This window comes from Alexandromys fortis, unplaced genomic scaffold, assembly GCF_014885135.2.
Source record: "Alexandromys fortis isolate MF-2015 unplaced genomic scaffold, M_Fortis_MF-2015_v1.1 scaffold_46, whole genome shotgun sequence".
Classification (NCBI taxonomy): domain Eukaryota; kingdom Metazoa; phylum Chordata; class Mammalia; order Rodentia; family Cricetidae; genus Alexandromys; species Alexandromys fortis.
This window is the reverse complement of record NW_026067919.1, coordinates 7,302,321-7,446,499: the sequence shown is the minus strand read 5'-3', so window position 1 is coordinate 7,446,499 and position 144,179 is coordinate 7,302,321. Positions and strand designations below refer to the sequence as shown.

The window sequence follows — 144,179 nt, the reverse complement described above, 5'->3', positions numbered from 1 at the left end:
TATTCCAGGGTCACTGAGGGGCGCTACCTGGAAGGGAATGAGCTAGGACAGAAGAAGGAGGCCAAGCAGATTTGTCAAAGCTTCCGTTTATTAGGATCATGGTTGCTGCTTATATAGCCCCTGAAGGGTAGGGAAACTGGATTCTGCGTGTTCCATGTCACATAGGCCAGGTTACGTTTGGACAGGTAGGCCAAGAAGTCACAAGTTGCCACACCTAGTTCCCTGGATAGCTGGAGTGTGAGGCGTGTTCTGCTAACAGATAAGTTAATTGGGTGTGGGGCAGGTTCTCTCAATAGAACATAATTATGGGTGTGGGGTTCCCTGCAGACTCCCCAGGGTGATGGTTCCTGTAATGATTTTTAGGGGGGAAATGGCTCATGACATATTCCCCCTCTCTTATATAAAGGCAAGCAGTTATTAAGTGGAGGGCACCAAGTCAGAGTCAACCCTGGTGTCAGATCTAAAAGAGAAGGGACTGGAACAAGTAGAGACCCTCCTTTCGAATGGTGAAGCAATTTACCTCTCCTGGGAACAGAGGAGTGCCTTATGATTCTTAGGTCGAGTGGGGACCAGGTCTTTTTTTTTTTCTTTCTTTCCCCCTTACCCGTCATGGGGTTCCCAGGACCCTGTCTTAGGTTGGGGGATATCCTGCCATAAGTCGCCTGTCCTTGGAGCTCCTCAAATAAAAGGTATCTAGCAAGAGTTAAAGTAAGCAGATCTCAGGGCATCCTGTCTTAGGCCATGTGGAGAGCGTTCCTCGTACCTGGCACCATGCCATGTTGAGCCGGCCTTTACAGCCTCTGTATGGTGTGCTATTCAGGTGAGGATCCACACTAACTCCCGTCATTGGGACCCTGAGTCTATCATTAATGAAAAGACTATGAGGAGCTCCTCAAACAAAAGATATAATGATATAATTTTGGGCACCAATAACTCCATCTTCCAGACAAGAAGGAAGGGCACCTTCCAAACCCAATATTCACCTTTTAGTCTGGCCTAAGGTATCCTCCTTCCTAAATGCCTACTCCACATTAAAATTATGAGTGCTGTCTGCCAAAAGTTAGTGCAGTGTAAAAGGATCTAAATATAAATTTTTTAACATATGCATTAAACCCAAACACTTTACAGCATGTGTCAAACCTTTCCCAACATCTATAAGCAGTTACAAATATCATTAGATCAATATCAGTAAGAGTACAATGACATACATTGTTGTCATCAAACACCACCAGTTCCAGTCTCTGAGCAACAGTGACAGGAACCCCAATCTTCCCCCTTAAGTGAAGAGGCGTTAATATTTTAATTAAAATGAGTTTTGTGTCCCAAGGATTAAAACAGTCTGATGTTTAGTCTGCATCTTAGCTCCAAAGCAAACCAGAGTTCAAACTGTAGAGGCAGTTCAGCATTTGTGCTTCAGGGCAGGTGGGATTCCTGGGTGAGGTGAGCTGGATTCAGCTATCTGAAGCACATCCTGGCACTTATCTCAGCCGGGCCTCCCTGGACTCTGGAGGCAGGATGAGACCCTGCAGAGTGGCGTAGCAGGTTCTGTTATCAGGCATGCCTCTCCTTGGGGGCAGGGAAGGCCGGAACAAGGACCTCTCCGCAATCATCTCTGGAACTCCTTAGTGGGATGTCCGCAGCCTCGAAGTCAGGTCCAGCTTTTATTTTCTTTCTGTGAAAAAAGCATAAACACATCCTTGACCCCAAATATATATACGTCGGGTTTTTTCATAATGCATTGCAAGAGCTTTTTTACCTTGCCTTAGCAAAGGTCTGCTTGGTGTTATCACGCCAGATCCGTTTGCATCTGGATCTGCTTGCAACTTTTATAAGTTGCTTTGAAGGAGCCTTGTAATGCTCCATAATTTTTTTATTAGCCATATATACAGTTCTTCCATTGGAAGAGCCATTTGTAAAATTTTAGCATAAAATCCTTTAAGGGATTTTTTGCTATAACATTACCAAAATACAGTTGTGTGAACTCTTTTGAGTTCTGTGAAAAGTTTTGCTATAATTTTAATGAACATTTACATAAAATCTGTATGTGAGTTCTGTGAGAGATGTTGCTATAATTTTTAATGGACATTTACACTAAATCTGTAAACTGGTTTCAGTGAAATTGTCATTTTTGCTATGTTTCTTCTGTTTTCCCAAGAAAGTAGGGGATCTTTCAAGATTTAAAATTCTTATCCAACAAGTTTTTTTTTTGTTTGTACGGCCCGCTCTTGGGTGGGAGCTGTAATGTTTCAGCTTGAGGTTCTTTCCTGCTACCAGGTGTTGCTTCAGGCTAGATTGCTGAGACTCAGGCCTCTCACTAAATTTATCAAGGGCCAGAGTTATACTTTAAACAAGTGATAATGGTTAAAAATAAAAAAACATTTCCGCCTTCACAGGCAGAGATGACGGGACCAAAAACTTCTGTCCTGCTTCCTTAAAGTTACTCCAAGATATTTTGTGGTATTCATGGATATTTTAAAAGGATAATGTCTCATTTATCCTAGATGTAAAAGAGGTACATTTGGGTTTTCAGATTCTGGCTATGATAAAGTAGTTCTGCTGTGGGCATGGCAGAGCACGTGTCCTTATGGTATGGTTAAACAACTTTGTATTTAGGCCCAAAAGGGGTACTGCTAAGTTTTGAGGTAGATATTTGCCTAATTTTACATAATGGAGGTCCCTCACTGCTAGGGAGACTCTTACTCGGGTCTTAGGAGGGCGCGGCCCCCTCATGGCTCGCCAAAGACTGTTCATGCTGAGGTCTCACGTGGCCTTGGTTGGTGGGGGAGGAGTTCGACCCCGAGTGACCAGAAAAAGAATTTTTGAGAAGAGACCACAGCCCAGAGGTCCAGGAGGGTCATAAAAATTTCAAAAACCCAGTGATGATTGCAGGGGCGCGGCTCCCTGCCTCTCGGGACCACTCCCAGGGTCATAATCAGCTAGTTCCTAAAATAGTACTGCGATAATTGCAGCTGGAAAACTAGTTTTTCAAGATTGCAGTCTGGCTTTGTCTTCAGTTCCTGGTGCAGGGTCGCTGAACAGGCTAGCCCTGGATTTTTGATTCTCCTCTTCCTGCTGGGGAGCTGGAGAGATGGCTCAGTGGTTAAGAGCATTGCCTGCTCTTCCAAAGGTCCTGAGTTCAATTCCCGGCAACCACATGGTGGCTCNCGATTGCAGTTTCTCGGGGATTGCTATCAGGATTGCAGTCTGGTTTTGTATTGAGTTAGTTCCTGGTGCAGGGTTGCTAAACAGGCTAACCCTAGATTTTTAATTCTCCTCTTCCTGCTGAGAGGGCTGGAGAGATGGCTCAGTGGTTAAGAGCATTGCCTGCTCTTCCAAAGGTCCTGAGTTCAATTCCCGGCAACCACATGGTGGCTCACAACCATCTGGAATGAGGTCTGGTGCCCTCACAGGCTAATTCTGGATTTTTGATTTTTCTCTTCCTGCTGGGAGAGTCTGGATTTGTTCAGGTCTTTCAATGCTGTGCCAGGGGTGGCTGTGCCAGTATGCACTTCCAACACCGGTCACCGCTCCCAGCACCGCAGCTGCCGCCACAGGCTGCAGCTCACTTCCAGCGAGTTTTTTCCCTACCCACGTTTTCTTAAGCATAGGTTGTTAACAATAATTTTTACTCTTGGTCATTTTTACAAGGATAAGGCAAAATCTCAGAGACAGCCTCTGCCCCCACAAGGTGCTGGGATTCAAGGCATATGCCACCATAAAACTCCTTATTTTCTTACACTGTTTTACCTCTTTCTTCTCATCACTAGACATCATGAGTAATAATCACACTCTAGTCCTACCTTCCTCCTCCTACCCACATTCTTCTTTTTTCTTGACATAGGTTATGGAGTGTAGTCCAGACTGGGTTCTCCATCCTTCTGTCTTAACCTCCTGAGTTCTGAGATTATAGGTGTTTGCCATTGTATCTGATTTACAATCAAACCTTGAAATACCAATCATTGTTGGGGTGAAAATTATAAAATTTCATCAGTTCATCAAATATCTTTGACAGGAATCTGTTGCTTCAGGTTCAACATGAAGATCAGAAAATCAAAACAGCCAACCACTGACTCTTACCTCTACCTCTATCCTACTTCCAAAAATCCTCAGAATGAGACTGAGTGTGAGACCTGTCTCCTCCCATTATATATTCCTCTGTAGTGCTGGGATTAAAGGTGTGCACCACCACTGCCAAGCCTTTATGGCAAACTAGTGTGGCTGCTTGGATTAAAGGTGTGTGCCACCACTGCCTGGCCTGCATGGCTGACTAGTGTGACTGCTTTGCATTGACCTCGGCTAGCTTTATTTATTAAAGCACAAATAATATACCACTTTATCTCCCCTTTTTGTCTAAAATAAAAGAAAGGCTACAACTAATATGAGAAAACTATAAACAATAAGTACAATGACTATATACAATATATACAGACAATAAATACATCAACAGTGTCTAGATCATTTGCATTTGACAAATTCAGAGAAAATACTTTATATCTATCCTATTTTGTTGAGTTCAAAGTCTTGTACCTAATTTACTTTCTATTATAACTTGATTTCTGTGTCTGGTAAACAAGGAAAACTATATCTAGTCTTCAACTCCCTCAGAAACCCAAGAGGAAATAATATTACCTGAGTAAGCAGGAAGTGTAAGCAAGTGAATTCCAAAAATTGTGAAAAATGGCAGAAACAGCTTGCTACCTGGACAGTCACCCAAAGTTCCTCTGTAACATTGGGGCCTCAATATTTGGCCTACAGGCCTAGAGTATCTGATAGACTTCTCTATGGAGCAGGGTCTTTGAAGGACTGTCCCACCTTGTTTGGCAAGGTTTGGCAGTCACTCTTTTGTGTCCTGCTTGTTCCATTAGGACTGCATACTGTCAGCAGTTGTGGCAAGGGCACTTTCTTGCCTAGTGACTTACTTTTGCCACAAAAAACCCAAACTCCATGTGGAGTTTCTTTGATGCTCATCATCTTTTCTGAAGTAGATTGGTACTGCCAAGAGCAGACATGTTTCATTGTCAAAAAAAAAAGGGAAGAAAAAGAACCAATGTTATTAAAGTATCGTAAATGCCATATTCTGATCTCTGAATATTCAATCTCTGAGATGTTTGAAGATTACCTGTTTATTTAAACTATATCTCTGTTTGACCTTGAAAACAAACCTAATGTGACTACAAGTTATATTGTAATAGGTAGCTAATTACTAACCTCCCTTTTTTCTTTTCGGAGTAGATTCAATAATCTACCCTTTTATCCTATCACATTTATATTCCTCTTTTCACTTTTCAAAACAAGAACCTTGAATCTAATTTCCTTTATTTATCTTTTCTTCCTGAGCATTACCAATAACATGGAGGATAATGATATGATAAGATTAAAAGGTAGATTATTGAATCTACTTTTAAAAAGCAACTACTAGTTTTAAATGTTTTACATCTAATTGGACTATTGTATATTGTATACAAATTTTGTATATTGAGACAAATTTGAGATTCATTTCATTAAAACATATGTTTCTAATTTTGTTCAAGGTGTTGTACCTATACAGCTCATTTAACAATGCAATGCAAAATACTAGTCCTTAAAAGTTATTATTACCAACTATTTAGGATAATAAGAAAATGCAGGTTAGTTCAATTTAGCTGAAAGTTCCCAGGAAAGTCAGTAGGTAGCAGAGGGGAGAGAAGGATTTGGTTCCTGTGTTTCTACAGTATCATTTTTATTGCACTAAATGCAATGATGTGCTTTGATTTTCCTAAGCTGTTTACATGTTGTAATGGCCTTAATTATTCTCGCCCCTTTATCTGTTTGGATAGCACGGAAGCTGCAAATCTAATTCTGTACAGGTTCACATCACTTGGAAGGTTGCTGCTCCAGAGGGAAATGGGAGGCACTAGCAGCTTCCTTTTATGTTCTTGATATTTCCAAATGTCTCCAGTGGTGCATATTTGTTTGAAGGAGGAGGTTTAAAACAGAGCAGAGTATCTTCGGCAGCAGGAGTGTATGTCAGCTCTCAGAATCCATCTTAGGCTCTTGGCATTTCCTGGAGAGTTCTGCAAATCATTCACAGTGACTAGACATGAAAGGGCCTTCCACACTCGGTGTGCTTCTGTTTCCCCAAGTGTGTTGCACAGAGCAGTGGCATGGGAGATGATTGTAAACAGATCAAGATTGAATCCTTTGTTTTTATTATAGGAGATGGATATGATGGTGAATGTCTGAAATTCTGGCACTTGAGAGATAGAGGCAGGAGGATCAGGAGTTCAAGGCAAGTTTACCTACATGAGACCATGTCTCCATAAGTAAAGAACAAACCTGTTCCTTAACACCTTAAAAAAAAAAAAACGGGCAGAAGAGATGGCTCAGTGATTAAGAGGACTTGGTTTTTCAAGACAAAGTTTCTCTGTGTAGCCCTGGTTGTTTTGGAACTCACTCTGTAGACCAGGCTGGCCTCAAACTCTGCCTCCTTCTGCCTTCCAAGAGCTGGGATTAAAGACCTGCATTATGGCCACTGCAAGAGCATTTACTATAATAGAAGACCTCTTAGTTGGTTAAGTGCTGAAAAGTTAGTTAACACCCACCATTAACTCCAGTTCCTAGAATCTAATGCCATCATCTGGCCTTTGAGGCATACATGTGGTCCACAGACATACATGCAGACAAAACACCTATATTGATAAAAATAAATCTTTAAAAACTATTAAAATTATTTATCCCATGTGCTTTATGCTGTGGGATAATGCACTTGTACTCCGTAAAAATTTGTCACTTATATTGGTTTAATAAAATGCTGATTGGCCAGTAGCCAGGCAAAAAGTATAGGCTGAGTGACCAGACCAGGAGAATTCTGGGAAGCGGAAAGGCTCAGTCTCGACTCACCAGCCAGATGCAGAGGAAGCAAGATGAGAATGCCTTACTGATAAAAGGTGCTAAGCCACATGGATAAATATGGACAAGAATTCTGGGTGAATGTAAGTTGTAAGAGTTAGTTAGATAATAAGCCTGAGCTAATAGGCTAAGCAGTTTATAATTAATATAATCTTCTGTGTGTTTCTTTGGGCTATGGGACTGTGTGGGACAGAAACTTTCCTCTACAGTTTTATGTATTTATTGATGTATGTATTTATTTTTTGTGTGCATGTGTGCAGTCCACTACATGCATGTGGAGGTCAGAGAACAACTAACAGCAGTGAGTTCTCTTCCTTTCATCCTGTGGGTCCTGAAGGTTGAACTCAGGTCATTTATCTTGGTGACAGTCCTATTTATACACTGTGCTATCTCACCTGCCCTGCAAAACATTTTATGTAGTATGTACAAATGGGTATTTATTTTAATGTAAATAGTAAGTTACATGATAAAATATGATTGGCACAACAAATATGTCATTGGTTAGAATGGAGCTAAGAGAAAATACAAGTTGTTGTAAAGTCTTAAACAAGCAACAGTGCAAGTGGTACCAGAAGTTGACAACATCTGTAACAGTGATGTACAGCATTGTACACCTGTAACTGTGGTATGAGCAGTTCTAGCGTCCACAACCTGAGATCACCACAAGGAGCCTGTGGGCGGTTTATAATCTAAGTGAGTTTGTCATGCCCAACTCTCCCACCTGTCGATGCCGAGACTTTGATCCTGGCCCTCCAGAGATAGGAAGCACACCCAGTAGTTTTCTCAGGAGGCTTCAAAACTCCCCTCCCAGTCTTGTGTGGCATCAGTGTGACTGTTACCTTGCTGACCCCCTCATGAAAAGTCTCTTTCATGCAGGTTCTCAGGTCAGCAGATAGGAGCAGGGGTTTTCTCCTGGTCTCCCAGGAGATCCAGGGAGATCATCTGAGTAGGCAATATGGTTGCCCCTCTGTTCAGCCTTGTCTGATGTAGCTGATAGCACTTGATCCAGCCTGAGTTGTGGTTCAGAGGGACTGAGCTGTCCAGCTGCACCTCCTAGTGGGGTGATTCCTAAAATAGGTAAAACTGCTCCTCTCTCACTCTGGTAGATGATTAGACCTACAATCGTACCTCTGAGCACACACACACACACACACACACACACACACACACACACACACACATCTTCAATCCAGGCCATTTTCTAAGCTAATTTACTCCCCCAGGTGCTGGGAGAGATGCTGGGTGTCTTTGTCCTGCCCAGCTACACTTTTCTGCTTCTTTCTTCTCTCCTCATCCTTTGGGTACCAGATTCACCTGTAGGTCTGTGGCTCAGAGAAACACCTCGTTGTGCTCAGTTCTTTGTAGATAATGATCAAAATACCCAAGAGAACAACTTAGGGAGAAGGAATCATTTGGCTGATGTCACCAGAGGTTCTATCCATAGTAATTCGGTGCTGTTGATTCTAGGCACTTTGTGAAGTAGAACATAATGATGGACAGGGCATGAAGGATACAAGGCAATTTTTTCCCTCTAAATATTTTGGATGTATTGTTGGTTTAATCCATGGGTGCAGCAGAACTGAATACCAAATGTACACGAACACCAGTTTTTTTTTTTTTTTTTTTTTTTTTTTTTTTTTTTTTTTTTTTTTTTTTTGCTGAAGGTCACTTTTGATCCTGTTTTGCAGAGGTGAGATATATCTTATTGGCTAAGGAAGCCCTTCATTCACTGGTCTGTGAGCAAAAGCCTTTTGCTCATATTGTATGGTAAGTGCCCTAGGGACATGACTGCCATGACATTTATATCAGGTGCTTATTATTACTTCTGTCTGTATCCCTCACACTAGAGTGCAGGCTTTCTGAAGGCAATGCTTTTGCCTGGCTTACAAGCTAAAGCCAGGACAGGGCCTTAATCATTATGCCGATATTCTTACTCTCTGGAAAGATGATGAATGGAGGGACCTCATGCACAGAGTGATCCTCAGAAGCTTTGGGGAGGCTGGGCTATGGGAATCATGTTCCTCACCCTAGGCTTGTAAATATAGATATTTAGAGCAGCCCACACATTCTCTTCTAAAAATGCCTCTTGCACAGCTTGCCAGCTTTGGAACTGCGGCACAGAGTGGGTTTTCATACAGCTGGACAGCAACACAAGGCTCACAATTGCTCATTTTTCAAGGGCAATTGCAAAGCCCAGCCACTGCACTGGCTGAAATTCCCTTTTATTGCAAGGGAAGATGCCTGTGACCACTGCTGATGAGATATAGCAATCTACACTTCCTAGGGAGTGTAGCTTCCTAGGAAGTTCAGCTTACTCATTCCCACCACAGTGTTCTAACTACTTGGTCAGAGTCGTCAAGAGCCTTCACTCATTGGCTGCTTCAGGAACCATCACATACACAGTCTGTGCTGTGAGTTCAGTGCAAGAGGAATGTGATCACTTGGATGTTTCATTTATCTGTACTGTTTTTTGAGGGTCTATATTTGGGGATAATTTACTTTATTCTGGGATGAGAATCTATGCAGCTATCAATGTTATCTACCACCAAATCATCTTGAATAAATCCTTTATCTGGCATTTTTATGTATTTAGAATTTTAAAAAATTAGATCCAAGGAACCTTGAGTTAGAAATTGGACTTTGGCATCTCACCAAGGGTCCAAGAAACTCAAATGGAGACAAGTATAAACTCCAAATTAAATAGGTGATAAATTCATGGGCTTCATCCCTGAGCCCGCAATCAGGTCTTTAAACAAGATAGAGGACCTAAATACATGAATCCAACTCATCTCAGGAATCAGCACCATGTTCAGAAGCTGGAAGGATCAATGCTGTTTGAAATGAGATGCCATAAATCAAGTGTGATCCAATATTAATGCAATCTTGGCTTGGGCTAGAGAGGTCATTTGTGAGCAATGACAGCAAGAAGCCACCAGCAAAACACCTTCCTTTGAGGGCAAAGCAGCTTGTGTTCAGACTTGGGACCTGGCACTCAGAAAGCAATTCTGTAAGTGACCATGCCCCTGTTTACACTGCGGGACCAGGGGGAGGCTTCCAAGCAGGTTGGGCAACAGCAGCGTGGCGCTGTCAGAATTTGACTGAACAGTTCAGTCGATCAGTGCTGTGTCTTGAAAGGATCTAGCAGGGTGTCTAAGAGCCTTGGTTTTCTTATTCAAAGCTTAGAAAGGCTGAGAGTAGTAAATCATAAATTTGTTGAAAAGATCACATGCCATACTCCTGTCCAACGTCTACAGCCCCAAACATGCAGCAAATTTTGGAACAGATTGGACATTCTTTCTTATTTGTGAATGAACAAATATTGTCTGATCTGGCCAGTTGCTTAAAGTTCTATCTCTCCCTTTCCATTTAGCTTTTCAATCCAAAGGCCACTGTGATTCTTGGCATGTTCCATGAGCAGCGAGACCCACTGGCTCTAGCAAAGCACAAATTAGAAATAAATAATCTTGACAAACACATTATAGAACATATATTGAGAGCTAACCACAAGGCATATTAATAAAGTACCAATAAAGATTAAATTCAGCCACAGATAACAGAAAAGCTTCATTTAACTGTGGTTAAAAAGTATTAAGTTTGTGTATCTCATACGAGAGGAAGCTTGGCATGCAAACAGCTTGGTGATTGTCAGCCACTTAAGCTGCTTCTACTGTGTGGCTCTGCTGCCCCCTGGTTTGAGGTGGCTTTTTACGCTCCAGCCTTTTATGTTCACATCCCATCAAGCAGAAATGAGGAAAAGGCAGAAAGGCAGGCATCTTCCCAGAGGTTTTCTTTATTTTTTATTTTTATTTTATTTATTTATTTATTTATTTATTTATTTTTTATTGCTTTATAAATAATACCATTCAAAATTTCCACTTCCTCCCCCTCCTCCCATTTCCCTCCCGCTACCCCTTCCCCCCTCCCCCTCCAGTCTTAAGAGAGGGCAGGGTACCCTGCCCTGTTCCCCAGAGGTTTTGCATCATACTTGGTTTCATACACATTTCTTTGAACTTTGTCATGTGACTGTCCTTTGTGAGTAGTTAGGTGTGGCTGGAAGATATAGTGTTTTGGATGGCTCAGTTAAAAATGGGGGAATAAACCTAACAACAACGGCAAACATCCCTCCTCGGTTTGGAATCGTGACTTTAGATACGTGAGGTGAGTTCTCACTGTGTTACATGCCTTGCCCTAGAGCAGGGGAATCTTTGACTAAGGAGAAGAGGAAGGAGATGTTAGTCTGTCACTGGGCTCTTCTGTTGTTCTGTAGCAGGTACAGTCAGCTCCGTGACCACACATCTGAGGAGTGTTGACAGCAGCGACAAAGGATGACTGCCTCTGTTTCACAATAGTCGGAGTGTGCTACTACGTTTCTTTTACAGATTAGAAACTTGAAGTTTGGAGACATGAAACACCTGCTCTGAGATCACACAGTGTTAGAGAGAGGACCAGGAGGCAGCTCAGACCTACTTACAGCAAAGCCCATTCTCCCCCACCTCCTCCACCTGCCTTCCACTCCTCCTTCAGCAGGCTGCTGATGTGGGCAGATGGGAAGAGTTGGCAGGGAGGTCCCTTACTGGCCAGACAGCTGTGAGGCCATCCAGTGACTACACGTGTGTGCCGGTGGATGGCTTTCACATAAAGAGTGATGCTGATTGTCTGTGCAGTGGTGTGATCTGACTCCTGGCAAGCCAGGCTTGATCCAGTTCATGGGCCGGGATCAGGAGTTAGACTCTCGCCAGGAGAAGCTTCCGGAGGATGCTGAGGAGGACCAAAACAACAAGGGAATTTCCAAATGTTATGATAAAGCATTTTGGTTTTGTCCTGATAAAAATGGATTCTTCTCCCAGTCCCTGGCTTTGGTACCCACTGTAACTCTGCTCCCCACTCCAGTATATTTTTGTGAGAGTTATCCTTTTTACTGTTTCCATAGACAAGTGATGGAGGAAAAACCTCAATTTTGGTGATTTTTTTGGCTGAAATCCAGGATTGAGTTATCAACAAAGAGATCAGAAAAATCCAAAATACATTCCCATTTCATAGCTGGCAAAGCAGAATTATAGACAGAAGTGCAAGCTTCTGGATGGTTCTCAATCAAAGCAGTACCTGGACTCTGTAGAAAAGCATTAGGAAGACCCTGGCTTCTGAGGATGGGGAAGTGTGGCTGCTTGTTTGTCCAGAATGCTCAATTAATCTATGTGTTGGAAATACATAAAATCACAAGGCTGCAGAGTGCCAAAGAATAGTGTCACAGATAAGGGCAAAGTACATTTGAAGGAACACGTCCTTTGGGTTATAGACTTGGGTTATTCAGTAGCTAAGAATAAGGGCACTTAGTCATGTTCTGTAGAGGAGATTTCAGAGGGGATTTCATAGGTACATGAGTAAACTTCTAAAATGTGTACCCTATTTATAAGGTGCTTAAGATACCAAGTACCACAGTAGTATGTGCCATAGAACAGAGGACAATGATTCAGTTAAAGACACTCATTGGTTTTGTTAGGCATTTTGTATCAGCTGTCAATTGCCATGTAACAAATCGCCCTTAATACCAGGATTGTGCAATCTGGGCAGGGCAAAGAAAGGATGTTTCCATCTGCTCCAGGTTATGAGAACCTGGCTCACTTGTGTGCTTGTGTGTGCCAGGAGCTGGGTTGACTCAGGCACTAAAAGGTATAAATCACACAGCAGTACTTCTTTTGTGGTGACAGCAACCCTAAATGCTGGCCAAGTGTGTTTTCCTGTGGACATGGTCTCTCCCACGGAATGGGTCACCTTATGCAGAAAGAGCCCACAAAGAGTAAAATAAGATCCTGTCAAGTTCTTGAGTGTCTAGACCTGGTATCATGTCTGCTGCCCTCTGCTGGCCAGAGAAAATTGCATCTGTTTTAGGTTCAGGAAGGGACAAGGCCTGATGCCAGACGAGTTTGTGACAACCCTGATTTGAAGTTAACTACCTCTCCGAGGTGTGTCATGAGCACCACGAGTGAATGTAGGGGATCTTAGGAAGATGTGGAACTAAAGCAGGGTCACTGACAGTCTGGAAGCAGGTCTGGGGCGCGGGGATGATGTGGAACACCCCTGAGCACTTTTGTGAAGCACTTTAAGGCACAATGATAGCATGATGATTGTTGAGGCTGTTGTGATGGACAGAGATCCTGGGAAGCAGCTTAAAAGCAGCAGCTTGAGACACACGGATAATATACTCCAACAGAGGACCTTTCCTCTACTTTCATACTTACGCACAGCAATGCACATCCCCCTCTCCATCTCTAGATGAGACTGGAGTCCTCTTTAGTATTAGTACTCATTCTCCCAGAGTGCTAAGAATGCATGCAATCTTCCTTAATGCCTCCTATGGCCATGGCTGTTAGGCACCCATGAGATGCTAAGTGTGGAGAATGAACGTATAGATTTGTACAAGCAAGATTGTGCAGAAGTGTATAGCAGAGGAGTTTGTGAGCTCTTGTGACTGCTCAGCTGTGTGCTGTGAGCATGGGAATGAAGGCCAGTATGTGAGGACAGGCATATAAAGCATATTGGGCGAAGAGAAAATGGCAATGGCCTCCTAATCAGAGTGATGTGGTGAAGATCCACTATCACCTGGAGATCTCCTCACTCCAAAGCATTAGTTCCTTCTACTGCTGTGGCTGATGGCACACCATGCTCCTTTTGAGAGACTGCAATAAAGGACAGAATCTGGTCAAGTCAGGGCTGACCAAACATGAAGAACAAGGGGCCATGTTGACATTTCAGTTTTCCTTTATAAGAGTTACCATGGTTATGGCGTCTCTTCACTGCAGTAGGAATCCTAATTATGATAGAAGTTGGTACCAGAGACCGGGGTATTGCTGTGGTAGACCTGATCATGATTTTGTTTGAAGGAATATGGACCTTGGGACTATGGATCAGAAAAACAGTTGAATGTTTTTTTTTTTTTTTTTTTTTTTTTGGCGCGGGGGGGGGGTTCCTTAAGACTTTTTAAAAAACTCTTATTCTTTTTTATTTTTTTAAAAAGCTATATTTTCTTATTTTACATGCCAAATTCATTTCCCACTCCCTCACCTCCTCCCATCCCCTCCATTTCCCCCCATCCCATGCCCTATCCACTCCTCAGAGAGGTAAGGCTTCCCATGGGGAGTCAACAAAGTCTAGCACATTGCTTTGAGGCAGGACCAAGGCCATCCCATGATATCCAGGCTAAGCAAGGTATTTCTCCAGACAAAATGGGTTCCAAAAAGTCAGAACAAGCTGTAGGGATAAATCCTGGTTTCACTGCCAGTGGCCCCACAGTCTTCCCCAGACATACAATTGTCATCCACATTCAGAGGATCTAGTTTGGTCCTATGCAGATTCCCTTTCTGTCAGGCTCGAGTTGGAAGGCTTCCATTAGCTCAAAAGGAGCAGATGTGTCTCATTGTCATGAAAATTCCTAAATTTTTGAATAATTTAAGTGCCATATTCTGTTAGTCTTTGAAAGGTTTGAAGAATAAGTACCCATATGAAATATATCTCTATATATCTAAAAACCTGTGACCCATTTGAAGGCCTTTTCTATCTGAAATTGTCTTTATTGTATGTGTATCTGTAATTATTTTCTGACCAGGATTACTTTTTTTAAAAATGCTAAACGGGCATGTCTAAGACCAACTCCACGGGCTTTCCTGTTGATTCTGCCCAGTCCAACATGGTGGAGGCATGTTCGCTGCCTTGGAGAGCCATGTACAATGCCTGAGCACCATGGTTACAGTGGGTCTATGTCTCCATTAAGCAATTTGTAATATGCTTATCATAGACCCCATTTAAGTGCTTGGCCTCCTGAAAGTGCCAGAGCTGTTTGTACAACTAGCACAAACCAGGAAGCCCTTCCCTAAAGAAACTGCATAGCCTTCACTGCCAATGCTGAGTCAGGATGACCTCTATTAAAGGAGGTATGGCATCCCTGCTTGCCGCCAGTAAACAGAGTCCATCTGAAAAAAAAATGCAGCTTCCAAGAAGCCGTGCTAAACTCTGTTCTTTTGTATCTAGGATTCCTTTTCATGCTTTCTCAGGTTTTATGTTGGCATGTCAATTTTGTAGGCAGAGGCTGCTTGTTTATTTCCTGGCTGCCCAGACCCAACATAATCACACAGAAACTATATTAATTACAATACTGTTTGGCCAATAGCTTAAGCATATTTCTTGCTAGCTCTTACATCTTAAATTAATCCATTTCTATTATTCTGTGTATTATTTTGAGGTTGTGGCCAACAGGCCCTGGTGGGCTTCTTTCTCCTTTGTTGTCTACATGGTTTCTCCACGACTCTGTTTTCTTTCTCTCTGCATTCAGTTTAGGTTTCCAGCCTAGCTCTATTCTGCCCTGCCACAGATCAAAGCAGCTTCTTTATTAACCAGTGGAAATAAAAAATATTCACAGAAAAAAAAGGGCAATCCTACATCATCCATCAGTTCTTGAGGTGTTCAGTAACAACAATTCTATCTTCCATCCTCCTGGATGCTGTATGCCTGGCAATGCTGCTGGTATAGTGGGAATGAAAGCTGCCCACTTTTTAGTGCACATCTTGATTGACTAATTTGCTCCAGAAAAATTTACATGGCAGAGTAAAGCCAAAGTACTACTGTCAAAGTGTAGATGGTCTCCTTTCTTCTTTATAGTCCCATGATCACTTGGTGTGGTTGTAATACAGTCATTACTATCAGTAACCCGACTCTCAGAGCTAAAATCCAGAAAATCCAGAACTTCGGTAGTGATGATTTGGCATGGAAACCACAACTGTGAGAAAGAAGAAAGTGCAGTTGAATTTAGCAGAGTTGCAAGCACAGAAGGGAACATACACTTTTGCTCTCATCCTTGACAGCTCCCTTACACTTGATGCCATATGTGGTCGTGATACTTTGTGCTGTAACAAATAAAGCTTGCCTGAAGATCAGAGTGCAGAGCTATCCATACTACTTAGCCACAGATGCCAGGCAGCAGTGGCACACACTTTTAATCCCAGCACTTAGGAGACAGAGGGATGGATCACTGTGAGTTCAAGGCCACCCTGGGCTACGTGAGACTGAATCAGTCTAAAAGAGAAACAGAGCTCACACCTTTGATCCCTGCACTTGGGATTACAAGCCTTTAATCCCAGCACTAGGGAGGTGGAGACAGAAGTGAAATGGCTGAGTGGAAAGAGGGATATAAGGCAGAAGGAGACAGGAGCTTGAAGCATTTGGTCTGAATATTTCTAGAGAGAAAAATCACCTTTTGGGTCTGAGGATTCAGTAGAGGTAAGAACTAGTGGCTGACATCTCTGCATCTCTGATCTTTTGACATTTACCTTTATATCTTACTTGGGTTTTTATTGATAAGACCAATTAGAATTTGAGATACAACTGTAGGTGTCCATAACCTTAGTATTTATTTTTTTTGCCATCAAAATCACCACTACTATTCATGTGATTGTCAGGTAAGAAGAATCCATGATTTTCTAAATAATCTTTTATTCAAGAAGAAAAGCTTTAGACAATATTTACAAATTGACATAGAAAGGACAAGCAAGAATATGTTGACTCAGCCAAATATTTGCCAAGAGGAAGATATGTTGCTTTCAGATGATTTATAAACTAAAAATTGACTAGAAATGGCTAAGTTTCAATGCTGGGACAAGATACAAACACTAAGATAACCTCAAGGAAAGTAAGAGGGGCCTAAAGTTTATATAATAGAAAAAATATATAAGGGTTCAATCAAGTTAAAAACTAACTCTTTTTTTTTTTTTTTGGTTTTTCGAGACAGGGTTTCTAAAGACTAAATAGAAAATATTCCCCTTCTGTCTCTTTCTGTATGTGTGTTAGAAAGGAGCTACAATTAAAGTCTAAAAACCAATTACAAACACAAAGGAATACATTATACCACTACTGCTCTTGGAGTGCAGGTTCACCTTATGAAGATGCATGATGAGACTTGATTCCCCTGTGCTGAGGTAGGAAGTTCTTTAAGAGAAGTGACTAACTCCTTAGGAGGGGTTAATTTAGTTCTAACTCACTGATTGCTGGTTTGAATTGACAGTTTAACACAATCTAGAATCATCCAAGAAAAGAGTGTCAATGAAGAATGGTCTAGAGCCGGGCGGTGGTGGCGCACGCCTTTAATCCCAGCACTCGGGAGGCAGAGGCAGGCGGATCTCTGTGAGTTCGAGACCAGCCTGGTCTACAAGAGCTAGTTCCAGGACAGGCTCCAAAAAAACACAGAGAAACCCTGTCTCGAAAAACCAAAAAAAAAAAAAAAAAGAATTGTCTAGATTGGTATGGCTTGTGGGCATGCTCATAATAGATTTCAGCTGGGTCAATTAGGGTGGGATGAGCCACTCTGAATATGAGCAACATCATTTATTGGGCTGGGCCTTGGACTGTGTGAGTGGAGAAAGTCTGTTCTTATGTGTGTGTTCTTTCTCTTTCTGTGGACCCCTACCTTTTAATTTAATGTCTTTGTGAGTCCTTTCTAATTTTAGAGTTTATCATAAATATATCTCCACTGGATATTAGAAAATGGGACTATTATTGTTTCTCCCACTAAAGGTCAGGTTCTGAAGGTGAAGGTCCAAACAACAGTGCTGAGTGTTAAGTGATTGGATGATGAAGACTTTTTTCATAAATGGATTCATACATTTACAGACTTTCATACTGGATTTTGGAGGAGAGTCTTTGGCACAAAAGCCAACTCTCTTGTTTTCTGGTGCTGGGATCTGGGCAGTTTTCCTAACTTTGTGCTTCTGCCATGTGACTGTTTTTCCTCCGCAATCCCAGAAACCTGGCCAAGCTTCTGCAAGTGTGAGGCACATAAATCTTTGCTCCTTCAAGTTGATTCTTTCAGGTATTTTGTCATAGTGACAGGACGCTGAGTAACACAGGAGGACCTCATGATCACTAAAGATAATGCTTAATGGAATGCCGCATCCAGAATAATGCAATCTCAAAAGACCCAGTCCCCAAAGTCTACAATGCATAAAGATGAAAACTTTAACGATGATGTCTTAAAAATTTAAAATGTTGAAAGTTACAATTCAATTTTAAATAAATATAACAAAAGAATATCTAAAAATGACACATGGCATGTAGAAAACTAGATTTTAGGGAAGAGATCAGTTATTCTTTATGACAACAGGAGGTTGATGATGAGATCTGGGATGATGTGGGATTCCCCTCTGCATGCTGGAATGTGTTCTGTTAATGAATAAAGCGACTTTGGTCCTATAGCAGGGCAGAAAAGAATAGGGTGGGAATTCCAAGCAGATAGAAGAGGTGGAGTCTGAGAGATGCTGTGCAGCCACCAGAGAAGAAAGTTATGAACCACCAGCAGGAACCTTACCAATAGACCACGACCTTGTGGTGATACACAAATGAATAGGAATGGGTTAATTTAAGATATAAGAGATAACTAGCAATATGCTTAAGGATTGGCCAAGCAGTGTTTTAATTAATACAGCTTCTGTGAGATTATTTCTGGTCTGTGCGGCTGGGAACAAATGAGCAGTCTCTGCCAACATTGGGAGGGAAGATGGAAGGGTAGCATGGCTGGAAATCAGGTCAAAGAAACATCACATAGGTGGAATGAAGTAGGAACTGGAATGGGTATGTAAAATGAGAAAAGATTGTTTTAAAAATAAATTTAATTAAAAAAAAGACCACAGCCATTGTCCCATTGTGAGTGGGTACCATGGTCCAAGTATGAGTGTGATAAAGCTGCTTGACTCCATCTTAAGATCATGAACTATTTTGTTACAAGGTCAAAATAAGTTTGTTTCTTTTTTCTATAAAACTTAAGTTTCTGTATCTTAAAATTTGGTCTGATCATAATTTGCACCTTCCCGAAATTTGATTTGTTCTGTGCCTGGCTGAATCTTGACTTACACTCATCCTCATAAGATAAGGTGTATGGCTAAAGAATTTTGAGATGTTCAGTCAAGTTCCTGCATAACCGAAATTCCTCTGGAAATTCCTCAGCCCTTGGAAATCACTACTTTTGCATTTTTTTGAGCAATATAAGCCTGATTTTCTCCTGTGTTCAATAATGCCCTCTCAAATCCCTTATTTAGGGAGAGGCAGTTGCCCAGTTGACTACATTATAAACATATAATAAAGATTGCTATAAATTTGGCTGATGACTTTTATGCTCATTTGGTGGGATTAACTTTTGGAGGCCTCTGAGATATTACGACCACTGTCCCAAATTCTGAAGCTGAACCTTTACTCCAGAAATGCACAGTGTGCTCAGAAGGTGCACACCTTGAAGAGATTCCAAAAGCTCTGGGGCATGCTTTCAGTCTGGCAGAATTTTGGAGTGAACAGCTATACTAAAAAGAAATGAGCCAGTACCTGTCTAAGGAGCCTTTCGTCATTAAGTCATAGGTGTCTTCTATTACATCTGGTACTTGTTCTGGGGGGGAACCCATTTGGGGACAGCAAGGTACCTGACAAGGTATATGAACTCCTGTCCGGGCACCAATGAAACACTGCATTGCGCACCTTATTTTTTGGTGCCTGGTTCTTGGCCCCACATCTTTTATTTTTTCCTTGCCCAGGGCACTGGTGAGAAACTTCACTGCCCACCTGCTCGTGGAGACTGAGGACAGAGACAGAAATCAGAAATCAGTCAGGCCCAATTAAATGTATGAATGAAGGTGACCCCACCATTTTTTCCTTTTGACTGATCTCTTGACTGTGTGAATATTCTGTGTCCTATGTTTATTGTTTTTATTTTTGCTGTCTCTATATCTTTAAATCCTTAGCTTGCAGTCCCCACCAACATCTTGGTCTGTGTCAAGGTCAGGTGCTACACAGTAGCTAAAATGAAGCATAGGCAGTAGCCAGACTACAAGTGAGTACTCAAAGGTGTGTGGGAATACATTGGGTGGAAGATCAACCAATGAGGTAGCCATTTTGACCACTTGCCATGACTACTTTAATAATCAGGGTTTGGAATTTCTATCTCTGAGTCTTCTCTATTCTCAGGTTGCTCCAGGCCCTCCTGTTGATCACTGGGTTGACTTTTTAGGTATGAATATTAATGAAATATTACTTTATGCTGTTCTACTTGATTGAAAAACTGGCTCTGGAGTTGGACATGTCTTCTGCCACTGCTAAACTCAAGGCTGTTTGTTTCAAAACCTCTGTTCTATGTTAGGTGAATCACCTAATTTTGTTACCCTCTGTCAGAAGAATATTTCCTAACTTAATGTCCCATCACCAGTCAAAAAATATGGTTGAATTATACAGCAAAGATTTTCAGGGGTATGGGCAGAAATCCCCAACGAGTGGCTCAACACCAAGTTCCTATAATTGTTCAACCAATCAGTTTAGTTATCTCTGTCCATATGCAACAATATTATAATAAAATTATAATTATTAATAAAATATTAAGCCTGCACCTCCATGTGTTTATATACAAGAATGTACCTCATGTTGGTAGCTGAATTTTGTAATATAAGACTCAGCCATGTGACACTGGTTTTAAAGGCATGAAGGGAACATGGGGAACAGCTGAAACTTGCCGTGGTGTGGCAAGACTGGAGTTCCTGAAGGGAGCCCAGGAGAGGTTGTTGATGAAAATGCCAACCCATTGCAATAAGGGGTCCCAACAATTTTGGAGATGCCAGTACCATATGGTGGCTACCACCAGCACTAGCAATGAGGTGGAGCCAATTTGAGGTTAGGGGATTACTGTGGGGCATTCACTAGAGAAAACTGCTGGGGCCTGGGTTTAAGCCAATAGAAAGTCTTTATTACCTGGTTGGCAACTACACTGGGTATTCAGGATTCTAGTATATGTAACACTGAGCCCTTGTCAGGGTGAGCTTTCAATCACAAAAGCCATATCCTGGGTTGACATCCTTCAGATAACAAGAACAGTTATCCAGAGTCAGAACTACAGAAGCCAAAATGCAAGGGTATTACATTTAGAGACTTTCCCATAACTACAAGCTTTGATGGACTAGGCCTTTGTTTTAGTTTTGGCAGGAGGTCCTGTCTGTGTGTTGAGTTTTATATGACACTTCCATCATGGATTCAGTTGTGCTAAGGTCCCAGAACCTTCTAAGGTTTGGGGGTCCTGTGACAGAGACAGGCTATGTATGTTACAGAGGATAGAGCCAGAAAGGTGGCCCAGGCCCCTTAGAGGAACTGTAAGGATCCTTAATTAATTTCAGATATTAAAAATTGAATCATTTACACTGTTGGAATTTTTTCTGACCTTGACCAGATTATGATTGTGTCCACCCCCCCCCAAAAGATATTATAGGGGCCCTAGACCTTAGCAGGCTTCCAAACCTTAAGACAACTGATTGCACGATGAAAGTACCATTTAGGCTATAAAGCTCAGCACGTAAGCAACCAAAATGAAGACAAAAAGCTAATCAATTAGGCCCATAGGTGATGGAGGAAGGTCACTGAGCAATAAAGAAACTGCTTGGCTGGCCCTGATAGGTTAAAGCATAGGTGGGAGGAGTAAACAGAATAGGATGCTGGGCGGAAGAGGAAGTGAGGTCAGACTCTGCTCTGCTCCCGGAGAGACTCGACAGCTCTGCTCTCTGGAGCAGAGACGCCATGCTCCACTCTCCCGATAGCTCTGCTCTCTGAGGCACACGCGGTGAAGCTCCGACCCAAGATGGACATAGGTTAGAATCTTCCCAGTAAGCGCACCTTGGGGTGCTTACACACATTATTAGAAAAGGGTTAGAACAATATGTAAGAGCTAGCCAATAAGAAGCAGGAACTCGCCGGGCCAAGCAGTGTTTAAATGAATACAGTTTGTGTCTTGTTATTTCGGGCATGAGCTACCAAGCGGCCAGGGTGCTGGGGACGCAGCCCCGCCGCTCCTATTTCAACACATAGGTATAATCTCTAAACACTTAACACCAGAAGCTGAGAATTATCAAGTGGGAACCATGGTCCCAGTATGAGGAGCTGCTTACCACCCAGGGTCAAACCTCTGGCAGTGTGCAATCTTTTCGTCAAGCAGAACTTGAACTTAGAACTTTAAGTCACCATTTGCCTTTTGATTCACTCAGAATATCCAAAAAAGAAAGCATATTTAACAAGTGGTGCTGGCATAACTGGATATCAACATGTAGAAGAATGAAAATAGACCTATATCTATCATCATGCACAAAACTCAAGTCCAAATGGATCAAAAACCTCAACATAAAGCCAGCCACACTGAACCTTATAGAAGTGTATAGTGGGAAGTACACTTGAACACATTGGCACAGGAGACCACTTCCTAAATATAACCCCAATACCACAGACACTGAGAGAACAATTTATAAATGGGACCTCCTGAAACTAAAAAGCTTCTGTAAGGCAAAGGACACGGTCAACAAGACAAAACGACAGCCTACAGAATGGGAAAAGATCTTCACTAACCCCACATCAGACAGAGGTCTTATCTCCAAAATATACAAAGAACTCAAGAAATTGGTCATCAAAAGAACACATAATCCAATAAAAAAAATGGAGTACAGACCTAAACAGAGAACTCTCAACAGAGGAGTCTAAAATGGCTAACAGACACTTAAGGAAATGTTCAACATCCTTAGTCATCAGAGAAATGCAAATCAAAACAATTCGGAGATTCCATCTTACACCAGTAAGAATGGCCAAGATCAAAAACACTGATGACAACTTATGCTGGAGAGGTTGTGGGGAAAAGGGAACACTCCTGCATTGTTAGTGGGAATGCAAGCTGGTATAGCCCCTTTGGATGTCAGTGTGGCAACTTCTCAGAAAATTAGGAAACAACCTTCCTTAAGACCCAGTAATACCACTTTTGGGTATATATCCAAAGGGTGCTCAATCGTGACATGTCCTTGAGTTATCTATGGATCAAATAAAACTATATATAAAGAGCTTAACATCAAATGCCAGTCATGGGATAAGCTCTCAACAAATGCAAAGATTTTAGTCAGAATCAACAAAGCTTTTCTTTCTTTGTGTGGTTTACAAATGAGGAGTCTCTTGTCTCAGCATTTTCCATGGTTATGAGGCAACAAAGCAGGTGTTAAGAGAATACACATTTCCAAGCTCCACCCTAAAGGGATTCACAAGCAGTTTATGCAACTCAATCCAGTCAAGTCAGTTCAATTCACTGTGAAATCTTTTTATGGTATAACATGTCACAAAGTGGTACAATTTGATTTGGTTGTTATTATCACACAAACAGTTGGGCTGCTGAGACCCTATCTTATGGAACGGTAGGTCGAGACTGAGAAAAGTTCAGTTATTTGCCTGTGATTTCCAAGCTTGCGTGTGAGTCACAACTCCACCTTACTGATTCTTCAGTGTGTTGCACTGATAAGTTATTGTGGCATCTGGCTTCAGTTCTCAAGCTTGTAATATTGTGTGACTTCTTTCCAAAAGACTAGGGAAAGGGCGAACTTAAACTGCTGACAGCTGGCATTGTCTCCTTCATTCTCTGTGTCTGGATTAGTGTTAGAGTAGCTGAGGAGTGTTGATTGCCTATTTGCCAAAGGAATATGCAAATGTGTTATAAAGCGTAATACCCCTGGGGTGTTCGGGGCATAATTTCATTTAATATGGGGATTATAATTTCTCATGTTAGTTTGCAGTTGTGGTTAATTTGTGGGTTGATTTTTGTTGTTTCTAGTAGGAATTTTTATTTTATTATGAAGCCTTTTCCATTGGCGAACTTGACTTCAGAATGAGAAAGCAATTATATTCATGAAGACAGTGCTTGTTAAAGTGTCTGTTTATCTATAGATAAATACGAGGTGATATTTAATCATTACTGCTGGTGAAGGCGATCAGAATGTGCCAGCCTAAACCTTGCCACTTTGGGATGCAAGCAGTTTTGAACTAAAAGCTGATGAGATCAATAGAGGCAGAAGGATGAATTTGAGCATCCCTTTGTCTTCTGAAAGCAAAATCTTGTGAGAGATAAATATTGCCATAAATCCCCTCTCTAGGGGAAGTTTTATGGTTGTGAAGGCTATTCTCGGTTGCCAGCTTGACTACATCTGAAATGAACTAAAAACCCAAGCGGCTAAGTACACTTGTGAGGAATTTTTGTTAATTAAATCATTTGAAGTTTGACAACCCACCTTTCGTCTGGGCCACAGCTTCAGGTGGCAGCTGATATAAGAAACATGGAAGAAGAAAGATTTATGTCTTTGTCTGCCTGCCCTCACTCTCACTAACAAGTCCATTACCTCACTGGCATTAGAATGTACTTCTATGGGATTCCAGAGTATATTGAAGACCAGCTGAGATATTCGACCTCATGGATTGAACAACTATTGGACCTTCTGTTGGTAGACAGCCACTGGTGGTCTAGCTGGACCACAGCTTGTAAGCCATTCTGATAAATCCCATATACATGACATATATATTATAATATAATACATAATATACATTATATGTTAGATATGAGATTTATTAAAATATACAATATAGAGAATATTCATATATGCCATATGTTATATAATGTATCATATATTATGAACATACATACATATATTCATTCTGTAAGTTCTCTTCTTTAGAGAACCCTGACTGATACAATGGCCTTGCAGAAGATGTAGTATAAATTGTCCAGTTGCCACAGCTAGCATGATGATATACTCCAGGATCTGATTGGGGAAGAAGGTGTCAGAAGCATTCACTGTGATGCTTGAACCCCATTTCGCCATTATCATTTGGATCTCCCTCCTCTGTTATAGACAAGTCACCATTTTGCTACAGAGCGCTTATAGCAGAGTATGTGAAAATATGGATGGACCACTGTGATGGGAATAGCGCTGTTCACGCTGGGCATGTAGCAGGAAGGTGCCTCTTTTTTGCCAGAGATCACATGGGGCCATTTGACTTGGACCAGTGAGAAGCCAGTAGGAAGTGATGTACCACACCTCTTTCAAGAGCTTGGGCGGTTGTGCATGACCTTCCATGTTTGATTTTCCATGGTTGAAAGCATGTATGGAGAGGGACTCTTTTTCAGCCTGCACCCTGGAGAAACTTCATCTCTCTATACCATTCCTCCCACCCCTCCATTAGACAAGCAGAGTGAGTGAGAAATACATGCTTGACTCGGTGCTGAGCCAGGGAAACAGCCCTCTTGTTATTCTGACTGATATGGTCACTAAAATTTTCTTTGCGAGGGTGAATACCTTTCAACTCATGTGCTAAGTAATTTGATAGAATCACATTTTCACATTTTCAGAGGCATATACAAATATGTTGCCGAGAGTACTTTGCAACACATTCCTGGATGACCTGAAAGCTTTTGTTGACAAAGAATAAGTTTGCTTTTGCTTTTTTTGTTATTTCTTTCTCATTTGGTCTTCTCTCAGGAAGCAGTGACTCTGGAAGTCTAGAGGGTGTGGTCTCTGGATGAGATTTGGAGGAAGAGCGCAGGAAAGACTCAGTACTATTCTCTCCTTCACACAGACGTGATTTCTGTTTCTGTTTGTTCAACATCCCTTCAGATGAAAAGTTTCATCTCTCCTCTATATACTCACCCAGTCTTCTCTGCAAGCGTGCGTGGAGGGTCTGCACTTGACCACGAAATGATAATGTCTTCCTTGTGAAGAACGCCCTTCACCCTTGTTTGGGGTGCTTGCTTGTATTGAGTTATGTGGCCAAAGACTTACCATCCATTGTGCCCATCTGTGACTTTCATGTGGGGAGCAGCAGACCCCAAGCTGAAGTTGATAGAACTGATGAGAAGATAAACTCTGAAACCCGGTGCACTGCCCCCTTTGTCATCCCAGAGTCTAGAGGAGGAATAGTAGTTAATCTACCTGGTAATCTGGTTGTCTGTTTTTAAAATAAGACTGGGTGGAAGTCACAAATAACACCTCCCCCCCCCGCTGCCCAGCTATAAGTAGACAACCCCTGCTGTTTGAGATATAGCTATATCTGTATATCTATCTATCCATCTATCCATCTATCTCTCTGTCTATCTCTCTATCTATCTATCTATCTATCTATCTATCTATCTATCTATCTATCTATCTATCTATCTATCTATCTGATACAGGTTAAACCTTAGAGATGTTTGTCATGGAGAGGGGAAACTATAAGCTATAAACATACTTGCAGACATTAGCAAGCAACTGTATCATTTATTTCTTTAAAAATATCCTGAAGAGATTAAGCTTACTGAAATAGAATTGCCATATTGAAAAGTTTAAAAACATCTTTACATCTTTATTATTATTGTCACTATTAGTTTGAGACCGGATCTTGCTGTGTAGTCCAGGCTGTTTCTCAACTGCGACCCTTCTGCCTCATCCTCCTCAGTGTCGGGATTACAGATGTGTGCAACACAGCTGGCTTGAGTCTTCTTAAATATTTTGTAAACACCATTCATTTATGTAAACGAGTATGTTAAACACTTGTTATGCAGTGAGTACTTTGAAAGAACTTGGAAAACAATGAGCAAATGAGTTGATTTAGCATCATTAAGGTATTTACTTCATCTGGGGGCCCACAGACAAGTAAATCAGATGCTGTGACTGTGAGTTTGATCAGAATGTTTGCACAACATTCTGCTAGAAAGAAATGCAAGCACTTAACCCAGACTGAAGCTTCAGAGGTGGTGGTTCCTCACCTGAATCTTAAACAGAGCAATTAGGACTTATGTAAACAGGAAGGAGGGGGTGTGGAAAGGTCTTCAAGTGACAATGTGGCAGATTTTAAAACTATCAGGGCAGAGTGAACATTTGAGATATAGCATTATGGGAAGCCTGCTAGGAAGGGGCAATGATGGGTTTGAGGATTTTGTTGGACACTCAAATAAAAACAGGAGGGGGAGGCATAAACTTATGCATATATATTTAGATACACATATAATATATATGCAAACACATATTCTGAGTTCCAAGGAGATTTTTCTTATGTATATATGTGTATATATATGTATATACATATATATGCATTTACACAGTCATATAGAACATTTAAATAATGTAGATCATTTAAATATAGATCATTTAAATAATGAGTACAGAAATAAAAAACAAATAAAAGGAGAGGTTGAACCTGGAGAGCTGAGCTTTTAAAGAGCGAGGAAGTGATCCTCTTTTTTTTATTAAAGTCAAGTTTTTAAATTCAGACAAACCTTTTGTTTCTATATATTTGTAAATCACACACACACGCATACACATGCACGCACACACATGCAACACACATACACGCACATATACATGAGCTTCTATATAGTTAGAATAGGCACTTGTGACAGAAGCAGTGGAGGTTCACATTGAATTTTCTGTTTTCAGTGTCAAATATATTTTATGCACTCATCCACCACCCAAATGAAAAAGTTCATGCTAGAATTAGAACTAGAAAAAACAATTAGCTTTTTATTATCTTTTATAACTCATGTATATTGATGATAATTATGAATAGGATGGGGAAAATTAGCAAATCAGGATACAGAAGGCTGTCCTTGAGTTAGCAAGAGGGTGAAAGATTAAGTAGAAACAAGAGCTTGAGAGGTAGGTGAGGACAGTGTAGCCATAGTAACGGGTGGGGTAGATTGGTAAACACAGTGGTAGAATACTATGGGAACGTTATTGTTTTTATTTTTTTAATGTTTTTTCAGAGAATAAAAACAAGTTGATAGGAGATGGAAATTCGAAGTTTTGCGAAGGTAAGAGAAGGTATAAAATGACCTAGTGGAATAGTGGGGTAGAGAAATGTGGTAGGTTCACTTTAGCTAAGGTTGTGTGTTTGTCTCCAGTGCTGGTTAGCTCTCTGGGTGCAAGTACAGAGAATACACAGAACCAGACTTAATTTAGGATTGTTTTTGCCAGGTGCATAGTAGAATGAGAGATGCAAGGATGGGCTGTGTACAGGGGAAATAAATGAAGGAATATAAATTTAAGTTGAGTAAGTAAGGGAAGTCATACGGGGGTTAGTCGTGGTGACCATTGGATGGGTCAGTGGACTGAAATTCTTAGCAGGATGAGGGATTCTGGACTTGAGGAACTGTGGTTTACCTGTTAGATAACACCCCAGCATTGTTTCAGCATCCCCAGTGCTGATGCATCTGATAACGGGCCGCACTTGCCATGGCCTGCTCGAGTTCCCTACAAGATCTGCTTCTCCATCTCTGCCCCAAATCTCCAGCTCTCTTTTCCAGGGCTCACCCATCAATCCTTGCTGTCCTGCTAGTTCACCTGCTTCCCTTGAACATCCCAGACAGGTTGAGCCTTTGCATTTGACACTTGCTCTTTCGGGAACAGCCTCTTTCCACATATCAGCCTGACTCAGTCTTGTGCTCCAAAAGTGTTTGCTCAGGTACCTTCTGTGCCAGGCCGTCATTATTAATAGAAGATGACTGTCCCAGTGCTTTCTAGGCCCCTTCCTGACTTTATTTTTCCATAAAGCACGTATCATACATTAATTACATGAAGTATAAGAAGCCTATATGTTCTAATTTATAGACTAGGACTATAAAAATAAAAAAAACCTTTTATACCTGCTTAGAAGAAATAGATCTCAGATTCCCAAGACATTAAAAAAAAGGATATCAAAATAACTATATGACATTAACTGTAAGTGATATACAAACGAATGTTATTTCTAAGACCTACTTGTTAACACTGACCTTGGTTCAATAGGTATATGAATAATATTAATATGTTATCAAACTTCAGCACCTTGAAAATCATTTTAAGAACTCTTATATGATGAGCAATGTCTGGCATGTAATGATCTATCTAGAGTGTCAAGATGTAGACCATCTGAACCTTTAAAGGTTACACTGGGTCCCTGGAAAGATTCCTTCCTTCCTCTGTGCTTTTCATCTGATATGAGGCAAGCCACCTTGCTCTGTCACATGCTCCCTGCCATGGGACTCCACCTCATCCCACTCAAGTCCAGAAACAGCAGAGTCAACTGGGAGCCTTCTTTTATAAATTGTCTCAGGTAATTTGTTATGGCTGCAGCAATTCTGCAAGTGAAAGTAGGGGTAGAGAGAGTGGCAGGCAAGAGTGGCAAGTGGGTGTTATAGGAGACACAGGTGAGCTCCCTGGGGTGATGGTGGGTTGTCCAGTGCTATGGGTCTTCTGGCTGCGGTGCTCAGGGAAGACAACAAGGAGGCTATTTACCCCATTGCCAGGCCCAGTGAGAAGCATGACTGTGACAATCATTAGCCCTGGACAGTCACAGGGGGAATATGTTTTCAAGGGATGAAAGTTTTAATAAAGCTTTTGTAAGTAAAAAGAATTTTCAGGGAAAAAAAGGTTATTGAAATAGAGAGGTGTTTTAGCTCCCTCCCCGCTCTGTGTGCTTGCTTTAATTTTATGGAGGCATTTCAGCTACACGAGCTGGTCAGTAAGCCCCAGGGATCCACCTGTGTCCCATCACGAGGTTACTGGTGCTAGCCTTACTTCACAGTCTTTACGTGGGTGCCGGGAAATCTGAACCCAAGACTACATGCTTGTACAATAATCATGTTACCACTGATCCATCTCCATAGCCCCTTTGTGGCCTTAAAATCATGCTCCCTGAACAAGTTTATGATGTGAGTAGTTTTAGTCCTGTTCACATAGACGAGGATGTAGAAATCAAGAGAAGAGAACATGTGGCTTAAAACCTACTCTACCTACTCTGTTTTTTTTTTTTTTTCGTAGAGGCCATGGGGATGTTAAGGGTATTTACTATGAGAAGATACATTAGTTCCAAGATAGAATCCTTGGATAGCCTGGAGAATACATTCATTGTTTTCAAGACAGTAGCATTCATTGCATTTCAGGATGATGGTTTTACTTTTTAATGTACTAAAAGAAACCATTGTTTGGTGGCTTCATTCACATGCTCCTGTTTACATTACTGTTCATGGGTTGCCATGTCTGGAAAGGTCATCTCTTAAGGCTTTTCTTCCCACTTAGCAATTAGTTCAATGCTTTATGTACGTCTGCAAAATCATGGCCTTTGCTGGTTACTTTGAGTAAATCTTTTCATTAAAGTGTTGTCCCTAAAAATTTTCTCACACTCCACTTAATGAGACTCAGCAAACTTTGTTGCAGTTCCTTTTCACACCATACAATTTCACTTCTTCAAAGTTAGTATGCATGTGCAAGGTCTTTGTCACACTAGTGAATGATATAAGGACACACTTATTTGCTTTGGTTTTTAAAACCACCCAGGGAGACAGGAAAGTGAATGCTTGGTTATTTATTATATTCCTGATGTAGTTTCTTCTTCGGCATTCTGTCTTTGCTGGCTGCACCTTCACCTACTTTCTCAGCACAACTCCATAGGGGGCTGTTTGGCTTCTTGAACTCTCTGCCCATCAAAGCAGAAGCCAGGAGCCAGAGCCTGAGCCCAGTGCTGTCCAGAAGATGTCTCTGTTTAGTAATTCTCTAGCAGATGATTTATTCGCTGTGGCTAGCTGCTCCAATAGAGCATGCACTTCAGATAGTAAAACAGCACTGGTTCCAAGATCTGAGGAACTGAAAGCCGAATCTTTGGGCTGCTTCCCTCTAGATGATGTTATATTCACAAGTCACTGGTTCCGTGAGTGTTGTAGAAAGTGATATACTTAAGTCCAGGGCACTGGGTCCATTTGGAGGCCAGCCCTGCCCCAGCGGCTTTGTTCCTCCTGGAGCATTTTGCCTATTGCTTAACAAAGCTCAGCCGAATGTTTTCAGGTACCCAGAGTACATGGAGAAAGCTAAGCAACCTCTGGGTTGGGGTTACAGTTAGGGTTAGGGTTAGGCTGAAGACAAACCCTACTTTTGGCACTCAATGGAGAAGCTTTTCTTTGTGGTAAATAATAGTGAATGCAGAGATTCATGGCTGCTCCATATGTTTAGAGTGAATAGTGATTGAGTGTAGCTCTTAAGTAAGACTTTAATCCCACCTTCTCTGAGACTCACAAAACATCTCCAAAGAAGACAGAAAGAATATATTGGTTGTAACTTAGAGAAGTGCTATGAAATGCCATCTTTTGGGCATGAGCAGAATGCTGAAATTATGAACTCAGCAGCACCTGTGGTTACCAGCATCGGGCTTGCATGACTAACCCTGTTTACAGTCAGCCCTAGGTGGGAAAGGGCCTCGTGGGGCTCTATGTCTCCTTGTTGTATTATTGGATTCTGGAAGATCCAGGGAGAGGGAAAGTCATTGTCTTCACTTGTGTACCCACAGGGATGTTTACTAGTTCCCAGTTTACAGTACCAAACCCATAGGCACACAGACAGCCCTGGTCAAACTAAGTGAATCCTGTTACAACCCAAGAAATCATGACTGTGGTAAAGGGATTAGAAGGGAGGTACAGGGGTTGATGGGGGTGGGAGGGAGGTAAGAGATGGCAGGGGTGGAAGTAATCAGAATACATTATATGCGTGCATTAAATTGTCAAAAACAAGTTTAAGCAATAGACAATCAATAGGTGATCAGTTGAGGTAAAATTCACCTGTTATCAACTGTATCCATTTAGCATGTACAGTATCATCCAAGGATGCTTTTCTTTTTTGACAAACACATACACCCTTGAGACATTGCTTCAATCAGCTCACCCAGCACTGTTCTTAACCCTAAAGATTTCTGCAGGCCACACTACAGCCCAGCAGCTGTCTTCTCCTCTAGTCCCTGGTGAACTGCTCTGCTAGAACAGGACCTGCTTCCCAGGTCAATTAGCATTTTCTAGCTATGTATGTAAATGGGACCCTGCAGTGTTCACTCTTCTGCATCCGGCTTATTTCATGTAGGACAATGATGTTGGGATGACATGTGTAAAATATATATATATGTGTGTGTGTGTGTATTCTCTTCTCTTGTGTCTTATTCCTTTGTTCCTCCTTTCTTTCTCTTTTGGGGCCATTTGAATGTGTTATTTAGAATTCTGTTTGTATCTATCTCCTGGTCTTTACACACTATATCTGTGTTATTTTTTGATACTGTCCCTAGGTATTAGATTCTACCTCTGAGCACATTTTCAGATTGCTTCCTCTCACTTCCAAAGCTGCCGCTACTTATTTGCTTATTTGTTTACTTGTTTGTTTGTTTATCCATCTATTTATTTATTGCCATATTTTTTTTTATCCTTATTGGAGCTGAAGCCAGTGAGCTGTTCTTTGGCTGGCTCGGTTAGGCTTGGCCAATAGAGGGCACTAGAGGGTTGCAGTCTGTGGCAAAGGCAAGGACCTCTTTTTCTGGCTCTTGGATTCTTCCCTCTGTGTGGTTGCCAGCATAACAGCATGAGGAGGAGTCAGAGGCCCTCAGCCCCAGAGAATGTTTCTGCCAAGGGCTTTCCCTGCTGCCTAGCTCAGGCCCTCTGGTGTCCTAGCAGGCCACGTCCTGTGCACCAGCTGCAGCTAGCTTGCATACTTTGCTAGTTTCTTAACCCTCCAGTGGCTTTCTTCACAGAGCACTGTGTTCCACACATGCCAGCCAATTTCTTTGTTTCTGGAAGGCTGTGTGTTCCTGTGGTGGCCACAGAGCCTCTAATGAGGTCTTAATCTCAGCCTCAGAGGGAGAAGAGTTCTTCCGAGTTCTTACCAATTACTTGTGTGATCTCTCTCAGCCCTAGAGCTAATGACTGTCTCCTGAGTTTGTTATGCCTTAAAGCCCACCTCTAGGCATTTACAAAGTTAAACACATTTTTCTGATTATTAACTTTTTCCTATTCCATTTTCTCTGTTTAGATAACTAGTGTCTACTATTTGTCTAAACCTTGATGGATATAGCATCCTTAGCTGTTTACAAGAAATGTAGCATTAGCAGAGTGCACAGCCACTCCTCTTGATATCATTCTTGTCACATCTATTTCATTGAAGGAGCACTTCCAATTTACTGAGTCTCTTCACTCCTTAGTTTCCCCCAGCCCCGTTTCATTTAAGCCTGGAGGTTGCCTAGCATTTCTCAGCTTGCAGGCATGCTACTCTTCCATGACCCTACATCTTTATCTGCTGTCTCTGTTTGCCATGATGCTGCCTTCATCCTCGAGGCCTGTTTTCACTAGGTATCGAACTCTGGGTTGCTGTGGCCTGTGGTTTTGGACAAGAGGTTGAAAGTCACTTGAGGGTTGATGAGATGACTCAGCAGGTGGAGGACCTTGTACCAAGCATGATGACGAGTGTTCGTCCCTGGGAACCGTAGGGTGGAAGGAGAAAACTGACTCCCACAAGCTGTCCTCTGACTTCCATGCACATGCACACACATTCGTATTCATACACGCAAAATAAAAAATAAATGAGTAAATAAATTTTTTAGCAGTTTTCTTATATACCACCCAAGCACATTTTCCTTAGCAGTTTTTCAAGAGGAGGGTTTTTCCTCCTAAGAAATGTGTATGTTAATAGAGCTTTATTTGAGTAAGAGTTCTATACAAACACAACATGCACCTTACACAGGAAATCAAGGAAGAAGAAACATATTATGGCACACAGACCTTTTGGGTGATTCAACCAAGTTGCTCAGGCCAAATATTTATTTTGATGACGATTAAAATGTTGAAATCAGTGCATCTGCTAGCAGACACACCAATTCAGTCATTTGACGCACGTCTAACTATTCCCAAAGGAAAATATACGACACAGCATTCGGTTCACAGGAGCTGAAGTTGTGGGTTTAGCGGTGCTAGCTTAACGTTTCAGCTAACCCACTTCACTGTCTCAAGGTCAGGACCTTCGGTTGCTGATGTTTTGAATATTTGCTATTTTGGTTTCATTATGGGTGATAACTGAATGCACTTGCCATTTCTGAGGGTGCTATGGTCCACTCAGTGTCCCGCGTGTTTGTAAACACCACCAAAATGGCCCTTTTCAGTTCTCTTTCTCCATGGCATCTAACTCTCCTTGCAAGTGCTAATTATGTCTTGGTCATGGTTATCCACTACACAGACAACTGTATCTATGCTTGAGTTGAAATATCTCCTCCGTGGTCAGAAGCTGGCCCGTCCTCCTAAGGTACCAAATTTGGAATTAAGATTTTTATGTCACCATGTTTACATTAAATACAATAGTAACAGTAATTGTAATGAATTCTCCAACATGTAATCCAGCACCATGTAATCCCCATATTAAACCTACATTTCTTTAATTCTACTGGGAAAAAAACTGCAGAAAAAGCCACATACATGATAAAACATTGTTCCTCTCTGCTGAAAGAGGCAAGAAACCCTACCTCCTATTACCCCAGCCTCCACTTTGAGGTAGTCTTCTTGAAAGCCCAGTCAGCCAGCAACTTCCATGTTATACTTGCTTGTTTAGTTTTATTTGTACTTGTAATAGAGTTTTCTGAACTTCTTGAATGTGTAGATTTTTGTCTTCCAAGCAACACTTGTCCCCGGTCCCCTCTAGAAGTGGGAAGATTGCCCATTGGAAATGATGGCAGCCACCAAGACTGAAATATTCTCATGCTGCCTCCCTTCTATCCTACTTCTGAAGGTAAATTAGACTAAGATTGTCTCAAAAACCCACTGAGTCTTTTGATCTCCGTTCTTGATTTTATTTCATTGCTTTTCTTTTTTATGGTCATTGACTCTTTTATTTGGTTTATTTTGATATTAAGCTCATCCAAAAGATGAGCCATTTTAAGGTGCATATTGGTTTTCATTTCTAACATTCCTATTTGGTTCTTTTTGTGTTTGCAGTTTTTTTGGGGACACATTCCTTCACTAGGAGACCATTTCCTTCACTTCAATGAGCGTAGTCGTAATAGCTGAGCTCAAGTCCTAGTCTCAGTCCGATGTCCAGTCTTTCCTTTCAAAGCCAAATATTCGCAGTTGGAGCTGCTGCTTGTGTTCCCGAAGCCTCAGTGCCCTGGCAGAGCCCCACGGAAAGCCATGTCTTTTGGAGTGAGTGCCCTTTCAGCCTCCAGTGAACTTGAAGGCATTAGCTCCTTTTCCCTCCGCACAGAGAAATGACAGATTTTCTCTCGGTAGTCACCAGATGCCAAGGACACTCTCACAGCTCACCCCTGGACCAGAGCCACGAAGGAGGAGAACACACCTGGTGTCAATCTCGTCTCACAATTTTCAGCTTCCCTGTGAATTCTGGAGCTTTGAGTCCTCTCTTCAGAGCTATCAGTTAGCATTTTAGCATTATGGGCAAGATTTATAGTAGTCGTTTTCCTCTTCTTCTTCTTCTTCTTCTTCTTCTTCTTCTTCTTCTTCTTCTTCTTCTTCTTCTTCTTCTTCTTCTTCTTCTTCTTCTTCTTCTTCTTCTTCTTCTTCTTCTTCTTCTTCTTCTTCTTCTTCTTCTTCTTCTTTTCTCTTTTGGTTTTTCGATACAGGGCTTCTCTGTGGAACAGTCCTGGCGGTCTTAGAACTTACTCTGTAGACCATGCTGGCCTCAAACTCCCGTATCTGCCTGCCTCTGTGTTGGGAGTGCTGGCATTAAACCGACTTGAGTCGTCATTTTCTAGAGCTCAGCCTGAAGGGAAATTGTGCTCTGTCTTCAGAGGCACCTCTCTTACTACCTGTCATTATCTGGGGAAAGGTAGGAATCTCATTCATAAAAATGGCTGGGTAGCAACCTGAACATTCATTGTCCATAATTTTATTTCTACATGATGCTCCAACCTCAGGCTTGTTTTGCAGTTCTGGGTCACATTACACACCACAAACACGGACCTAAAGGGAACACTACTGGACTCATCTTTTGTACCTGTGTATGTAGTTCTATCAAATCATTTGGCTCTCTGCTAGTCCAAACTGCACTGGCATGGCTACCTCACTTCCAGATGCTGAGACAGATGAGATGCCATTTCCTCTCCAGGGTCTCTAGCTCCTGAGTGGCTCCATAGAGACCGAGACCTGGGCCCCTCCTCTCTCAGACCCTCAGATCTCTTTCTTCCCCTGTCTTTCTCTGAGTGGCGCTTCCTTGGTTTAGGCTTGAGCAAATTCTTTCTTCAAGTTTCTTAGTGACAGACTATTGTTTTCTTGTGAGGTCTGATGTTCTCTTAAAAAGTTAGGGTTCTGGAGCATCATAGCCAGAAAGATATATGAACTGCTTTTGTTTCTACCAGGTCAAATGTTTCCCCTGAGGTTATGAGTTCAGAGCTGGCCAAGACCTTACATAAAGCAGAAGGAGAGAGGCCAGGCAAAGAGAAAACATGAGAGGGGGAAAAAATCCCATAGCTTGTTATCATAGACTATGATTCAGATAAAAAATATTTTAATTATCTCTGGGTCCCTAGCATGTATCCTAGTGTCTGGCACATGGTGATTTTCTATTAAATAATTATTAAATGAATGAGCTAATTTCTCATATAAAACGAAGGGACCTCATGACTTATAACCTCTGTCTTCTGAGCTAGAAAATAGGGATGCTGCTGCTGACGGTGTTGTTCAAGGATGAAATGGCAGTATGCCCTCTTTGCGAAGATGTTTCTAATTGGGATGTTTTATTGCTGTTGTTATGAATGTTTGCTGAGCTGAGCTAGAGCATGGCATCTCTGTCTACCCCGGTGATTCCTCAGACCCAGCCAATTGGAAACATGTATTCACAGTCCCTACCTCCACCCTTACATCCAGAGAAAATGTACCAATTAATTGTATTTTTGATACTCTCTAAATTATTTATCCCCCTGATGATAGCTTTCTTGTCAGTTTGCCTGATGGTCACTGGGTGCTGCTAATCAATTTTGGATTAGATTTCACTCAGTATGGAATGACTAGCAAGCTCTGGGCAAGGGATGATAACATTGTACCCCATCTTTAAGGCTTGCTTTGGCTATGTTGCATGCTTTGCTTAGAATTGAAACTGAATTCTAGTCCAGGATGTATTAATGTACACAGGGTAAGTACTTTCCGTGTGTTTATAGCAAGATTTTTTTTTTTTGTAGAATGCCTGATATACAATGAATGAGCTTATGTCTCTGTTGAAACATTGATAAATGGGTGTCTTAGGGTTTCTATTGCTGTGAGGAGATACCATGACCATGGCAACTTTTAAAAAGGAAAATATTTAATTAGGTATGGCTTACAGGTTCAGAGGTTTAGTTCCTTATTTTTGTGCTCTGAGACATGGCAGCATGCAGGCAGTCAGGCATGGTGGTGGAGAAGGAGATGAGAGTTCTACACCCCGTCAGCAGGCAGCAAGATGAGACAGCAAGTCACTAGGTCTGTCTTCAGCATTTGAAACCCTAAAGCCCACACCCTGTGACACACTTTCTCCAACAAGGCCACACCTCCCTATGGGCATACGAGGCCGTTTTTATTGAAACCACCACATTTCACTTCCTGGCCCCCATAAGCTGGTAGCCATATCGTAATGCAGAAAGCATTCAGTTCAATTTCAAAAGTCCCCATCTGTAGTCTCACACATTCTCAACTCTGTTTAAAAGTTCAAACTAAGAGTCTCTTCTGAAACTCATGGTGATTTCTTAATTGTAACTCCCTGTAAAATCAGAATGAAAAGCAGACTACACACTTTCAATGACTCAGGGTGTTCATTACCAATCCAAAATGGAGGAAAGGGGGCATACTTAGGAAATACTGGACCAATGGGAGACCAAAACCAAGCTAGTCAAACTCCAACCTCTACATCTCCATGTCTGGTATCAAAGCACTCTTCAGATCTCCAGCTCCTTTCAACTTTATTGACTGCAGCACATGTCTCTCTCTGGGGTTGGTTCAACTTCCTGTTAACAACTTTCCTTAGCAGGTATCCCACTATTCTGACATCTTAAACATCTTGGAGTCTCCAAAGTATAATCCAGGCTTCACCTTCACAGCTTCACACAATGGCCTCTCTAAGCCACCACACAGGGATGTAGTAGGAGCTGCGGGCTGCATTCCTGTCACCTGGCTCCCGGCTGCCTGGCTAGCTTATGCCCCGAAATAACAACACACAAATTGTATTCATGTAAATACTGCCTGGCCCATTAGCTCTAGCTTCTTACTGGCTAATTCTTACATCTTGATTACCTATTTCTATTAATGTGTGTAGCACCCCAAGGTGCACTTACTGGGAAGATTCTAGCCTACATCCATCCTGGGTCAGAGCTTTATGGTGTCTGCCCCAGAGAGGAGAGCTATCGAGTCTGAGCTCACTTCCTCTTCCTCCCAGCATTCTGTTCTGTTTACTCCGCCTACCTAATTTTCTGTCCTATCAGGGGCCAAGCAGTTTCTTTATTACTTAACCAATGAAACAACAGATAGAAAGATGACCCTTATCTATCACAGGGATACCCCTGACCTGGCCTCAGTGGCTTTCCTTAGTTGGAGAGGAAAATTCCATAGTGCCTTTCTTGTATGTTTGACTCTAAAACTAGCACCACATGGCAGAAACTGCCCAGCTCTGGTAGGTGGAGCTGGAACACGGTTCCCTCAATCAAATACGTTTTCACAAGCTTTTTGTTTTCCATGGTTTATTTTTTTGCGGTCTAAACCTGGCTCTTCTGGAACTTGCTCTGTAGAGCATGCTGGCCTTGAACTCAAAGACCTACCCAACTCTGTCTCCCTGGGATCAAAGGTGTGTACCACCACAGCCAAGTCTAAGCTTTTCTTTAATTTCTTTTCACAAGTTGGAGGCTTAGCTGAGTTGGGTCTTACTCTGAGGTCACCACTTCCATTGTTCTATTTAATATCAGGCTTTTTAAATCCGTTATTTCTCTAAGCACTGGACTTCTCAGCTCCATTGTATTTCCCAGTGCTCCATTTCTCCTCAAGCCATACATTTCCTATTTTTCCATGCTCAGCCTGCTCCTTTTCATTATATAACTGCATAAGACTGTTCACTAATAACCAAGGAACACGGTCAATACTAGGCGGTTTTGAAATCTCCTCTACCAACACCATTAATCCAAAATTCTTCACTTTAGCCTCAGGCAGGCTTTTGAACAAGAGAAAAAAGCAGCCACATTCTTTGCCAAAATATGAGAACAATCTCTAGTCTTCTCTTACTAATAGTCTTCTCTGAAACCTCTTGAGCTGGGCTCCACAGTTTAAATCACTCTCAGCGCACTGTCTTCTGTGTTCCTACTAACATGGCCCATTAACCCTCACTTAAAGTTTCCAAAGATTTTTCTAGTTCAAGGTTCCAAAGTGTTCCATATTCTTCTAAACAAAAGCATGGTCAGGCCTATCACAGAAATACTCAGTCCCTGGTACCAACTTCTGTCTTAGTCAGAGGTCTGTTGCTGCAAAGGGACAGCATGGTCATAATAATTCTTATAAAGGAAAACATTTAACTGGGCCTGGCTTCTAGGCTCAGAGATTTATTCCATTATCATCATGGTGGGAAGTATGGTGGCGTGCAGGTAGGCATGGAGCTAGATGCAGCTGAAGAGTTCTACATCTGGATTGTCAGGTGGCAGGAAGAGAGAGCCACTGGGCCTGGCTTGAACATTTGAAATCCTAGGACCCATCCTCTAGTGACACACTCCATCAAGGCCACACCTCCTAATGCCCGTCAAGTAGTATCACTCATTAATGACTAAGCATTCAAATACATGAGCCGATATGGACCATTTCTATTCAAACCACCACAATGGGCCAAATCACTCACTAAGAATTACTAATTTTTGATGTTCTTTGCACATGGAATGAGTATTACTTATTTCTAACAAACTCAGCTGTAGGAAGGACTAGCTGGTACGTAAGTCTTGGTATCTCCCAGGAAGCTCCTCAGACATGACAGACTGCACATGAATAATCTTGTACCATTTGCAAGCTGCCTTTGCCAGGTTAATGAATATAGTCGAGAAAATACTATATTGAGCGAGGTAACTCAGATCCTGAAAGAAAACCACTGCACATTCTCTTTTATCTGAGGTTTATAGGCCCAAGCATTCAGATGGATGTGCATTTAACCCCCCGGACCCCGGTCATCAGAGAAGCTTCTCTTCACAACAAATGCAGATATTCATAGAAAACCACAGCTGAATACAATGCAGAGATCATGGGGAGCCCAGCTGCAATGGATGCATCTACAGTACCGCTCCTGCATCTATGGCTCAGGGGACATTACAAGTGGGTGTAGCTAGAATACCAGAATACCAAGAGTCTGCTCTGAAATGGTTTCTTCTAGAAATGGTTACATAAACAAGACTGGAACAGGTCAATATCAACAGGGATGCTAATACAAATAAAGAAAATACCACAAGGTCACATGTCTAGATAAAGAACTATGGGCAACTAATGACTGCTGTGTGTGTGTAGGGGGAGAAGATGGGAGAGAGAGAGAGAGAAAAAAAAAGACAGGATATATATAGAGAGAGTTAGCCTCACCTAGGAGTGAGTCTCCAATTGGTTTTCCAAACACGGTGGTCATCCTGCAACCATATACACACAACACCAAAAGCACAAGACTCAGAAGGTTGCATTCATATATTTTGTATACTTATACATATATAAGAGAGAGGGAGGACTGGTCCAAATAGTTAAATTCTAAGAAACAACTTGTATCTGACAAACAGAGAGCAGGGGATGCAGAGAAAGGAAACCAACTGCAAACCCAGCCCAGTATTTCATTCAGCAGATGTCGAATGTGAGTGACCATGAGATACAGAACAGGAGCTAGGGTCACTTCCGAAGACTCAGCTGCTGACTCTCTTGCACTGGGAATCATTCTAGAATTTAAGTCCCCAGTCTTCCCACTGTATAGTGCCTCTGCATAGCTGTGTTGGCTCATCTTGACATTCAAGGGATGAAAACCATCTCCCCCTGGGGCCAAAGAAGTCAGTTTGGTTGGAACCACTGAGAAGGTGTCTACAGATCTCTAATTCTGCATTTGCCCAGGAAATTGACAAGAAAGCCCTGACCATACATGATCCTTCCTTGACAAAGGCAGCTGTGTGGTTAAGGGCAGCTCCGTGGTTAAGGGCAGCTCCATTTTTCCTGTCTCACTAAGGAGCAGGATAAAAGTGATTCTTATCCCCATTTGAATGTCTTCAGACTTTACCAAACACAGACCATAGATATTTAAATGTATACATCTTCTCATTATTATTCCCCAAACAGTATAGCCTAACATTCAGTCATAAGTCATTTACATTGTCTGAGGAATTATAAATAATCTAGATGGGGCTTAAAATCTGCCAAAGGCTGGGCACAGATGATCTACAAATACTATGCCATGCTACACGAGAAACTCGCTAAACCCTGAGGTTTGGTGTCCCAGAGGGGCCTGGAACCAACCCATTACAGATATTGAGGTTCTATTGGAGAGTGGAGTTGATTAGATTGCTTCTGAAATCTTTTACTGTTCGGAGATTTTCTGCTTATATTTTGCTGTGTCTGTCACAAACCTTATTTAATTTCATTTATTTTTCCGTGTGAATTTTCCCTATACGCAAAAGAGACAGGAGGTGGGAAGCAGCTGAAATGCCCTCAGAACTCTCCCAATATTGTTCAATGATTAGATGAGAGGCGAGGTCTCCGAGATTTCCTTTCCAATCAAGTTTTCCATTAATGAAGAGATTGACTTATTCCCTAGTTTAAGCTCTTGTAGACATCAGCAGGCTGCTATGTTATGGGTAGCAATAAGTAATTAGTCCTATGACAATAGACAGCGCTCTCTAATTTTTAGTCAATATCATTGTAGAAGTCTAGAGACAGGATGGTGAAAACAACCTCAGGCAGTATCTGGGCTCTGGAAGGTTTCGTTGTAATAAGCTGAGACAGAGTCCACCAGGAAAGGAACAGGTTTCTCTTTGGGCAGTGGAGTATTTCTGCTGAAACTGTTTTGGTGAAGTCTTGCAGAGGACAATAGTTCAACTCAAGCCCATCGTTCTGACTGCTTCTCAGGGACTCAGCTTCCCCCGAGTTTTGTCAAACTGATTGATGACTTGCTTTGTCCTGAATTAGGCTAAAGATGGCCAGTCTGAATTCTAAGTGAATCAGTAGATTTGGGAGAAGCAAATTTGGTTGCTCTGTCATGTAAGCTGGTAAAAGCAAATAGAAGATTCGACACTGGGAATCAGGGTGTGCATGTGTTCAGCATGGCAGTGTGGTTCTTGTAATCTTCAGCTCTTTGCAGCTGTGTTATTTTGAAAGACTGGGGTCCTAGTGACCTCTTCTCATGCGTGGCATAGAAATATCCACACATAGGCATATAAAACTTTGCCTCTCCCATTGTAAACTTGTAGAATGGCACAGCTTTCTGAATTTGTTATGGCTAAGCATAACTGAGAAATGAAGCTATGACCAAAGGCAAGTTGGACAGATGTCACAGGTGAAGACATGGGTCCTGAAATCTTTCATTATAATCTCCCTGCTCATTCTCTGTGGTACCAGTACTTACCTCATAGAATTTACATCCCCGTACATAGTTATGGTGTTTGAAGGTAGAGAAGTTTTGGGGGGTAAACAGGGTTTGATAGAATCATGAAAATATGGTTCCTGTAGCGTTTTATAAGAAGAGGTGGATGTTTGAGCTCTTCTTACCTTGTGTTGCCCTCTGCCATGTTATAATAGAGCAAGAAGACCCTCACTAAGTGCCTGCACTATAGCATCTAGAACAATAAGTGAAATAAACCTATGTAACGGCGTAAGCGAATGCAGACAGATTGTCAAAATATAGACAGCTTTAATGGAGGAATAGACTTACAGAACCACTGTTCCCGCGGAGACCAGGAAAGCAGAAGAGAGCGCTGGGAGCACGCTCACCAATTTTATAGGAGAACTTTAGCCTGAGGCGAACACGCCCCCTAAGGGGTGGGACTTATCCCTACAAATCACTTAGTCGCAGATATTTTGTTATAGAAATTAAAAATGGACCAGGGCACTATTATCATCCCCTGTGTTGATTTATCATGGCTATCTGTGACCCATGCTGTCCCTGCTGCCTAAAATCTAGGCATGGGTGAACTTGCAACCCAAATTCTTGATTAGGCTGGATTAGTTTTCCGTAGATGTTAATGTATTTAAAACAACTTCCTCATCAGTGCAATATTAAATTTTATGTATATCTATTTATGTTTTAGGTTTTTTGAGACAGGTTTTCTCTTTGTAGCTTTGGAGCCTGTCCTGATACTTGCTTTGTAGACCTCTAACTCATAGAGATCTGCCTCCCTCTGCCTTCCGAGTGCTGGGATTAAAGGCCTGAGCCACCACTGCTTGGCTAAAATTTGTGTATATCTAAAAACACGACAATAAAAAACACAAATTATTTTGGTTCATAATGAAGACCATAAAACAAACTCAATTTGGAGCCCAAAGGCTCAATCATCTGAATTTCACTTTAGAAACTACATATACAACACAGTTGACCCCAAAACAAAACACAGCTTCATTTTTTTAAAAAAAGATTTATTTTATTTATTATCTGTACAGTGCTCTGTCTGCATGTTTGCCTGCAACCAGAAGAGGGAATCAGATCTCATTACAGATGGTTGTGAGCCACCACGTGGTCGCTGAGAATTGAGCTCAGGACCTCTGGAAGAGCAGCCAGTGCCCTTATATCTGAGTCGTCTCTCCAGCCTCCCCACTTTAAACATAACTTCTTTATTTATTCTTTGAGAACTTCACATCATACACCTAATTTTGCTCATTTCTTAGTTCCCCATATCTGCCCTTCACCCTTGTAGCACCCCCTAAAAAGAAAATAAAAAATTAAAATAAAAAACAAAATATAACAAAACAATCCCCTCTGTCTTTCCTGCCTCTCCAACATCTTAGTGGTACTGGGACCTGAGGTGAGTCACACAGTATATACCCTTTGGTCCAGTCAGCTTCATCTTTATTTGTAAGTGTTCATTGCAGTGAGTCATTGGTCGAGCTCAAGGTCTCTGGTTTCTGGTACACTATCATCACTGGATCACCACTGAAATGCCTTTCAGGTATCCTGTGACCACTTCAAGTCATAGAGATACTTCTGGTACTGTTCCACAGAACCAGTCCCTTCACACACTCCAACAGGTCATACATGGGATAAATATTAGGGTGTGCCCACCCAAGGCCATGGATGTGGGCATGGGTGGTAGCTGAACTGGTCAGTCCAGGCAACTAGGGCCAGCTCCTTCTGGTGATGGGCAAAGCCAGCTCTCCTACATCCTTGCCATCTGGGCCAGTTCTCCCATGTCCATGAGGGGTAGCACTATCTCTCTCGAGTGCAGGGGGCCAACTCTCCTATGAGTGTTGGGACCAACTCCCTTGCTTCAGTGTCCAGTGAGAATCATGGCCAGCAAAGGGCAGGGCCAACTCAACATGGCCCTCTGATTTTATCATGCATGGTTCTTATGGACCTCTGAGGTGACATGGGCCCTAGACATCAACCCAGGCCTTAGCTGCAGTAGAACCATGGACCCAGACATGGCCCTCAGCAGCAAATTGGTCCTGGATAAATCATGACTTGACTCAGATCTGTATGGCCCTGACTGCAGGATGGCCCTCAGAGTCCAACGAGGACATAGGTTGCAGCCCAGATCCTGGGTTTCTGTGTGGTCTTTGGTAGCAACATGAGATACAGACTTCAATGAAGAAGTAGGAATACAAACCCAGTCATGGTTTTTGGCAACAGACTGGGCTTGTATGTCACCATGGCCCCAGATGCCCATGCATGTCACTCAGGTCTGCATGTGGCAAAGCCCTTGGACACCAACATTGCCAGAGGTGGCAGTCTTTGGTGTCAACATGGGCCATGGATGTCAAAATAGATCCTGGCTATGGTGGGACTACAGACCCAGACATGGCCCATGACAGTAGCCCTTGCGCAGATGTCACCATGGCCCTGGGTGGCAAGGAGGTCACCAACATCAGCTGCCTCCTCACTACCTTCAGTTCTTTGGCTCTGCCTCTTTCCATAGCACCTGGACCATTCTTCGCCTTTCTCTCTGCAATTTCTGCACTACATCCTTTCTCATTATAATGGCACCTACCCACCCCAGGGCCACAAGTTGCCAGGCCAGTTGTAGCGTCTTCCTGCCAGTCCAGGCCTTGAGAACCCAGGCTGGCCTGTGGTGACTAGCTCCTACCTGAGCGAAATCACATCTGTTGGCCCACGAATCTTCCTACCAGCCCAGGCCTTGAGGACCCAGGGTGGCCTAGCATCATCTTTTTGTTGTTGTTGTTGCAGATGCTTATATTTTGTGTAAGAGGTTCTGCATTCACATGGCCTAGAAAAAGTGACTAAATATCCATCAGAGATTATGGCCCCCAGCAGATCTCATTGAGAGGAGAGGACCACCATGTTCTTGCAGAGAACAGCTTGGAAAGTCAGAGTTCTCCAGAAGACATGGAAGCAGTCAGATCATTTGATATGGAAATATATTTTTTTGTGGTCTTTACCTAAGAATTAAGGAGATAACTCAGAGAAAAGCCATGTTATATGGCAAAGATGCTCATTTTTATGTTATCTCCAATGATGATTAATTGGCAACAAACTTAATAAGTAAAGCAGACCGTTAAATAAAATAATTGCTACTATGCATTGTGTTACAGTACAGGCTGAACATCCTTGATGTAAAAACTGAAATCAGGTGCCCAGAACGTGAGACTTCCTGAGCACCGACAAGATGCTGCAAATGACACCTTCTGGCGGCTCAACACACATGAGTTTACTTTCATGCATAACTGTGCATGGTGATGTATTCACCTGTAATCCTGGAATTTGGGACCAGTGACTGAAGGATCTAGATTTTTCTGGTGAGTCTGGGCTATATCACCAGACTCTGTCTGAGTAAAATAGAGCGAAACAAAATTATGCTACATATGAATGCCTTTCAGATGTGTGTTTATGAAACAAATCAATTCTTTTTGTTTAGACTTGTGTCCCGTCTCCCAAATATCTCATTTTACGTACGCCAATATTCTGAACTTCCTGAGGAGTTTCAGATTGGAAACAATTCTGGTTCTAAGCATTTCAAATAAAATGGCAGCTCTCTATTGGAGATGGGAGCCAAACTTTAAGTGTGGGAAAGGGATTTGTAAGGAGCAGGGATGTTGACAAGTGTGGAGGGCTAGGAGGGCCATAGGCAATCCAAGTACATTGTGGCAGGGGTGGGAGCAATCTCAATGCATTTATACATGTGTGAACTTGTCAGGAACTTTAATGAGTATAAAACCACCTATGGCTTTCTAGCCTACTGGCTAGATCAAAGACAGGATAAAAGACATCTGACCCATGGTGGGCAGCCATTAGCTATCCTGTCCAGCTGCAGCATGGTGACAAACCAAAGATGGACTGAGTGCTAACGATCATGCTGACTTTGATTAGCTTAGTGCTGACGGTCTGCTGCGCTTGAGACACACATCGTGCTCTTTCGTCGTCCCTAAACCTTTGTGTTACTACTATGGATATTTTCCTCATCTCAAAGAAACTCAGGCTCAGAAATGTTCCTTTGGCAAGCCTAAAAGTGGAAGAAGGCCTTGCGCTGAGTGCTGTGACTCTAGACACTGACTGCACAGAATCTAGTTGCTGTGCAGCTGAAGTTTGCTTCCGACTGCGATCCCGTGACACCGTAAACTACAGATCTGGGGTGCATGGCTTGTACTGACCTATGAGACTGAGGAATTTATTTCCCTCATTGGCTGCCAAGAATGACGGCGGCTTAGAGCCTACGGCTGAGTTCTGGGATTGTTTCCCTGGGCAGAAAGAACCATCCTTCTCTGAGATGGTGTACTCTCCCAGAGGCAGCTGGAATTCCCCAATAGGTTTGATTGGTGTATAAAGGTAGGCCCCTGTCTTAATCTGCATCAAATAAAGAACCATCCTAACCTCTAAACTGCCTCAGGGTGGATGAAGTCTCCATGACTCCTCGTGCAGCCTCTGGATAGTTCTACCTCCCTGTCTCTTCACAAGGAATGTTATACCCAAGAGGTATCTCCTAGACTTCCAGAAAAAGGATGGGATGCAAGCTTTGTTTCCCCAGTGAGCTAGATAAAAGATTTTGCATTCGTAACCAACCCAAGAGAGGGCAAGGACTAGGAAAAAGGAGGGAAAATGGAAGCTATTTGTGCTAATTGGATGTAATTTTAGGCGATACACTGTCCTTTCAAATGTGCTTGTTTAAATGTACACATCTCCCTAGAACCTGGGGCTCACTGCTGAGGCTAGACCCATTTCTGTCTCCTCAGTGCTATGATTACAATAGTGTACGAACTCACCCAGCTCTTTACTTGGGTGCTGGGATCAAACTCGGGGCCTCATGCATATGCAGCAAACTAAAGACGAAGCAATCAATTCAATTAAAAGATAAATGTTATACATATTTACTAGGATAAGGGAAAGGGAGGAGAGAGGACATTGCCAGAACTGTGGCTCCTGTGGACACCTGTCTCTTGATTTCTGTCTTTCTTAACTGTTGTGTTTCTGGAAAGTCGATTACCTATGTCACCTGCTCAGAACATGAAATGTTTAGAAACCTAAATTCCTTGTTCTAGAAGGCATAGCTGGCTAGTCACTCTAACTTCCTTAGGTTGGGAGATTTCTTGCTCAGTTGCCCTTCAAGAGAGAGAAAGTGGATGCAAGAATCCAGTGAAATATGGGACTCTGAGGAAATGAATAACTATGCCACCTTCTGAGATTTATGGCCTGTGTGTCCCAGAGTCACTTCCCCTCCTGCAGGAGGAAAGGTCTGGCAATCGTCAGAAAGTGAGATCTTGTTTCTCTCTGTGTACTGCTTGCTTCTGGAGAGCCATCACTATGAAGGTCAACAGTATCCCTTGGGGTTTGCCTATGCTGCCTCTGTGCCGGGCGGCCCTGGGAAAGTACAGATCCCGGGATGTTATATGGATGCTCTCTAAGGGATTATTATCATCCCTGGTAGGCAGACACAGGTATGAATCTGCTGTGTTTCTTCTTCCCAGATTAAATTAAAGTTGCAGCAGCACCAATGAGCCTGCTCTGCTCCTATTCAAATCCCTGCTGCACTGACCGATCTTCCACCTCACTCCCAGCCGACTACAACCGTCTGCTGTGGTTCTCTCTGCCCGATTCTCTGCTCTTCTCTGAACTCAGGTCTCCATCTGCTTCCATAGACTCTTCCTAAACTGCAGCTATGTTATTCACAAGCTCTTGCTTCAAGTCTTTTAATGGCTTTCTATGTGTTCAGAACCAAGCTGTCTGATCAGGGCACAGAAGAATCCTTGGGATCTCTGGCTGCTGCTTTTGATGCCCTCACTAGCTGAGCTCCTAGCATTCTGGTCACATTCTCCTTCCCTCCTTGATCAGAGCCCGCTCTCACACTTCTGGGCTTCTGTGGAGGTTGAAAGTCCTCCCAGGAGAATTTAGTCTGCATCACTGTCTCTGAGGAGCTTTATTTTTCTTCGCCATGTAGCCCCGGATAGTCTTGACATGCTGGCGTTATTTACACATGAGTCTTTTACACATATGAGCTATTGGAAGTGGTTGGGGAAAGGGAACCCCAAGTTTACTTGCTAGCAGCAATTTCCAGCACCATACTGTAGTCTATTTTGGCAAAAAGCTGCTTTTTTGGTCCCTGAACCATGCTGCCTCTGGCATCACCCATCTCTGCTGAGTGGGCACCAGTACCCTAACCTTAATGTAACTCACTTGTTAATCTAGTTTCATGTGGATTTGTCTGATCGGTAGAAACAAAGTCATGTGCCTACATTCTAAAAGCAAGAGGGGTGGGAACATTTCCCCTTTCGATTCTGTGCTGAAACAGAAGAACTCAAAGTATGGACATCTATCAGAATGCTGTGAAGGTTTTGAAAACATGAGGCATCATGAATGCTCCACTAAGTCTCTCTGTCCAAAAATCAAAGTCTTTCTTTTGCTATAGTTATATGATCTCTTATGATGGTGTTCATCTCGATAAACTTAGGTAGTAGGTTGAAAATGTAGCTCATGCCCCCCAGGCTGCTGTCTACCTTCCGTTCGCGGCAGCACGGCACAGTACCAGGCAGCATCAGTCACCTGCCTTATTGCCTGGCTTCTGCCGCCCAGCTTCATGATGCTATACCAGTATCTACCACACGGGGAGGAATGGTTTCTGCAGAGTTCTCATCATTTCTGCACCGATGTAGCTCAAAACATTGTAAGTCAAAGCATCAAGTGTTGGAAGCAGTCTGCATGAAGTGTGCTCCCCCCCTCCCCAAATCACGAATTCCTGTTAAAATGATATCATACTCATTCTCTATCCATGGCGTTCTGGCTTAGTGCCTGACAGTCAGTCTTCTTCTGATGGCAGCTAAGAGGAAAGAGCTGTGAGGATTCCTTCCTTAAAAGTTGGCGTTGTCAGTTGTGTAAGATGCTAATCCAGTTTGTAAAAATCGCATCCAGTCTGCTTGCTGTGGAAAGCGTGAAGCCAAACCTCAACACCTAAGTTTGAGCAGGAAATCAGACATAAAATGCCATTTCCAGTTTCGCTGCCTGGGGCAAGAATACAGATTATTTATTTGTGTTCAGTGGTTATTTTTTTTTTTTATTATTCACCGTGGGCTACAATCAACGGAAGTGGGTCTTCAGCAAAGGACAGGGCTGGGTGAGTCGTCCTTTAGTGCTCTTTGCCCCCAACCACGCCTGTCTTCTTACTGCAGCGCCTGTTTGCTGACAGGATCACCATGCCTTTATGGATTTAATGCCCAGAGCTATCCTCTGTGCTTTATTAGCTCTAAGTAATAGTGAAGGTGAGTGAATGGTTGGCAGCCACAGCCTCAAGGCCCAAACGGCTGCGGCCGGTGTTTGTAGATAAAGTTTTATTTGCAGTGCAGCCATATCCATTCATTTCTATATTGCCTATGGTGTCTTCTGTGTGCTGTCTTATGGCTATGAGGGCGAAGTTTTGTATTCACTATGACCTGCAAAGTCTAAGGTATTTATTGTCTGCCCTGTATAGAAAAATTTATTAGGTCCTTGTCTAAACCCCTCAGGCACAAGATTTCTGTGCAGTTTTTTTTTTTTTTTTTTGTGTGTGTGTGTGTGTGTCAGGACTTGTAGCCAGGTCTTTTGATACAGGATACACTCCAATAAACACGTGGGACTTTTGGGAAGTGGGTGTCTCCCACTATAATGTCTTGGTCTCTGTTAATCCATCTTGTTGACCAAGGGGATCAGATGTGGAGTTTATAGCATACAGGGACATGGATACTTAGCTCTCAGGCATGGCGAGAGGTAGGTATCTATTTGTATTCTTCTGCATGTCAATATCCAGGTATTCCAGCACCATTTGGTGTAGATGCTTTCTTTTTTTTCATTTTACAATTTTAGCTTCTTTGTCAAAAAACAGGTGTTCATAGGTGTATGGGTAGGTGTCTGGGTCTTTGATTACTTTTCACTGGTCCTCCTGTCTGTTTCTATGCCAATACCAAACTGTTTTCATTGTTATAGCTCTATAGTAAAGTTTGAAGTTAGGGATGGTGATGCCCCTGAAAGTTCCTTTATTGTACAGGATTGTTTTGGATATCCTGGGTTTTTTGTTTTTCCATATGAAGTTGAGTATTGTTCTTTCAAGGTTTGTGAAGAATTTTGCTGGAATTTGATGGGCATTGAATTGAATCTGTAGATTGCTTTTGGTGAGATTGCTGTTTTTACTGTTAGTTCTACTTATCCAAGAGCATGGGTGATATTTCCATTTTCTGATGTGTTTTTTGATTTCTTTCTTCAAAGATTTAAAGTTCTTGTCATACAAATCTTCCACTTGTTTGGTTAGAGTTACTCCAACATATTTTATGCTATTTGTGGCTATTGTGAAGGGTGATGTTTCTCTGATTTCTTTCTCAGCCCATTTATCATCTGTGTGCAGGAGGGCTACTGACTTTTTTTGAGTTAATCTTGTATCCTACTTCAACACATTACTGAAAGTGTTTATTCTCCTTGATTCTTTATATTGTTTGTGTTGTTTCTATTTTGTTGATTTCAGTTCTCAGTTTGATTTTTTTTCCTGTTGTCTAGTCCTTATGAGTGAGTTTGCTTCTTTTTCTTCTAGGGTGTTTGTGGGACTTTTCCAGCTTCTTTATGTAGTCACTTAGGGCTATGAACTTCCCTCTTAATCCTGCTTTCTTTGTATCTTATTAAGGGTCTGAGAATAAGAATATAAAAATGTAGATTCCAAAAATAAAAATGTAGAAATAAAAAAATATAAAGTTGTAAGCCTAGGAGAATGAGAACAGACTGTCAGCAACATTCTCAGCAGCTTGAGGATTAACTATTAACAGTGGGTTGTTTTGCTTTATAAGTTATAGCTCTATTTACAAGACCAAAGCATCTCTCTAAAACTGAGAGCTAGCCTACGGATATGACCTGAGTCAACTTTTAAGAAATAGATATATGGCCTTTGGGTTACTCATTATCCCTGCTATGTAAAACTGGCAGCATCAAAAGGGAGATCACAGGGCTTCAGTAAACACTACCTGGAAGTACCAAGAAAGACAATAGATTACCAGTGTAACTTAAAAACCTTCGTTAGTCGAGATTGTAAAGTAAGGCAATCTGTATCTGGGTTATACCTTGAGATTGTAAAAATTTTTTATTCAGACTTAATGCTTGGTGCCTTTACTATAAAATGATGGGTTCAGAAACCGGCCTCTGCCAAAGCCCAACAAACACCATCTCTGGCTATAGTCTCAGCTAGCTGATAAACTGTTTGTACCCTATGGAGATTTCTTTATATTTTTTTTCCTGGATTCTGGTTTCTGGAGTAGAGTTTGCTTCTGGTTTATTAGACTTTGGTGGTCTGTCCCCATCTTTGTGCAACCCTCTGGACCCAACATCCAATAAATTTGAGTATGTTGTGTGGTCATTTTCATTGAATTTTAGGAAGTTTTTAATCTTTCTTTCTTTCTTCCTTGTTTAAGTTGAGCATTGTTCAGTTTCAATGAATTTGTGTGTTGTTGTTGAATTCTAACTTTAAGTCTTGATGGCATGATAAGGCACAGGACATTATTCCTTTTTTTTTTTTCTTCTTTCGTATCTGTTGTGATTTGCTTTGTTGCCAAGTATGTGGTGGATTTTGGAGAAGAATCTATGAGGTGCTGAGAAGAAGGTATATTCTTTTGTGTTTGGGTGAAATGTTCTACAGATGTCAGTTAAGTTCATTTGAGTAGTAACATCTGTTAGGTCTTTTATTTCTCTGTTAAGTTTGTGTCTGGCAGACCTGTCCAGTGGTGAACGTGGTGTGTTGAAGTTCCTAACTATTAGTATGTGGGCTTAATGTGTGATTTAAGCTTTAGTAATGTTCTTTTTACAAATAAGGTGTGCTTGTATTTGGGGGATAAATGTTCAGAATTGAGACTTCATCTTGATGGATTTTTCCTGTGATGAATATGAAATGACCTTCTTCATCTCCTTTGACTAATTTTAATATGGAGTCTATTTTGTTAGATATCAGGATAGCTACACCAGCTTGTTTTTCTTTTATGTCCATTTGGTTGGAAAATCGGCCCACCCAACTTCCTCCCTCGAGTTCCCAGTAGATGCTACTTCTTATTGGAAGGCGTCATAATGAATTTGTGGCCATTCTTAATTCACCACAGAAACGGATTTAAAAAGTTTTAAACATCCAGAAGTATTTATATGGAGAGTATGCTATTGCAGCCCAGGGAAGGCAAGAACCAACTCTACCTGGAGTAATAGCTGGGGAGAGAGGGAGGGGTTTGTCAGGCATCTAAGAAGGAAGAACACATGCCACAGAGGTGCTGGGCATGTTTAGCGCATCAGAAGTGCGATAAGCTAGAGGGGGGAGTGCATGGGAGGGGAGGAAGGGAGAATAAGGACGGTGGTGTCACTGTGGTGAAGACTGATGAGGGTGAAAAGGTGAAGAGATGACAGTAGAGACACTCACATGTTCCAGAGTTCCCGTCTCCAACTCTTCACCGTGAGGACCACTCCAGACAGGTGGTCTTCCAGATGCCATCCTGAAAATACACCGTGCAGTTTACTCTAAACCAACTAGAGCTGTGGGAAGAACACGTTTTCATGAAGGTAGATCTGGCCTATATGGGATCACCCAGGAGTTTTATCCAAGAAGGTTTAGGAACCATTCGGTAAAAGAATAAGGGTGGATGGGTTACTGTGGTACGGAGCCTATGGGACATTCAAGAAAGGCTAGGATCTGGGCAAACAGGTTGGGTTCTGAGAAAGAGTAGAGTGGGGAAGACAAGATAAATGATGGAACATACAGTCATGGCCTTCTAGGCCATAGATATAGGACAAGACGGAAGAGGGGGTGCCTAATCCCTTGATATTAGGGCTCCCCTCTAGAAACTAGATTTGTTCTTAGTATAGAAACAAAGGGGAGAGGGGTAGAGGCAGCTCAGCAAGGTTCTAGGGAGAGGGTGGGGCTGGCATGTCTTTCTCAGCATCAGAAGGGATAGGGAATGTAAATTAAATTCTCCTTCCCTCTCTCTTTCTCCCCCTCAAAGTCATCTCAAGTTATCAGGAGGTCAATGTTTTGAAAAGGACGTCTTCAAAGAAAACCCTGAACAACATTTTTTTTTAAAAAGAAGATAAAGCAAATCCAATTTGTTGAGATGTTGCTGCTGTTCTCAGAGATAAATCACATTATTGTATTTTATCAGCAGATTGGTGGACAGTTTAACAGCTTAAAACTGAAAACGAAATGGAAAGGGCTTCTGGTGTCTCCGAAGGATCCATTATTTCAGGTGGGTTGCTGGACAGTGTCAGGTCTGTGTGAGAAACACAAAGTGATTATGTAAATTGGGGCAGCCTGAGAGGGAGGACTTTGAGAGGGATGGGAGGAGAGTAGGTGGGTTGACAGCGGTGGGTGTGCGGGAGATTCTCTCTTTGAGTAAATACTATGTAGGATGTAAGTGCTGCGTACAAGGGGACCCAAAGCCACCATGGAGTCCAAGGTTACAGTGGTGCCTCTCACCCAAAGGGTCCTATAGGAGTTCAGAGTGTAGCTCTATTACTAGGACACTGAGTGACTCAGTTATTTGATTATTATCCAAATGAGGATAATAATTACTTGTCTCAATTGATTATTGTGAGTATAAAGGAGGACAATTTATATGAAGAGCTCAGGTGAGACGGGGGATTGCTGTGAGTTTGAGGCCAGTCTGGGTTATAAAATATGTTCTTGTTTCAAAAACCAAAACACAAAACCCAAACAAACCAACCAAACAAGTACTCAAAAAAGTTTCTGATGTGGAGCACAGACAGTGGTGTAGCTACCCATATTTTTATGTTTTTTTTGTATTAGTATGAGATACAGACATATGCATGAACTCCTACAGTTACTTCCCATTCTGACTGCAGTAATGAGACAATTAAGCCATGGATTTCTTCACTGCTAAGATTCGGTCATACAGATCCCACCATGTCAGTGGGAAAGACATACTGAATTACTGAACAGAAAACCTTGTCATTGAAATAACCTCAAGGCTGCCCGGGTCTTCACTATTCATGCAGATGTGAAGGCCAGGTATAGCAAAGTCACTGGGATACTGAAGCCCTCGTGACGGAGTTCCAGCATCATCTCTGCCACAGAATGGCTAGTTGTCGTAACTACAGTGTAAAGGACTAGTAAGTAGCCCCTTAGCATGGGACACACATGAACCCACAAAGCTTTTGTTGCCAGTACTTTAATGTCCTGTATTTTATGTGTTTATCTCCTCTACTAGGTGATTAACTCCTCAAATACAAATGGCATTTAATTAGCATTTATTCTTTTCTAGTTATAGCATTAATATTGGTGTCTTTTAGCTCTCACAGTGTATAATGGCACTTAAAAAATGTGCTCTCAGCACGAGCAGATAAACCCTGTCTGAAATGAATATGTACTCATCTTGGGAAATTGGAGCCATTTTCCTGGCCTCCTCAAGTCTTAACTTGTCTATTATTCCTAGCATATATTAGACCATATTCATGAGACATGATTATTATATTTCTGATTATTCTCAAGTCTGTGTGCTGGCTTCAATGCAGCTATATGGATTAAGGTACATCATTTCTGCTTAGACACGCAGTGGGCATCTAGACACTAATGTTCCGACATGGCAGTTGTTTCTTCTGAACTTTTCTTCCTTGCTTCCACATCTACTCAAATGGTACTGCCACCCACCCAGTTGCTTAAAACAAAAGCGTGGGAGCTGTTATTCCATGTCTCTTTCGGTCAATGTGCAGTCCATCAGCAAATGCTCTCATGGCATCCGACTGCTCCTCACCCTTTCCACTGTCTCACCCCGGCTTAACTCCTTTGCTCATGCTATTTTCCTTTTTTTGCACAAATATTAAACTTCCTTAAGAACTTCTGTACTTTTACTGTCTTTTATTTTATGTCTACAGTGTTTGCTTTTCTTTATGTATGTGCATACCATATACCTCCCTGGTATCCAAAAAGGAGAGAAGAGGGCATCAGACTTCCTGGGGCCAGAGTTAGAGATGCTTGTGAATTCCTTGATGTGCTTGCTGGAACCAAATCCAGTTTTCTTTTCTTTTTTTTTTTTACATTAACTATAAACTGATTGTTTTATTAGCACAGGCTTCTTACTAATTCTTATAACTTATATTAGCCCATTATTCTTGTCTATGTTAGCCACGTGCTTTAGTATCTTTATTGGTGAGGCAGTTACATCTTGCTTGCTCTGTGGCCAGGTCAGGACTGCAGACCAAGCTTTCCTTTTCCCAGAATTCTCCTGTTCTCATTGACCTGCCTCTAATTCCTGTCTGGTTGTCCCACCTATACTTCCTGCCTGGCTACTGGCCAATCAGGGTTTATTTAAAATATAATTGACAGAATACAGACCATTGTCCCACACCACTTCCCCTCTTTTTTTTTTTTTAAAAAAAACAAGAACTCTGAGTCTAATATCCTTTGTTCAGCTTTTCTCCTGACCATTAGCCATAACAACTTGTAACCAACATTCTAAACAAAGGAAAATATCCATAGTCCACTTTTGGGGAATGTGAATGTATTTTTCCAGGCTACTTTCTGCTGGTTGGGGGCACTGATAATCTTATGGGGACCTAAAGAAAATTTAGAATTATGATCAAGTTGTGACTGGAGTATCCTGTGAGGCTTGATCATCTTAGGCAGCAGTCTTGAATCTGTTCTGGCAAATCCAGTTTCTTTACAAGAGCAGCGAGTGCTCTTAAATGCTTACCTCTTTGCTTTTTTTGGCCTTCAGGATCTCAGCCACTCTCAGATCTCAGAGAAATGATGGACACACTGGGAGTGGTAACTCCTCCAGTGGAAAGCCTGGGGAAAAGAAAAGGCAGTATATGAGGACTATGTGCGTATATCTGTGATGGTTAATCTCAGTTGTCAACTTGATGGGAGCTAGAATCACCATGGGATACTGTTCTCTCAGCATGCTTCTGTGAGAGAAGCCTGGGAAGATCTTCCCACTGTGAGTGGCATCATTCCTTGGCCTGGGACTCAGACTGTATAAGAAGGAGAAATTGAACATACACACTTCAAGATTGCAGATGCAAAGTGACCAGCAGCCTCTTCAAGTTCCTGCTGTGTGATCTGCACCCTTGAACTGTGACCCAAAATAACCCCTTTCCCCCTGTAGGTTATTTTTATCAGCTATCTTCTTTCTGCAGCAACAGAAAGAATAACAAAGACAATAGGTGTGTGCATATTTCTTTCTTAGGAACTCAGAGTTCTGGGGAAGCAAGGAAGTTTAAGAAAGAACACAGAGGTCTTACAACAGGGGATATGAGAAGAAGTCCCTTCTGAAAGGAGCAACCACATAGTTGGTGGGAAGGAGCTCATCTTGGAGGTGGGCTGGGTAGGGTGGTAGCCATGACTGCCTGCCCTGAATCAGCCAGCAGGGCTGTTGGAGCAGCTTGTCCATTCATTAGGCCTATAGTGTGTTACTGAGCAGCAAACACTGACCATTTCCTTCACGTAAGTTCAACTGTCCTACCCTTTCAGTGGTGTTAAAGATAGGCTAGCAGGTAAAACCATCAGACCGCAAAAAGCCACGCGTTCAGATATCTGACTTATTCTTTTACTTTGCCTGCTTTCCGGAAAACCCCAAATTTCTGGTTGTGGGGGTTGGGTAGAATTTGTTGAATCATGTTCTTGAGTCTTATAAAGACTGATTATGGAACACCCAAAGGCAGGGTTCTAGTGTGTATTTCAGAGGCTAAAGGGTATCAGAGATGGCTGGTTGTTCTTATATCCACGATGGATAGGCTTTGGGATCCTGAGAAGCATCATATTGTCTCTTTATTTGTAGCACACACCTGCATGATGGGGACTCCTAAATTCCTACAGCTTCTCATTGTGCCCTGTGTACACAGATCCCCAAACCCTTCCAACTGGAGGTAATGTGACAGTCTGATCCTCTTAGAGGAAAGATAAAATGCAGGCAGCCTCAGAATTCTTGGCTGCAGACCTCAGCTTAATGTGGATAAACCCCAGGCCAAACATGAACTTCCTGTTTTCACAGTATATTTAATTGAGAACTGTGGCTTGTTTTGTTCCCTGAGCTAAACTGGCATTGGTACAAGTGAAAATTGTGCAAAACGAGAGCTGCAGGCTTAGGTGAGTGCCGAAAGGAGAGAGTGAAATTGTGTTATAAAACCGCAGGATTGAGCTATTTTTCTTTCTTATGATTATTCTCCCATTTCTTGGTCTTTCCTGGTGGCAGAGCCACAGTCAATGAATGCCCTTTCTAAGCCATCTGCATGGAGCTATGAGACCAGGAGCTCATCCTTTCTGGGTGCAATGACCAGCTTTAAGTAGGAGTACACAATGTGTCCTAAGCTGAGAAAGGTGGTCACTCATCCTTTCTCCTTTAGGTGACAGTTGCATCTGCTATTTCTTTTCTTTGGACCCTTGCTAGAACCTGCAGCTAAACGTGTAATACCTCTTTAATACAAGCATGTGTAACACGGAGCAGGCCAAGCTCTTTAAGTGAAAGACCTAAGGATCCACAAATAATTGTAGGCATTAAGTAAAAATATCTTCTAGAATTTTGTAAAGTTGAATCCCTGTCTAAACACTGTTTTTTCCTTCCTTCCTTCCTTCCTTCCTTCCTTCCTTCCTTCCTTCCTTCCTTCCTCTCTTTCTTTTATATATATATTTCTCACAAACCAGATTGCCGGGAAGCTTGAGTTTCAGAAATGGGAGGGGTTTAGAGGTCATCTTTGTTGAATATATCTTTGATAAATGAGTAACATTTCTCCCAATATTTGTTTACGTATCTGCTTCTTTCTTAATTTAGTATCCAGCCTTGAGGTTCAGATGCAGGGCTTTGTGCATGCTAGGGAGGAGCTCTATGTCTGAGCTGCTCCTCAAATCTTTTCACCAGCCTCTTGGCTTGAAAAGTCAAACCCACAACAAGGAAGTTTTCTTGTGAAAAAGAAAATTCTTAGCACCATAATAAAGGTGGTAAGGGAGATCTGCAAACTTGCTTCTATCTGGGATGCTGAAGATTACTAGGAAAATCTGCTGGATCCACCCCAGCCGCGCTCTCTTAAGCCTTTTCAAGTTCATCCACGTCTTTGTAGCAGTCAGCCTCAAAGGCCAATCAGAAGTCCAGGAGACAAGACCACATTGTGACAGTCCACCTGCAGAGGGAGGACTCTTGGATATTCATGTGCTGTGACCACTGACAGCCCTTCCCTAGGGGTTCAGGGATGCTTGAATGTGCTGCACGCTTTTGTTCTATAAACAGACAAGGCACGAGCGAGCTGCTTGCCTGCATCTGAATGACACTGCTTCCTCGGATAGTGTACAAAACTCTGTGACCTCGTGGTGCCTTTTCTGACCAGCAGAGAAAAACCCCTGAGGAAGCCAAGCCAAGACATAGGGAGGAAGCCTGTAGGTCTTGGATAAATGATCTAGCCCTCTTCTTGTTTCTCTCCTTCTTTCCCCTCATTCCTCTTCCTAAACTAGAGCAAGAGCACTTGAAAAAGTGGTGCAGAGAGAAACAGCCACGCTAGACATCATTGAAGCTTGCCCTTTGTAAACCACCACCATCTGTAGTCACAGTCCAGGGAGGACACGGGCACCAGCTTCCGCCTTCCCTCGGAGCTCAGTCCTCGGAGGCTGCAGGCAGAAGCGAGAAGAGGCTGGCAAAGGCAGACAAATGGCTGACGGATTTGCTGAGATGTGGACTGAGCCCGACAGCTGTTCAGGCCTTCAGAGGGCTGTTGAGAAAGTGCTGGACTTTCCGGTCAAGCTGTTCTGTTGCTGGTGCCGCTGGCATTCTGAAAGCTGCCGGTGGGACTTGTGGTCCTGTGGCATTTTCACAGTTATGGAGGCCTTTGGTACATATGCCAGCGTGTCCAGCTCATCAGAGCCCTTGTGAGGTATGGACTATCGTTATTCACTGCTTTGTAGGCAGAAAAAAGAAGCCACAAGAAGGATAAATGGCATTCCCCAAAACAAACCCGGTCAGCGACAGGAGACCCCGCTGCCCTATGAGCTTGCCGGCTTTTTACTTCAGTCACGCAGCTCGGCCTCTGATGCTTTTCTAAGCGCATGGATCAGTGGTTCTCAAACATGAGTGTGTGTCAGAATCACAGGGAACTCTTGGTGCACCACAGGCAACTGCTCACTACCCGCAGGCTTTCTGAGGTCTTGGTGAGCATACAGGCAGGCGCGTATAATTTATCTCTTCTCCTGGTCTCCGTAAGTAGTTGAAAGCCAATGTGTTATTTAGTATTCAGCTTAAAAGAGGAAGGAACACATTCTAAGCCTCATGAGTACCTGTGTGAGGGTGAGGGTGTGGGGAGCCGAGATGCCAGTGGGATTCAAAGCAGGCACAGGTGGGGCAGATTATAGAAAGATAGATTCATGGTTGAGACAAATACTGGGGAGATAAATAAACAACTGCCCTCCAACCTGCCTCATCATTTAGATGAGGTAGGATCCCTGTGGACTGAGGGAGAGAGTTGTAGGTATCAAGGAGGTTGGCACTGGTGGAACCTGAAGAGAATAACAGGAAGTTTGGGCTGGATATGGCCCTGGAATGGTGGACAGACCCTGAGAAGAAATGGCAGTAAGTTACTAGCATTACTGGCAGTGGATTGTTAGAGCTAGTAGTAGTAGTAGTAGAAACAAGCCTTGAGCTAGACTGAAGACCATGGGACAAGGGTGACCCATGTGCATGAGGCAATAAGGGTACTGGGCATCTCCACTCTGACCCCTGGTTTGTGTCATGTGAATAAGGCCTGCCAAGTGTTCCAGCCACCATGTGGTCCTCCTCCTGCAGAAGAAGTCCCTCTGTCACTCTGCCATGCTTCCTCCGCTGTGATGGACTCTGCCATCTAAAGTGATAAGCCGAAACCAATCCCTCCTCCCATAAGCTGTTTCTGATAGGCATATCAGACAATATGAAAAGTAACTAATATAGATAGCTGTATTCATTTTGACACCCCAAACAGATTATACTGATAAATTTCACTCTAGGGTGTGAGGGCCATGTGGAAATGAAAGCAGAGCAGGTGGTGACGAATTCTCTGTCAAGGTCACCTTCCAGAGGTGTAAGACTTGAGCTAGAAGATGGTAGATAAATGTGTGTTTAACATGTTATAGATGAAAACGTTAGACGAATGACATTTCCATTTCAACACATGATCTTTCCAATCCCTTTTTCTAGTTACAGGATTTTCCAGGACTATAAGGACTACCGAGAAATTACAAGAGATTCCTTTTGCATATAACACCATTCTTTTCTTTGAAACAATTTTACGTGTTGATAGTGCCAAGATCAAGTCTTCTTTTTTCCGTTTTTTTTTTTTCTTTTGGTTTTTCGAGACATGGTTTTTCTGTAGCTTTGGAGCCTGTCCTGGAATTAGCTCTTGTAGACCAGGCTGACCTCGAACTCACAGAGACCCGCCTGCCTCTGCCTCCCAAGTGCCGGCATTAAAGGCGTGCGCCACCACTGCCTGGCTTCAAGTCTCCTTCTTGAACACGTGGACTGGAAAGCCCAGTCCAAACTCTTCCTTCCTTTCCTTTGCCCTATTTAGAAAGATTGTCAGACTTGGACATTTTCAGTCATCCTGCATGTGCGCAGATCCTCTGACTGGCGTGTTTCAGTTCTGTAAACCCTCCTGGATTGATGATTACTCTGAAGGTTTCATTGACCAGATGCCCTGGATAGGCTGGGAGCAGGCAGGGTTCCACTACCTTTAAAAATTCATGTGCGAGGGTGTTTTATCACATGTATGTCTGTGTGCCACATGTGGACAGTGCTCACATAGGACAGAGATGGTATTTTATCCCCTGGAATTAGAGTCCAGGTGGTTGTGAGCCGCCATGTAGGCACTGGAATCGAACTCAGGTCCTCTGGAAGAGCAGCAAGTGCTCCTAACCACTGAACCACCTTTCCAGCTCCAGACTACTTTCCTATTTTAAATTTACTCAAAGCTTTCTAAAAAATTTTTATGTGTTGAAACTGACATTGCTGGAAGCACATACAATAGAAATTAGTTTTATTCCCATGGTGCAGATGAATGCAGTTAGGATACGTGAGTCAAGAGACCATTGAAAAGGATCCCCAGAACTGGGGAAGCGACAAAAGAGGAAAGGCATATAGCAGCAACTGGAGTAGAGTCAATAGTCCCGGTTTCATTCGGCTAAACACCCTTTTGTGTATTTGTTTATTTTGTGTGTGTATGCATGTTAATATGTGTGTGGGCACATATGTGTGTAGCATGAATGTGGAGGTCAGAAGACATCTTGCAGGCCATTAACTGTTCTGCCGTTCTACCCCGATTCCTCGGGCTTGGTGGCAAGCACATTCACCCCTGCTACCCACTGAGCTGTCTTACCTCCTCAACTCCCATTAAAAGATTCTCTCTCATATATAGGGATGGGTTTGGATATGGGTTTGGATACACGTATGGGTCTGGGTATAGTTAGGTATGTGTGAAACAAGGTCTCATATAGTTCAGTGTGCTGCCTAGTTTTATGTCAGATTGACATAGGCTAGAGTCATGTGAAAAAAGAAATATCTCAATTGAGGAAATGCCTCCAAAAGATCCAGTTATAGGCATTTTGTTAACTAGAGATTGATAGGAGATTGTTCACTGTGCCTGGTGCTACTTCTGGGCAGGTTCATCTGGGTTCTGCAAGAAAGCAGACTGAGCAAACCATGATGAGCAAGCCAGTAAGCAGTACCCCTCCATGGCTTCTGCATTAGTTACTACTTCCAGGTTCCTTCCCCGATTGGGTTCCTGTCCTGACTCCCTTCAGTGGTGGATAATGATGTGGAAATGTAAGCCAGATAACTGTTTCCTCCCCAACTTGCTTTTGATCATGATGTTACATCACAACAATAGGAACCCTATGTAAGACTCCAAGAATGAGCCCACATTCACTCAATAGTCAAGGATGACTTTGAACTCTTTGCTTCTGCCTCCTAAGCAGTGGGATTCTAGCCTGTATCACCAGGCTCAGCCTTGAAGAACTGCTTTGAATAAAGATTGCAAGTTAACATTGGAATCTCAGTGTGGGTTTGTTTTCCTTTCTCTGTGTGGGATATTCTGAAGTTAATGGTCTATAAACAATTTGCTGGTTAGACCCTGTCATTCTCAGTGAATCATTGTTGAGCATAGCCCCAGCAGGTGGTGTTAAAACTGGGAGGCAGTTTCAACATTGCCTTGCTGCTCTTCTAGTGAAATTTCTGTGGGCCCCACAGGCGGCTGGAGGGAGCATTCCCTTGCTGAGAAGGCTCTTAGGGGGCTCTATTCCCATCTGCATAGGTGCAGCATTGGTGAGCACAGTCCCTGCTGGCTGATATCTCCACACTGTGTTCGAACTGCTTCCTGTTTACGGCAGGGGAGTAAAAGGAATGGGTGAACATGACACCAAAGACTAGAGATGTGATCCAAAAGCCGTATATTATCAATCACACATTCTGAGAGGCTGAGGGAGGAAGACCCAGTGGTGGCACATGAGGCCAAAGAGGGTTGAACTTGAGAGCAGAGGGAACATCTGGGGTGCTGAAACGTTACTACAAACCAGGCTTTTAGTATCAAGGGAATAGGATAGTTCCTGGTTTCCTTGGGGAGACATATTTGAGTTATTTTAATAAGTCCGTGCATTGTTACAGAACTGAGCCCTCGACTAGGAATGAAAAGGAACTTGACCTGGTCTACTAGGTAAGGAAGGTTAGGTTGCTTGTCCATTGTTCTTAACCCATGAGGAGAGGGAGAGGGCCTTCAAAGCTTGCCCAGTTTTAGTAAATTTTACTATTAGGTCTTCAGCCACATACTGAGGGATATCCTTACATGAAGGCTTTTGCTATGTCAGACTACCTCTAATCATCACTTCAAGAACATGATCTCCAATCTTTTTGTGACTGGCAGCTCCAGGGCACAAGTATTCTTCAGCCTGAAGACAGGATGCCAACTGTGTCAGCCGGGCCTTCTGTCTCTGGGACAAAAATGGGAGAAAAACAACTAAAGGTGGCAATTGATTGTATTCAGCTGGTGGGTTTGGATGTTTTCATCCACAGTCCTTTGTTGTGCTGATTCTAGGTCTATGGTGAGGTGGAACACCCTGGTGTTGGGAGCACACAGGGTAGAGGCTACAAACCTCACGTGGGACTGGAAGTTGGGGAGGGAATGGACCGTAGACTAGGTTTAACTTTTAAATGTATACCCCTAGTAGGTGCCTCCTCCTCCTAGGCCTACCTCTTAAAGTTTCCCCTGCCTTAAAAGCAGCACATGAAGTGGGATCACATGTTCAGCACAGGAGCATGTGGGGACATCATATGATCAAACAAAGCTAGGTTCTAGAGTCTTGCCAACTATCTAGTGTGCAACAGTATTCTAGTTTCTTTCCGACTGATGTCGGGTATCACTGGTGCTAGGGAGGAGACACCTGAGGACAGCACTCATCAGTTTTCAGCCTCAGTGGCTCCAGGTTCATGTAATTTTCACACTAGGCTGCTAGGATGCTCTGCTTGCTTTAGCCAGATTTCCATGAGTAGTTAGGGTTGTGTGTTGAGAAGGAATAGGCAAAATTTGCCAAGAGCACAGAAAAGGATTTGTGAAAAGCACACAGACTGATTTCAGAGAGCAAAGGACAGAGGACTGTGTGGTCTTCAGGAGTGGAGAGGGAAGCAGAAGCTGCTAGTCGCAGGCATTCTAGATCTCACCCTCCCCACACTTGACCAAGGCACCCCATTTCATTGCATTTGCACCCAGGCTTTATCCCTTCCAGGCCACATGGTGAAAACCACTGTAGGTCCATGGCCTTTGTTCTTTTCTTTTCCACAGATTCTGCTAGACTGGCTTCCTTTAATCTTAGCTTGAGACTTCCTAGGCAGGAACGTGTGATTTGTTTATCTTGGATCACTCAGGGACCAACAGTTTGAAATCAGGAAGCACTAGCATTCTCCAGAGAAACAGAACAAAGAGGCACAGATGTTTACAGAAGTCCTGTTACTGTATCCAAGCACAGCTCCTGGCAGCAGAGCTTTGGTCCATGTCTGAAACCTGAAGAACCACAAGAGCCATTAGCAGAAAGTCCAGTCCACAGGCAAGAGATTGATATTCCAGATTGGGCAGTGAGAGATACGCAGGGAGAGATAATTTCCTGTCCATGGCGTGCTGTTTTATTCAAGTCTTCAGTTGAGTGGGTAAGGTCATTAGGGAAGGCCGCTTTTCTTACTTGGTCTACCAACTGATATGGCAACTCTGCCGACAACCTCACAGACACACCTACAAGTAATGTTTAGTCAGATAAGGGGGCATCCCATGACCCAGACGTACTGATGAATAAAATGGGGATGTTAGATCACCTCAGCCAAAACTGGTCAAGAGCCTTGCTGTGTGCATGTGAGTTGAGTGAGTCTCATAGGAAGTTCTCGTAGGAAGATGAGTTGCCTTATGAACTACATTGCCTTTGCTTTTTTTAAAACACTTTAATTTTATTTATTGTTTGAGTACATTTTATTTAACGTCTATGAGTGTTTTGCCTGCATGCATGCCTGTGCACCGTATAATGCTTGGTGCCCACAGAAGCCATTTGAAAGTGTCATGTCCCCTGGAATTGGAGTTACAGATAATTATTGTTGCTGGAAATCAAATCTTGGTCCTCTGGAAGAATTGCCAGTGCCCTTAACCACTGAGCCATCTTTCTAGCCCATATTCTTGCTTTAAAACAATGTTTTTGCTAGTTCTTTGCGAATTCCATACAACATGTTTTGATCATGTTCTTTCCCCTTCTTCAACTCTTAAGAATAAGTTTTATAAAATAGGGGTTCATCGTTCAGGGCACTGGTGGAATGGTCTCCATTGCTCTGTTGTGTGCTGATTTTTGTGGTGGTTACATTTCCCCTGAGGATACCATTTGCTGTGTTCTACACCCTACATAGAATGAGATTTCGTGTAGCTTTGAATTTTGTCTGGCAACTAGCCTGAATTAGGGAAGTAATTTAGCCTCTTTCAACTTTCTTCTCATTAATAAAACAGAGATCAGATACAGGAGTTTTCTAAGTATTAAATAACATATTGTATGCAAAGTCCTTGTCGTTTGAAGGCTAACTATTATTATCACTAATTTACTACTAATCATTATGTCATGTTGGCATGTTCTCAGTCTAACACTGACAAAGGCCATTCAATAAATTGAAGCCTTCCTTTTGACGGATGGTGACAGCAAGATTGCAAACCAATAGGTGTTCTGAAAGGCACGATCTCTGCTTCCCAAACACATAGAACACATAATTATATATTTATGCTAACAAGGACTGAGAAGCAATAATCTTTAATTTTTTCATTTGTTTGCGGTGACATCCAGTAACCCAGACCAGTGTTCCGTGGTGGGGAGACCACATAACGACAGTCCAATCTAACATTAGCTGTAAATCTGTGGGCCAACTGAAGCCTGTCATTTCTATCACATAAATATAATGGGGAAAATACCAATTTGAATCTCTTGTGCTTTTTGTTTTTAAAATACAGTTTCAGGAGAATGTGTGGTTTGAACAAAGATTGCGTTAGAGTCTGTTATTCAATAAAGCGAACAAACGGGGGTGTTTTAATGGAGATCTGAACACGCTAGTTTGCAATAATTGTAAGGACAATTCTTTAAAGCCAGCAAGATGACTTGGGGAGTAAAGGCACTTGGTTGATGAGGCAAAGCTGAGGACCCAAGTATAACCCCAGAATCATGACAAGGTGGAAGGTGAGATCCACTTCACAGAGTTGTCCTCTGACCTCTGCTCTGTAGCACCATAGGCTGGCATGACTTCATTGGGCCTCTCAGGACTCTTCCTTCAGGCCTCTGGTTAAATTTAAGTGGATGTTTTATTTACTTTTGGATATTTTAGCAGTTCTTTTATAGTCCAAAAAATGGTCAGTTTCCTGAGTGTTTGTCTGGCACAGTTTTTAAGATTTCTTGTTCTGTTATGAAGGGCAGCTTTAGCTGGGATGAGTTTTTTTTGTGTGTGTGGGGGGTGTTTTTCTCTCAGTGATTGAATCTGCAGCCTCCGGCTTATTCTGAGGCTGGGGTATAGTTCAAGGTCCCCAAAGGGCCCAGTTTGTAAAACAAAGGCTCAATACCATTCAGTTTATGGTTCAGTGTACCAATGCGAATGTATATTGTTCTGCCTATTATTCCATTCCCAATGAAGATAAAATCGAATTTGCAAGTTATTCTCATCAGGTTGAGAAACCTAGAGATTAGAATTGAACTCCACTTAGAACTCCTAGTGGGGAATGAAAGGCCAGAAAAGATTCCATTTCTGTACTGGGCCCTTTTAGGACCTTGAACTACAACCCAGCAGAAGGCTGCAGAACAGTTGAAGGCTGACTTCCCCACCTCAGCCCCCAGGATAAGCTGAAGGCCGTAAGACCCCTCTTTAGGGGAAGTGTTAGCTAATGGAGAAACCTAAGTTACATAGATTTGCTGACTGCAGCCCATTCTCCCACTCAACTTCCCCTATCAGCTGGGTGATATCAACTGGGCAATGTTTCAAGCAGCCCCTGTGGTTAGCCCAGGATCTGCAGATGTCTAGAGGACATAACCAGGGGGGCTGTTGCTATCCCCCTTAGATACTAACAGCCTACCAGGAACTAACAGCTGAGCTTTACCTCACCGTTAGCCAATTGTGATAGAGGATACATAATTTTGTATTTTGAGACTATAACCTTGTGACTGTTTCATGGTTTTTTTCTTTATAAACCCCATACAATAGTAGATGGGGGCCTTCTTCCTCCGTCTGCTGTGTCAGATTGTAAGGCAGAGGGAGGACCCGTGCTAGCCCGTACTTAATAAACAAAACGTTGTTTTTGCATTCGGAAGTATGGCTCTGTGGTGGTCTTCTTGGGGGTCCTAGGACTCAGGTACAACACTAACTCCCAGGCTCCTCTGGCCTGTACCTCTCCTCCGGCTACTTCTTGTCCCCATAAAACTGACAAGGCTTTTCCCACCGTCAGCTGTTTGCCTAGCAGTTTGAGTCTCAAATTAACTCTCTTCTACCCATGGAGTATTCCAGTTCAGGTTCTTCAATATGAACTTGGTTACAGAGGAAACTGAGGGAATTTTTAAAAACAATGTAGCTGTGTGTTCTGTGGAGTGAGAGAGTTGGTTATCAGGAGCTATGGTGAATGCTGCAAACTCCGCGTTTGTTCTGTACCCTGCTGTCTCTGAAGTCCTCAGATGGTTCATCTGTGCAGGTTTGTTCTATGTTGGGAAGCACAGAGTAGGCTCCTGTATCAGGATCCCACAAGATGGGGATGCAGATAACCTCTTCATCTTTGCCACGGCACAGGGATGCTGCTTTCAGGGTGACACTCAAGTGACGTGATTTTTGCCTTTTTTTCACTGTATACACTTTGAACTTTTAATTTTTGTTGGACACTGGCCCCTCTTTTGTAGAATCCCGGGCTCAAAGAATTCTTCTCATGTATCAGTGGCCATCAAGATTGGGGTTTCTCTGAGTGGAGAGGAATGAGGGCTGGACCCTTCTATTCTCCATCATCTTGCCGGACTCTAATTCAGGCCAAGTTGGACATGTAGGTGATACTTGGGAGCAGGAAATTTGGGGTGTGGAGATTAGAGAGGTGTGTAGGGGAAGAAAAGAGTTGTGAAAAAATAAGCAAGAAAAAGAATTATTTCATGAGGATGTTAAAACCATGTTTTATCTTTCATTCTTGACTGCATGTTGTCTCAAAATCTTGAGTGAAAATCAGTACTCACTAGCATGCATGTACAGTTGTATCTGCTCAGCCAGAGTCACAGGCTCTTAGTGTAGCCATAAAAGTAATAGCAGAGGACCTCTGTGGAGGGGTCCCTATCTCTGGATCGCACCAGGAGTCAAGGTCCGTCTTCCAACATAACTCTCCTGGGAACTCCTCTGAGTATCGCAGAGAGCTGATAACTTTTATTTTATTTTATTGAAACAAATTCTCATTATTATAGGCCTGGCTCTCCCAGAACTCACAATAAAGACCAGCCTGGCCTTGAACTTACAGACATCTGCTTGTTTCTGCCTCCCAAGTCCTGGGATGAAAGTCATATGCCACTACATGGAGCCTGGTGGTCATTTTCTCGAGCACTTAGCTCATGAGAAAGCAGCAAACTCAGCTTGTGTCTGGATTGGCTAGAGCATGCATCTGTTAGAGCACGAGTTAGTTGAAAGGAAGATCTTAAGACGTTTTTGCTTTCTAAGCCCGAATATTGACAAATGCTAGGCTTATCATGGGTACCCGTTAGATGGTGATCAGGATTAGTTAGGTTGAGTTCCCCAGGCATCATCTTTAGGTGCATTTGCTCCTGGTACGGGGGAGTGACAAATAAACATGCACAGTGCCGAGAATTTAATGGAACTGCACTGTGCAGCTGTCAGGTCTTCTTGCCTAAGCCATCTAATGCCAGGATGCTGTTGCTAAGGCTTTCCATGGCTTCACGGTTTGCTTATTATTCTAATAAGAATGTTTACTGCTCTTGGTAGCAGCTGGGAAGCTGTATTTTTCTTGGCTGCTGCTGACCTTTTAACCTCATTTGGGAATGAGGCCTGTGGTTGTGTAGACCGAAGAGCTGGGTTATAACCAGGTCAGCCTTTGTCTTGAAATAGCCGTGAAAAAGAAGTACTAAGTAAGCTGACTATGGAGAAGGTTTCAGGGCCCAGAGGAATAAACAAAGGAGAGAAATGAATTCATAGCTCTAAGCAGAGGAAAAGGAAGGGCAAAGCTGCGGTACTCAGTGGAATGACACTTATGACTTGATTGAAAAGGGGAAGGTTCAGAGTGTGTCAGTATGTAATCACTGCTATCCTTTCTGGTGTCCTTCCTGGTGAAATTGAGGTCAATGCATCTCTGTCTAGGGTGAGGCTTTGAGGGTGGCATAGTTGGCTCATACTTCGAGACATCAGGAAGTTTGTTGGCTTACTTGAAGGCTGCCCTGAGTCAGCTACTTCTCTACCATTGTTTAGTAAATGAAATTACTAAATGTGTTAGAGGAGGTAACTCTAACTCAGTGGTTAGAACCAGGGGCAGCGGAGCCTGAGAAGATGAGTGTTTTGATGTCTGAGTAAACAGTTCCTTTCATGTTAAAGAGAAATCTCCATGCCATACGAGACATCTTTGTCAGGTGGAAACTTACGTGTTTGATGTCACGACAAACATTGTTCATAAGCAATCTACTTCTTAGGGTCACATTTCAGGTTTGTGAACTTCTGTTTATTAAATTTTTGTGTGTTCCCATTTCCCAGATCATAAAATAAATAAACTGATGCTGTTCCACATGAGTACTAAGAGTCCTTCATACTAGCACACCAATAAAGAGTTGTGGGGATGAGGGTATCACAAGCCTTCTAATTATATTTTCATTTTTATCCTTTTCCTTTAGGATCAGTGCTCTGGTAGAGATCAGGGTGACAACATGTTTAGACAAGATGAGTAGACAATGTCTCCAGTTTTTTTTTTTTTTTTTTTTTGCATCTAGGTTGAACATATTAGTATCTCTGGCTACATGGTGAGCTGAAGGTGATGGGTAGAAAATTTAGAAATGCTTTTTCATTTAATTTTTTTCATACAACAAAAGAGATAGAGCTCACATGTTCTTTGTGTCCTTCTTCCTGTTGCCTGGCACTCAGAGGTCATGGTTAGTGTACTGGTGGCCATTTTAGCCATGATGGGACTTTACAAACAGAAGACATCATTTCAGAACAACAGACTAGAAAGATAGCTGGACACGGTGGTGCACACCTTTAGTTCTAACACTCAGGAGGTAGAGGCAGGCAGATCTCTGTGAGTTCAAGGCCAGTCTAGTCTACATAGCAAGCTCCAGGACAGCCAGAGCTACCTTGTCTCAAAAACAAAACAAAAACTCAGAGCCAAACAAATCAAAAGAACCCCAAACCAAACAAAAAATAAGAGAAAGATAGAGTAGCAAAGTAGGTAGCTAGATAAAGAGTGGAAGCTCAAATCTTCACGGTACAATGCTTTACCAGCATTTCTTTGAGGTGAGAGAACTATCTTTTAAACTCATAGGGTGTTTTCCTTTTTCTTTTTGAGTGGGAAGGAACTCACTCTGTTGCCTAGGCTGGCATTAAACTAATCTCGACTTCTGAGAAAATTGGGACTACATTAATGTTATTTCACCTGGCCATAGGATTAAAAAATGAGTTTTAAGTAAATTATTAACTAATTTGGTTTGCATATGTATATAGTGTGCATGCATGTACATTTATGTTCACATGTATGCGACTACATGTATGCATGCATAGGTGAAGGTCAGAGGTTGATATCAAGTGTTTCTTTTTATTGCTTTCTGCTCTATTTAACTGAGTCAGGGTCCCTCTTTGAACCTAGTGCTTTCAGATTTGACTTGTCTATCTAGCAAGCTTGTCTCCTGGGCATGCTCTGTCTCCTTGATACTAAGATGACAGGCATGCTGCCATGCTCATTCAGGTTTTACATGGCTGGCGGGGTCTCTCAATTCCATTCCTCATGCTTATGCTGCAAGCGTTTTATCCATTGATCACCTCTCCGGCCCCTGGGCTTTGCATTTTACACAGAAACAACATTTTTTTTTAAATGGGAAATGATGTGAGGATTTTGCAAGAGGCAGGTATTAATTTGAAGAAAATTTCCAAGTGTTACCTTGCCCTGGGTTGATTTCCACCAGGGCCAGTCAGCTAGACCAGTATGCTAAGGGAGCAGGCTATAATACAGACACCTAAGGGTGGTGCTTGTAAGGATGATGTTGCTAGAAGCAGTGGAGGAAAAGCATCTCCAGGGCAGTATTTATCAGATGCGCCACCTTGAGCATGTGAAATAGCAGGCAGTTCTGAGTTCAGGCTTTTTATCCCCCAAGGACTGCAACAGAGATTAAGTGAGATAATTATAACATGATCTGGCTCGTTGTGATTATCTAAAGGCTGTTTATTTCGACTGATTTATTAAAATAGGTCCTTGGTAATCTAAAAGTTCATGGGAATTTTTTTCTTCTATAGGTTTGCATGGTTTGACACGCACAAGATTCACTGTTGCTTAACTAGACTTGTTTCCACACTCCCACTCCGATGTGGTTTGTCGTTCCTGACAGGCCCTGGCTTGCCTGAGCTTACCGTGAAGGAGGCAGCAAGAGAGAGTGGACAGGAGACCTCACCCCCTTCGCTGAGCCCCTGGCCTGTGTTGGTCCATTGCAGACTGGATGACTTTTCTTTTTCCCCGGGGATGTTTTGCTGAACACAATTACATGCAGCATTTGACAACAGAGCTGGTAATTTATGTGCTGCTGAAATGGAGAAGGAAGGGAATTGGGATGAATATCAATGCGCGCTGAGAGGATGGTGCATTTTTTTCATCACTTTTAGGGACTGGGGCTGGTTATAGAAGGGAGGATGCTAATTGGTCGCTTGGTGAATTGACCGGAACACATTTCCCTTTAGAATGATGTGTAAGGGCGATGCCTTACCCCTCCACAACTGTGTGGTGTTCAGGGAGAGGAGGGAAGGCAGGGTCCAATTGCTACACTGTAAGCGTTTGATGAAACTTCTGACTTGTTACTAAAGATCCTTATTACACCTTTCCCAAGATCTGTTCTGTTATTAGTGAGTGAGAGGCAACACTGTCTGGTTGGGCTGTTCTGAAGGCCATGTGAGATAAATTATATATAGCACCTGATAGGTGGCCGACAAATAAAAAAGAATGTTCCCTTTGTGGAACACAGAGATGGCTCAGTGAGTAAGATGTCTGCTGCCAAGACTGAAGACCTGAGTGAGACTCTGAAGTCTAGATGATGGGAGGAGCTGATTCCTTCAAGTTGTCCTCTGCTCCCCACATACAAGCCACGGTATAAACACACACACACACACTAAATGTAAAAATGTTTTTAAAAACTATGTTCCTTTTGTCTCTTATCATCCAAAGACAGCAATTTATTCTCTTTGTGAAAACAATTTTATTTGAAAACTTTTAGCAAGCAAAGGGAATCCTTTGATTGCGCTACTGAGCGCTTCTTAGCTTCATCACAAAAATTCACTTTGAGGAATACATGTTTATGTGTATAAATTCAAACATCTTGCAATGTCTGTTTCTGTTTTTTCTACTTCAATCATTAAAAATACTATTTCTATGTAATTACTTCTCTCAGTGAGGTTCCTTCTTCATCTAAAGCTGGGTTTCTCCTTCCACGTGCTACCTTAATAGAAACTGAGGCAAAAAAAATCTATATTTAAGTACATATAAGGCCAGGGATTCAATCTTTAACACTGGGGGGGGGATCTCATCTCTTTGATGACTGAGAAGTAGAGATCTCAAATTGTCTTCTCCTGAGAAGGAAAAACATGCTATCTCATGGATTTGTAGAGACTGATCTGGGCTGTGGCTCATGTTTGGGCCCATGAGCGGCCTTTTCCTGTGGCCTACATGTAAGCGCTCCTTGGGCAGACCCTAAGCTACTCAAAGTCTTCTGGGAATGTGAGGGCATCGTTGGTATCACCAGGATAAACTGAGACCTCTAGGAAAAGAAATCTTTCCCTGTTTTGAAGAAAATCCGTGATGTTTAGTGTTAACAAACGGACATGACCTGAACATGGAGAGGGAGTTCTGAGATTGCCCCGACTTAGGGGACTGTTTTGATGCTGTTTTCGGATGTGGGAGGAGCCATCTCAACTAAAGGCTAGACTATTCCTGGGGTATCCCGACAGTGTAAAGTGGAGACGTGAACGGAGTGCTGGCTTACAATTGTCACTTGCTTCTTGACCCTGGATGCAGTGTGACCACCGACCTCAGGCTTCTGTGACTGTGGCTTCCCTAAGATGGCAGGTTGCCATCTGGAACCATGAGAAGAAGAAAACCTTCCTCTCGTGAGTTGCTTTCCTGGGGTTATTTTACCATAGCAACAGGCAAAACAGCTAGGAGATTCACTTAGAAGAGAGGGCCTTTCCTCCCAGCTGTTTCTCATCTGTTTGTCAGACCCTGGAGCCCTCTCTTGCCATGCCCTTGGGATGAGCTCTCCCTTTCTGTCTTTTCTCTCCTTACTCTCCACTGAGGTCCTGCTCAGATCTCCAGCTGATTTCTCCACGCAGCCCAGAGTGTAGGATATTAAGTTTGTCCTTGTGAGGCAACAGTTCTTGGAATTCCCAGAAGAATTTGTATAGATCCAGCCCCACCCAAAGCCAAGAAGACCTCCGTTGCACACACTGATGGAGGGTTTTGTCATCTCAGACTCGGGCCAGGCCCTGTACGAAGGAGGTGGCAGGAAAACATAGGCAATTGCTCCTCAGCTTGCCTTTTGTTTTTTTTAAAGGATGCACTGGCATTAAATGCTTTCCTCCACCCAGAGTGAAGTCGGTGCTCCCTTGCATTTCTTTCTGTTGTGTCCAGATTCACACACCGTAGTTGCTTAGTCTCTTTGTTGCAAAAATTAAAGTTGAAAATCCCTGTACTCCATTCCAGTGGCTCCCATCCATGTTTTATTACTGGACCCAAAGCCTGCCTACACTTCTGCTCCAGGGGTTTGGGTTCTAGCCAAGGCATTTGGACCCAGTAGTGTTGCTGGCTCAAACTGCTTTTTCTGGCTTATGTGATGTGGCTCTCATGCCCCTGTCAGTGCTGATTTTACTTTTGACAGCGTCTGGATCCAGGTCTTGCCTATCCCACTTGTGTGAGTTGGAGGACATCCTACCTCATGCCCTTCTTTGCTCTGGAGGCTCTTCCCGCCGGCTCCGTATTGTATATCTTACTCCTGTCCCCTTTCCAGCCTCTGCATGATTATTGTTCTAAAGTGTCCTGTGCTATGCCTAGGCAATCATAAAAATCAGTCTTTAACACATGAATTTCCTCTCCCTTTTGGTTAGACTCACTTTTAAAGCACCTTACCCGATTTCTGGATATTTCTGGAGTAGGTGGACAGAATGAGAACACCTCTCCAGACTGCGGTACAATCTTTAAGAAGGCACAGTTATTTCCAGATGTAGGAGACTGTGCAATTGCAGTGTGCATGCTCAGTGCTTAGCTTGCACTTCTTCTAGTCAGCCCAGACCTAATCAGTCAACAGGCTCACTAGTCAGTCACTTGAGTAATAGACTCATGGAGCTTTGGTTGTGAGCTCAGCCTTGTAGTAAGGATCTCGAGGAGCAGGTAACAAGAGAAATGCGTGACTCCTGGTATGAGGCAGTTTGTAAACTGCTTAAGGAAAATGATGAATGTTCATCCTTCTTAAAGCTCCTCAGCCAATTAGTTGCTGTGTTCCAGACTCCTCTTCTTGTCTTTCTATTGTGTGTGTGTGTGTTTGATGAGGTATAAACACCTTCCCCAAGGAGAGGTGGTATAGTAACACAATACATTTGATTTGGGGGGCAGAAAGGAACAGATGTGCGTCCTAGCTCCCCTCACAACTGTTGTGGGGCTGTGAATTCTGAATCCCTAGCAGGGATCATGTCTTGAGATGCTTTTCAGTGTCTATCCGCAACAGCAGTGGAACTGCAGGGGAAGGCAAGGCTAGCAACCTACTTTTAAGTTGAGACCAAACAGCAGATGCCAGCATCATCCTTATGTGCTAGTCTAGGAATGAGTGGAGGGGAATCTATGATTGTGAGCAAATGCCTTGCCAGATTGATAGGGGGCTAAGACTTCTGGTACTTTGTGTACAATTTGAATTAGAAACTGCCCCATGCCAAATTTCAGGAAGCAGACCAGGGCCTGTTCTCCAGTGTCTGCTCCAAGGTAGCACTTTCAACTCCAATGCCTTGGTGGTTCTTTTCTTCATGAGCAGATGTGGCTATGCGTTGCCATTTCCCGGTAAGAAAAATCGCTGTCCGAATAAGGAAAATTAATTGCTCCAGAGAAAATGATGGTGGGTTTGTGAAGCTCAGATGCCAGCTCCCACTGTGCAGACATCATCTGTTACATTGCATAGTTTGTCCCTATATTTTCTTCCCGTTTGCAGATTAGACAGTTGAGACCCTGCAAAGCTATTTAAGTGGCCCTGCCTAATGCTGGAACTCAAATCTGATCTGCTAACTCTGAAGTCTGATACTCTTCCCTGTCCACAGTGTCTAGGGGTGAATATTAAATGTAAAAGAAATGGTTGCTGTGAAAAACCCACTCTCGGTTAAGATTGACGGTGCCTCCCGTTGTACAATGGGAATCTAAATCGTAGGATCTGGATTAGGGTTTAGATGTGTGTAAGAATCAACTTGGGATCTTGTGGAAATGCAAATTTGAATCCAGTGGGCCTGGAGGAGGAGCCTGAGGCTTTGCGATTCTAGTGGGCTAATGCTGTGGGCATCAAGTTCCTCCGTCAGGCTTACTACTTGTACCATACAGCTTTGAGCCAGGTCTTTCTTTGTTGTAGGGATGCTTAGCAGCCTTCCCGGCTTCCTCCCACTAGATGTCAGTAGCACCATCCGAGCCATCCTTCTTTGAGCACCAAAAGTGTCTTTGGATACTGCCAAATGTTTCCTAGAGGGGCATAGATCAACCCCTGCTAAGAACCGCGGCTCCAAACCAGGCATTTTCAAATTTACTAGCGCATGGTAATCATCCAGGGAGTTTTCCAACCCATGGTACATATGTCCCACTGGGAAGACGGGGGTTTACTTGACCCAGAAGACAGCTGGGGCTTGGGGTGCTTAAAAGCTTCCCCAGGAGGTTCTACTGGGCAAGCAACTTTGGCAATGAACAGGCTAAGTTCAAATTCTGGAGAGAGCTCATGCCTCTTTCTGAGCTTTGAAGCTGCCAAATCTAATATTAAGGGTTGCCCATGACTGACCAGACACCTGGTTCTGAGAAGGGAAAGGAGGCACCGGCCTTCAGTCATCACGCAGAGAGCTCAGTCCTGAGCTGGCTCAGACCCTCCAATGAGAAAGAGCAGAAAGAATGTCAGGGCTGGAGTATATTCAGCTCTCATCCATCCTGCTGTCTAGGTCTGCTGTGCATGCAGAAGCACCGTTTGCTTTAATCTCTTAGAATCCCACGTTGAGCTGTTGATCTCTGATGGGAAGCTTCTGTCTTGTTTTGGCTCCCTTTCCTCTTCCAAATGCTTTCTAAGAGCGTCCTTTATTCTTTTCGCACTTAAGTAACTAGGATAGCAGTGCAATGATTGTTTGAAGTTCAGACTAAATGGTACTAGAGGGAGAGAATCCTTGATAGATTTCATCTTACCCAGTGAAGCCTGCAGAGGGTGTCTGTTGGTAGCCTTCATCTTAGTTGGGGCGGGGGAGAGAAAAGAGCTCATCAGGCAAAATGCTATTATCTATCTACCTCTATCTATCTATCTATCTATCTATCTATCTATCTATCTATCTATCTATCTATCATCTCTATTGTCTATCTATCATCTATCTATCTATCTATCTATCTATCTATCTATCTATCATCTATCTATCATCTATCTATCTATCTATCTATCTATCTATCTATCTATCTATATCTCTATTATCCATCCATCCATCCATCCATCCATCCATCCATCTATCTATCTATCTATCTATCTATCTATCTATCTATCTATCTACCTACCTATCTCTATTATCTATCTATCTATCTATCTATCTATCTATCTATCTATCTATCTACTATCTATCTATCTATCTATCTATCTATCTATCTATCATAGTACTTGCTGGACAACTTGTAGCCTTGGGTAAGAACTGCCCAAAATGATTTGACTATCAGTTAAGACTCTGCTTTTTGGAAACTGAAGATAGCAGAAAAACAGTCAACTCCTAGGATATTTATTTCCATTACCTATTGCTGATGCCTATTTTGGTTTCTTTTACCTGGTATAAGAAAGTAAGAATTGAGCTGCAAAAGTTAGACCCATGGATGAAACAGGAATTTACTCTACTCGGCTGTTGGAGAGCTTGTTCAGCCCTTAAGAGCTCTAACTGCTCTTGCAGAGGACCTGGGTCCAATTCCAAGTACCCACATGGTGGTTCACAACCATCTGTAACTGCAGTTTAAGAAGCTCTAATACCATCCCCTAGACTCCTTGAGCATCAGGCATGCATGTGGTACACAGATACACCTGCAGGAAAAACACCCACTCACACCAAAAATAAATTTAGAAAACATACATACTCCCCTGAAAGCAGCCCCTCCAGGTTGCACGTTGGTGCCACAGTGCGGAGCTGTTATGACTGGTTATCTGGACTATGATCCAAGATCTACTTTCTTCACAGTGACTCCAGGTTACTTAAGTACCCTAAGCCTCAAGTTGTTTTTTGTTTTGGTCAGGAAGAAGAAGAAACCCATGCAGGATTTTGCACTAGATAGTAATAAGTTCCATTTTCAAGCATGGTGAAGTATTAGGGATATGTATCAGCTTAATACCCCAGCATAACTCTGGGAGGATGTCTCACCGCATCCTTCCATTTTACAGATGGAAAAATGAAGGTTCAGAGGGGCTGAGTAGTTTCTGAGTTGGGAAAACAGTTTCAGAACTTGAGCACAGTCTTGGGAGATGGCTCAGTGGCTTACACGCTTGCTGCATAAGTGTAAGGCTGCATTTAAGATCCCCAGAGGCCATGTAAAATGTCAGGTAGGTACAGAGCCCACCTGTAATTCTAGCCTCCAAAGACAGCTACAGTGGATCCCCAGAGCAAGCTGGCTATTGGGACTAGACACACTGGCGTGCTCTAGGTTTGACTGAGAGGCCTTGCCTCTGTGAACAAGGTGGAGGAGCAATAGAGGATGATTCTCAACATTAGCCCCAGCCCTCCACATGCATGGGAATATATGTGTACTCACATGCACGTGCTTGTATACCTGAAGACATAACTTACACATGCACACCATATATACATTAATATGAAAATGAACAAAAAAGAATTTTAACTCAATTGCTTGCTAATAAAGGTAACATTTTGGGGATAATTGCAGTACCCTGAAAATTCTCTGGTTCCCATTTCTTATTCTGGGTGACATGTTACATTCTCAATATTATCAGTGACTTCATAAATGAAAGAGGAAGATTCAGTGGAAGAAGTGATATTTTGTATGGCAGACTCAAACACCTACAGATTTGTGGGGCTGCAGTGGAGGGCTGACTCTGGGTTGATGTAGGTAGAGGTCAAAGGTCAGCTCTTAAAACAATCAGACAGGATTCTGTTTTGCTCCCCTCTTATGGATGAATACATAGAGCCCAGAGAATTTATACAATATATTAAAGATAGCCTGCTCAGTAGAAAGATTTAGTATCTAAAACCAATCCAACCCAGGAGGCATTGCATGAAGAAATGGCTAACTGAGGGCCTTGAATAGCTCTTGCAGAGTTGTTAATGGGTTGCTTGCCACCCACGGCCAAGGCCCTGGGGACTGCTTTACAGAGTGGTTCTGACTGGGTCTCAGTAGATCTTGGCATGTTCATCACTGCTTGGAGATAGTTTTTCCAGCCCCAAATATGAAAGCTTCTCCCAAGTGTAACTGTCACTGGCCCCATGATGAAAAGTATAATTTCCAGAGTTTCCCAGCATGTAGAAGATGAACTGGTGTCACAAGTAATAAAATTCTGAAAGACCATAATACTCTGAGGTTCTGCCTTATCATTCTTCAGCTATCTAAGCAAGTCCAGATCTGCTTCCGTTTTGCATCCATCACAACATGATGTGGAGGTGAAAATTTGGCAGCTGTAGTTCAGCAGGTGGTTTTACATCTTGTCAATAGCATTTAAGGACACTGGCGAGTCTCAGCATCCTGGGTCTTTCCCTGTTTACTCAAATATTTAAGTCATTTTTTTCTCTGATCAGACCATAAAAGTAGTACATTCTTTACTCTGTTCAATGACACTTGCCTGTGCTCTCAGTACTGGGAGGCTGAGGGAGTAGTGCCACACATTTGAGATTAGCCTTGGCCGCATGGTGAGATGTTAGCATTCCCTGCTCCCCTATATGTTGTAGGAGCTCCCTTGTTGGTTTCCCAGCCTCCCAGATTCCTGAAATAACCACACAGAAACTGTATTAATTAAATCACTGCTTGGCAAATTACTTAAACATATTGCTAGATAGCTCTTACATCTAGAATTAACTCATCTCCATTATTTTATATTTTACCACAAGGCTTGTGGTCTACCAGCAAAGTTTCAGTATGTCTGTCTCTGGCGGCAGCTCCATGGCTTCTCCCCTGACTCCGGCTTCCTTCTCCCCAGCATTCAGTTTAGTTTTCCCCACCTAGCTCTACTCTACCCTATTAGGCCAAGCCAGTTTTCTTTATCAACCAATGGTATTCACAACATACAGAGGGGAATCCCACATCACCTCCCCTTTTCTGTTTAAATAAAAGGAAGGTTTTTACTTTAACATATTAAATTACATATAACAAAACAGTTATCAAGGAAGAATTATAGTTACAGTATTTATATCTACTGTATTTTTAGTCATAACTAAGGAAAACTTATATTAAAACTGAATGCTGGGAGGAAGGAGGTGGAGTCGATGATAAGGCATGGAGTGGCCGCTAGGACAGTCATGCTGAAATTTTGCTGGTAGGCCACGACCTTGTGGTGATGCACAGATTAATGGGGATGTATTAAATTAAGATGTAAGAGTTATCAAATAAGAAGCTAGAGCTAATGGGCCAAGCAGTGATTTAAATAATATAGCTTTTGTGTGATTATTTTGGGAGTCTGGGTGGCCAGGAAATGAAAAAGTGACCTCCATCAACAGCAGTATGTTTTGGTTCTGAGTTCTGAGGTGTTTGTATAGTTTTTCTTCTTCAATGTGAGTTCTTGGTAGCAGGAACCCCCCTTCCAATTCTGGGGAATCTGAGGGTGCACTCTGACCCTGCCTGGTTCATAAGTGGGCAAGTGGGGATTCATTCACACCAGTCCTTGATTACACAGGGCTCTGCCTCACCAGGGCTGTGTGGGCTGCTCTGTTGAAAGCAGAGAGATAAACGTCTCCGTATGGCACGGGCCTTGGTTTCCTACTCTGAAACAAACATTTGCCTGCTAATTATTTACCTAGAGAGTAGGTTATACTGCCTTCCACCATTTGCCAGTCCACCCCTATGCAAATTCCTAGTTTAAGAGAAAATAATGCTAAGAGCCGGCAACAATGCTGCATTTAAAGGTATGGACTGTGCTCTGATTAAAAGCCTTTAGAATCTTAGGTTGTCAGACCACAAGGCTTTGCTGAGCTCCGCAGCTATTGGCAGACATGGCTAAGCATTTGTTTCATTTAATTGTGCAGTCCAGGTTCTTACTGCCCATTGACAGCCCATTAAAGGAAGTTGTACCTGCACTTATTGAAAGAGACAGAGGGAAAATTCCAGGTCCCAGTGCCTTAGAAGCCAGGTGGAGGGGCTGGACTCTCAGCAGCAGTTGAGGAAGACAGGCTGACAGACAGAAGAGCTCACGAACTCATGAGCAAAGAATTGTGAAGAGGGAGGGATTTTACAGAATGCCTCCAAGAGATGTAGAAGTTGTGGTATTTCTATACATCCTTGCTTTAGCTGTTTTTAATCATCTCAGCCACAACTTAAGATGGACATAGCCAGTAATGTTTTGCAGACCTCAAATCAAGATCCAATGTATAGGGTGCGCTGCCTTTGGAAAGCTCACTTTAGAGCCCACAGTCCAAGCCCAAAGTGGTAGTTAGATTTAACATCACTGTGGCACACCCACCTCACATAAATACAGAGGGAAAGAGTTGTTGTCGTTCAAGATTTCAGAGATTTCAACCCATGGTGCTTGGCTATGTGGAGTTTGGTTCTATGGTGGTAGGTGCTATAATTTATGAAACACCATGAAGAGAAGTCAGACCATACAACAGGACTCATGGGGGAGGTTTTATTGAAAGAGGAGAGAGAAGGGCCAGAGAGGAAGGCAGAGACTGGTCCTTAAGGACAAGAGTGCTGTAGAGAGAGAGAGAGAGAGAGAGAGAGAGAGAGAGAGAGAGAGAGAGAGAGAGAGAGACATGGGAGGTGGGCAAGGTCCACCTTTTAAAAGGGAACCTAGCGAATGTGCACTGGAGGTGCTCTTAGTGGCTGCAACTGAGGATGTGTCCTATTAGGACCCCAAGGGCAGGCCAGTACAGATGCCTGAATCCTAACAGTAGGAACATGTGGAGGAGGAGGCTGTTTCCCCCGTGGTGGACAGGAAGTAGTAAATAAAGAAAGGATATGGAGAGCAGGCCTATATTAGTTAGGATTCTCTAGGGTAACGGAACTTATTGAATGAGTCTCTCTCTATATATAGAAAGTGAATCCATTAGAATGACTTACAAGCTGCAGTCCAGCTAATCCAACAACGACTAGCTGTGAGAAGAAAGTCCAAGAATCCAACAGTTGCTTAGTGCACAAGGCTGGCTGTCTTAGCTGCTCTTCAGTATACACCAGAGTCCCGGAGAAGTAGGCTCTAATGCCAGTGAAGGCATGCGCTTGCACAGCAAGGTGAAGACAAACAGGCAAAGAGCAAAAGCTTTCTTCTTCCTAATGCTGTGACTCTTTAATACAGTTCCTCATGCTGTAATGACCCCCAACTATGAAATTATTTTTGTTGCTACTTCATAACTGTGATTTTGCTACTGCTGTGAATCATATTGTAATTTCTTTGCCTTTTTAATTGTCTTAGGTGACCCCTGTGTAAAGATCAGTTGACTCCCAAAGGGATAGCAACCCATAAGTTGAGAACCACTGTTATAAAAACTTCCAGGAGAAGGTATAATTCAGATTAAAGATGTGTTCTCTCGCCACACTATCCAGATATAAGGAATATGTCTCTTTCTACTTCAAAGATCTTGGTTGGAAGTTTATCTACCCACTTCAAATTAAGCAAAAATCTTTCACAGGTGTGTCCTCTATTTTTAGATTTTACTTAATTACAGATGAAGTCAAGTTGACAATCAAGAAGAGCCATTATAAGGCCTAAACTTAAAATTCTTTTCCTCTGGGACCCACTTACTCCAGGCTGAATCTCCCAAAGTTTCTAAAACATTCTAAAATAGCACATGAACTGGGGACCAAGTATTGAACACATGAGCCTATGGGGATATTTCATATTCAGACTACTTCAGCTGGCTTGTACAATTCCAAGCCCAGTATGTGTGTGGGTATAGGATCAGAGACCCATTCCTGGCTTCTGGGATTTCCAGACTAGAGAAAACAATCCCAGGATTCAGAGGGGCATTATGTTGTGGGGTTTGGTTTTGTAGGGAACTGAAAATTTAAAGGCTTACAGTTGGCTGCTGGGTAGATATGTGTTTGTCAGTGTTCACCACCAGAAAGGTACTCGAAGTTTCAGATCACAGGTGAGGTTATAGAAGCACGTTGTGGCTTTGGTGGGAATAGTATTCAGAATTCATGGAACATAGAAAGAGCTAATATACACTCAGTACTTCTAATACCAGGTTCTTCTTTTCCCAGAGTTGTTCCCTGAAGCCTCACAGGTACCCCTTCTCCTTTGTACTCATGGTGATGAAGGAGCAGAAAATCTTCATTTTGAGAAAGAACTCCATTTTAGACAGGACAAAATGGGGGGGGGTGTATACAGCCCAACAAAGTCATAAACATTCCCAAGAAACTGTGCCTGCCTCCATATAGGGTGTCTATAACCAAGTCTGCTAGCTTCAAATGTCCTTGTGCCTATTTGATTAACTGCTGTTTTAAATTTCTTGTCTGCTGACAGTAACTGTTTTGAAATTCCCCTATACCCCAACCAATGAATTCCCATACCCAATCCCAAAATGCCAAGGCTTGTGCCACCCTGCTTGCAAGTTTTGCCTTTAAAAACCCCTTACCCTGAAGCCTTGGGGCTGTTCTCCCCCACCTGCTGTGTCAGAGTGTGGGAGTTATGGCTCAAATTAGCTAGTTTGTAATCAATAAACCCCAGTGTGTTTGCATCGAATACCAACTCTTGTTTGGGTGTTCAGTGGGATGCAGGCACAGCAGGGACACACAGGAAGGGAGATGATATCATATTATTTTTGGTGACTCTGTTAGGAATAGGGGGAGCCATACTTGATGGCCAATGGTGTGCGGGCGGCTAAGTATGCTTCACCCCGTGCAGAGTGGAGGAACAGAGCCAGGCATAGGAAGCTGACCTGGGCTGGCCATGGACTTTACTCCTGCTCTTGTTCACCCATTGTTAACTCACTGATCATTGTCCAATCCCATGTGATAAGCCTGTACAATGGAAAGTAAGTTCTAGAGCACTGATGACGTGAGGAAGACTCCCAGAGTTTCATTTGTAGCCCGAGAGGCCTGGAGGAAGCATTTCCTTAGGTCTTTGCATACATTAGAGTTCCCTTTCTTTTTGTCTTTTAGTGGGGCACAGGGGCAAGGCAGGGTCTCACTCGGTATTGCAGACTGGCTTTAAACTCCCTATTCTCTGGCCACAGCTTCCGGAATGCTGGTTTCTTCACTCCCAACTCCTGTTATGCTCCATTTATAACTCCTTGCCTTTTTAGCAGAATTCTATGCTTCTTCAAAGCTTGATATGAGGCCTGATGCCAGAACGGTTCTTAATAATATATACTTTATGGGCACCTCCTTTTCATGAAAGTTATTTTATTTTATGAAATTCACAAGAAGGGGAAACCCGCTCCTCTTTGACCCCTGTTCTAATTTCTATTACCCTGTCTGCTGAGCCAAACAAACTGGCCAACTCCCTTTCACACGACATTTCCTCAGAAATGTGGAGAAGCACCATTCTGTCTGGCTACTCTACAGTGAACAGAACTTCCTTCTCATGCAGCGTGACTTGATCTCATCTGCGGAGCCCAATCCCCCTTTCAACGTTTCCTTTTTATCTTTTTTTGGCCACTCCATCTAGTCTTTTCGGCTGTCTTGTTTGCCTCTCCTCAGCCCCCTCCTTCTACAGTGTGGGTTGGGGAGACTGAACTCACGTCACCAGGCTCGGTGGCAACAATGGCAAAACTGCATTCCCTTGCTGAGCCCTCTTGCCAACTCTGTATGCACATTCTTTAGAACATTTTCTTTTCCCTGTTTTGGTTTTATGTTCATTTAACAATGATACAAACAAACAAAGGAAGACAGTAATACATTTCCCCCGTAGTGCCTGTAACCTCCCCAGCTTTTGTCTCCCCAAACAACCCCATGTATACTTTACATTGAAGAATATATTTGTTGTTTGAAAAGCCACAATGCATTAGGTATATGGTGAAAAGCTTGATATTTTTCTTAGAATTACAGTTTATTGTATGTCTTCCCAAAGATGACTATACATTATTCAGGACATGCACAGATAGTATATGACTCTCAGTTAAAAAATATGAAAACACTTCTTCTAAAAATATACCATCTTAGCTTTCTGTTGCTGTGACAAACTCCATGACTCCAATATGGGGAAGAGAGGATTAATTTCAACTTCCAGTTGTCTATGAAGGGAAGTCAGGGCAAGAACCTTGAGCAAGGAATTCTGAAGTAGGAAATGAAGAAGTCATGGCTTCTACTTATTGGTATGTTTTCCATGGCTTGCTGAACCTGTTTTCCTATACAACACAGGATCACAAGCCCAGGGGCTGCACAACCCACAGTTTGTTGGGCCATCCCACATCAATCATTAATCAGGTCAATCTAGTAGGAACATTTTCTCAATCGATGTTCCATCTTCCCCGATGACTAACTTGTGCCAAATTGGTAAGAACTAACCACACACATTCATCTTATTATTTAATTTTTCAATGTATTGAATCTAGAATCTTAGGTATGATGGGTAAGTGTTCTCCTACTGAGCTATCTCTTCAGTTCTAAGAATACTTCAAATGTGCCTACACTGGCTGGAGATAGAACTCATTGGAAGTACTCTCAGAGCATGTGCAAGGTTCTGGGTTCAAGTACCACTGACCAACCAAAAACAACACAAACAAACAACCCACAAGGCAGTTTTACCTTTGTAACATTGAACGCATGATAATGCTCACACACTTTACAAGCATCATATGGCCCCTTGTCCTTTGTTTTTCTTAGACGTCAGTGCTTCTTGCATACTAGGTCCTAGGTATATGACCTCTTTTTTATTTAGTAAGACACTCTCATCTTTGTACATAATTTCCCCTCTGTCTGGAATGTTCCTTTCCTTGTCACATCTTTTGCTACATACTTTAGGCAGAGAATGTTTGACTGCCTCTGTCTAAATCTGCTTGGGTTCCTTAGAACAAAACTCCATAGCCTGCACGGCCTCAAAACAGAGCAGTTATTTCTGAGAATTTTGAGACTGGAAGTCAGGAATAAAGGTGCTAGCATGGTCAGTGTGAGAGTTAATGACTATATATTTGATCAGATTGAAAGGTGGTTAGCAAATCTTAGCCTGGGTGTGTTTGTGGGGGTATTTTGCTGAGATAGTTAGATCAGGGTAATCTAATCAGGAGTATAGCCCATTGATGGATCCAAATTTTGAATATCCTTTTAGACAACACTGGAAGCAGTGGCTTGGTTAGAGCAGGCGTGTCACATGTGGCATCTCTTTGAAGGGCATATCTTTTCTTAAAAAGATTTTCATTTATATACTTTACATATGAGTGCTCTGTCTGTCTGTATGCCTGCACTCCAGAAGACGGCATCAAATCACATTATAGATATTTGTGATCTACTATGTGGTTATTGGGAATTGAAGCCAGAACCTCTGGAAGAGCAGCCACTACACTTACCTGTTGAGCCATCTCTCCAGCCCTGAAGGCTATATCATTCCATGGCTTCTTTATGGTTCTTCTCTGCTTTCAGTCAGGCTTGATCTGAGATTTGCTTCTCTACAGTGCTTTCTTTACCTGGGAATGAAAACCTTTGTGACCATAAGCAAAATGAATCACACATCCTTTTACGTTGTTCTGACAGTCACAAGAAGGCTGGTACCAGAGGTAGATAGATACCTCTTTTCCATGTCGAGCTCTTGTCCTATTGGGTGCAGGAAGAAGACTAGAGAGCTCAATGAGGTCCTTCTAATTTTCCTTGAGTACCAGCAACATTCATGAAGACTACCTTTCACGACCCAGTCACCTGAAAGTCCATCTCTGTGTAGCACCACATTGAGGGTCAATATTTCAATTTACAAGTCTTGGGGAGAGGCACTCATTCAAGCCATAACACGTCCTTTGTAAGTACATTCCCAGGGAGACTTGAATTCTTCTCCCTTTCCTTGAACTTGGTTGACTTTCAAAAGCTTCAGTCACCATGGTGTCTTTTGGCTTCTCAAAGGCCCCTGTTATTTTTACTGTTATTGACTCTTGTTGGCTGCTTCACCTGATTTTGGGAGTCCATCCTGTCCCCTCTTGACTGGTGTCACTGAGACTTCCATTGAGCTGACTCAGAGAGGCCTTCCAATGCCATCTTATCCAAAGTGGTCACGCGATCTCTTTTTCTCAGCGCTCTCTGCGAGCGTTTCCTCTGATTGATCTCACTTGCTCTAAGACATAAGTGGAGAGCAGGGGAAAAATCATCTCCTTCATCCGACGTGCCTCGTGCTCCCGGCGTGTGTGTGGGAATGTCTGGAGGCGAGTAAAGGTGTATCCGCAAGCAGGGAAGCATGAGATGAGAGGGGCGCTTAAGAAGGACTCCCGGATCAATAGCATTTGAGGAGCAAGGGCGGCCTGGATGTGGAAACGATAGCAAAAGGAAGCCAATGAGAGATGATGCTTCTGCTGGCTGCATCCCTCCAGCAGCTGAGCCCCCACCCCACCACCACGTGTGCTTCACAAGGGCCGCAGGGGCTTTTGAGGTAAAACGGTAGAATCAGACTGACTGTAAGGCTCCATCAGCTCAAAGGGAATACCAGCCACAATGTAATTTTACTTTCTATTATTTTCAATAAGAATATCAAATTGACAGAAAAAAATCAGTTTTATTATTTCCTCTAACCTGCTACAGTAAAAATATTACTCTAGTATATTACAAATACAAAACTAAAAAAAAAAAAAAACCCAAACAAACCCAACTTGTCTTGTTGCTTTTGTTTGTGATTGTTTTTGTGAGATAAGGTCTTACTGTATCTCCCAGGTGGGCCTCAAGGTCCTCTCTCTGCCTCCCAAGTGCTAGGATTATAGACATATGCGCTATGTCAGGCCTCAAACTAATGTCTCCAAAACCACTGCGGAGCTTAAATTGGCAAACCCTGGAATCTTGGCTAGCTCCACTATAAGAGCTCAGAATCCATGTGTGGCTAGGGACTTACACCATGTGGCACCGACCATAGCCCCCTTCTTGCCCGGTCTTCAGGCAGCTGCACACTAAGAGCAGACGACAGCCATGCTGAAACCCAGAGCAACCCGTCCTGAGGATTGCATTTCTTTCCTGTCTGATGAACATCTGCGTCCTGCCTTTTCTTGGCTCTGGATTCCTTTCCTCCAGCTGTCTTTAGAGACCCAGAAGCCCCTGCCCGGATCAAAGCTATTGTGTGAGCCTTCTTTTCTTTAGGAAGACTGGCACCAGGTCTGCGCTTTGACTGGTGTCACTGTTTACTCAAGGAGGGTCCTCAGAGGAGGCAGAGGAATCTCAGGAAGAAGGGAAAGATGGCAGCCAGTGGTGCCCCTCCCTGTATTAGCATTTCCCATATCATTTGGAGGAATGGCAGGATTTTAAGAAATGAACTGCCAGAGAGCAGTGGGATGAGTGATCAGTGCCGTCTGCAGAATTCACTGCTCTTAGAGAGTTGAAGTTCCACGAATAAAAGGCATCATCTAAAATTAAAAGACAATAGACAAAAAAATTTACTGTGGCAAAAAGTATTCCTGAATTTCTGTTTTAAAAAAGACCTTTTGACTCGGTGTAGCTCAGCAGTCCAGTGCTTCTGTGGCTTTCTGTGCACAAAGTTCTGGGTTCAAGTTCTGGTAACACACACACTTCTCTAAAGCTGAGGTCACGAACAGTCTGCATCTGAGTCTGACCCACTACTGCATTTAAAAAGTGACTGGAGTAACATTTGTTTTGCAGGGGATTTAATGTCAGCAATAGGATTTCTGGTTTTACCTGCAATATGAGAACATGGTGGACTTACATCCACTAAAACCACAACTGAATGAAACTTGGGATCCTTCCTTATGAACTTTCTTCTCATCTAATCAGTTCATGTCACCCATTCATGGTGGCAGATTAATTAATCTCTATTGGCATTTATTCTTTTGGCTTCCACTTATTGGAGTCAACGTGTGCACTGAAGCACAGACCACTTTTGTGGACATCCAGAGGATTGGGGACTTGGAAAGACATTCAGCCGGAAACTGCTTCTGTAAGGGAGTTCTCCAGCTTTGAATGGGGGCCTGGAGTTACTTTTAACTCTAGGTGGGATAAAGTCCCGAAGGTAGCAATAGTGGAGAATGTGGAAAGAGAATTGTTAGGGACATAGAATCTTTGACACCTTGTTAGGGCATGGGATGAAGATGGAGACTGGCCCTAGCGACCCCTTCTGACTGTCACCCCAGTGAGCTTATCATAAGTTGTGGTTCGACCTTAACCTTAATCTAAGATGGCTGTCTTAGGGTTGCTATTTCTATGAAGAGACACCATGACCACTGCATCTCTCATAAAGGAAAGTCATTCAGTTGGGAGGCTTTATAGTTCAGCGGTTTAGTCCACTGTCATCACAGAGGGACATGGCAGCATGCAGGCAGACATGGTGCTGGAGAAGGGACTGAGAATTCTACATCTTGACCTGCAAGCAATAGGAAGTAGTCTGAGTGAAACCTGAGCAGAAAAGGCCCACCCCCACAGCGACACACTTCCTCCAACAATGCCACACCTACACTGAAAAAGCCTCAACTCCTAATACTGCCACTCCCTTTAGAGGTCATTTTCTTTCAAATCACAATAATGGTATTATTGCTTGGATACTGAATGGCCCCAAAAGGCTCATGCATTGGAGGCTTAGTCTCTGTTGGTGGTGCTATGGCGATGTGGTTGGATCATGGGATGTGGATGACTTTATAGATTAAAGAGCTGCTAGTAGGTAGAGCCAGGCTGGAGGAAATGGATTAGTGGAGGTGTCTTTGAAGGGTACACCTCTTTGTGGCCCCTTCCTGCTCTTCTCTTTTCTTCCCAGTTTCCCTGAGGCAAGAAGCTTGTCTTGCCACCATCCCACCATGATATTTCTGCTCACCATGGTCGAGAATCCTTGGAGCTAGATGGCCAAGCACCCCTGACAAGTCATGATAAATTTCTCCTCTTTAATTATCTGAGAATTCATTTTGTTTCAAGAAAACCTCAGGTTCTCTCATACAGTGTCTGTGACCCCACTCTGAGATCCTCTGTCTAAGGTTTCAAGGCCAAAGTGAAATTGCTTGGAAAGAACTGTGTGGGCATAATGACATACCAAAGACAAGCTCATGAATTCTGTCCCAGGGAAAGTGCATGGCACAAGAGTCGACATATTTCACACATTGTGGAGAAGGTCCTGGCTTTTTCCTTATCACCATGTAAGACACTTCTCAAGAGAAAGGACAAAATACCATGGGGTGACCTGTAACTCTGGAACTGGTTTTCTGTCAGTGGAGAAGTGACCTTTTTCTTTACTGCCTCTGACAGCAGTGTGCAGAGAGGCGTGAGAGGAGCTTGGCAATGGGGGGAGTTGACATTTACTGAGCTCCTACTGTCTAGCAGGAGCTGAATCGCCCAGTTGCCTATGACACCTCCAATCCATTCTCAAGTTACTCTAGGAGCTGTTGCCTTGTGTGTTCATATTTTATAGTTAAGGGGACCACACAGAACTGGTAAATCACTTCCCTACAGCCACACAAGTCATGGACACTGGATTCCATCTGGGTTCACCTGGAGCTGCTAGCCATTGCTTCTCAAACTAAGAGGGGTTTGAAGTGTGGGGGTGTCACTAAGAAGCTGTGGACAAAACAAGTTATGTTGCTTGTGTCTGGAGCTTCTGCCACAAAATGGAAATAATAATTTCACTTGCTGTATTGTCCTAAGAATTAATATGATGAAGTCATCAAAGCATGGACTAGTAGAAACACAGGCTGATCTATGTCCATCTCTATTAATGTTCACAACCTTCTTCCTTACCACCCAGAACCTTTTAGCTGACTTTCCGTACGTCCTAAAGCCTTAATTTATGCAGCATTTATAGGGAGTTTATTGTGTGAACTGCACAATGTGGTCCTTGTAGTGTAGTGGTAGGAAGGGGCTACAGTGATTGGTAAGCCAGATACCAACTCTACATCCCCAAATCCCACCTTGAATGCATCATGTCTCACTGGCTGTGACTCTTTTGGGATGCATCTATTTTGTCACTCACCATTGTCCTATGCTTTGGCGTCAACAGTCTGACTGTTCTCCTTCACATATCTTCTCTCCTAAACGTCCAAGTCCTTAGAGAACCATGCTCTAGGTTCTGGGGATTCTGCATGCAAAATCTCTTGTATCCCCACGAAGCTTGTTTAACTTAGTTTAGTATCACCTCTGACTCACAAAAGGGTTTCCTTTTCTACTAATCTTGGTTTTTCCAACACCATCTCTACCTGACTTCTGGATTGAGTATTTGAATACTCTTCTGAGTCTGTGGCCACAACCTCCAGGTCCTCTGGTGGACCTTCCCGGTCTTCAAGCCAATGCCTTGCCTCCAAGATGTTCAACCACTAGGACATACACAAGACTGCCTGCCTTCTTGGATGCTGTCATCCTGCCGTCATTTCCCAGCAACCTTAGCTTCTTAGCCCCATCTGCTTCCTCTAATGACTCCCATCTCTAGGAAAGTGTTCAGGATACCCTTCCTTCCTTCCTTCCTTCCTTCCTTCCTTCCTTCCTTCCTTCCTTCCTTCCTTCCTTCCTTCCTTTCTTCCTGTCAGAAACACCCACTACCCTCCACTTGGTTGGCTTTTTCTCATCCTTCCCCACTCAGCTCAAAAAAAGAGCCTTGTCAGAAAGCTTCTTTTGCTCCCCAGTGTAAGACAAGGCTGCCTCCTGTGATCTGCCTTTTTAAAATTACTGTATCAGTTTTGATAGCAAGCAGCCCCTCTAAGCTGGTCACATTAGATGGGATAGGAAAGGAGTGGCTGGCTGGAGGCCTCTGGGCTCTCAGGAGCTCCAAGGCTTTCAGAGATACTGCCTCATGTGAGCACAAAACCCAGTAGGTAAAGCCTCTGGAGTGAGCTTTGGAGCCTTAGGACTCAGGGCCTTCAATAGCTATGATAATTCAGCGTCTTTTCAAGACTTTTCTCTCTGACATTTCTCCCCCAGAATGACACTTCTGCTGAGTCATAAGGAAACATATGTCCAAAGGGGCTTGACCTATTCAAAAGCTTGATCAGAAACAGTTGAGCTTCTCATGAATCCCAGTTGAAGGCTTCTGGATAGATAACAGCAAATGTCACCACCTGTCCCAGTCTGACCCACCCTGCCTCTTCCTGTCTGTTTGCTGGCCTTTCCATTGTCCCAGAATTCTCTGCTGTGCAGATACAAGCTGTTAATTAAACTAGAACTACATGTGAGGCTCTTGATTCAAATCTTAGAAGGAAAAAAAAAAGAAACAAAAGAAAAGAAAACAGGTCCAAAGTTTCTTGAGCTTTTCCTTGCCCCTCCTCTACCAGGCCTGTGAGTCCTCCCTCTAGAACTCCAGGAGGGCTTTGGTAAGGGTACCCAACAGAGCTGACACCAAGGATGGGGTGTCATGTAATGGGTCCTAAGCAGAAACTCTTAAGTCCTTACTGATGTTGTGGGTTCTGAGAGAAAGAGAGAGAGAGAGAGAGACAGAGAGAGAGACAGAGACATACAGAGCAAACTGAGGGTTTTCTTGTTTGTGGATGCCCGGGAACTGTGGGTAAATTTGCTAATGATGATGATATATTCCATATTTTGGTAAAAAAAAAACACTCTAGAATTAGTAGAAGGAAGCAGGAGATGAGAATGGAAGTAACTGCCTTGAAAGTCTGAAAAGAGAAGTTCTTCTCCCAAGCAGTTCCCCACTGGTTTGTATCCTGCTAACAGAAGGAAAATGATGCCACTGGTGGAGTAGAGCAGCTTATAACCAGTTTCCAGGGTTTCCCGTAATCTGATTTGGTACCAACCCTGGGAAGATAAACAGTACAGTCCTTGCTTCTTAGATGAGGAAACAGGCATAGAACAGCATGTAAGTAATTATTTTTGATTGCTTTTTGTTTCTTTGCTTTTTCTTCAGGAGCAGGAAACAAAAGCCAGGGTCTAAACTGCTAGCCGAGGTTTTCCCACAAATTGGTTTATCTGCTCCAGCTCCATTGGCCTGGTTGGCTCCAAAGACACATTTTTTTTCTGTCTCAACTTTTTAGTACTGGGGTTCACTATATTGGGGACTGATTCTTACAACACCAATAACATTTAAATGAGAGATATGTAAATAAAAACGTTTGTTTTTTAAAACAAAACTCTTTTATTGTGTGTTTGTGTGAGTTGCAGTACCGAGATAATGTAGTAAGAAAGAGAAAACATTCTCTGTCTGTGACACGGTCAATTTCAGGAAAGGGACAAGGACGGTCTTCAGCATAGAGTTCTACACAACCGCTACCAGGCTGTGTGTCCAGCTCCTATTTACAGCCGTCCCCGGAGTGTTCTTGCCCTCCGAACATGAGCTTGCCTATCTGGTACTGAAGCAGATGGATCCTCCTACCTATGGCAGGCAGGGAAGAAGGCAGGTTGATGACCTTGGGCAAGAGACTTTGTGTCCACTCCCATAGGGGATGATGTCAGTCCTGGGCACACTTCTTAAAGCAGCAGCTGATCATTGGCTGCCAACTATTTAGTTCTGGGAAAGATTTTATTTTTCTCCCAGAACTTTTTTGGAATTATTTCCAGGAATTAATAATATGCTAAGCACTTAAGCCCATCCTGTTTACAGAGGCAGTTTCATTTAGTTTTAACTCGAGTTTCAGAATTTCCCACCGAGACCTATAATAATAGCTGAAACTTATAAAGGACGACTTTTAGGAAACCCATTCACACCACAAGGTGGGAAGCAGAGTGAAAGAAGAAGACACCAGTTTCCTGACCCCCATGCCTATTTCTTTCCAAAATCCTTACATGGATTCAATATGGAAGCCCTTATCATGTGAATAGAGAGTGCTGGTCTGTGTGGCTCAGGGCTGTGTTGCCATAGAGTGCTGCCTGGGGCTCCTCTTTAGGCAGCTCTAAAGGAGAGCCTGCTCTCCACTCTTCCCATCAGCTGCTTTGCCATGGTAGTTAGCGGCCCATGAGGATCCAATTAGAGGTGGATAAACAGCAGGAAGAGAAGAAGATATTCCTCATTGCTGAGTGAACTCAAGGGATGCTCATCACAAGTTCAGCTCTTCTCTACGGGTACAGCACATAGGCAGACATGTAGACAGAAGTGAGTTTTGTTGCCTCTTATGCCCATAGGAAGTTCCTATTCATCTTTCAGAGCCCTAACTTGGATGTTCTATGCTCTATCTTTTTTAAAATTGGTTCTTTGGGAATTTCACATCACATTCGCCAATCCCACTCCTCTCCCAGTCCCTCTGAATCCACCTCTACCTCTTGTAGTGCCCACTCAATAAAGTTAAGAAAGAAAACAATAAGATAAAACCAACCAAACAAAACACTCTGCTCCTCCATCTTTCTGCCTCTCATTCACCTCTTCATTTATCTCAGTGGCACGGGGAGCTTCTGTGCACCATACAGTCTACCTCTTGTCCAATGGTTCCACTTGGAAATGTTCATTGTGCAGTGAGCTGTTGGCCGGGTTCAAGGCCTCTCGCTTCCAGGATACCATCAACGCTGGAGCCTTACCCAAATTCCTCCGAGGTAGCCTACTGTTGTGCCAAGTCATGGAGATCCTGCAGCTATGGCTCCCCAGGACTAGATCCTTCACACACTCCAGCAGGTTATAGATGGGGTATATTTTGGGGTGTGTCAACTCAAAGCCCTGGGTGTGTGCCTGGGTGGCAGTTGAGTTAGTTGGTTGGGCTCAGGTGAGGAGCTCTCCTAGGCCTGTAGTGAAGGGTAGGGCAAGCTTTCCTGTTCTGGGGTCATCAGCATCAATTATGTTTTCCGAGGGCTGAGGAGGTTCAGGCTCAGCTCTCCTGTGTGTGTGTGTGTTGTGGGGGGAGCAAATAGGGGACAGGTCACTCCCAGTCAATGAGGGGTAGGGACAGCTCAGGAGTGCTCTCCTACTTCAACACATGGTTTGCAAGGGCCCCTGTGGTAACACAAGCAATCGACATTCTCACAGACCCTAGCTACTTCAGGACCCAGGACAGTCGTGGTAATCAGTGGCAGTTTAAGTTTGAATGTCTCCATGGCTTTGAGTGAGAGCACAGACTTCTCAGATCTGGCTGGGCCCAGTAGCAGCATGGTCCCCGGGCTCTAACCTGACCGATGTCGCAGTTCAGAACCTAGGCAGTTGCACGGTCCCAGGTGGCAACCAGTGCCACAGACCTCAACATAGACTCTGGCAGGCTGTGGCAGGACCAGAGATCCAGAAATGGCTTCCAGCCACAGTTTGGGCCCAGGCGTAAATATGGCCCCAGGTGTCAGTGCAGGACACTCTGATCTATGTGATCCCTGTGGCAGCATAATCCTCAGGCCCCAAGATGGCATCAGGTGTTGGTCCAGACACTGGGCATCTGCATTGCCTTAGGCGGTAACTAGAGCCTCAGACATCAATGCAGACCCTGGCTGTGGTTGGGCCATCGACCCAGACAGAAGCAGTTCAGGCCAATGGTATCATGGCCATAGATAGCAGTGTGGGCCACTGAGTTTAGCATGGTTTCATCAGCAACACGTCCCTCAGACTCCAACATGGCTACAGAGTGGTAGCTCAGAGGCTGGGGGTTCTTCTAGCTTTGGGTGGCAATGTGGGCCATGGACGTAGCCAGGTTACAGTAGAACCATGGTCCTTGGCGGCATCCTGGGTTTGGACGTCAACAAGGCCCCAGGTGGCTGCACAGGCTACTCAGATTGTCATTGTTCTGGCTGCAAGATGGCCCTTGGACTACAGCTTGAGCCCAGGTTGTGGCCTAGATTTTGGTCATACGATCAGCCTTTCATGGTACAAGGGGCCATGGATATCAACACAGACTACAGCTGCAGCAGAACAATGGATTCATATATGGCCCCAGTTTGCAGTTGAGGCCCTGGTGTCACCATAATTCTGGATATCATCATGGCTCTGGGTTGTGCCCAGGGTACTCAGATCTGTAAGGCAGCTGCATGACCTTTGGATACCAACATGGCCTCAGGTTTCAGTTCGGATCCTGGGTTTCTGCACTGCCTTCAATGGTAGCAGGAGCTAAAAATATTAACACAGTCCCCGCCTGTGGTAGGACCATGGACCTCGATGTGGCCTTTGACTGAATCCCAGGCTGGACACCTCTATGGCCCTGGATGGCAGCACAGTCTATCTCATTTCATCTGTTCTCACTCCTTAGACAGATTACATTTCTACTTCACTTGGTCATTTACTTGCTACTTACTTAACTGAATTCTTCATGCAGCCAGTACTAAATGAGTACCCATTAACTGCAAACCATGGTAACAGAACATTTGTGGCTAGGGCTTTGTTCTGTTTTATTTTCACATCATTTTGGATCTTTTCCAGTTTTAGAAGGACCATTCAATTTCTACACCATTTCAAACCTGAGCCCTGGCTCCATCACCCTGTGTTTCTCCCGACAATAGCTTCTGTGACCTGACTGAGGATGGCCAAATGGAACCCTGCAATGAGAGTGACCACTCACTAGCTGAATTCACACGTCGGAAGCAGCAGAGGCCTCAAGGTAAGATGGTGGGAGGTGGTGACTGAGCTGCGATGAATGGCCCCAGAGCTGAGTCTTTCCGGATTGGTAGGTGTGAGCAGAAAGCACATGGCTGACACACAGTACCCACTTGGTCTGGCTGGAAGGGCGTTAGTGAGCTGCTCTTCAGTTCCACATGCAGGTGGCGGGGTGAGGAGAAAAGGGCAAATCCTTACCAAAAAAAAAAAAAAAAAAAAAAAAAAAAAAGGAAGCGGCCATCTCAGCCCTAAGGGCATCTTGGCATGATGCCAGTAGATTTGACCTATAAGCAGCATTGGGCCATCTTGACAGTGATCATTCTGTACCACAAACTACAGAGATTCCTTAGATTAGTGGTTTTCAACCTATGGCTTGAGACCCCTTCTGGGGGCCAAATCACAGGGACCGCATATTATATATCCTCCATGCCAGATATTTACATTATGATTCATAACTGTACCAAAATTGCAGTTGTGAAATAGCTACAAGGATAATTTTATCATGGGGGGGGGGCGGTCACCACTGCATGAAGAACTGTATTAAAGGGTTGTAGCATTAGGAAGGTTGAGAACCACTGGGCTAGACAGATGGAGAGGGTGGGCAAACCATCAGGGTTTTTGAGCTCAAGTACCAAGAACAGAAGCAGGTGGAGAAAAGCCTTCCAAAACAGGAGGACGGTATGGGAACATGAACTCCCACTTTTTGGCATGCAAAGTTCCTGCAACTTTTCTCTTGTTCATAGCAAAGCACAGTGGCTCTTACTGGGTTAGGACCCTTAAGTTCATGGCAAGGGGAGGGCTTGATTCGGGGACATCAGGGGATAGCCAATCTGTGGATACTCCAGTCAGTCAAATGGCACGGTATTAGCGTATAATCTACCCACATCTTTCCATATACTTTAACTAATCTCATGATTATTTAGACTCCCCAAGGCAGTCTGAAGGCAATAACAATGGCCGTCACAGTATAGTGTTTAGGTAATAATGATAAGAAGTCCATATGTATTCAGTACAGATGCAACTTTTGAAATATTTACATCTGTTGCTGGTTAAATCTGTGGTGTTCCGAATCCGAGGATGTGGCCATCACTGCTATGGATGGCTGAATATATTTAATCTTCCTAGGCTTTTAGTTTCTACATCTGCATAATGAGTTTCTTGATAGCTGTGGGAGTTTAGAAACAATGCATACAAAACAGTTTGCACAGTGCCCGGCAAGGAGGAGCCGTGGCTAACGAAAATGTAGTTATCATAAATTTAGGGAGAGTATAGTGCCTTTTCTGGAACTGAGTAATGGAGCCCATTGCAGGTATCAGAGCAGTGAAATCCCAGGGTTTCAGCTGCATGAGAGTCTGTTCTAGTATATGCAATCATCCGCTGCGGGGTGGGAGGTCTCAGGGTGATTTTCTCCCATATGCTGCCTCAGAGGCCCACGTTACTCCCATCTGTTCTGCCATCCGCTGGGATCTTAGAGTCGGCAGCCGGCAGAGGAAAGAGTGAAGATGCCCTGCATCCAGAAAGTACTGAGTTGGATGTGTGCCCACAAAGATGAGAACCAGTTGCATGGCCACTCTAGGAGATGGATGAGGGGCAGATAGATGGGTGGGATTCTTTCATGGTGACTGAATGGGAGCCCTTTCCTTGAAGCAAGTGCAGAGGGTTGAAGGAGGTAAACACGTCTGGTGGGCTGTTGGCAGGCTCTGCTCCAGTGTTCTCTGGAACTGAGCTCATGTAGCCAGGCTGGTCCTCCGGATGGACGTGTGGAGGTGCTAACCAGGGCAGCAGAGCCTGGCTGCTAGAAGCCTACTCAATGGTCCAGCTGCACCATTGTCATTCAGGAGCCGGTTATAAACCCACCATTCCAGACCCAGGAGGCCTGACGTGAAGAATCTCTGTGCAGATTCTGATTGTGGAGGGCTGAAATAGACCTGGAATTTTCTGTAGCATGCAGCAGCTTCTCCAGCTGTTTGGATGGTGCTGGTCCACAAACCACACTTTAAACAGGAAGCATGAAAAGATTCCGTTAAAAACTCAATTTTTCCCTGAATGACATTAGACATTAGATTCTGCAGTATGTATGAGGAGCTGGTGTGGGGTCCTTGTTTTTGTTTCCTTCATTTACCTGGCAAGGGTGGACGGCATTTCATTTGGAAGAGGATCCCTCCCAAGCTTTCCTTTCATCTGGGGAAGGCTGGACTCTGGAGATCATCCACAGAAGCCTGCAGATATGTCTTCCCTGACAGCAGGTGGCTGAGCACACTTTTCACATTTCCGGACTCGGTCCAGCTGAGATTCACATGCAGCTGTCTGCGGTGGGCAATGCTAACAAAGCCTGTACTGTATTAACATAGGAGTGCACATAGAAACTCATCCCAGTCTATCTTCTCAGCCCCCCTTCCCCACTGTGCTTCCAATGTATGGCAGTTCCAAGCAACAGCATGCTGATGTTCCTGGCTTTTCACAGATGATTCTCTCAGCTTCTGTGAAGCACACACATTTTCAGAAAACAAAACAAAATACGCCTTGACTCTGGAACAGTGCTCCCCCACCCCGTGAAATATACTGAGACATGTTCTCATCCTCGTTAACAAGCTGACCGCACAGCATTCACAGAAGTTAAAGGGCGGGGATGAGGGACTGTGCATTTAAAACACACTGAGACCTTTTTCTGGAGTTGGAGCCCTACCATGCCTTAATTTTCTATACCTTTTTGGTAAGAAGAGGAGTGGACCCAATTTGGCTGAAATTTGCTAGTTGCTCTTCTTTGATCTCTTCTGTCTTCATCACCTTTGCTTTGAACCTGTTTGAAAGCTTGAGGACTCCACTCTTGTCTGTGTGCCCTGGCACTACAGTTGAAGAAGGCGAGGGTTATATGAAGCATGAGCAAAAAGTGCAGGCAGAGTTTAAACCCAAACAGAAATTCACTGATGCTCACAACTTCCCCAGCTTCTTTGCAATGCCCGGAGAAATGAGGACCAATCAGTTGACATTACTCTGAGCGAGGTAACAGTCCATAGTTGGCAGACCTATGAGAGAGTCAAGGAGAAGTCGAATACGGCAGCTGGGAGGACAGACTCAGGGGGAGCCCATTTCTGCAGTACTACTGCTTCAGCTGGTAGTTCAGAGCCTCAGCTTCCTTGACAGAAAAGCATGGGTCACAGTAGCACTGTTGCCATGGGCATAATTCAAGGAATAAAGAGACCTGAACGGGAGAGTTTTAATATAATGCCAGATGCAAAATTAGTGTTGGTCAGTATTGAACATTACTGATAATGTTAATACGATTGACTCAAGACCATTTTGGCTGGCTGGATAGACAGCAGTCAACTCAGGTCACATGCATTGGTTAGGGTCCTTGCAAAATTGGGAGGAGCAGTCTGCATGCGCAGCAAAGCATTGAGCTCCTCCTCTTCTCGCCTCCCCAGGTGCCACAGCCATCCTCACACCTGCTTCTCATGCCAGATCTTTGACAAGCTACTGCTCCTGAGTAGTGTCCTAGGTTTACTTCCCAGTGTCAGGTCCAATGTGACTACCTCCTGTGTGAGCCCTACACCCTTGTATCCACCGGGTTTAATTCCAGATCAATGAAAAGGCATCTGCTTAGTTCAGTTAGCCAATGAGCAGACCCTTTTGGTTTGGGATCCTTTGACTGGTTCTGGATGAGGATTACCCTAGGTTGTAGGAATTAGCCATGGCCGGAAGAGCTAAGGGCGAGGCAAGCAATGAAGTATCTGCAACAAGGATATAGGCTCTTACTTTCCAGTGTGTTTCTGAATCTTTTGTTTCTGTCGTACCATCTCCGATTCATTCTTCAATTGGGCACAAGTAATTAATCATGCTGTTAAGGGATAAGGACTTGAGATAGTGTCTGGATTGATGAAAACTAGTTCCCAGAAACGGTAGATCTCTGAAAACAAGATATGTTTGGCCCCTTGCTAGAGTGGCTGCACCTTAAGCCTTAATCAACCTCTTAGGGACTTTTGACTTCTCACTGCTGTCTAGGCAGACCTTGATAGGCGTTTCTTTGTATTTGTCTGTCTCTCCTGCCTTTAGAAATAATTGCTGCTATTTTTCATTAAAGAAGAATTTTCTTGGAGAAAATTACTTTCTCAACCTTTTGCCTTTTCATGGCCTAAAAGTTACTGCAAGTTCTGTGGCCAGGGCTTTATAGTTTTGTTTCTGGATCTAATTCTGTGATCGAACTTGGATGGCAGGACATCAGAGAACACACCGGGGAAGTTAGCTGGTGTCTCCAAAATCCAGGGCTGGCTGATTGAGAAGTCCTGGTTCTCGTTTAAGGAGAGGAACCAATCACTCATCTATGTTGGATCTTAAAATGGGGTTTCTTAGTTCTTTCCACAGTAGGACACTAGGATATTATAAAATGATTATAAAAATCCAGGTCTTCAGGATTCTGCTCTTTCAGGACATTGAAATCTCCCAGTCATTTGTTTAGCTTGTTTCACACGGTGGTCAAGGGACTGGATTTTTCAGTCTGGGAAGATTGCAAATCCTGTAGTTGCTAATTCTGCTTCTTGGGTTAGCACTGCATCTTCTGTGTGTCTTATTTTTCTTCCTTGAGGCAGCAGAGTGGCAAAAGGCCTTTGGTAATTGGTATCATGCATATGGCACATACTCAAGGTATAGCTCCTGCCTGGCATGAAGGAAGAAGTCAGCCATGAACTACTCTGTTTTTCTGAGTAGTGTTGACTACTTGGAATGAGTACCAACCCAATGAGTTTGCACTGCTGTTAAGGATTGTCTGCTAAGAATCAATCCATTTGTCTTCATGTAACATACATATAGTTTTCATGCGTAGGGATGCAATTTTGTTCACACTTATGGAAACCTGATGTTGATGTGTGTGTGTGTGTTTCTACATTGCGAATCTGGTAAGGAGAAACACATACACACATAGTCACATCTATTTCATTCATTCTCACATCTGTGGCTTTGAGTGTGAGATGGTGCCTGCCGTCTATCCTCCTGTCCCCCCTTCATCCTAGCATCAGGGTGCAGAGTACTATGGTCTCTGAGGAACTTCCTTCAGAGTTAAGGAAAGCACCCTCTAGTGTTCCTTCTTGGTATTTGTTACTCCCTGAAAACAGGAGGCCAAAATGGATTCCCTTCCATGCGGTTTTGATTGCTGATTTCAAACTCTGTTACAGCAACAAATTAGTACATAGAGCCAATTTGCTTTGTCCTTTTTTTTTATTTCCCATTTGAGTGTTCCTTGTCTATTTTTCATTAAGCTTTATTTAAGGAAAACAGGCATACGAGTAGCTAACATTTACTGAACATTTGCTATGAACCAATCACTGGGGTAAGTGTGTGTGGGGTCTTATCTCATTTAATTATCACCAGAACATTGCACCAGGAATCAGGATCATCCTGTTTCAGAAGTGCAGAAACTAAAGCTCAGAGTGATTAAGTACCAGTTCATTTGGATCTTGGTCAAAGTAAACAATGCACACTTTAGCTGCAGTCAATATTCCATCCTAATGGCATACCGGCCCCTTCTGTACATTTGCCCTTTTGGGAAAATAGTAACTTAAAAAAAACAACTTTTCACCATAATTACTGAAAACATTCATTGATTTTACTATCTCTTCTGCTCTCAGCTTCTCTGTTCTTTTTCTTTTTTTCCTTATTTACTTTCTTCTCTTTCTTTATACTTTTTCTTACTCTAGGGTCTTGGAAGGAAGTTTCCAAAAACACAGGCATGGAAGAAAGTCCACTGTTTTTATCCTTCCTGCCCTCCACAACTTGGGAACTTGTGTTGTTTCCATCCTTCCTGCCCTCCCCTCTCCCTACTACTCTCTGACAACTTGGGGACTTGTGCTGTTCCACCCTTAGCCTCCTCACAGAAATCCTCAGCCAGTGTGCTCCCACAAGCCCCAGTTGCCTGGTGAAGTAGAAGCCATAGTATTTATACAGTTCTATGAGAGGAAGTGTGGAAAGACTTAAAGTCAAGGAGAGATGAGAAGTCAGCATTAAAGTTTGCCATCTTTGGAGGCCACGTGGACAGTCAAATCAACCAGAGTTTAACCAAGGGAGTTCCCAGCATCCTTGCTGTGGACCAAGATTCTTCCTTCGAGTGATGGGGATGGAGGAAGCCTGCTTGAAGCCTTGGGGAATCGCAATGAGATGCTGGTCTGCAGAGCCCAGGACAGGGTCTGGTTGTTAGTAACCACAAATGTGCTGTCCTCTGTACCCTTGATGTGCTGAGACACATATTTTCTGGTCAGCAAGATTCAGCTCTCTCTTTGTTGTGAGAATTCGGACATGAAATGAAAGGTACTTGGTCAAGCAGAGCCCCGCATGGCCAGCTGCAGGAACCTGGTCAAATTACTTTGTGTATTGAGCTTTTGTTTCTTCATCTATTGTGTCTGGGATAAAATATTGCATAGCTTTCTTGGACGAGGTATTTTGAAGAGTCTTTTGGACTTGGTCAAAATGTAATATTTCTCTTTGGTGTTAGCAACCGTGTTTTCCTATCACTTCTTCCCATCATTCATCCTGTCTTAGATTTTTATGTGTGCTGCTGGGAAAAAAAATGAAAGGTATCAGCCTATGAAATAAGGCAGAGGAACACAGAGAAAAAGCCTATTTTCACACAATTTGATAATTAAACAAAACTTCGCAGCAAAGAGCTTTTCAGTTTCATGTGGTCCCACTTATCTGATTTTACTTCCCATATTTGTACTTTTGGCATCAACCAAGAAATCATTGCCAAAGCCAATGCAAAGTAAATCATCATCAGAGCAAAACAAAATTACAGAATGAACAAAATCTTTGCACACCAAACATTTGACAAGGGGTTAGTATCTAAAATACAAAAGAAGCAAACTCCTATAACTCGATGTCAAATTCCCAAATAATCCAACTTCAAAATTGGCAAAGTGCTTGAGTAGGTATTTCTCTCAAGCAGATATCCAAGTAACCAATGTGTATATGAAAATGAACACCAGTTATCAGAGGAATACAAATGAAGGGCACAATGAGATCTCGTATGTCAAATCTGTTAGGATCACTATTATGATTGAAACATGTGGAGAAGAAAAAGGGGACCATTGTACACAGATGAGGGAGTTGTAAATTGGGAACCCAATAATAAAATAACATATACTCCTCAGAAAAATTCACTATGATATGCTCCAGCCTATCCTACTTTTGAGTATCATAAAGGAAATAAAATCAGGTTCTCACAGACGGTGTTGCCCTTCTGTTATGGCAGCATGTTGATGATAGCAAAGACAGGAAGTAACTCAAGTGCCCACTGGTACGTGAGTGGAGCAAGAAAATATGGTATGTACATACAATGGAATACTACAGATCCTTGAGAATTTGGAAATCTTGTCATTTGCATCAACATGGATGCATGTGGCAAGTATTACATTAGGTGAAATACATCATAAGTGTGAGGGTAAATAGAATCTACAATACTAGGGCTAGCGAGATGGCTCAGCAGTTAAGAGCTGGTATTGTTCTTATGGAGTCTTGCTCCCAGCTCTGCATCCAGACATTCACAGCTGCCTATAATTCTAGCTTCAATGCCTCCTGACTGCCACAGGTACTCTCTCTCTCTCTCTCTCTCTCTCTCTCTCTCTCTCTCTCTCTCACACACACACACACACACACACACACACACACACACACACACACTCACTTTAAAAACATCTTTGGAAAGGAATGGACAGTACTTTAACTCCTAGAAACAGAATATAACGATAACTCCCAGGGACTGGAAGGGAGTTAAATACACAGATATTCAGTTAATGTGAAGCTGTACGTAGGCAAAACGAATAAATCCTGTACCACAGGATGTTCATATCCAGCCACAGAGTATTGTGTACTTAGAAGTTTGTTGAGAGGGTAGTTCCTATGTTAAATGTTTTTGCCACAATAAAAAAGAATGAAAGCAAGTGGATACTAGTAATTTATGCAGAAAACATTTATACACACTTCCCTATTAAGACAGTGCCACTGAAGATGCCACCATCCAGGCCATAATATGTGTTGCAGTCACACAGTCGTCTCATAGGTTACATGAGGATAAGGATGAAGGACCATACTCTGCAAAGGATGCTGCTGAGTATGTGCTGAGTGATTTTGATGGAAAAATACGACATGTGAGATGGTTGTGCGCCATCCCAACCTTTCTAACTGGCCCAGCATATTGATTCTGTAAAGAAGGCATGACAAAGCACTGGGAAAGTTATTACTCTTATGAGGATGGCTTTGGCCAGGTCTCCAGCTAGTCATCCCTATACACTTGCTATACACTTGCAGATCCAAGCATGCCAATGGTTTAGTAAGCTGGAGGTGGGACCTGGCAAGTTGGTGGCAGGGCCCAGGAATCAGATCCATGGACTATTCTGGACTGACAGGGTTGTCTCTTGCTTTTTATGAGAAAATATGAATGAACTCTATTAGCTCAGCTATGTGGGAAGAGTCCTTCCTGAAACATCAATTCCAATGCTGTCAGCAGGCAACTGAGATGTTTGAAGCTGAGGCACAGCCAGCCTCACTTCCTCTCCCCTGCCCGCCTCAACTGTTTTAGTCAGGAGTGGAAGGAGATGCCCTTCCATAAATCCCACTTGGGGGAAAAGGCAGCTTTTTCTCCTACCGTTGTCCTGTAAGCTACTCACACTACCATGCTCTATAAGCACCCTTAGATTTCAGTGAGTAAGTCAGTAATATCCAATTTGAGGAAGCCAGTGGTATGTAACTGCAGCAATGGCAAAGTAGCTGGAAAGTAGAAGGCTTATGAACATGGTATTAATTACCCCGTGCCCCACATAGAGCATGGGCAGGTGTTTATGGGTTTCATTCAGCTGGCTGCCCTGGCTGTTATCAGGGAGAGTCACACCCCAGGGCACATCTTCCTGTTTCACGCTGAGCAGCCCTATAGCCTAAGTAATATTCTTGTTTTGAATTAAAAATATAATAATACCTGTCAATAATGTTATATGAGGTAGATAGTGTCGTATGTTATATGATGTGGATAGCCTCATCTGTTCCCCCAGGCAAGTTTTGTTAGAATAATAATTTTGAAGACTCTTCAAACACACACTTAAGGGAAAATGAAAACGGATCTCACCTTACGGAATTAAAGCACATGGTTCTGGGATGTAAGTCTCTCTCACTTATGTGATAATTGAAAAGTGTACCCTTGAGATAAATATTAATCTGTATATAAAATGATATGTTAAAAACATCAACCACAAGGTAGTTATTCTCATACTATTCCTCCTGTCTGTCTGTCTGTCTGTCTGTCTGTCTGTCTGTCTTTCTTTAACACATCTTTTGTCCACTTGGGATCATACGACCCTTTCTTTCTTTCTTTCTTTCTTTCTTTTTTTTTTTTTTTTTTTTTTGTCCACTTGGGATCTGCTTCCCTTTCTTTCATTTACTTCCCCAGAAGTCTTCATTATCATTTCAAACAGTTGACACTGTTTTAAGGGCGCTGGGTGTAGCACTAATGTACTACTCTCTGAAAGGCCTCATTACTGAAAGTCCTCTTCCCATGATGGAGTGAGAGCAGACTTGGCTCAGAGCAGCTGAGGTGAGCTTGCCATTCTGTGTGTGTGTCTTGGGCTGAGAGAGGGGAAGCCATGAAAGTTTTCTCAGGGCTGGTGCTAAGGCTGGCTCTGACGCTCGCACTGAGGCTGACACTGAGGCTGGTGTGCTTCTGGGTGTGTCGAATCTGAACAGAATTCTGTGTATGATACCCCATGTGTGGGCTGGAGTGATAGCTCAGAGGTTAAGAGCACTGATTGATGTTTTAGAGGTCCTGAGTTCAATTCCCAGCAACCAGATGATGGCTCAGAAACATCTATAATGAGATCTAGTGCCCCCTTTGGCTTACAGAAATACATGAAGGCAGAATGTTGTATACACACAAAAAAATGATACCTCATGTCTGCATGTCCTGACTTTTGTTTTATTTTACCTTGGGGGAAGGACTTTCAGGCTTGGGGTGTGGGGACCAGCTCTCATTTTAACGTGGTCTGCTCTGTTTTGGGATAAGTGCTCTAGGATTAAAAAGCCCATTCCTTTTTGTTGTGTAGGTGGGCAGCCATGTAGACATGCATGTTCACAGGCTGCCTCATGATGTAGGAGTGTCATATCAATCTGTTGATTTCATTGATTGAGCAATAAAGAAACTGCTTGGCTGGCCCTGATAGGTTAAAGCATAGGTGGGAGGAGGAAACAGAATAGAATTCTGGGAGGAAGAGCAAGTGAGCTCAGACCAGATAGCTCTGCTCTCTGGAGCAGAGACACCATGCTCAGCTCTCCCGGGTAGACCCGACAGCTCTGCTCTCTGGAGCAGAGACGCCAGGCTCCGCTCTCCCAGGCAGCTCCGACCCAGGATGGACGGAGGCTAGAATCTTCCCAGTAAGCGCACCTTGGGGTGCTTACACACATTACTAGAAATGGGCTAGTCCAGGTGCGAGAGTTAGCCGAGAAGAGGCTAGATAGAAATGGGCCAAGCAGTCGTTAAATGAATACAGTTTGTGTGTTATTATTTCGGGCATAAGCTAGCCAAGCGGCCGGGGTGTTGGGGACGCAGCCCCGCCGCTCCCTATTTCAACAGCCTCATTGCACCACTCATGGTGACTCCAGGCATTTAGAAAAACAAGTCAAACAAAACAAGAATTTCTTGGTCAAATAGAATGTATACTGTGTTGTTGTTTGAATCGAAAATATCCCCACAGGCTTCCAGTCCCAAATGCTGGGTCTCTAAGTGGTGGTGCTATTGTACCAGGTTCTTAGAAGCTGCACCTGGCTGGAATCAGGAGATCACTAAGGCTGGGTTCTTAGGTTTGTCTTGTTAACTTCCCCTCTTGCTCCTGGTTAGTTGTGTAATTTAAGGTGAAGAAATTCCTCTGCCACATGCCACTGTGACAATCTACCGAGTGTATGGAGCCAAACAACCATAGACTTGACTGTTTGAAAACAGTCAAAATACATCTTTCCTCTCCGTGGGTTCGAAGCCAGCCTGGTCTACGGAATGAGTTCCAGGATAAGTTCCAAAGCTACCCAGAAAAATCCTGTCTCAAAAAACCAAGCAAGCAACCAACCAAATAAACAAACAGAATTATGTCTTCCCTTCTTTAGGCTTTATCAGATATTTATTAGACTTACCGATTGAAGTCTAACTAGCACATACTTCTAGAATAAGGATCATAGTCTTAAGTGAAACAAGATACACATGCGTGCATACCCAACATATTGGTTACTAGAGCTGGGACAGAATACCTGAGTAACCTGAACCTGCAGGAATAATGTTGAAATATGGAGCGGCGGGGCTGCATCCCCAACACCCCGGCCACTTGGCTAGCTTATGCCCGAAACAACAACACACAAACTGTATTCATTTAAAGAACTGCTTGGCCCATGAACTCTAGCCCTTACAGGCCAATTCTCGCACCTGGACTAGCCCATTTCTAATGATGTGTGTAAGCACCCCAAGGTGCGCTTACCGGGAAGATTCTAGCCTCCATCCATCCTGGTGTCTCTGCTCCAGAGAGCAGAGCTGTTGGGTCTCTCCGGGAGCAGAGCAGAGTCTGACCTCACTTCCTCTTCCGCCCAGAATTCTATTCTGTTTACTCCTCCCATCTATGTTCCAAGCTATGAGGCCAAGCAGCTGGTTTATTATAACTTAACCAATGAAATCAACAGATTGATATATGACACTCCCACATCACTTCCCCTTTTTCTGTTTAAACAAAAAAAAAAAGGCTTTAACTTAACATCCAAAGCTCTAGAAATGACAGAGACATCTCGCTGCCTGGACAGTCACCCAAAGTTCCTCTGTACCGTTGGGGCATCCATCTTCGGCCTACAGGCCCATAGTTTCCAGCAGACATTTCCACAAAGCAGGAAATTTCAAAGGCAGTCACTATCTGCTTGTCCTGAAGAATGTCTTGCAGACTCTTTCATGAATCAGGAACCCCGAAAGATCATCTCACCTTTAGGCAAGTTCAGCAGTCCTCTCTCTGCGGGTTCTCTGTGTCCAGTTTATGCAATAGTCCAGGCAAGAGCAGTTTCTTGCCCAAATGGCTATCAAACTCCATAAGGATCCTCTTCGATGCCCATCTTCCTCTTGAAGTAGATTGGTGCTGCCAGGAGCAGAGTGTCTCATTGTCATGAAAAGTCCTAAGTTATTAAAACATTTAAAATGCCATATTCTATAATCTTTGAAAAATATGAAGAATGCCTATCTAAAATATATCTATGCACATCTAGAAAATCTTAACTAACATGACTACAAACTTAACTATTATTAATGATTATTCATTAACAATCTATATACATTACAAAATTAACCTTAAATTTAAATCACTAAAGCAAAATCCATATCAATGTAAATTATTCATACCTATATCATCTCCCCCTTTAAATGTAAAAGAACATTTATAAACAATATTTGGGAATATGGGCGCAGTTTTTTCTCTCCAAACTGCTTCCTGCTGAATGGGGGCGTCGTTAATTAGGTCTTTCATGGTATAACCTGTGTGCTAGTTTCATCTCAGTTGGCAGTTGAGCGAAGCAATTTTCTGAAGGTATTCACAGCAACCGTTCAGGAGGGCGTGGTCCATCATACCATATCGGAATAGAAGAAATGAACAGGGTCTCATCCTCTGTGAAAACAAAATAAGAAACTCCTTTCCAAAGTATCATGTCCTTAGATCCAAATTTCAAAGTCAAGGCATCAAAATCTCTACGATGGATTAGTTCAGCAGCATTTATAAACAAATATCTTTTAGCATCTGTTGCTCCTTCCTCAGCATTCAAACAATTCAAAGAGAGCATAATAGTATACAGTATCAAGATTCTCTGTGTATTTTCCATCTTTGTACGCTTTATTTTAACCTCTATTTCGTTTATTTTTACTTTTATTTTATATTCTCTGTATCTCTTTGACCTGGAATAACTCTGTAGACCAGGCTCTCCTTGAACTCTCAGAGATCCGCCTGTCTCTGCCTCCCAGGCATTGGGATTAAAGGTGTTTGCTACCACACCTTGAACTCACAGAGATCTGTTTGTCTCTGCCTTCTAGGCACTGGGATTAAAGGCGTGTGCTACCACACCTTGAAGTCACAGAGGTCAATCTCCCTCTGCCTCCCAAGTGTTGGGATTAAAGGCGTGTACTACCACACACAACTTCTCTTTTTCTTACTTTTTTTTTAAAACTTTTAACTTTTAGCTTGCATATATTTTTAACACACTGTAAATCATTTAAACATTTTCTTTATCTTTGAATCTCTTTACTGTATATCTCTCTTTTTCTGACCACACGAGCCTTTAAATTACTGAGCAATATGAGTAGGATTAAAGCCGTGGCTTTGCCAGCTAGATCCAGTCCATTCCTTAGCTTTCCAGCCTCATGGCGGAGATACAGGCTGTAGCCATGTTTATAGACACAATTCTATGGCGTTTCAAGGTCCCTGCCAGCCAGCGAGCTACAACAGACAACAGTCAAGTCCTCTCTCGGTAGTTGGCTCTCCTGCCTCAGTCAGAGTTTGCCCTGGCAGGACGGCCCAGAAAGCCGGCATTTTTAAACAGCACAGCTTTTTTCCTGCTACGGCTGAAAACCGAAAAGCATGCGTTCAGCTTTTCACCAACACCGTTTAAGTGTTTCGTGGCAGGACCTCTTAATGAGCTGCAGGGTTTTGCAGCTGAAGCTGAGTCAGGAAGCCTCTCTTAGATGAGAGCGCTTGCTTGCCTCTAGCAAGCAGAGTAGACCCAAGAAATTTCTGCTACCAAGAAAACATGCTTCACTCCATTCTTTCCCAAGCTTTCTCAGGCTTTTTGTGGATTCAGTTAGCCTCACGTCTGGGCGCCATCTGTTGAAATAGGAGCGGCGGGGCTGCGTCCCCAACACCCCGGCCGCTTGGCTAGCTCATGCCCGAAATAACAACACACAAACTGTATTCATTTAAAGAACTGCTTGGCCCATGAACTCTAGCCCTTACAGGCTAATTCTCGCACCTGGACTAGCCCATTTCTAATGATGTGTGTAAGCACCCCAAGGTGCGCTTACCGGGAAGATTCTAGCCTCCATCCATCCTGGTGTCTCTGCTCCAGAGAGCAGAGCTGTTGGGTCTCTCCGGGAGCAGAGCAGAGTCTGACCTCACTTCCTCTTCCGCCCAGAATTCTATTCTGTTTATTCCACCCACCTATGTTCTAAGCTATGAGGCCAAGCGGTTGGTTTATTATAATTAACCAATTACCTTCCTCCATCAGAATAAGGGTCCCAAATGGCAAGGTGTTGAGGGAGAGAACCAGGGATGAGAAACAGAGGATGGAGGAAGGTAATTGGTTAATTATAATAAACCAACTACCTTCCTCCATCAGAATAAGGGTCCCAAATGGCAAGGTGTTGAGGGAGAGAACCAGGGATGAGAAACAGAGGATCTAGGGGTCTCGCATAAGCTGATGACTTATGCCAAGCAAGTTTATTAAGAAGTAAAGCATCACATATACTATTTGCAGGGAGAAGCAGTCAAATATCAGAGAATTAAGTTAGACAAGCACCTAAGAACTGATAACCACAGGTTGGGGGCAGAGGGTAGGGAAGAAGTCACACACCGGTTCCAGTCCTGAACCAGTCTCGCCAAATCTGCTTCTGCATACAGCATAACAAAAGTTTCCTTTGCCGTTTCCTCAGGGTCCCAGAGAAAGTCTTGGGTCAGTCTGATTCCCCACACCCGAGAGAAACACTTAAAAAGAAAATGATTTATTTGGGCTCATCATGCAGGAGCATACTGTTCACCATGGCAATAATAGTGGAGGATTTCATGACTGAAGGAGTATGGTGACAATAATTCTTTGGAAAAACGTGTATTACTAATTTTAGTTTTCCTTTATGCTATGATTTCCTACTTCTGATTCTTTTCATCTTTTGCAATATGGAATGTCTATATTTTTATGAAGCACCATGCACATGGTGGGCAGAGTTAGAACAGACAAGAGATTCTCATATATGAGCTGAAATTTGTTAGAATGAGTTCTGAGGTCACAACATTTACTTTAAAAGTCCTGGCTAACTAATTATTTGCAGTCAGATTTTAAGAAATCATCCATTCTTCTGCTTGTTAATTTGATGTGGTTGGTAAGTTTACAATTTCTTTTCATTGGTATTGAAGTAAAGCAAAATAGAACAAAATGAAACCATCAGGGTAAGTGGATATGGGTGTTGCTTGATGGCTCTGGATTCACTCAGGGATCTCTTTTGATTTTCTGATTCAGCTTGTCACAAATATGGCAGGTACTAGGCATTCCTAACAGCAGTTTAAAAAGAGAAAGAACATGTGTACTCTGATGAGGAGTAATAATAATGACCAAATATAGAATATAAATAGATTCAGCAGAAAGCTATAACATAGTGGGGACCAGGGGGAATGGGTAAAAATCAAAGCATCTGATGTATTCATTTATTTAGACAAAGTTTTGCTGTGTAGCCAAGACTTTCCTACATTGCATGAGCCTCCTTAATCTGTCTTTTTAAAAATGTCATTTGCTAATTTTAATGTAGCTATTATGTCTGTACAGATTCCATCGCTTTCAGAGCCACTTCACTTTAATTGCAAATAATTTGTCATTACATGAAGTAAAAGGATTATAATTGCCTCAACTGCTTAGAACGAAAAATGTCAACTTCATTTTTGTCCCCAAACCAAAGATTTGTTTCATTTCCTCAGAGGTGATGCTTGCAATCAATAACCCAAAGGTAGTTCAATTATTGTCTACCTGATCATCTGTTCTATAATAATAAATCCCTGGGGTGGCTGTGTAATTACATGTAATGTGGTCACTACGGGTAGATCAGCAGACCCTATGTTTGAGGAGGAATGGGCAGCTGTGTAGAGTGGCTTCTCCATGAGATGTGGGATGGCAGCGCCGCTGGGAGATCAAGGAGGTCTCTCGCTGCATTCCCATCTCATGAGAAAGACCCATTGGAACCGGCTTTACTTGGTAAGGCTCCATGGGAGTTAGTGTCTCAGGAAAGAGCAAAGTTAGAGAAGAGGATAAGGAAGTTGAGGAGATGGGAAGGTTTTCTGTCTATGGGTCATGTTTATCAGAGGTTACAATCCAAGGTAGAGCGAAACAGGAAGAGGATACATATTTTAGTGTGAGGGCTCTTCTAGCTTGCTTACTGCCGCTGTGGTAAATACCATGATCAAAAGAAATCTGGGGAGAAAGGACTTATTTGGCTTCTACTTCCAGGTCCTAGTCCATCGCTGAAGCAGAAACCATGAAGGAACACTGATTGCTAACTTGCTCACCGGCTCATGTTCAGCTGCATTCCATCCATAGCCTAGACCCAACTGCCTAGGGAAGCTTTATCCCTCCTTCCAGTGCCCTAGGCCCACCCATGTCAATGACACTCTCTCACAGACATGGCCACAGGCCAATCTGATCTGGATAATTACTCAGCTAAAGCCCTCTTTTCCCAGGTGACTCAAGATTGTGGCAAGCTGAAAATCAAAACAACCGTACAGAGCTGATGAGCAGGTCGTCCTTGGTTGCTGAAGAAAGTGTGACCTTGAGTAGTTCCTGGTGCAAACGGACTGGAAGACACAGGGCCACTTTTATCAGCATTTGATTTATGCGGTTATATGGAATTCCAAGGTCAAGAGGGCTCCTGGCATTGGTTTAGTGCTTTTCTGTTGCCATCTTGACTTAAAACTTAGTACTGTTTTAACAAGATTTTTTCTATTTGTGTTTTCTTTTGAACCCTAGGATTCGTGTAGTTGGCTTTGGTAAGGGGTCAGGTGAATCATGGGTAGCAGGACAATTCTGTCTTCACACTGGCCAACACCTGGACTTTACTCGTTGTCTGTCTGCTTCCCCACAGCACCGATCAAACTTCATGGGTCAATTGGTCATACTGAGACTCAGCCAGATTTCCCTCCCACACACCTTCCAGGCGTGATATTGACAAATTCTGCTCAGGCTTCTTGTCTTGGCTTTGCCAGTAGTTGATAGGAAGAAAGAGACCACAGCAGTGTTGTGGAGGAAAAGGCTATTAAATAGGGAGCCTTTAAAAAGCTGCTCAGGTCATCTATGAATGGTGGAGGGAGGGACAGTAAGAGGGGCTGGGCAGATGGTGGAGTAGAGGTACGGGAAGGGCAACATAGGAGCGAGATAAGTATGAAAATATTTTGAAACTCATTACTTTGTATACTAACTGTAAAAAACAAATAAAAATTTCCTATATTTCTGATATCAGAGTATTATTATTTATTTCACCACTGAAAATAGGTTCTTCTCCAGTTTTATAGAATCTGGACACTTAACAATAATTAGGGTGCAAAAAGAAGAAATATTGCCATATATGTTCAAATTGCTCTTATAAGAGAACACATTTTATTTCTTTTTCTTAACATATTTTTCTCCAGACTGTTTAAGGGATAGGGACACGTTTTCTAACTCCTTTGTGCTTTAAGAGATGATTGTACCATTAGACACAGCTCATGGCTAGGTATATAATGTAATTATGGTAAGTTGCCAGGATTTGTTGCTACCAACTATTAATGCAAAGAGAAAGAACAATTGGTTACAGGAAAATCAATTCAGGGTTGACCATCTAGAAACTGATCTGATGATACTGAGTCACTTCTGTTTGAAAAGAAATTGTTTTTCTTTCTTTTATTTCTTTGTAACCTGTTGTGTCTATTGACGAATACATTCAGATATCAACAGCATTGATGTAATGTTGTGCTTAGTGTGTGAGGGGAAACAAACAAAAACCTAGACGTAGCAAAGCTAAGTTTCCATGCATTCAAAATGAGATCTTAATAAGCAAAACCTGCCAGGGAAATGACCCATTTATCTTGTTCATTCTTCACATTTTATCTTACTTAAGGAGGATGAAAATCAAATCTTTTTGCCTTCCGACACACAACACAGCCGGCGTCGCCCATGACAGTTATGTATGTGGAGAGGAAAATGTGTGGGGGCTTCTGAATGTCATAAACTCAGCCAAATACCAGAGCTCTCTGTACATTTAATCAGAGAGTAGATATGCTTAATAACTGAGCTAACGAAATAGTACACAAATGAGCCTACTATCAGCAGAGAGTGTGTGTCTGGGTCACTGCAATTTATTACCCGTGTACTCCGCTTGAGCTGTCAGCTGGCTCCTTCCATTTGTCATCTGAGCAGAAGGAAGGACAACCCCATGCGAGTCATTTCCCATGTCTTAGACAACAAAACCGAGACAGGGAGATTAAAGATATTGGTTTGGTGTTGTAAGTCATGGCCAGAGCCGAAGCAGCCCAAGAAATAAAGCACAGGCTAGTTTCCGCCCAAACTCATGTCTATTGTATTCTGGATCTGATATGTAGGGCTATAAAAATCTAATTGCGCAGTGAAAATGGACATGGAAGCAAGTTGTTAGCAGAAAGACATCTGGCTGTTTGGGACAAGGGGCATGCTCAGACACTACTATGGGGAGACTTGGTGTAGTGAAAGGAATCGTGTTGTATAGCCCCCTTGGCTAGGCTTTTCTCATTTGTCTTTCACCTTAGTTCTTGCATAGTTCTGATGCTTTAAGCTATGCCTTCACTCCTAGAATGATGCATGTATATGTGAGTGTATGCATGTGTATGGGTTTATGTATGTACATGTTCGGAAAGCCCCAAACTGGTGTGGTGGAACATTCCTTGCATCCCAGCACTTGGAGGCAGAGGCAGATGCATCTCTAAGTTCGAGGCCAGCCCTGGTCTCTGGAAAGAGTTACAGGATGGCAAGGGCTGCACAGAAAAACCTTGTCTCCAAACAAACAAACAACAACAAGAACAAAGGAAATAAAAGATCTCTACCTTCTGAATGGATCTAAGACACAAACTCTGGGCTTTTCCTATGTTTTTCAAAGGATACAGTGACATACTTTTTCCTACTTCCTTTTCTCCCTAAATATTAATGAAAAAAGAATATACACATGGAGTAAGGGAATGCTGACAAAGGGAATCAACTAGGACTTTAGGTAGTTGGCATGTAAAACATTGACTATAAAAAGTATTGCTTGTAGAAGGCATTCTTAAGAGCCTTACAAATGATTTCTTTGAGTAGACACGGAAGGGCTGGGAATGAATTGTCCATTCTGAGAATGATAAAGCGTGTGTCCGGTAGAACAGGGACATGAGTGGCTTTGGTGTGGTAGGGAATATAATAGGTAGTTATCTTCTACCTTCATCAGGCATCATTGAGAAAACTTCCAGAAAAGCATCCTCTAGTTGAGAGGACTGTAGACCCTGTCAACAAAATCTACGGAAGAAACTAAAAGGAATGCATAAATGATAAATTAGGCAAGAGTCATTACCACTCTGTGAAACACGGAGCCCTACTAGCTCCCCTGATCTGTGATATCCTCTGTGCTCATCGTCATCAAGGCAAAGAACTTGGCAGTTGTCCGGCCCAGGGCCAGCGCGGCCCATCAAATTTTATCTGTGTTCTCTCTGTAAGTAGAAAATTACCAAGCACAAATCCAACCGAATGCAGAGGCAATTAATGCGGAACATGCACAGCTAAATAAGCTATTTAAATGTATGGCTACAAATTCCCAGGTCTGCCCATTTGGAGGGGGACCAGCAGCAGCACCTCCAAGACAGATTTCGTTCGTGGCTGCTAAGCAGATATCTAAGGACAAAACTCCAGAGGGTCTGCCAGGAGCTGTTTGTGGGAGATCTTTGTGAAGACAGTGGTAGTGGCCTCCATAAATATTCTGGGTGGAGAGACAGAATTCTGGGTAGGTAAGTTTGGCCAGAGAAACACTACAGTGAACATGAGCATCACCTGAGCCTGGGGTCTTGATGCTTTGATTGCCTGGGTAGTTTCTGAAAGGTTCAATTGTCCTTCATCTTGAAAGTCATGAGAAGGGAAGATAGAGTGGACTCAGAAGTGCAATACTCCTCCTTTTCAAAACCTTTTAGTATCATTTTTTTCTGGTGCAGGACTCACATAGGGCTGTTCAACTCCAAACAAAAACTGGAGGTAGACTAGACCATCAGATTAACTAGTCTAGTTGAGATCACAGTTAGAATTGTTGTCTTGGAAATACACCTAGATAAACAGAGATGAAGCAAATCACATTGCTAGCTTCTTTTTTTTTTTTTTGTGAGGCCCATAAATTTTGATTCTTTTTTTCCAGACTAAGAACTTTCATTTGTTTACAGACATTGTCCTTCAGCTGTGGCCTTCTAGAGAATTCAATGTATTAAATATTGTTGAAAATATAGGAACTTTGTTGGTCTGCTGAAGCCAACTCTACTGCTTCCTGGCAATGTGCACAATTCATCAGGCATGCATTATGGGATTACTGTGAAATTATCATTAATATAAAAGAAGGAATTTTGAGTTGGGAATATCATACCACAATACATGATAAAGAGTCTGTCTCTGTCCTTCCCTATGTCCTACCAAATCAAAGTTAACAAAACAAAGACCTCTCTTCAGCTATCAAATGTTTTTAAAATGTAATCTATACAGAGATAAAATACAGTGGAAAGAGAGTTATGAGGTTTAATCACTAACACAACCTTGCAAACATCCTGCCCATCTTCCCTTGCCTCATTTGTGGCATTGAGTTTGAGAGAATTCTGGATAATAGGGCCTGGTTTCCATGCTGAACCCATCACTACCCAGTTGTAATGACTAAGGATGCACAATCTTGGTATTCAGATGCTCAGCTGTGACCAATAGCAAGTGTCTCTGTTCCTGAGTACTAGTAGGGAGTGCAATATCTTAGTCTGCATTTCAAACTCTTGAATTGGAATCTTGATGTGAACAAGACCCCAGGTGATGCACACACACACACACACACACACACACACACACACACACACACACACACAGACTTTTGCCGGCTGCAACTTAATAGCTCCTCTGTGTTGTACCCAGCACTTTTGTTAGCCCTATCAGCTTCCGTGTTCCTGTTGTGTTGCTTAGCTTGCTCGTTGTCTGCATCCCTTCACTAGTCCTTCTCTTTCTGCCATATGCATTTTGAGCTTGTGCTTCAAACAGACTGAGCTCATGGAAGAAAGTACTGCTGTGTGACTCTTTGATGCCATTCTGTTCGTGTCTACAGTACGCTATTCAAACCTTAGGCAACTACGCTGTCTCAGAAGTCCTCTTAGGACTTTTACACAGGAATAATTACTGGACTGATTCCTGTACACAGCTGTCACCCTCCTATACTTCTGAGCGTGGTTCTAGGACTTCCCCTGCCGTGAGGATACCAAAATGGTTGCCCCTCACATCTCTCAAATAAATGATGCCAGACTTTCATATAAATATGTTTGTCCTTCTGTTTACTTTGTATTATTTTTAGGCACCCTAGAATAACCAATACAGTGCAAATACTGCATAAATAGTGATTGTATATTGTTTAGGGGACACAGGTAAGGAGACCTAGCCTGTATTTTAGTACAGGTACACTTTTCTCTAAGTATCTTTAGTAGTTTATGACCTATTGACTGTGGACACAGAACCTGGGAATACGGAGGATTTATATTATCGAATTAAGTGAATTAAGTTGGTGTCTACACTTCAAAAATGGAGAGTCCAGTTCTGAATTCTACTTCAGCAGTCTTAGGCTTGTCAGAAAATGCTGCATGTGGCAGATGCATCCGATGCTCATCTTCGTTTCCCTCCACTGGAAGCTTCTTTGGCCTGAATACATCAGATACCTTGGTAATGTACAATATATTCATTCCAAATTGACTCAGGAACATAGATTTGCTGTGTTGAGCCCTTTCACGGGGCTAAGACTAATTACTATGTGAATCTCAGCTCAGAACTGATTCCAGTGTTCTAGTTTCAAGGACGGGCTTTCCCAGGCAATTATGCTCTGATTATATGGTAGCTGATTTTCCGTTTTCAAGGTCAGAATTAATAGAATAAACACAGTGCAAACAGAACATTGGTGTTTTAGAACTCTTTTTTTTTCCTGCTGAAAAAGAAAATAATTCTTTCTGGGGCTTGCTAAGCTAGATGTCTTTGTGTGGAGGAAAGTTCTCTCTTATTACCTGTCATTGCTGGAAACAGAAGTGCTGAGAGACTATAATCCACTTGGCTTCCATCAGACCTGAACCTATTAGCCTCGCAACAGCTCCCTTTTACTTGATGAATTCAGATTAATAGCTTGAAGAAGTCGTCTAGCTTGGGAGAGAAGTGGACTAGGAGTCTATAGACAGCGATGGTTGGGGATGACATACATCACCGCATTCTTCCTTAGGAGCACGGAATCCTAATTCTCTTTGAGGGCAGCTCCAAGATTTGTGAGATTTCACTCACCTTATCCCACAGGCCTACAAGTGTGGGGACTACCACTTGTTTTTATCAACAGCGTCTTATCAGTCTTATCAACGGCCACACTGTCTAACCGAGACCAGGTATTCTTCAGTGCCTAAGCTACTTAGCATCTTCTACAGAGACACCTTTCTGGCTCCTAGTATTCAGTATTATTCCTTAGTTTTAAGTATTATGGGAATTAATGCTGACGGTTTCAATTATGATCGGCCTTGTTGATGAAACGACATCCTACCCTAATGGAGACTTTGTCCCAGAAAAGTAGCTGAAGTTTACACCCCTTGGACTCCACCATAAGTTGGCCTGGCTGCAGTCGTGAAACATTAACAGATCTGTTCTTCTAACAAATTAGCTTCTTTAGAAAACACCAAAATACTTCAGAGCTTTATTCTCTGGAATTCATGCAGCTTAGAGCCATTTCCCCTGTTCAGCATCGTCCCCCTCCCCTCCCCAGCCCCAGTACGAAGTTCCTGCTCAGTACCATTTTGTCATCTTGCATAGTCTGATCTGACTCCTACTTTTGTTCGGGGCACCATATTCATAAGGTGGTCATGAGTGGGGCTTTGGGGCTCCACATTCACAGGGTCAATGTGCCATAGTGAGGACCTGGAAAATCTATCCAAGATCATCAGTTGCTATGGTATTAATGTTTCTTTCTCCCGCAAAGTCATATGTTGAAACTAAAATTCTCATCTCTAAAGAGGCGGGGCCCTTTGGAAGGTGAAGGAGGTTATTGTTCATATATAAGAGGCCCGTGCAAGCTGCTGCTCTGCTCCTACCAGACGAGGCAGAAATAAGAAGACACCGTCCCTGAGAAATGAGCACTTACTGGATCTCAGATTTGCTACAAGTTTGATTTTAGACTCAAGAACCCTAGGCAACAAATTTTATTGGTTTTTGAGTGACTTATTTCATGGTATCTTTTTCTACCAGCCCAATAGACTAAAGGATGCGAGAGTCCTGGAAAGGTGTATTGTGGGGTGGAAGTTCTCTGAATTATTCTATGGTTCCTCGGGTCCCAAGCCCAGTAGTTAGCTGACTTATGGATGTGGGCTCTAACTGAAGATAGTTTGTATTGATAGGCCACCCAGTAGCATCAAGACATTGACAATGGAAACTACATAACTCCTTTTCAAAATTGTTTTGTTAATTATAGAAGGCAAAATTTACAAAGAATCTTTAAAATTTTAATAGCCCCAAATTCAGGATTGTTGTCTCATGATGGTTTTATTTGTCGCAATTCAATGAAGATTTTAAAAATTCTCTGACAGATGTTTCTACATTGTTGGCCAGAGCATTTTGAGTCAATCCCTGGAAGAGATGCAGTGAGGTCTCGGGTTCCCCCTTCACGGAGCTGTAGCTTAGGGAGAGTGGGAGACAGTGTGAGGATGCCCCAGGTGAGGTCATGGTTGGCAGAAATTACGCTTGTTATTTCACCCAGATGAGTCCCGAGTCTCAAAAACCTTCAATATGTCCTTGCTACACGGTGAAGCAATTAAGAGTAGAAATCAAGCTTTCAATCATGGCTTGTGGGATTCCAGATTGTGCTCCACTGCTGTGTGGTTAAAAGTTAGTAATTACATTATGATAAAGCTCAGATTCAGAGTCATCAATGAAACTCTGATAAGTGCTAGGGACAAAGTCAAAGCAAAGTCAACCTAGCTAAACACAGTTTTGGTTTATTTAAAAGATAATGTAAGTAGTTTGTTTGTTTCCTCTATAAGGTCTAGATTGCCCCTCATATTAAAAAGTAATCAAATGATAAATGATTCCACTGAATTGGGAAAGAAATTTTTTTTTCTGAGTAAAAATAAATTTTGTTTTCTATTTCTACGGCTGGTATAGTAACCTAGTCGTCTGTAGATAAGTTCATTGATTGGATCCCTCTCTCCTCATTTGTAAATCAAGTTTATCAGTAGTAACTTTATGTGTGAATGTATATGGAATGATCGATTGTGGTAGTTCTCCCTTATCCTAATTAGGCCTCCATAAAAACCTTTCACAGAAAAGCTCAGAAGTAATGCATTTGTTTTAAATTATGTGCTATTTTACACCTTGAACCATTTTCTCCATCACTCATTTTATGTGACTCATTCCTTGTTGCCTCAGATCTATATTGTATTTGCTATAATTAATCAATTGGCTAATATGTGTATGCCTGTAATATGTGTATGGGTGTTTTGCCAGCATGTGCATCTGTGTACCAAGTGAATGCCTGTTACCATGAAGTTCAGAAGAGGGAACTGGAGCCTGTGGAACTGGAGTCCTAGACAGCTGTTAGTTGCCATGCAGGTGCTGGAAATCAAATGCCAGTACTCTGCAAGAGCAGCCAATGCTCTTAACTTCTGCACCATCTTTCCAGCCCCAAGCATCCTTATTTTGCTTAATAATTTTGCCCAAAATTCAAGAGTAATGATGCTAGCAGTTTTATTATAGTCTGCCATTATAGCTATTCTATTTTTGTCTTATTTATTATTCTAATGTTGCTAAGATACATCATGGCCAAGGCAACTTATAACAGAAAGCATATAATTGAGAGCTTTCTTAGAGTTTCAGAGGATTAGTCCATGATCACCATGGTGGGAAGCATGGTGGCAGTCAGGTAGCTCAGTGCTTACCTCTCATCCACAGGCAGTAGGGAAAGAGAGAGAGAGAGAGAGAGAGAGAGAGAGAGAGAGAGATACAGAGAGACAGAGACAGAGAGATACAGAGACAGAGAGAGACAGAGACAGAGAGACAGAGAGAGAAGACTTATGTGGACTTTTGAAACCTCCTATTCTTTGCCAAGCATTTCCACCAACTGGGAACAGACATTCAAATATGTTACCCTATGGGAGCCATTCTCATTCAGACCACTGCAGTTTTAATAATTGCTCTAGTGATTGTATTGATCAGAGTTCTCTAAGCAACAAAACTTAAAGAATAAACCCATATATAATATATGCACACTTATTATATGTTAAAAGAAAATTTATTAAAGTGGCTTTCAGGCTATCGTCTGGCTAGCTCAGCAATAGTTATCTCTCAACAGGAACATGGGTAATCCAGTAATTATTCATTCCATGAGACTGGATGTCTCAGCTTGTCTTTGGTCTATGTTAGAGTACTAAAGAAGTGGGTTCTGATACTATAAACGGACTGATTCAACATCAGGATAGATGAACTTACCAGTAACAGGGAGGGCAATTGGCTAAAAAGCTTCCTTCATTTTATGTGGGCTGTTGCTAGAAGGTGTGACCCAGATTTAGGGTAGGTCTTTCCACCTCAAATGATTCAATCAAGAGGAATAACTCATAGGCATGCCCAGATGCTTCAGACTTAGTTGTTTCTGGATGTGCTCAAGCTGACAACCAAGGTTAGTCATCAGGGTGATCTCGTACATATGGGGAATATATGAATTAAGCCTTATAGCAATGACTGTGAAACATGTTCTCCTGGGCTGACATTGGCTCCTTGAACTATCAGCATCTGTGATTAGTTAAAGGAGACCTGCGCAAGATTTTTCCATTAACTTTCCATCCTGGTGGGTGGCTCACAAGGCCCCCTCATCACTCCCCAGGACATAAAGCAACTAACAGTTGCTGAATCAAGATTTTTTATTCCTTCAGTGGTTCTGTCACCCATAGAAGTTACCCATGTTCCTCTAAGTGACCCTGTATCCATGCTCCAATAAATAGACTCATTGATCCACCATGCTAGATTTGAATACAATTGTTTTTTGGCCCATCATTAGTACCCTAAATGGAGCACATATATTTTTGTTTGTTTCCCCAGGAATATTATATATATATATATATATATATATATATATATATACTGCTAATACTGTATATCTTATGTATACAGTATGCTAATACTGAAGATCTTGCTTGTAAGATCTACGGGTAGGTATCTATTGATTGGGGGTATATCTCGAAATACTTCCATTACAGATAATGGGAATTACTATAATGCCTCCAGTACTTCAAATACTATCCTTCATATTAATATGATAGGAAATTACTAATAAGTGTTATATTAATTGGTTAGTGAAGAGGTTAATAAAATTTAAATCCCTTTTCACTTTAATACTTGAAGGAGAATTATATCAAACATTTTATTTTGTTTTGGTTGTGAGTAGCAAAATTAGCTGGGTTCTTCATCAGAGGGACTTATTTTTAAAGCTGGATGTGTGTTTTCAAACCTAAACTACTAGAGGATTGGGATAATGAGAAGCTAAATCACAATTTAATTGTTCCCTGCTGGATGCAGTTTATACCCCTCCCTGATCCAGGCAAGCCTGCTTGCCTCCCGAGCCTAGGCTGACATCCTGAAAAGTCTATTTCCTGACACCTTCCGTTGTTTATGCTTCCCCTGGAGGCCAAGGTGGCCTTCTGCAATTCTCCATTTCTCTAGATGCTCCAAAGCTCAGTCCAACTTGACCAGAGCAGAGATTTCCTGTTCCCTAGAATCCAGTTAGATACATATGGGTGTCAGCGGAACATGGGAATGGCGGTAGTTGTGGTGTTAGCAACCCCTAGTGGTAACTTTAATGTGTAAGACAATGGCACAGGCGATGGCAAGGAGCAGAGGATGAATGGTTTATTATTCTCCTGTAGTAGAAAGGCTGTTTGAAGGCACAGTGAGCCAATGCTGGCTCTTTAGAGAAGGGTGTGTGGTGAACGATGCGCTGACATTCTTACACAACTGTGTCAGACTTTGTATTCGCTTCATGTCTCCGCTTCTTCATCTTCCATTCCCCTCACTCCTGCTTCCCAGAGATGGCTGGGTCTTGGAAAAGAAGAGGTGCAGAAACTGTATCAGGAACAGTGTTGTGGGACTAAGAGTGGTCCCCAGAGTGGCCTGGCATCCAGACATGATTTTGAGGCTGGATTATTCTTGTCTGAAGTCTGTGGGAAGCATAGTGCTGCCTGCGAAGAATACGTGGACTGTGGTGGTACTTGGTGACGTGAGAAGCAGTGTAGGAGGAAAGAGTGGCTGATGTGCTTGGTCAGTGTGGGCAAGGATGAGGATGGGTGTCTGGGTGTCACTTCTCTGGTTATAGTAGAAGTAGAGACCTTAACAGAAGAAAATGAAGAAAAATTTAATTTAACAGGACAGGTAACTGCTCCCTACAGGTAGCAACTAATGGGTGAAAGTTAATGGGTCTCCATGGTGTTTTACAGGAGACACACTTATCCGGAAGCTGAGGCGTCAACTATGCCAGACATCTAGTTACAGCAGCAGAGCAGATTCAAGGGACATTATATCATAACTAGATGTCCAGTGCACTCATGATGCTTAGCAAAGTCAGATATGATGCAGCTCTCTTACTTGCTTCTAAGAGTCTGCGTGTCTTTATTTAAAGCACAGTGAGGCATGACACTTGCTGCCATTCCATAGGTACCGTGAGGGGGAGAGGTCAAACTTGAAGCAAAGAGGGCATCAGCGTATTTGAGATTCTTGCCTCAGCTGTGGAGTGGTGGCATACCAGCAGCCAAGGGGGGAGAGGACTGCTGTTCTCTAGCAAAGGAGAAGAGACTGCTCCTGCCAACCCAGATGGTTCTAGAATATTAGTGGCATAGATTCATTCAAACAAATAAGCTTCATCTTCAATTGCCTACGGTCTCATTTAACCACAATAAACTAGTATGGTGCCTTCCTCTCATTCCCAAGAATTTGTCATTTATCAGTGTGTGCGGGATAGTTGGTCCCTGACAGATGTTTGCTTTCTGCATCTACCCAGGGGCTACAGTCATCCTGTTTCCTCAAGATGGAGTCAAAAGATGCTTAGAAAATAGAGTCTCCTAGGGTAAGCACAATCTGAAAGACCACTGTAGAAATGGCATGGAGTAACTTAAAGTAGCGTATAGCCCGATCTCAGCACCAGTTATATTGAGAGAAAGTGGACATTGATGAAAGCAGGCTTTACATGCAAGAGGTCGGGAAGGGAGATGGACTGTGCTAAGCAGGAGAGAGTGTGTTGGCATGAGGTCCTCATCAGTTCTGTGAAAGACATTGATTTTTAAGCATGTCTATCCCTGTGTAGACACACCGTGACCATGGCAACTCTGATAAAGGAAAACACTTCATTGGGACGACTTACAGTTTCCGAGGTTTAGTCCATTACTGTCATGGTGAGAAGCATGGCGGCATACAGGCAGACATGGTGCTGGAGAAGGAGCTGAGCATTCTACATTTTGACCTGCAGGTAGCAGAAGAAGACTGTGTGCCGCACTGGGCTTAGCTTGAGCATATGAAACCTCCACAGTGACACACTTCCTCTAACAAAGCCACACCTACTTGAACAAGGCCACGCCTCCTAATATTGCAACTCCCGATGGGCCGAACATTCAAACACATGAGTTCATGGCGGGGCGTCATACCTATTTAAACTACCACAGATGTGTTGCTGAAGTTTGAATGTAATATGGTTTATGGAGAATGAGGCCCAAATGCAAGAATTTCCTTGGCCTATTAAGGAAGGAACCAGAAGTTTCAGGGAAACCATTTGATGTTTGATGATGTTCTCAGGGAGACCCCAGGAAGCAAGAAAATGGCTAACCTCTCTAAGAGGCTTCGCAGTGAATGGTAGCCAGTGCTGATGAGAGCAAATTCTGCCATGTAACTGGGGCACTTGTTGGTGAGAGGGAAATTTATATAGTGTGAAATTATAAAACAAAAAGTGGGACCGGTAAGATATCTCAGGCAATTCTTGGCATCTGTCTGCTTTCTCTTTTCTGAGAGAGTCAACTGATGAAGAGATAACATTTAATTTTGGCTCACAGCTTTGGAACTCCAGTTTCTCATAACTTGGTCCTATGGTCCTAGGCCTGTGAATGAGAATGACGAGGAACCACACTTTATGACAGGAATGAGTGTCAGAGCCACACTGCTCATAACCAGAACCAAGGAGTGAAAGGAAAGCAAGGAAAAGGAGCCACAGTTCCTCGGTTTTCTTCAGGAGCATGCCTGATGGCCTGTGGACATCTCATTAGTCCCCAGTTTCTAGGGGCTCTACCTCCTTACCACAGCACCGCCTCGAGGAACAAGCCTTCATCACTAGTTTGGATATTTCCTATCCAAACTACAGCCCTTGCATAGAGAAGGGAAGGCTGTATTGTTGAGGACAGTACTTCACCTTCCTTCATAATATTTTGTTTTTCACATTTAAGTAACACATTCACCAGTTCACAAGCTCAAAGGATTAAACATCAATATTTTTCCATCAACTCTTTTATCTGGGATGTATAAGAAAGCTACCTAAGTGTGAGCCTGGCAGTGACCCAATAATCAGCCTGCTTCCATGGTTTCTGCTCTAGGTTTTTCCTTGGGTTCCTTCCCTGATTTCCATTGGCTATGTATAGACTGTGACCTGGAAGTATTTGCTAAAATAAGCCCCTCCCTCCGCCAAGAAGTTTTTGGTGAGAGAGTTTCATCACAACAACAGAGTTCAAACTAGAAGAGTAAGACAGGATCTACTAAAAAGGTACACTTGATAAAACCATGTGTATGTATGTATATGGATGGATTCCTTGCAGAAGTCAGAGAACGTCAGATTCCCTACAGCTGGTGCTACAGGTGGTTGTGGCCTGCCTGGTATGGGTGCTGGGAACTAAACTCGTACCCCCAGGAAGAGTAGCAAACACTCCTAACCACTGACTGAGCCATCTTTCTAACACCAAGAAAGGACAAAGTTTCCTATGACAATGAAGAGGTTTCCGGTGATAGATGAGGCAACAAAGGACTGATAAACTTACAAATGCAGAACAGGGCCTTGCAGGAGGACTAAGTCTCAGGCCACAGTCTCCTTTGCAGGACAGTAATACTCTCCACCTTCATTCCGGACAACATGACCATCCATCCACACATCAACATGGTTTCAGAAGGCTGACGCTGCCCTCTTCCTTTTCTGCAAATGTTTAGTTAGTAAACAGTTTTAGCTTTGCAGACCACATAGCATGTCACTAATGCACACCTTGACACCTCAGTGGCAGTAGTCATATACATAAATGAATGAAAAGGTGTAGTGTGGTCAAGAATGACTAAAGGATAGGGTGGAGAGAGTGTGAAATGAAAACACTGTACCTCTTTTATTATTAAGAACTTGAGATTGGCCTGGTAGTTTGTAATCCCAGCTATTTAAGAGGTTGTCATTGAGTTTGTAAATTCGAGCCTTTTCTGGATTATAGAATGCAGTGATTTGAAGAAAATGGCACCCATCGGCCCATTGGGAGTGGCACTATTAGAAGGTGTGGACTTGTTGGAGTAGGTGTGGCTTTGTTAGAAGCAGTGTGTGATAGGGGGTGGGCTTTGAGATCTCAGAAGCACAAGTCAATTCATTTTTTGCTGCCTGCAGTTCAAGGCGTAGAACTTTCAGGTCCTGCTCCAGCATCACGTCTGCCTGCATGTTGCCATGACAATAATGGACTAAACCTCTGAATCTGTAAAATAGTCCCAGTTAAATGTTATCTTTGTAAGGGTTACTATGGTCATGGTGTCTTTCCTCACAGCAATAGAAACCCTAACTAAGACACAGAACAAGTTCAGGACTTGAACTGGACAATTTAGTGAAAGTTTGTCTAAATATTAAAAGTGAAAAAAAAATAAGGCTGAGCAAATAACTCAGAGGCAGAGTACTGGCTGCACCTGTGTGAAGCTCCAGATGCAACGCCCAAGACTGAAGAAAATGCTACCAGCAGCGCATTAGACCAATTGACCAGTGTGGATCTTTCTCAGTGTGGACCCTCTGTGACACAGGGGCCATGTGTTCCTGAAGCGAATCATCACTGTGTTCCTTCAGAACTGCTTTATTCTCCAAAGGTCAAAGGATGGATGCAACCCAGAGGCGTGCATTCTGACCCCTGCTGCAGAAGATCAAAGCCAGAGTGTGTGTGCTTTGATGAAGTAAGAGGAGCCCGAGCAGGCGCACTTTGGGTTTCTACTGCTCAGCCATCTCTCAGTTTTCTCACATTTGTAAGTCTTTAAGCGAAGTCCGCTGGCTCAACCTTGACCTAGAATTATTCCTCAGGAAAGGCGTCCCTTGCTCCGGAGGTTAACAGGATGACAGGGTGGCTTCTTCCTTCAGCATGTCTCTTGCAACTCCTGCTGCTTCCCTCTGGGAAGGCCAAAGAGGCCTTTTAGTCGCTATTCTTTTTTTTTTTTTTTTTCACTCTGACTAACTTTGCGGTTGACTGCCACTGGAAGTGTCCTTGACTTCTAAAACACCTTCAAAGACGGCTTTTGAAACAAGCGCACAGTGATCTTTTCAGAGCCCACCAGCCTTTGATTAGTCCTTGTGGACTGTTTAAGAACATGTCTTGTTGCTTCTCGTGAGTTTCCAGGGGGCCCTTTGTAGTGTCCGAATTTATTTTTATTTTTATGTGTTTCACGTTTTCAAGTCACAATGCCCCCTGAAGCCCTGACCTTAGCCAGGGGCCTCTACGGCAGCATGCTTTGATCTTTCAGACTATCCTTATGCCTCAGGAGCCTCAGCCTTTACAATATGCTGGCTTTTCCCAGGTTGCTGCAAAATACAAAGACCCATGGTGGCCCTGATCAGTGGCACGTATGAAAAGCCCTTCTCTGTATTGGCTTTTACTCTCCATGTCTTTGGAATTGCAAGCAAGAATGGGCTCGTGTGATAGATTCAATGGGATTTGAAAACTTTAAATAAAGCCTTTATTTATATGAAGCTCTAGGTCATGCCTGCTGGATGCTTAAAAGCAGCTTGTCTTCTTTCAGCCAAATTCCCTTAGAGACTGTGGAGCTAGGGCACACGTGGGGTGCTGTTTCTGCTTGCTCTGCCATGGGCATGTGCTCTGGCTGGGGAGCTGGGTCAGCATGCAGTCCTCAGGCCCATGTGACTGGACCTAGTGCAACACAGAGCCTGCAGGTTTTCTGCATGTAGCTGTCTCTCACATAGCCCGGTGCTGGTCCAGGTAGTGGTACCTGTGTCTCTTAAGTGTGGGCGTGAAGGTGGGCCTCCTCGTAAGTCGAGATGAGCAACTTGTTCAGAATCTTTTATTGGACGTCACTTGTGCCTCTGGAATCTTATTGCCACTTTGAATCCTTAAGAACCACTGGGGCAGGGACTCTGTGTCTCCTCTGAATCCAGCCTAGAATGGTGAATAGATGCTTTGACTTCTAGTCTGATGACCTCCATTATCTCAGGTCTTTTGCTGTGGTAATGAAGAGCCAAGCAACACACTAGATAACACACTCCTTTCTGTGACAACTGTCTTGTTTCAGTCTTAACTTTTGGTGGGGTATCTGTTTGGGTGTTAGATTCATCTCAGAACATTTCTCGCCTCTTGATTACAATTGTTTCGAAACAGAACTTTTTGATTTTTATAGTCTTCTTGTTTACTTGTGTTTCTTGGTGGTAATTTTGCACATCATCAGAACGAGGGTAAAAGAAGCATTGGTTTCAAGGGCCATTCTTTGGGCTTGGACAAACAGTAGCATATTAGAGTGAGTCTCTGCAGAGGTGTGTCTGCACTGGAGGATGAGAGATGCGCTATTGGACAGGGGTTCTACAGTTTGCAATGATTACCCAAACCCTTCATTGGAAGCTATCCTTTCTCTGTAGAGTTAATATGCAAGAGAATGGTCCAACTCCATCTCACCTTAGCTACGCAGGCACTGGTCGGGGAGTCAGAGGCCAGTTTGGGGGCGTCTCATTCAGGCAAGGGTTACAAATCAGCTCTCAGGTTATAAGGCCACTATAAGAAAAACACAAATAGCTGCTGGCTTATTGGCCTGTTTTGCTTTCTGTTGAGGCAGTAATGCTTCAGCAAAGCTCTCTGGGTTTGAGTGGGAATCTGGGATCTCAATATCTGAGCTAACTTGCATCAAGAGTGAAAAATTAAAAGACTCCGAATTCTGGGGAATCTGTGCCCTGCCTTCACAAGGCTCTTTTGCAAGTCAGTCTGTGAGTCCGTTAGAGATGCTACTGCATTTGTATTCCTGAGATCAGTGGTTTTGAACCTGTGACTCCTGATCCCTTGGGGGGTTGAACAACCCTTTCACAGGGATCTACTCAGACCATTGGAAAACACAGATATTTACGTTACGATTCAACACAGTAGTACAGTTATGAGGTAGCAATGAAGATTATTTTAAGGTAGGGGGTCACTAACATGAAGAACTGTAATAAAGGGCCACAGCATTAGAAGGGCAGAGAACCACTGCTCTAGATGCTCTGGACGCAGAGGAGGCAGATGTTTGGTAGCTCTGGCTACTCCCACATTGGGCAGCTGCTTGCTGTCTTTGAGGTTTGGTAAACTTGAGAACAGATTGGGCAGACAGTGGAGAGACAGGACTCAGGATATTTGAAAGTATGGATGGAGTTCATTTGACTGACTGTAATTGCAGGCCTGTGTCACAAAGGCAGCAGGTCAGGTCATATTTTTGAATTTGCCTATCTATCTAAGGTGTGTAAAGTTGGAGGGTATTGGAGTACCTTGGAGGAAATATGTTCATTTGAGCCAGGACAGATCAGCTTCTTGAGTAGGGTTTCCTGTCCTTCAATTATTTACATCCATGTGCCACTGGAAAACAGTAAGCACCAGGTATATCAGAGATCCAGAGGGTGAGTGCCTTAGTGTTGTCTGGAATCTCATTCTACCACAACAGATTGGCTGGTAGGACAGTAGGAATGTTGACGGAAAATTTCAACATGACATCAGTACATCAGGGTCAATAGGAGGGAGATAAAATGCTATGGGAACTTGATGGCCATCCGTGATTAGCTTGTCTTTGAGAAGGAGGGGCTGTTTGTCCATGACAGATGTTAAACCCTTACTGGCATACATAGAAGAGAAATCATGCCAGAACAACTTGGGAGACAATGTCCTAAAGACCGGGAAGCAGTAGAGAAAGGAAGAGGAGCAATGATGTTACTAAGGAAATGTGCACAAGGGCCAGAAAGGCTCTTCTTCTTATTATGATGAGCTGAAGGTTACAAAGAATGTCACTACCATCATCATGTCAATCACACCAGTGTCCCAATATCCTACAGAGTCCTTAAATACTCAACTTTGAGGTATGGAAATAAGATTTCAAGCAGACATAACAAAACGGTTTTGTTCTCTTTATAGGTCTGCTTCCTGTGACAAAGAAAGCTCAGGACAAATGGAACCAGAAAGATGGCTGTCAGTACTAGCCACTGAATCAGTAGTTTGAATCAGTACACACACGAACGTATTTTGGAAATGAAAGATGTAATAATCAGCAAAGCTTGTTTGTTGACAGCTCATCTTTTGGGACAGGAACTGCTCTCTCTTGATGATCAGTGGAACAGGAAAATGTGCCCTTCCTCACTCTCTGGAGTTGAACTTTCCTGTTAACCTTGTCCAATATTTCATAGACACCCTCCTTGCTCATCTGTGACATTTGTAGCTCACTGCTACAGTGTTCCAAATTTACCTGCTTTATTGTAGGTAGTGACACTCCTCTTCAACTTCGCAATTCCCTTCTGTATTCTCTCCCATTTTCTTTTTCCTTACTGGAGAACAGATACTGTACTTTGGGAAGCATAAAGTATATTTTTTGCCTCTTTCTTTCCCAAGAGGTGTTTTGCTAAGTCTTTGTGATTTAAATAATCACATTTTAATTATATTTAGCAAATATTTGTTGACTGGCTCAATTAATGTGTGGGAGTTTATTGGCTGGGCTTAATGAAGTCTTATTGCAAGCATCTGTGTTGAGAATACTTTGGGAGGTCACCCAGATTAGTGACTCTTAAACTGCTCAAAATCCATTCAGGGTTTTCTTTCAGTGGCCGTGAAAAGCCTTGATTTCTTAATATTTTACTGATGATCTTCTCTAGTGCATATTTCTGTGGTCCCACCCCTATCTGCAGTTGTTTCCTCATCAGTGCCTGAAGCAACCATTATTTAGCTCTTCAGAGAGTCCATCACTCATAATTTTGGCCCTGTGTATGTGGAGGTGTCTACTCTGAAGATTCCACTCTCTTAAGCACAAATTTGATGACATGTTAGGAACAGCAACCACAACTCCCCACTTTGTCAAAGCTGGGGTAAAACTTCCAATGGGTTCAGAGTCTGTCATGCTGTACTGCCTGTGTATGTGAAAATTGTAACTTACAGGACATCTCAATACCTAGGCCACAGTATCGATAGCCATCCCTGCCTGCTATCAAGCTTGGTCCAGGGCAGTCACACTTGGATTATACTCCTATTAAGTGACTACAATAATGTACTTCAGGAGAATTTCATAAAACAGAGAATTGGTTATTCCATTAACACTATGGGAGTAGCTTGGAGAAGGTCAAACTCTAGTAGGTTTTAATGGCATTGCTTTGAATATATTGTAATTTTGTTATCATGCTTTAATAGTTGAGGAAATTAAACTGACAGGGTGAGGGAAGCGTTCAAAGTCCCATCCAGAGAGTAATGGTTGGAGCCAGAAAGAACAGGGCCCTCATTTACACTCTTGGGAGGCACTGTAGCTAGTAGAGAAGTTAAACCAGCACCACCCCTTACCCTGGTGAGAAACAAACCACAACCCAAAACAGCAATGCAAGCTAATGCGCTCATTTCTGGAGGAGAGTGTTAAGGCCTTTCCTACATTTGATTCCCAGCAAGATACATCGTGGGCACTGTGCTGTGCCCACATGGTGATTCCTCTGTAAAGCACAACTGAATTTCCTAGCTGCTGAAGTCTTGGTTACTGATGGTACTCGGCATTCTCCTTCCCAGGAACCTCCTTTTGCAGGTGGAGCATTTATGTCTCTTCCTAGGTTGACCTGAATCCAGGGCTGGCCTTTCTCTGGAATGGGGCATCACAGCCTGAGACTTCTGTAGCCTCTTTACCAGCCAAGAGGTGCCACTGCCTCTGTATGGAAGTCCCACTCCATCCTGCTCTCTCCTTTCTTTCCTGGGGTTATTCTGGACTGACCCCTCTAAGAAACTTTCTGTTTCAAAGCTCTGCTTCAGATCCTGTTTCCAGGAAATTCAACTCACCTGCAGTTAGTGAGCTGAGTGCTGTCTGCTGTGTGGCTGAGCAGAAAGTTCTTCCTTGCTACTCGTTGAGATGGAAGGGGCTCCCTGTGCGAAGAGGGCATGGACTTTGTTGATAGGGATCAGAATGGAGGGTGGGACTTCATTAACTGCTCCAACAGAACCTATAATGGTGGCATCCTGGGTGATATAGTCAATTGGTACGGGTCCTTAGAATGAGGTGAGCTCTGGGTTTCCTGGGAGATTCTTCACCTAAGACGCTGGCCTGGAGCGGTTGAGAGGGCCCCAGCCCATGGTGGACTGCCAGGTACCAGGGGCTAATGGCCCAGTCGTACTGGCCAGCTGAAAGAGGCAATGCCATCTTTGAAGGATGGGACGAGGGATCTTTGAAGAAGTCCTAAGTATGCTTCCAGGGAGCAATTGACTCCATGTTTCAATGGTTGCCATGAATGGGGACCATCATTAAAGGAAGAGACGTTCAGAGACAACACAAAGCAGGTAAGATACTCGGAAACTCTCCCTATTTTGTTTTAACTTTTAAAATTTTGTATTTGCATAGAATTTTTCTTATTCTTTGAGAATTTCAAATTCTTGTACAATGAAATATGGTACAGTTCGATTCCACATCTCTCTCCTAACTCCTCTCATGTCTTCCAGTGCTATTCTTGCAAGGGCTTTTTCCCCAAGCCTTGGTACCATCTTTCCCTCACCTGATACTCTTCCTGGAGCATCCTCTTATGTTCTTTCAGTTTAAGACTACGATGGGGTGGGTGGAGTGCCTTAAGACCCATCTGGGCACAGGTGAGGCTAGAGCCAAGGTCAACAGTGGATACCCCTGGGGACTGCACCATGTCGTTGAAACATGGGACTCTGAGGAAAACTTATGACACAGATGGGAAATTTTTTTTTCCAAGATGTAATTTATTACTTCCTCAATCTCATGAGTATAACTTTTGTCCTTGCCATATAGAAGACCTGTAGATTTGTAATAAATCCTCCATGGAAAGCAAATGAGAACACAGAATATATGACTGCATTATCATGCTTGTGGCTGATGTTTCAACCAGCTGGGGAAATTATCCTGGAAAGCTTGGTGCTCCTGCATGCGCTTTCCAGGCAATTCTTGCTCTCCACTTCCCTGATCCTACCACGTGGTGTCTTACCTCACACTCTAAGTTCCTAGAGACTGGGGTGCAGTGGCATGGGGTGGGATAGAGGAGAGCTGAGAGCCGGAAGAGGATGGGGAGAACCTGACGTAATTAGAAGGGGCTGACAAAAAGCCAGCAAGCATCTCGACAGACCAGAGCACCTACAAAGCAGGCAACAGCCTCAGATTTCATTTCAAAAACAGATCCGTCATCTCTAGAGACTTCCGCGAGGAAGGCCGTGACCCCAGATTTCTGTGTTCAGCTAAATTGTTGTTGATGTGTGAAGCCATAAAAAAAAAAAAGACACTTCCAGAAATGCAACGGTTTAGAAAGTCTGCCTCTTATGCTGCCTGGAAACTGCGCTATGTTTTGTGGTTGACTAAAAGATAAATCAAATCAAGGATTTGAAAGCTGATGATGATATTGTGAACTGCAGAGAAAAACCTCAGTCTGTTCCGAAGGATATAAATGGCACAAGTCATATTTTCTTACTAGCTACAATAGAATTGGGGAGGGTCCAAGAAAACCTGCAACAAATGTCATACAAAATAGTTGTAAGTGATCCTTGAAAGAAAGATGAAATAGAAAGGCAATTACTAAATATTTTGAAAATGGAGAATTTGGTACAAATGAGATAATTGGAAAATTTAATAGAAATTATTCCATTTGTAATGGAGAAGCTCTTGAAGGTGATTATTGCCAGAAGCAGAAGGGGTGGGGTTAGCAAGAGGTCCCCACCTTCCTCTGAGACGAAAGTGGTGGGGAGAAGGGCAACCCAGTTGTGAGAAGTTCTGGTCACCTAAAGGACACACAGCAAGGAAGTCTTTGGCAAAAGTAGCTGTGCTCAGAGCTTAGGACCTGGCTGAAGGTGAAGCAATGGCTATCAGGGATGGGTGTCTCCTTTTACCAGCAAGAAATGGAAGGTGGAACCAAAATCAGGAGTAAGATAGCGTCAGCAAGACACCAGTAGGCCTAGGGCTTCTGAGGTGTTGGTCCTGCCAAGGCTCTCACAAGTTTGGCTTGAACTTGCCAGTGCCTTTCCTTGAGATAGACCCACTTCCTGCAGCAGTTGCACAGGCAAGGTGGGGCCAGAATGGCCTAGGTCAGGGTCCTGCTGGAATGCAGAGCTGGCTGTATCTTCTGCTGTTTCTACTTGAGGAGATTGCCCATGCCTGCCCGAAGCTTGGCCCGTTTGTATCTCCTCACACCCATGCCTGTATCTGGGGGTCAGGGAGCTCTGGGGGAGGAAATAGGTGTTGTTCCCAAGGCCATCGATCCTCCAGTCCCCTGCAGCTGCACCCACAGCCATTACCAGCCTTGCTTACTCCTATCAGTGTATTTTCCGAAAACTTGCCAGCAGGGGGCGCTGTCCTGCCTTTTCTTCACCTGTGACTAAGGACATGAACCAAGGAGGCTTCTGTGCAGCCGCTAAGCAAGCAACCCCACGTGGTAGATTTAAGCAGCTTTCAAAGATGAATGTGAATTTTGCTTGCACACAAAGCAGCTTCAGCAAATGCCCAGGGCTACAAATGCTCGAAATCTGGCCGTGCCCCCAGGGAGGAGCAGGCTGTGCTCCGGACAGACAAACATGGAGGACTCCTGTTTGCAAGGGTTGTGTCCGCTGTAGGTGCACAAAGCCTCTGAGGAGATTGGGGAAGTCCCTGCCCCACGTGCTTCTGTTTGGCTGCAGCAGACATGACTCCCGTTGCCCTGCTGGGACTTGACCTCTGGGTGTTGGGGATAGTCCTGTCAGCTGCATCTGGTAAGCCCCTTTCCTTGAGAAGCTATGCACTTCTTCAGGCCCGCTTCCAGTTTTGTTCCTATTGCTTTTAGCCTCGCAGCCTCTCCTTGACCTTCCAAATGTCAGCCAGAATGATCCTTCTATAGCAGCAGCCTGACCAGGCCTTCCTTCTTGAAATTCTCTGGAGCTGCTCTTGTGTTTCTCTTGGGGAAGAAGCATGCACTTTCAGGCAGCTCCAGGATTCTGCATCTTTGAAGACAGATTTCATTGCCTTCCCCTCTCTAACATGGCAGACTATTTTCACTTTGGGTTATTGCCCTTACATTTCTGATGTCCGTCTGATCAGACTCCTCCATCCATTTTCATCTGAGAACTGCTTCTCACCCTACAGGTCTCTCTGCTCAGACACCACTTTCTGGAAAGCCATCCCTGGTACCCAGAGCCTGGCTCAGGCATCTTTTCTGATCTCTGGATGCGCGTCTTGTTTCACCACGTAGCAAGTGCCGCATTAAATTATAATGACTTACGTTTTGACACAGCCTTGATCGGCCATACATGCTAAGGAGTTAGAACCTTGTTTCTAATTGCTTTTATTTGTCTAAGCGTCAGTTTATTAAGGATTGGGTTGTGGGCTGGTGAGTGGCTCAGTGGAGTAGAGGCACTTGTGCATGGGCTTGGTGGCCTGGGTGTGATCTCTGGCTCCTGTCAGGTGTCAAGATAGGACTGACTCCCTGAGTGCTGTCCTCTGACCTGCATATCTGACACCTTGGCACATATGGCTCACCTGCACTTGTGTAGACAGAGACTGCTTGTTCGTTTCCCGACTGGAGGCTGCTCAGACCTGAATAATCACCCAGCAACTATATTAATTACAACACTGTTTGGCCAATGACTCTAGCAGATTCCTAGCTAGCGCTTACATCTTAAATTAACACATTTCTATCTGTGTATCGCCATGAGGCTGTGGCCTGCTGGCAAGGTTCCTAAGGTTCCAGAATGTCCTTCTCCTTTGGTAACTACATGGGGTCTCCTTGACTCCATCTGCTTTCTCTCTATATCTCTGTTTGGATTTCCTGCCTGACTTTGCTCTGCTAAGCCATTGGCCGAAATAGCTTTATTCATTAACCAATGGTAATAAAACATATTCACAGCATACAGAGAGGAATCCCACATCATAGTTGTGGGGTTAGAAGGTGGTTGAAGTCCCCTAGGAGCTAGAATTACAGGCCTTTGTAGAATGTTTATCTTGTTACATAAGTGCTAGGATCCTGACTTTGGTCCTGATGACTTCACTGAAGAGCTTTGACCTGCCGATGGGCTCAGCACTGAGAAAGCTATTGTGTCAGGAATTCCACAGTTTACACCATGTGTACCAAGTTATCTGCTCTGACAGAGCATGATGGCTTCATTAAGGAAAGAGGAAAACCGTTCTCCAGCATGTAAGAATCTGTGGGTTGTGTTGTGTTTGGGTGTTCGATTTTAAAATTTGCTGTTTGAGTTGCTGACTTCAGTTTCATAAAAACAAAATCATTAAATGAGCTTTGGCTTGGTGTTAGTATAGAATCTTCCACAATATCTAAAATGCCCCTAAGCTTAATTTTGTCATTTTGTACTGTATAATTATGACAAGTGGCATTCTCAGCATTGGTGATTATAAAATCAAAGTATTGATCAACTCTAAAATAAACTGATGGTGTTCTGCATCCCACAGCATCAAATACTCAGCCAAGATTAATTCTTCATGCAAAAATAGAAAGCATACCATACAATTAATATGCAAATTTGTTTTACTTGTTGATACAAGCCAACATTTTTATGTCATTTCCTGGGGGTTGGCCATCATTTTCTGTACTGGTCAGGCTTTTGGTTTTACAGTATATGCCAGGGACACTTGGGCATCATAGCTACTGCTACAGCTGAAACTTCGTTCCCTTCATATTTGTATTGTGTCTGTATTTGGAGGTAATGCTTTTATGGCCATTTTAAAGGTTTAGTGATGCCATAGGGTGGTGTTTGACTCAATAGTATCAAAGTCCTTATAGGAAGAGAGGCCTGAGCTCTCTCTCCACAAATACATGACCTGAAGAAAGAGCATAGAGAAAATCTGGCCATTTGTAAGCCAGGAGGAGTACTCTCACGTGACTCTCTACCTGCAACAAGGATGTAACGTTTGCCATGTGTAAGCTTTGTGGTCAGCTGTCCATTAGCCTGACCATAATTGTTTATATCCAGTTTCCTGGCTCTTGGCTTAGATGGTGTAAGCAAGGGCCTCTCTACTGCCATGAGCCTTTTACATAAGCCTGGGACATCTACTTTGATGCTTACCCACTTCTGAACTCATAGACCCTGCACCTTCTGAGGCAGCCCTATCTCCACTGCTATGACCAAAGACAGAATCTGAAATCCCACAGTGCAAATAACATTTTGGCCTCTTCTAAGTCCACCCACCATATTCTGATTAAGATTTGCTGTGCAGGCAGTGTTGTTAGTCCTAACAAGGTAGTGATGTACAAGACAGGTGAAGCCTCTGGTTCCATAGAACCAAGGTCCCAGCAGTAGAGAAAAGGAAAATGTATGAAAATAAGGTGAGGAATGATTGGATATAGCTAAGAGGAAAACCAAAATGTTATGATCCCATAGGGTGGCTGAGGGTGTTGTATTTCAGGTGATCTGGGAAGGCTTTCTCTGAAGATGTGACATTGGAGTTGTGATTTGAGCAGAAAAGAGACAGCTGGTTGACCCAGGGTCTGGACAAAATGAGCTTGGGAAAGGGAAGAGTACGTGCTGATCATTTTTTTTATTATCATCATTTATTTATTTATTTATTAAAGATTTCTGTCTCTTCCACACCACCGCCTCCCATTTCCCTCCCCTTCCCCCAATCAGGTCCCCCCCCCTTGACAGCCCAAAGAGCAATCAGGGTTCCCTGCCCTGTGGAAAGTCCAAGGACCACCCACCTCCATCCAGGTCTAGTAAGGTGAGCATCCAAACTGCCTAGGCTCCCACAAAGCCAATACGTGCAGTAGGATCAAAAACCCATTGCCAATGTTCTTGAGGTCTCAGTAGTCCTCATTGTCCGCTATGTTCAGCTGTTCAGCGAGACCGGTTTTAACCCAGGCATTTTTAGACCCAGGCCAGCTGGCCTTGGTGAGTTCCCGATAGAACATCCCCATTGTCTCAGTGTGTGGGTGCACCCCTCGCGGTCCTGAGTTCCTTGCTCATGCTCTCTCTCCTTCTGCTCCTGATTTGGACCTTGAGATTTCAGTCCGGTGCTCCAATGTGGGTCTCTGTCTCTGTCTCCTTTCATCGCCTGATGAAGGTTAATATTCAGGAGGATGCCTATATGTTTTTCTTTGGGTTCTCCTTCTTATTTAGCTTCTCTAAGAACCCGAATTATAGGCTCAATGTCCTTTATTTATGGCTAGAAACCAAATATGAGTGAGTACATCCCATGTTCCTCTTTTTGGGTCTGGCTTACCTCACTCAGGATAGTGTTTTCTATTTCCATCCATTTGCCTGCAAACTTCAAGAAGTCCTTGTTTTTTACTGCTGAGTAGTACTCTAATATGTATATATTCCATACTTTCTTCATCCATTCTTCAATTGAAGGGCATCTAGGTTGTTTCCAGGTTCTGGCTATTACAAACAATGCTGCTATGAACATAGTAGAGCATATACTTTTGTTGTATGATAAGGCCTCTCTTGGGTATATTCCCAAGAGTGGTATTGCTGGGTCCATGGGTAGGTTGATCCCGAATTTCCTGAGAAACCTCCACACTGCTTTCCAGAGTGGTTGCACAAGTTTGCATTCCCACCAGCAATGGATGAGTGTACCCCTTTCTCCACAACCTCTCCAGCAAAGGCTATCATTGGTGTTTTTGATTTTAGCCATTCTGACAGGTGTAAGATGGTATCTTAAAGTTGTCTTGATTTGCATTTCCCTGATCGCTAAGGAAGTTGAGCATGACCTTAGGTGTCTTTTGGCCATTTGAGCTTCCTCTGTTGAGAGATCTCTGTCGTGCTGATCATTTTTAAGGCTGCCCTCAGCCAGTCATAAGCAGGGAAGAACCCTTTGCTGGTATGGGACCTGGGGCTGAGGACTTTATTGCTAAGCCCCTGCTGTTGCCACCAGCTCCACTTGGACACTGAGGAATTGCAGCCTCTTCCAAACCCAAGAACTGAGCAGGATCTGAGGGACTGTGAATCCATGTGCAAGGCTGATAGTTTCCAGCCAGTCAGTCACTGGGACTGAGTATATGGCTCCAGAAAGATACAGTATTCTTTTTGTATAGGACCTGATATAAAAGATAACTGGTCAAAGAAATATAAAACAGATAATAATAATAATACTTAATAATAATAACGATAATAAACAGAAGTAGAAAGAGGGAAAGAAGGAAGAACAATACTATGTCAGCCAGTTTCATTTCTGAGGAGGCCGTTAGCGACTGGGGCCTTCAGTTTTCATTGGTGTCTGTTACGATCACAGAGTACCTAGGGACAAAAATAAGAGAGGAGGAGACCGTATCCTTGAAGAAACATAGGAGCTGAAGTGAGTGGGTTGATCCAGTTCAGAATCTGGCTGTGTTCAGAAGACTTACTATAGGGAGGGGACATTTCTGAGTAGAGGAGGGCCACCCCTCATCTTGAAGCAGATCGATCGTGTTGCAGATGGGAGGGAACAGCTGGCAGGGTGTACTTACCTCACATTTGCGTTTGTGTTAGCAAGGACCTGTAGGGGTCAGGCTGGCTCCCTTAGCTTATCTCCAGCAGTCAGGTTTCCTCCTACACAGCTCCTGGATCCTGGTCTTTGGTGTGTAAACCACCAAGAGGCACCATGCCTAGGGCAGAACAGATGACTTCCTTGATTTTCCAGCACTGCCAGTGGCAGACCACTGTCACACAAGTGACCTATCCTGCAGATCCCCCCACCCTGGGGCTGTCTCCAGTCTCCTGTAAAAAAGCCAGCAGCCTGATGAGAAACTGCAGCACTCACATCCTGTGGATTGAGAACCCAGGCTCCAGGGCCACCTGCCTGTTTCCTTCACAGGTGGTGAGATTCACCCCCTCGCTCTTCCACACCTGCAGCTTCCTGCTTCGTGCTTCCTGCTGGAGGTGATTCTGCTGTCAAACCCGTTGGATTACTTGCCAGTTCAGGCTGTTGAATTAAGGTCAGGAACTATGAATCCTCTCTTTCTAAACTTGGTGAGGTTAGGACTGGAAAGTTAATGGGGCCAGAACCCAACATCCCGCTGCTCTCAGTGGTTTCCAAGGCTGGTCCGGAGGTGTGTGGAGGACTAGCCTCTGACCATTGTCTGAGGAGATCAGAGCAAGCCCGCTGCCTGTAGTGACATTCAGGGCTGGCAATTACACAACACAATGCCTATCCACCTTCAGAATTTAATACAGAAGTCAGGTGTGTTGTGAGAGGGCTCAAAGAGGCTTTCATTTTCTCAAGTGTCTAAGGCTCCGTGCTGGCTGGAGTGTCCCTGGCACAAAAGCCCTACCCATTATGCGGTTTGCCGAATATAACACTTAGCCCAGCTGTGCAATCTTCCCAGACAGCTCCACAATGGGGCTCAATCAAGGCTCAGAGGCTCTCCTCCCATCCCTTAGACCTGCTGCTTTCTTCTACCCAGAAGAAGGAGGGAGACCATTGTTGGGTGCTTCTCTGATGCTCAGCTTTGGCCAATAGAAAGTACCTCCTGCCACCTGTGCCCCTTGCTGGTTTTGCTTTCGAACCTTGCAGCCCACATTTCCTTTTCTCTCATTGTTTATGGGCAGAGGAGTCAATGGCTGATCACTCTCCTGTTTTGTCCTCCTGTCTAGCAACAGAAACCATGAAACAGTCTCTTTGCAAATTTGGAAATTTCTGCTTACACTGCTAACCCGGGAGGCTTTGAGGTTGTTAGGTCTTTCCTATGGTCACAGAGGTGAGTAAGCTGGGCCTGCGCTCCACAGGTATTAACTGACAATCTGGAAAGAAATGCACCGCTTACACAAACAGCTCCGCAGAGCAAGGATTATTTTCGCCCGAGTAAATCTAGGAAAAATGAGCTGGTATGTATCTTTGACCTTCCTTAGTGGTGTTTGGAGAATCATAGGAGGAAGTACTTAGAAAAAAAGAGGCTTCATACTGGATCCAGCTTGGGGTGGTGCTTGGGCTGTTGTGGGAATGTTGCACTTTCTACAAGAGCTGTCGCCGCTACACAGGAGGCATTGCTGCTAGCTGAGTGGGGCCACTGTGGAGAAGAATATTCTGGTATTGGGGCCCGGAGGACTAATAGAACCTCAGGACAATTCTGCAGTGTAGGAGAGCCAGTAGTCTTTTTCACAGATAGCCCAAAGAGTAGCAACTCTTGGGCCCCATCCTGTGTAGGTATCTGAGCCAGGTGGTATGTCTACTGTATGCAGGATGACAGTTAGGAGCCCAAGGGCATTGAGTCCTGAACAGGCACGTGAAGGACCTCAGCACCGTGCTCATGTCTCAAGTGGCAGTGCTAGACAAGGCATCAGATAGATTGAACCCTCAAGGTGGGGAATAGTTCTGGGCGGTAGGAGATCACCAGAAACCAGTCCCGCATATCCCTAAAGCAAGTGGATTCTAGCTTTCTGATAAGCTGGGGTCTTGTAGCGCACTCACCAGGGGACTGGGGAGGTTATGTCTGGCAAAAGATTAGACTGTGTCACTTGTATAGAAGGCAAAAAAAAAAAAAAATTGAAAAGGCCATTTGGCATTTCCCTGGAGAATAATCTCATGCTGATTAATGTGATTATAATGATTAATGTGATTATAACACTTTATATGTGTTGTTGGCACTGAGAATTGGTTTTGCAGCATAGACTAATAGCTCTTAGAAGCTAATGTTTCTTTCCATTGATTTTATTTTTTACAGTTTGCCTACATTCTTAGGTCATGCTTGACTCTCCTTCCTGTACTGGCTCTGTAATAAATGTGTCTCATTCTCCTCCATTTCCTTTTATTTTCCTCCTCTGAGGACTCATGCACAGCAAACCACTACAAACTTAGGGACATAAAAGTGGGACAGCTGTGAGAAGCCTTAAAGGGTAGAGGGTGTTTCAGTTTGCTTTCTCTTGCTGAGATGAACGCCATGACCAAAGCAACTTGGGGGAGGAAAGGGTTTGTTTATTCCATCTTACAGTGTCTGTTCAGTCATTAACTGAAGTCAAAGCAGGAACCTTAAAGCAGGAACTGAAGAGCACAGAGGGATGCTGCTTACTAGCTTGCTCTTGGTGGCTTGCTCAGGTTGCTTTTTCATATAGTCCAGCATCATATGCCCAGGGGTGACAGTGACCCCATTATCAATTGTTGATCAAACATAAAGAAAAGGAGCAGACTGGCCCATAGGCCAGTCTGATGGTGACAATCCCTCATTTCAGGTCCCTCTACTTAGGTAACTCAAGCTTGTGTCAAGTTGAACATAAAACTATCCAGCACAGAGAGTAAGGGGATCTGCTGCCAGGGCTGAGGACCTGGGTTCAATCCCTAGAACTTACACGGTAGAGTGAGAGAACTATTTTCTGTAAGTTGTCTTCTGATCTCCACACCAGTACTCTGACGTACAAGCACCCTTCCACACACAGATGAATAATTTAAAAGGACAGGAATTAAATACGTATGGTATAGTATAGAGTAGTGTACTGGAGTATATAATGAGTGCATAGTAGTGTTGTAGAGTAGTGTAGTGTAGTGTATAGTGTAGTATAGAATAATGCAGTGTCACATAGTATAGTGTAGTATAGTATAGTCTAATGTAATGTAATATAGTATAGAGTAGTGTAGTATGGTACAGTGTAATGTAGTATCCTGTAGTATAGTACAGTGCAGTTTAGCATAGTGTAGAGTAGTGTACTTTAGTATAGTATAGTGTAGTTTACTATAATGTAGAATAGTGTAGTGTAATATAGTATAGTTTACTATAGTATAGTGTAGTATAGTATAGCTAGTATAATAAAGTGCATGAGATGTCCCATGGCTACATGATAGATGATAGATAACCTGATAGCCCACTTGAGCATTTCAGGATCAATACCTACAGCTTGAACTGGAGAGTTCCATGAGAGGAGCTCCCTCGGCACAGAGATAAGCCTCATACCTTAAGATACTCTTTTTATTTTTATTTTTTTTTTTTTGTTTTTTCGAGACAGGGTTTCTCTGTGGTTTTGGAGCCTGTCCTGGAACTAGCTCTTGTAGACCAGGCTGGTCTCGAACTCACAGAGATCCGCCTGCCTCTGCCTCCCAAGTGCTGGGATTAAAGGCGTGCGCCACCACCGCCCAGCTCCTTAAGACACTCTTACAAGGATGCCTTACGTTCTTTCATGAAAGAAACAACTGATGATTGAGTGGGGTAGGAATACAACGGGGGAAAGAATGATGTCTAGAAGGATGACTTCCTGTCAGGTGGTGTCTGATGCCTGACCGTATCTAGCTCTTGTCACTGGCCCAGCTGCCATATTCTTTTTGGAATCAAACTTGATACTTGGTGTGCTATGAAGCCACTACTATGTCCTTGTTATAAGAGAACGGTCACAATAGGCCACTTGAACCTCAGATAGTGTCCAAGATTCACCATTGTCAGAAGCCAGACCTGCAGCAAAAGTCATTCAGGAATCACTGCTTGCCTATGCTCATGAGTCCCAAAATACAACAGTATACCATTGGGGTCTACAGCCCCTCCAACAATAAGCTTCTCTCCCTAAGCTGCTTCTTCTCAGGCATGTCACAGCAACAATAAAATCAACAAATGCAAATTCCATCCTTCTAGAAGTTAGAGAGGTTGAAGTTTTCATGGGTTCTTTGTACTCCCTCATGTCTGAAGTCTCAGTGGTGAAACATTTAGTAACTGAGGGTGGGTTCAAATGGTTGGTATCTGGATATACGTGGAAACTTCTTCATCCCCATATCTGGGAGTCACTCTGGAATTCTCAACACAGAAACTGAAGATTGTAGGAATAAGAGCCTGGAGCCGGACTGTGGACAGTCACAAAGCCCATCTTGCATCTGACGTAGTCCCTGGCCTTCTATCTTCAAGGGGAACAAGTGTGGGGCGAATATCCCAGAATCTGTGGCCATGGTTCAGTGTGGTCTGCAGTGTTTGCCTGGTGCTGTGGCTTCAGCCTTTCCTGTGCTGTCTCTCCTCTCCTTCCTTAGGGGAAGGAAGCGGCCTCCCTCCCTGCTTGGGCAGTCTATTCCTTTGTCTGGCTGAGCCTTTCTCTTCTTTCTTATTTGTTCTTACTGCGTGCCTGCAG

The 144,179-nt window shown here is 43.2% G+C and overlaps 1 long non-coding RNA gene across 2 annotated transcripts; it reads left to right on the top strand.

Moving 5' to 3' along the window:
* Positions 1-53,262: 53,262 nt before the first annotated feature.
* LOC126500658 (uncharacterized) lies at positions 53,263-112,885 on the top strand. Of its 2 annotated transcripts, none has more exons than XR_007591393.1 (3): positions 53,263-53,347; positions 95,637-95,734; positions 112,200-112,885. It is a non-coding gene; the product is annotated as an uncharacterized lncRNA (long non-coding RNA). The 2 variants fall into 2 exon arrangements; XR_007591394.1 differs by lacking the exon at positions 53,263-53,347 and adding an exon at positions 64,145-64,258.
* The last annotated feature ends 31,294 nt before the right edge of the window (positions 112,886-144,179 follow it).